Source organism: Tiliqua scincoides, chromosome 13, assembly GCF_035046505.1.
Source record: "Tiliqua scincoides isolate rTilSci1 chromosome 13, rTilSci1.hap2, whole genome shotgun sequence".
NCBI classification, from domain to species: Eukaryota; Metazoa; Chordata; class Lepidosauria; order Squamata; family Scincidae; genus Tiliqua; species Tiliqua scincoides.
This window is the reverse complement of record NC_089833.1, coordinates 16,463,311-16,604,830: the sequence shown is the minus strand read 5'-3', so window position 1 is coordinate 16,604,830 and position 141,520 is coordinate 16,463,311. Positions and strand designations below refer to the sequence as shown.

Genomic DNA, 141,520 nt, shown 5'->3' with positions numbered 1-141,520 from the left:
CTTAATTAGTCTAGTTGTAGGAGGCCTTTTGGCTCAAGTCGAAGAGACCTGTGTAAACTTATAGTAGTGTATTCGAGTGTTGATCTTGGCATTAACAGTTCGTCTTGTTACTACTACTGTGTCTCAAGCTACAGTTAGCGCATAAAGTGGTAACCAAGCAACAGAAACATCTTGTGTTTCCAGTGATGTAGCTTCCCCAATAGTCACATGGGAAATCTTGTTGCTTTACATTTCTGCCTGGAAAGGAATCCCTGTTTGGTAGATAAAAAGAATGATCTTCCTTAATTGGGGGGGGGGGAGGGATTGTATATTACCTCCCTTGTCTGTAGTAAAATTCTCAACTGCGCTGCTTGTTTATCATGCTAGAAATAGGAGGTTGATTCATTTTGGAATAGCAGTTAACTAGCTCCCTAGAATACATACACCTAAAACTCAAACCAAACCTGTCTTTATTTGTAGGTCTTGATGATGATGCTGATCTCAAAGGTAACTGGACAGGATTTTCATTCTTCTAGCTTTTTCCCACCATACCCTGAATCAGTTGAACTAGATTTGTTAGGTTGTTTGTTGCCATTCAGCAGGTAGAGACTCTACAGTGATTCAGGCCAATGGTGACATATCAACAGCTGAGAACCAGGCTGCACTGAGCAATGGGTACACTTGCAGTGACTGCAGTATGCTTTCAGAGCGGAAGGAAGTCCTCACGGCATACTCAGCTCCTCTCATGCCAGCCTCAAGAATTTATTCCAGGGATCGAAGCCAAAAACACAAGTCCAGTAAGTAGTGCTGTGTGTGTGTTTGTGTTTCTGTGGCCATTGTCAAGGAACAGCATGAGCATGAGCAAATGTATATGGGATTGTGCTGGCTTAAGAACATTGTCTTAAACTTTGGATAATTGCTATGCTCCCATGCCCCTGTGGTATTTTACCTTTGATCATTTCTGGCTCAAAAGACGCACCTGTGTGCCCACAGTCCTCTTTAGGAGAGCAAAACATTGTTTTTAATTGAGAGTAAGCAAAACTGCCCGTTAACCACGCCTTCTGCCTCTTCATTGAGCAGGAAACAAATGAGAACAGTGGTGTTCAGTTTCCTCCCATGAAGCCGAAGGGCACTCTGGAAGGCCATCTCTGATGGTCATGTCTCATTGCATGGCTGCATTTTGCCAGGAGGCACCAGTTCGTTTATGCCCACCTGTTCGCAAAAGGCCCAAGGAAGTATCCGAAATAAATATCCGAAATACAAGTCAAGATTATTTTAGGTCAACACCAACACTGAGTTCCAAGAAGAACCTTTGCCTTAACTTTCAATATATACTGTTCTTTGCACTCAGCAGGAATTTTTTTAATGAGAGAGAAGAGTTTTGACTTTTCTAAATGCACCGCCTTCAGAATTACTTTTCCAGGATGACCATGTCTGTCTTCAGAAATGCAGAACACTGATTAACCTTTCACTCCTGTCCATCCCTTCACTGTGGCTAACTGTATTCTCCCATGACAATGGGTTTTTACAGAATAAAGCACTCCAGCCAGTATATGCCTTGAGCACCACTATTTATGAGCAGCTCTGCTTCTCCACCTCTTTTAGTATAACCCAAAGAGGTCAAAAGGAACGTGTTGAGACTGTACAGAAGACGTAGTGGAGAAAATATTTCTTTACCCAGTATGTAATTAGTCTGTGGAACTCCTTGCCGCAGGATGCGGTGATGGCATCTGGCCTGGATGCCTGCAAAAGGGGATTGAACAGATTGATGGAGGAAAAGTCCGTCACAGGTTACAAACCATGATGGGTATATGCAACAGCCTGGTTTCAGAAGTGGGCTATTCAGAATGTCAGGTGCAAGGGAGCAGCAACAGGTTGCAGGTCTTTTGTTGTCTTGTGTGGGTATCTGGTGGGACACTGTAAGAAACAGGAAGCTGGACTAGATGTGCCCCCCCCCTTTGGCCTAATCCAGCAGGGCTCTTCTTATGTTCCTGTGAGAGGAACTCATTCATCCCATGCCTGAATCTAAATGTTGGAGAAGGAAGACTTTGCATGAACTCACCTGGTGGAGCCTTTTACTTAGTAGACTGGCAATCTTGAGACTAGGAAATAGTACCCTTTCCCACAAAGCAGGATTGCAAGGAATATTACACTACCCGTTGTGTAGTGAGGGTTGGTGCTTGCATGGTCTGGTACTTGACAGAACCATTCAGAAGTGTCCCACTTAGTCTCCCTGTCCTTGAGCTGTAGAATATGAAGTTTCTTCTTTCTCCAGAAGTTACTCTTTAGAGAGAGAGAGAGAGAAGGTGTCTGTAACGTTTAGGCCCATTGAATTCCGCATCCCAGTGGCAAGAATGAGCATTCTGCCCCTGGCTGGACCAACTTTGCATTTCCACTGCATCAGTCAAAGGAGTTTGGGAGAAATGACATTCTACTACTGCTCTTTTAATAGGGGGCTTCCCTTTCTACACGAGTCAGATTCTGGGAGCGGCCAAGTATACCGCAACGTCTTTTACATCCCTGTTAGTGCAGCTTTTTCAAATGATTTTGTTAAAGCTGCGCTATGATCATAAAGGTACTTTTTGGTTTTTTAAGCTTCTCTTCCCCTCTTTCTAACCATGTCACACGCTTCAGAGCACAACAAAAAAATAGGGCTGTGCTCTTTTACATGGGTGTCTCTTTATCTATTTCACTTCACAACTTTGTGGTGTCTTCATAATTTGGCTGATTTCTTTCTCGCATTCATTTGCGTTCCATACCCCTCCTTTTTCTCTTGGAAGCATCGTTACGCAGGTATGAGGCACTGGTGTGGGTTCCTCCTGTTCTGAAACTGAAACTGAGTGGCTGCGGTGGTTTTGTTTGGTCTTTAAATGAATGCTTTAAGCTGTATCATGAAACTGGACTATTTAACTTCTATTACAAATAAACCATATTAATCTCCACTTGTTAAAGCTCCTTTCTTCGGTGTTTGTATTGTGTGCTTAACAATGTACATGCTTGCTTTGGTCACACCAGCTTAAAAAAGCAGCAATCATTGACTGTAATTGGCTGTAAGTCACTTCACACACTACATCCTTAAGGAGGAGACTTTGAGCATCAAGCAATGCTTGGCTACTAGCCCTGGGAAAGGCCGGGATCCAGGAATTTGGAACAGGAAAAGAACTGGGTTGTGAAAAGAAAGCACATAGTCCTTTATGGAACACACAGTAAACAAGTAGAAGATCCATGGACTGTTATTGAAAGATGCTCTGAAGTAAGATGAATGGTCGGTGGTTCTCACCTCTTGTCCTTTGAAAATGCCCACCAAAATCATGGGTGAACTGTTAGAAAATGAAATTATTCATAGACTGTGGCCCTTAAGACTGAATAGTCCTTACTGTAACACTAATAATACTGGCTATGAGAGCCTTAGATTGTATGTCAAAATAGAGTGTTTTGTTTGCATGAGAGAGTGCAAATAGGGCACTCTCTTGTCATATGGGCACCACTGAGAGAATAGTTCTAAATTAAAGCCCAGTGGAACTTTTTTCACTTCTTTCCCTAGTAAGCTGCTTTGGTAATTAAAGGAACCTTCTCAAGCAAATTGTGATGCTGGCTGGGAAATTCTGCTCAACAAAAAAGATCACTGAATGTACCAGTGGCATCTCTGTGCCTAAAGGAGGCCTCTGGGTTATATCTTTTAATTTTTTCTCCAACTTGTGAAAATCTATTTCTGCCCCTCCCCCCTTTGTATTGCAGCTCGCTCAAATTACTGCGGAAGTATGAATGTAAAAGAATTTCTCAGGGAAGATGGCCACCTGGGCATGAATGGGGAATCGTTATGTAAGTATCACTTGACCCTCTGGGAGAAATTCTGAATATTGCAAGGTATTCCATATTGGCTTGAAAGGCATTGTGTGTTCTTTTGATTCAGGCTGCATTCCTATCCACACTTACCTGGGAGTAAATCCCATTGACTGTAATAGGACTGACTTCTGAGTAGATGTGCATAGGATTGGGCTGTCAGTCTCTCACACTTGCAGAAGGCTCAGATTACTTACTTAGGTCCCCTCCTACATCCTTCTGCGTGACCTACTGCTTTAACAGTTGCCTTTCCAGATGCAGTAGCCTGGGGATGCTTGGTTTAAGTATTGCCCAGACCAGAGCATGGATGGCTGACCTGGGTACCAGAAGCAGCAGGGGTTTACTGCACTGGGAGTAATGGGACTTGAACTCTGTTTGCCTCTCCTGCACTGCATGTAGAGGCAAAAACATGTTGGGGAAAGAGGGCTGCTCACGCCCTATAGTGTGTACTCCAGTAGCACACCGACTCTCCTGTCAGAATGCACGACTCTGCACAGGTTTGAGGAATATTTGGAAAATGTTTTGTGAGTCACCCGGCACATGTTTTGTTTCTTGCCAATTTTCCTGGTGAACTTGTATGATTAACCGATTCTTACCACAACCCAACAGGTGATGACTGTAAGGGGAAGCAGCATCTCGAAACACACACAGCAGCCCACATGCAGTCCTCAAGGTCTAAAAGGGTAGCGAGGACCATTTGGCACATCTTTTCTTATGCAGGTTGATTTGCACCATTTTGCGTTCATGTTTTATTTCTCTTTTTTCCCCCTCCTCCATTCCAGTCTCTCCATTGTTAATCGCTCTTCCTGCTTTTTTTTAAAAGCTTTCTTTGCAAAGTAGATTAGATTGAACTGATTGTCAAGGCCTCCTAGGAACAGTGACTCAAATACATTTCACTTCTTGTTAAGATTGTAGGTTGACTCCTCCCACTAGGGACTCCTCTTGCCCCAAATAGGCCTGCGTATGTCGCAGAACCGTTAGGAAATCAAAGTATAGCAGCTAACTGAAGTGCTAAAAATGAATGAATGCAGGTGAAAAATGAGAATAGTATGGAAACCTATTTCTTTTTATCCATGTTATGAAAAGTAATGCAAACGTTATTTGAGTAGCACCTGCTATATGAAAGAAAGGTATAGGTCCATATCAATAACAAATACAGGTGTTCCCCAATATTCGCGGATCCGGTTGTCCATGTCCTGTCCCCCATACCCATAATTTTTTTTTTCTTAACTGTTTTTGCAAAGCTCTCCAGTCACTTCTTGGAGCCTCCAGATGCTTCTTCTGGGTCACACCGGGCCAGCAGCCCTCAGAATGGTCCTGCAGAAGCTTCTGGAAGCTACTTCTGGGCTGCAAACACAACTTCTGATTTGAAGTCACTTCTGGTCACCTCTGCAGACCATTCTGAGGCTTAGAGTGGGTCGCTAGCCCAGTGCAACCCAGAAGAGGGCTCCAGAGGCTTCCAGGAAGAGACCAGAGTGCTTTGCAAAGCTAAATTTGGGTTCCCTTTTAACCACAGTTTCTGTTATCCATGGGAGGAGGGGGAACTCATCCCCTACAGTTTCCAGGGGACACCTGTACTGCAAAGTTTAAATTGATGTTGCTATGAAGACTCTGCAGAATGGTTATTGTCGAGTTACACCTCTAACCTCTTACAAGCATGGCTGGTCATATAATCAGTAGGACCATGCTGGAAAATGGACCATGAAGGGAAAATTCCCTTCAGCGAAGGGAATTCTGAGCTTCCTATTAAACACTAAAACCATGAATTTGCATGCTTTGATTAAAAGCCCATTTGTGTCCAGGGCTCCTCATTTACTTTCTAAGTCACATAAGAACAAAATCACGTGAGCTAAATGGCCTGAACATAACTTCTTTTCACCCACCACATTATGTTCTTAGGTGTGCGCCCAAGATTCTTTGACAACTCAATTGTCACGTTATTCCATCTCAGTAGTTCTCTCTCTTTTGGCTGAAAATATTAATCTTTAAATTCTTACTACTAACCATCCATAAGTTTTGTTAATGAGTAATTGCATGTTTGTAGTATGATTATTTACTTGAAGGAGATAAATTTTGTTCTGCTTCATGGTACGATTCTTTCAGTATAGTGGTATATCCTGTTTAGAATCAACCTTGTGATCTTAAGAAACATGTTAATGAATCTTTGGGACAGTTGAGCCTGATTGAACTGTCCAACCAAATGGTTTTTTTTTTATAATACTGGTTCCTGTTTTCTCTGCTAAACGTGTGTGTGTGTGTGTGTGTGTGTGTGTGTGTTTGTCTAGACTTCACTGAAGTGTTTTGGTTTTAATTGCAAACCCTGGTTTTTGTTTTTTTGTGTCTATGTTCATCTGTGTTGCACTAGGTTATTTTTTGCTACATCTATTGCAAAGGATGGGTTCAGCTGGATGGTTTGTGTCCAGGAAAGTGTTTTCACTCCTTTGGCTGGCTGTTGTGTCTCCAGGTTACTTGCCATTTTTTTTACTCTTGTTTTAGCGAACAGTTTGTGCCTTTTCTAGCATATTGGCATCTTGCTGTAGATGTGATGATTGTCTGATTAACATGGACTGTGGTCCTCGGGGCTGCCTGTTGGATCTGCAGGGCTCATTGTGCTATAAGGGCTGCTTCGGAGATAGGGTGGAGAGCTCCTCAATCTGAAAGACCAAAATTTGTGGGCAGAACCCCTTTATTGAGAGTCAACTGATCAGGAGAACCCAGATGTCTTAATGTTTCCTGCTATATAAACCAAAAGTCCATTGCAACTCTTGTCACAACAAGAGATTATATAGGCTTGGCTACTCCCCAGTGCCAGTCAGTCACGCCCTCCCCTGTTGCTACAATCTACACATTCTTCCCGTCTGTCACTTTCTGCTGCTTCAATTATTCTGTTCCCTACTTGTTCCTGCCTCCCTAGAGTATGAGTAGCCTGGCATTTCCACATGGGGGAGGGTAGCATGAAACTGACTGGCAGGACTGTCTGCTGTTTCGGAGAGGGGTCTTGCCTGGCCCTGCCTACAGATGTCAAGGATCAAACCTGGAGCCAATGCTCAACCTACTGAGCATGCCCCCCCCCCCCCCAGGAAATGTATTGCACTTCAAGTAGCCATTGGGGTTTTCGGTCATTATAACCTTGTTTCCTCCTCTTCCTTGCTTGGTACTAAAACGTTGGCTTGGACATCTAGTTTCATTTGGCTCTGCTAAGAGTTTAATCAGCAAACCGCATGATATCGCTTATATGGCTTGAGAGGACCAGATTCTTTCATCATTATCACCATCAGTCGATGCTTTGCTAAAACTCCCAGCTGCATGACTTTTTTCTTTCTGCAGTTAATTCTAGAACATCAGTACAGAACTGGTAGTGTGAAGGCATGACAAGCTGATTGATCTTTCTTTTTAACTGCATGTGTGTTGTCATTCTGCCAGTGTCATTCCACTCAGAAATGTGTGTGTAGCGCAGTATCCTTGTGCAATGCTCAACTGTGCTTTTGTGCAGTCTCTTCTTAAGCCAGTGGTTTTCAAACTCTTGTTTCAAGGAAGCATGGCTTTCCTCAGGGAAAATATCAGCCATGGTGAACAAACCTGCCTAAAAGACACATTCCGGATTATCTCCTACTATGTGTAACTATAGGAGTTTGTTGCCAGTGCTTACCCAGAGCTACAGTTAGGTCCTGCAAGCCTAGCCTGTGTCCAGTGTAAACTAAGGCAATGTCCTAGGGCAAGGGTGTCAAACGTAAGGCCCCTGGAAGCTCTTTATGTGGCCCCTGTGATAATTGGGTTCTCCCGACATTGTCCTTTCAGCTGCGCAACTTCTGCTAAGGCTCTGAGAAGGGGAGACAAAAGAAGACCTCAGAAGGCAAGGAATGCTATAGGTCAGCGGGCACGAAGCTTGTGACTGCTGTGCATCGCCAAACCAGTCCCCATTTGAATTGGAACTTACCGTTCCGCTTCCATGCCGCGTGATTTCCATGTAGATCTGGGCACAGGGTCACTCTGGGCAGTTGCATCTGTTGCCCAGTGTCTCAGAAGGACATCCAGGCAGGTCTCAGACGCAACTGCCTCAGGACATCCCTGTGCCCAGATCTGCATGGAAGTTTCACGGTGCGGATGCGGAACGGTAAGCTCATACCTCACAGAGTAGAGGTCTTTCCCCAAACCCAGATCTGGCCTCTGGGCTGGGGTTTGGAAAACCCTTCTATAGGGGAAGAGGCAGAGCGAGAGGGAGACACTGCCAAGAAGCTGAGAGAGCTCAATTATTATGCAGGTCCCCCCCCCCTTTCAGCAGCACCACTTTTGCTCAGGTGTGCACCTGAGCTGCAAAGTGATGCCTTGGTAGATTCAGCATTGCTGAAAGGGCAGCCCACCTGATAGTTTGGCTTTCCCATATCTTGAAAATATGATCAAGATTTGCACACTTTTCTGTCATTTGCAACTAATGAGTTCCTACATGAGAACGAAGTGCTTATTTCTGACCATTAAGTGATGCTTAATGGCATCACTTCCCATTTAATGATGTCACTTCCGGCCCTCAGCTGGCACCATGGATGCTATTCGGCTTGCTGTATGAAATGAGTGTGACACCCTTATCCTAGGATATGCCTCAGAATCCTCTGCAGTGGATTGGGTTTCATTGGCAGACGTGTTGTGGAGAAGTTTTCCCCGAGGATTGAGAGTTTGAAAATGACCCTCCTAAGCAACTGTTTCCACGTGTCCCCAGTTCATCTAGTGTGTCTCTTCTCTTCCAGGGAAGGCGGCTGCAGCAGTGTTTTGGTGGCTTGGGACGGGATGGTATCAGCTTGTTACCCTGATTTCTTTGCTGAATGTATTTCTTCTTACAAGGTTCGTAAGGCTTTCTCACGGAACTTGGTCCTGTGCAGTCTACACATTTGTAGACCAGCTTGATTTGATGGCGCGTCCCTCCTAGTAAGCCAGCAGCAGTCTGCCACACAGCATGGAGGGCCACTGCTCAAGGGAGAAAAGTCCCCTGGCTCGTTTTAGGCCTTTGCACGTGCATACAGGAGCTGTCTGAATTGCTTGCTGTTCTTTTCTCAGACACTCTGAATGAGTCAAAGATTTGGCTGCCATAGTGCGATTACCATAGTTATAGGTTATCCGGAAGTATGGCAGAACTGGGGATAGATTTGTTTCTATCCCTGGGTCCCTTTAGGGAGAAGGGCGGGATATAAATAAAGTTTATCATTATTATTATTATTCAGCTTTAGAAACAATTAGCCTTTATGGTTGCCTGTTGACCAAATGTGTAACTTCTTTAGGCAGCTTAGTGAACAAATGTGTGCTTGCAATGAAATCTCTCTCTCTCTCTCTCTCTCTCTCTCAGGTGCCTTCCACAGATGTTCCGGTGGCTGCTGTTTCTCCTCCCGCTATTGCTGCTATTGCTAGGTGAGTGGAAATGCATTGGCAGCAGGAGCCTGTGAAAGTCTAGGGTGCCTGTTTATATTGGGCATACTCCGTTCACAATGGGCCTACACTGTGTGAAGAATTCCACTGAATGAAGAACACCAGGACCAGGGGTCATCCACTAAAATTGACTGCCTGGAGAGTTAGAACTGGCAAAAGAAAATATTTCTTTACCCAGTGTGTAGTTAGTCTGTGGAACGTTTTGCCACAGGATGTGGTGGTGCCTTTAAAAAGGGGATTGAGTAGTAGAAATGCCAACAGTTGTTAATTCCATTAAGTCAGCTGGCTGTGGGAGAAACTGCGGGGCAGAACCTGATCGCCCGCCCTGGACACTATCTGTTCTACTTTTGCATTTGGTCAGGGGGCAGGTTCTTCCAGGGTGGGCTTGCTGTTTACCTCGCCCCTGAGACCAAAACACCCCAGACCACCACAGATGCTGAAAAATAAACTACCTCAGTCCCCTTCCAGAGAGAATCCTCCTTGCCACCCAGTCAGCAGGTATTGGCGCTCCAAATTAGATAAAGGAACCTGTGGGTTTGCTTCAGAGTGGAAGAGCTGTAGAGCACCACCACCTCTTTGAGGCTGAAACAACTTGATTCAAATATGTTGTAAGCCACCTAGAAAACCTAAATGGTAGAAGGCTGGATCATAAATCCAATCAATAAATGGGAAGGGTGGACACTGCTAGGTTACTTTGATACTGGATTTCCATGATTTAACGTCTGCTTTATGAAGGGATCAAACTGAGATCTGTGGTGGTTGATCTAATGTATAATATTTTATTAAAGCGGCTTTCGTTGGCTGATCTTACTTTTTCAAAGTCATGAAATCCTGAGGCTTTTCTCTTTTTTTCTTGTTTGCTTCAATATCCTTTCCTCAGGTTTATGGCACTGGGTCCCTGAAGGTCTCCTTTCATTACTGCCAACTCTCAATTGGACAAGTGTGTCAAGTATTCATAGAACACACAGGTGGGAAGACATTGTCAAGGTCATTGAACCTCTTCCGGATTCATCTCCTCAACATCCAGATGTAAGCTATTCCTTCATGTCCTAAAAAGGCGGCATTCACAGCTGCAAATGCCCAGGGGCCGATGGCAATGTTCTTAGCAGTAGCAGTTGGAGAGCTTTCTCAGTTTCATAGTAGACGGCTGCCTTCCATCTGACCACCTGCCAATGAGTACCCAATCTGTTGCATAGCAATCTGGAATGGCACTTGCCTGGTGCTGTCCTTTTGTTTTGTTTATAATCTAGTTTGTCATTGGCTGTGCCGCTTTCCCAAACACCAGTGCGACACACAGTTCTGGCAATGTGGCATGGCGCAGTTAATAACAAGGAGTGCACCATTTTGTTCTGTAGTTTCCAGGCCTCAGCAGACCCACAATCCAACAAAAATTGGGTCACAATGCACAGTTTGGGAAAGGCTGCTTTACAAAATACCAAGCATAAAGGAAAGGCTCTAATTTTAATCTCATCCACCTCAATAGTTCATAGAAACCTGCTGTGACTAAATGGGGGCAGATCTATATATGCCACACCTGCTTTTGTGCCCTACGTTCACACATAAGGACTTGAGTGTAAAAACATGCAGCCTCCAAAACAAAAGTATCAACTGCAGATTACTTGATTAGGAACTGCACAATCCTAACCAGGTCTACTCAGAAGTAAGTCCTATTTTGTTCTATAGGGCTTACTCTCAGGAAAATGTGGTTAGGATTGCAGCCTAAGATTTATACCTGATTGATTTAATTGCTTGATTTAGAAATGAGCTTGAATTCTTCTCCACCCCCACCCCCCCAAGTATGCAATGTTAATTTGACACCTGAGTGTCTGCAGCATCTAGTAATGTTGGGAGTAATGAGAATAAATGCTCTTGAATTTTTAGGAAAACATGAAGTTCTTTTATTCTGGCCGTGTGAGTGAACTGGAAAAGCAGATGGCCTTAATGTCTGAGAGATGGCGGCATCGGGACGAAGAATATGACAAAATGCTACATCTGGTGCAGAACTTCCAGGATCAAGTTACCCAGATGAGTGACAAAAGTGAAATATTGACGCTCATAAAGAATGTAGTGGGCCAGCATGCTAAAGAAGCGAAAACAGATGAAACTTTGCACGCCATGGTAATGTGGAACTTCTGCTTCCAACGGGGAATTCAGTGTGATCGCTGTTGAATTGTCACTAAAATGCTTTACCTGTTTGGATGCTTAGGCAAGAAAATTGAAGTGGGAAATTGGAATTTGTGTGGGTGGGTAAAAGCATTTTCAGCCTGCACTGGGGGGGGGTGTAATAGTCTAGCAAATTATATTTCAGTTATTCAAACTGGAAACAGTCCAATAGACTAAATTTGTTTGATTAAAACTGAGGATAGGAACATGAAAAACACACTTTTGAGATGCAGAAGCAACACCCAGTAGGTTCCGTGCAAGTTTCTGTGTGAAGATCAGCAGAGTTGAATCATTCTAATTTGCTTAGGCCTGGATGCAAACAGCGCACCTGCTTCTGCCTACCCAGAGGGGGCTTGGGCGCAGCAGCTCCCCTTCTAACCTCTCCCAGTGCAGCGACACCCCACCCAGGAAACTGGGACAACTCTCAAAAGCAGTTTAGCCCTATGGCACAGGGCAGGGAGGGGGACAGGCAGAGTATTCAAAAAATGAAAGTCGGGTCTCTCGGGGCACGCGCAGGGCCTCAGGCACACCTGCAGTGGCTCTTTCCGTTGGAGCCAAGTTGCCAGATTTTCCACAGGTGGGTTTTATTCGAAGAAGGATTTTGCAATTATTCTTTTCCCTTTTGTTTCTTCCAAAACAATATGAAATATCTTGCCTGGTCATTAATTATGGAGAGAGTGGTTATCTGGGACTGCACTTGCGAAAGCCTTTCAGCCTTTAAACGTGGGAAGAATCCAACAGATTCTTTCCACAGTCTGATGGCTAATCATTGTATGACTCTGAAGCTCTCTCTGTTTTATCTTTAAAGCCCGACTACTTGGCCTTGCATCAAGAACATGAGTGGCGCATCGTGGTCTTGGAAGATCTCCTTGCAAAACTCTCTGAGAAGTCTGAGGTACTGGTAGGCTTCTTTAATTTACTTAACAGAGGCTAAAATTCTGGGTATGCTTTTACTTGGAAGGAAGTGCCAGTGAAACGTACAGTATGATTCCAAGCAAACATAGGTGTGGGGGGGGGGGCTGTGGAGAGGGGATGTTTTTAGGGCATATGTTCAGTGTGTGTGGAATGATAGTGAGGCTCCAGGGACTTAGCTGTGCACTGTGTACAGCTTAAGGGCTTGCTTCAGAATTCTGGGCAGTGTGCAGGGATCCTATGGCAGAACCTTAGAGGTTCCCCCTTACATGCTGATAAGGAAAGTATTCCTGAAAGTGTAAAGCTTGTTTCCAAATTGCCAACTTAAGGAAGACTTGGGCACAGACAGAGAGTTCAGCATCCTCACTAAAGTGCCAGGTCTGTCTGTCAAGAAAGGCAAGTTCAAATCCTCACTCACCTCCAAACCCTACTAGGTGGCCCTGGGCAAGACATAGTCTCTCTCACAGGATGGTTGTGAGGCTGAAATGCTTTTCTAAGCTGCTTCGAGAGACTTGCGCTGTGTTGCAAAGTACCAGATAGGTTTGGAGAGCTAGAACAGTGTTTTTCCATCATTGAACTATTTGCCTCCCACCCCAGGGTGCATTGTCTAAAACAGGGGTGTCCAAAGTTTTTGGCAGGAGGGCCACATCATCTCTCTGACACTGTTTCGGGGGCCGGGGGAAAAAAAATTAATTTACATTTAAAATTTGAATAAATTTACATAAGTTTACATAAATGAATTTATTAAAGATGAACTTATATGAATGAATGAAGGTCTTGCAATAGCTCAAGGCCTATAAAAGGCCTTGCACAAAGCAAGGCTTGCCTTTCCTTTGCTGCCACTGCTGCATCACAGATGTGAAACAGCAAGCAATGGAGGGAGCCCTCATACCACAGCTCATGTGAAAGGTCGAACAGTTGGCCATCATGTTGAGAGCAGTTGCATCGGGCCAGTGTGGGCTCCAACAAATCTCAGGAGGGCCAGAGGCTCATTGGAGACTGGGGGCTCCCTGAGGGCCGCATTGAGAGGCCTCAAGGGCCGCAAGTGGCCCCCGGGCCGGGGTTTGGGCACCCCTGGTCTAAAACATTAAGTCAAACACTTCTCTGACGTGCTAGAAAAGAAGGAATGTCCTCTGATCATACAGGAGAGTGAATTGGATTGACTGAGGTCTTATTTGGGATAAGCAAGAGAGAGAGAGATTTTTCACTTGCCAAGGAAACCTAGTGGAAATAAGATTAGAAACTAGGTTTCAGTCTCCTGATAAATTGTCTCATGTGGAACTCTATATGTTATGTATGGTCTCGTGTGTCCTCTGAAGAACAGACTGTGCCATTCAGTCTTGTGACTTACCTCCGTCCCCCGTAGCCATATGTTGGGCTAATTGACAGACGTTGGATTACAGTAACAACCACCTTAGAGTAGTTTTAAGAAGGATTTCTCCAAGTCACATGCAACTCACAGCTGGAGTCCAACTTCTGCCACCTACGCAGAGAGAACATCCAAGCTCCAATTATTGATGCTAAGGGGGTTTTTGCAAACTAACACTGATTTCTGCTGAATTGGTTCCCTATCTCTACTGCCTCTGCTAGTCCCAGGTCTTGTCACTTGGGAATCTCTGCTTCCTGGTTACCCTTTTTAATAGCTCAGATTAAGGGAATGCATGTGATTTAATAATTTCTTGTTTTTCAGGGCATCCAGAAGGAGCTTGAGGTGACCAAAGCAAGAACAGCAAGGTATGACTACAGCAAATAGGTTCACTTGTGTCTGATCCAGTATATGGTCTTTTTATTATGGTCTTGTGCTCTTGTTTATCAGTGACAGTGATGAACAAAACCAGCGCCTCTTATCGAAGATTAAGCATGTGGAACTGGAGTTGGCTAACATGAAATCAGAGCTGCTGGGACTGCAGGGCATGAAAACTTGCTGTGACTCAGTTGATACACTTCATGGAAAGGTACATTCAATTAGGATCCCTTCACTAACAAATAATGAAACCCGGCATTTGTGTAACCAGATTTGATGCAGCCTCTTGCGCCCAAACTATTATTTCTGGTGCAGTTTGATTAAAACAGGGTCATGTTGAAGCCACTCAAATGTAATGTTTGGCACAGGGTGGCAGTCTGATTGTTGGGGAGCGGGGGAATAGCAAACATTAAGCCATTTCTGCCCAAAGTTGCATACACGCAACAGGGACCAAATGTGTGCACCTGTGGGCCAGGCAAAAATGGGTTAAAACAGATTCTTTTTTTTAATTTTGAAAGCAATCCCCAACTAGTAGTTTAATTTACCATGTGGTGTTATGTTTCTAGGTAGATGCCCAGGTTAAAGAATCGGTCAAGTTCATGCTTTTTGGTAACCAACAAGGAGACTTGCCGGAATCGCTGCTTCAGTGGCTCACCTCCAAATTCGTGAGCAAGGATGACCTGCAGGTTTTGCTACAAGACTTGGAGATGCGCATCCTCAAGAACATAACTCTCAACATGTCCGTCACAAACTCGCAACCCATTTCAGAAGTGGTCACAAGCGTTGTGAATGAGGCTGGGGTTTCAGGCATCACCGAAGCGGTGAGCAAGCAAAGACCACTTCCGCCTATGGTTTCCCAGTTTCCCCTCTGATGGTGCAGCTTAATGTTGAAGTACATCTAATTATAAGACAGTGACCATAATATTTCTTTGTGATGAGTCTAAAACATCCTAGGCTTTATGCAGAATTTTTTTAGATGATGCAGAACTTGCCTGGAAGCTTACAATCTAATAAGGAAGAGGAAATTAAGGTGACAGATGTTAAGATCTTGAGCATTTGGCACCTGTTTCGATTTCTTGATGCAGGGAGGCAAGTTGTGCTGCTATTTGGGACCCTCAGATCTAGTGAATGAGTCATTGGCATGCTTGGGCATTGCTTTGTAAAAGCAAATTGGCATGCTTGGGCATTGCCTTTGTAAAAAGCATGTTCAGATTTGTCCCCACAGTATAAGCCAATTCTTCTATGACAGTTGTACAATGGGTGTTTTACTTGCATTGACTAGTCAAAGTGCTGGAATAAAAACTGTCATGACTTCTCATTCTCTTTTCTATGTATCTATCTGCAGCAAGCACGCATCATTGTCAACAATGCACTGAAGCTTTATTCTCAAGACAAGACTGGCATGGTAGACTTCGCTTTGGAATCTGGAGGCAAGTACAGTAGGGGGAAAATGTCTGCCAAAGCCTGTTTCTACCCAGGGACTGTGAGCAGCAGGTTATAAAGCACCCAAGCAGAATTTAAATCCTTATTTTACCCTTTGTCAGACTTAATCTTAGACACTAAAGTACTTGTGTGTGAGATGATTGGAAATGAGAATTGAGTGGGTTGGAACGGAATAGGTAAAATACCTGTTAGTTTTGTTAAGTAAAGCAATCTGCCCTTGACCACTGGAGAATTCTTTAAAAAAAAATGTAAAAAAAACCCCAACCAATATGCTTCATTTTTTTTAAGCAGTTAGTGGTGGGAGTTCAGAAATGTGCCAAAGTTCTCAGAGTGCTTCTCAACATGACAGTGTGGCATTAAATGGGAGACCTAGTGAGCACTGAAAAAGTATATTTGGTGCAAATGTTCCCTCTACAAAGTTGGGAATCGTGGGATTTATTCTCAAAGAGAAGAGGAGAAGGTGGGGATGAGTGTGACTTCTGATCACTTAAGTTAAAGGGGAGGTATATTTATCTGTATTAACCCTTAGATTGGCGTGAGTCACATGGCAATTGTATGGAGAACCATAATGCAGACCTGACATCATAATTTTGATTTCAGCTATGATATATGTATATCCGCGGATGATGTGTTCCTGGCCCCACTGCGGATATAGGAAACAGTAGATACAGGGGACCCTAGCTCTGCCCCCCCATACCCATTACCTTCATTTATGTTGCACACTGGCATTCCTGGAGGGGGGGGAACACTAAGTTCCTTCAGGTGCCAGGCACCTAAAGAAACTTCGCATCCCCCCCTCCAGCAACACCAGTGTAATTGCACAAAAGAATCATGTACTTCCTTTAACCAGACACTATAAGCAGAAAGCTTGTAGCAAGAAAAGCAGGCAGGCAACCTTCAGCTAAAGGGAACTGCTCAGCAAAGCTGCTTCTTGTTAACATTTGCTGAGTCACCCTCCCTAGCTGCAGGCTGGGTGCTTGCTTGTCTTGCTACAAGCTTTTTGCTTAACATGTCTGGTTAAAGGAAGTACATGATTCCTTTGTGCGACTTCGTAAGTGGAGGTAATGGGTGGAAGGGCACAGTGAACTGTGGATATGGGGGGGGGGTCGTCTGTATAGCACACTGATGCTATTTATATCTGAGTTGAGGCTGGTGTGTTTGGGCAGGCAGCATCTGTGCATGTGTTCATACGTACCCAAGAAGCATCTGAGGACTGTATTGTTAAACAAGGACTGGGAACGTTAGAAGTCAAATTGGATGCTTTCACAAGCCTCGTTTGGCCTCCTTGGCTCTTCCAAGGTAAGGCTGTGCTGCCCCATGGAGGAGAAAGTAGATACTCCTACCCATCAGCAACCAGCAAGTGATTTGACTGGCTTGTCTGAAGTTCCACCAAAAAGTTGTTGAAAACAGCAGCATTGTAGCAGAACTTGTTTAAGTATACTTTTTCCCAAACTGTATGTAAACTAGTCCTGCGTTGCCTTAGTGACAAAATGGAGTAGTTTCCTAATGATCAGGTTGCGTGCATCAACTTCTGTCTCTTCTCTTCAAGGTGGCAGTATTCTGAGTACCCGCTGTTCAGAGACTTACGAAACCAAAACAGCCTTGATTAGTCTCTTTGGGATTCCTCTGTGGTATTTCTCTCAGTCTCCTCGAGTCGTGATCCAGGTAATTGGAGTGATAGCAACTTAGGAGGCGTGCTAGTATAATTCTGTGTAAAAGGCATTGTGTTTGTATCTGATGTGTTCTTGCTTTATTCATTGAACTATTACTTTTTCCCCTTAACCTCCTCAGCCTGACATGTATCCTGGAAACTGCTGGGCTTTCAAAGGATCGCAGGGATATCTTGTTGTTAGGCTCTCCATGCTGATCTACCCTACAGCATTCACCCTGGAACATATACCAAAAACGCTCTCGCCCACAGGCAACATCACCAGCGCACCAAAGGATTTTTCAGTATATGTAAGTGTGACAAAACCAGATGAGTGCAAGTTGGCTTGTTAACACTCCCTTTCCCACATGGTAGTTGCGTTCTGTCACTTGAAAAGGTGTGAGCCTTAAAAAAAAAATCCACATAGATTGATCTGAGCTGCTTGGGAAGGTATTTGTCTGAAAAATGCGAGAGCTTTCAGTAAATGATAAGCCAGGATGTTTAACTCTCAATGATAGCACGTGCAAAATAAAATCGGAAAATGACGATGCAACTATTTATAAAATTCAGTTGTCATTCCGAGCATAGAGAATACTTTAGTTACTTGTAATACACTATAACTGAGCAAACTGAGGTTTGCTATGGTCTGTATTCAATCCAAGAGCTAAATGGCTGCTTCTCTTGAAAATATTTGTGGGGGAGGAACGTGTGTTCCTTATCCCTCCTTTTATAATCTCTTGGTTCTGTGGATTGTTTCTTGATTAAGCAGCACTGAAGTCAGTGAGGCAAGATGAGTCATAGTGTACTTAAATCCCATTTCTTCCAAAGGAGTTGGTCATGAATATCTTAGGATACACCCCAATGTCATGGTATACTGGATCTTTCCCTTTTAAGGCCTGTGGGAGTCGGAAACGGGGGCTACATTGGCTGCCCATTTGTTTCCGGGCCCAATTCAAGGTGCTGGTTTTGACCTTTAAAGCCCTATACTGCTCTTAGCCAGGATATCTTAGAGACCACCTACTCCCGTACAATCCGGCTCGCCCTCTCAGGTCATCAGAGAAGGCCTTTTTACAAGTGCCGCCACCCAAGGAGGTCCGGGGGGCGGCTGCAAGAAATAGGGCCTTCTCGGTAGTGTCACCAACATTATGGAACTCCCTTCCTCTTGATTTGAGAATGGCTCCCTCTCTTGAGAGTTTTCGGCGAGGCCTGAAAACACTGTTGTTTATACAAGCCTTCTGATTTCTGGCCTTCTTAACATTTTTATACATCTTTTAGCGTTTTACAGGCTTGATTCCTCTGTGATTTGCTCTTTTATTCTGTCTTTTATCTGACTACTGTTTTTATGGCCTCTGTAATGTGTTTTTAAATGTTTTTATCTGCTATGTGTTTAATGTTTTTAAAATCTGTTTTTTTTTTACATGTTGCTAGCTGCCCTGGGTCCCTTTAGGGAGAAGGGCGGGATATAAATAAAGTTGTTTATTATTATTATTATTATTATTAAATCTTAACAGAATCTTATGCCTTCTCTGGTGAGAATTTGGAGAATATTAAATTCCTTTTGTGTGTTGGCAGGGTCTTGAAAATGAATATCAGGAAGAGGGTGTGCTTCTAGGGCACTATATGTATAACCAAGACGGAGAGCCGCTGCAGATGTTCCAAGTGACGGTATGTTGATATCACTGGAAGAGTGCAGTTGTAAAGTATACTTGTATTTTTGCTTCTTCATGTTCTATATCCATGCCTGTGTTTTCACAGGAGTGTCGTGGACTCATGACATGCAGATAGCTGCCTGTTCTAAAGCCACCCTCATTGTCCAAATTTGACTCAATGCAGGTGCCAACCACGCATCAGGTGGACTTCCTTGTACCTCCTGCACGGGACCGGAAGACTTTTTAGGTCGCATCCAGGAGGTACAATTAGGCCTTTTCTGTGGATTCCTGTCTGCTGATTCCATTATCCACAGAAACTGGCATCTGCGGGGGGTCCAGAAATGGATCCCCCACAGATGCCAAGGGCTGACTGTATTCTGTTCTGTTCCTTGACTGGTAATCAATTGACTACGCCTGTGACAATTTAATATACAAATATCTCTTGTTTGTACCAGCCTTACTCATATATCCGCTGAAGCTGCTAACTAGTCCCCAGAAATGTTTATTAGCCCCTTTGCTGATGATACTTCTCATCACAAGACCTTTTTGACCTGTTCATGAGGACTTGGCAGCAGATGAGAAGGAATGCGTAGCAACTGGTACAGAATGCAAGATTGTAGTTCTTTAAAGGTAAAGGCACCACTCGCCAACTCCGTACCCTTGCTAAGGTTCTATTGATTTTGGTGGGAGAGATTTAAGCATGTGCACTGCTCCTGGTGAAATGGGTGGGCATTACCATTGGGTTGTATTAATAATGTGTACTTCTCATTCAAATAAATAATATTTATGCTACAGATGCTTTTTTAAAAATAAATTAGCAGATATTCTAAGATTGTGCTCATTTTTTTTCTCCCTGCTTTGGAGGAGGCACCCGAAAAACCATTCCAGATTGTGGAACTGAGGATTTTTTCGAACTGGGGCCACACGGAGTACACATGCCTCTATCGGTTCAGAGTGCACGGGACGCCTGCCGGATGAACATGATGCGTGTGCTTTCCTACTTCTTGTTGTACATTTTTCTGTCTATATGTATATAAAGGGAAAGCCTGGAACACTGGAGTCCTTCAGAGATGAGGGATACACAGCATGCTGCAGAGTCCATACTCCTCCTCGGCTAAGCGTAGAAGACGGCCAGCAAAATGGTACACCAAACCCAACGGTTATATGCTCCGATGCTCAGCTTGTAACTGCCAGACAGCTTTATATCTTTTTTTTAACGTGTTCATTCAGAGAAAAATATTGCATGTCATCCGCTCTCGTTTTTGCAACACCCAGTTAACAAACAGGTAAACATTTTATTACTTCAGAGTATAAAGCTTTTAAAACTCTCTTTGGGGCAGCTAGGACTCGGCTTTTAATGTTTGGGCTTGCCTATGCACTTCTCTTAACCAGAGATTTAAAAAAGGGGATCCTGAGTGCAATTGTCACACTGGGTGACTTGTGCAGTTTCCAGTCATTTTAATCGGGCTTGTGTGAAGTTTTCACACAAGTCTCTCCTCCCCTCTTGAAATGAATGGAGAGTTGTGCGGCATGAGTGCATTCTAACTACACCTCCCAATCCTGACTTCATGTGCTCCATATTTCTCAGCTGGATTTTCCACCAGTGCTGTGATTTTGAGGGGAGAGTTCCAATCTCCGCTTTTATCCATCTCCTTGATTTGGAACATCTTGCTAAAAGAAAACTTAATTGATAAAAGTGTCTCTTGATTCAGTGTTGCCAACAGCAGAGAGAAAACAGAACCCAAACCTGTAAAAAAGATTATGGAACAACATACATGGATAATGCTTGTTTTTAAATAAAAATCACCATTTTAAACCTCTTTGCAACAACAACAACAAAAGATTCTCCTCTTGAGCAGGTCTGGTGAGTGATTGAATGAATCAGGATGTTCTCTTGGGGGGGGGGGGTAATGAAAGTGTGGCCAAGTGCTTCAAGAAAAGGACAACTGTGAAGGAGGAAGAGGCCACTTACAAAAATGGCTTGGACTGAATTGTGGTACAAGAGATTGCAAAGTAGATGTTGTGTGAATGTAGAAGAGCAACCAGACTTAGAAGGGGTTGGGCCAAATGCAGTCATGTGTCAGCGTGATTTGTGCCTGGGGCTTCTTGACACATTCTGTGTTTTTGTTGAGTTTATCTTCTCTCAAAGCCTTGCTGGAGTACCCTGGGCTTGCTGCTAGTCTCTGGAAAGCCAGGGGAAACCTCACAAAACATGAATGTGTGAAAGAAAGCATTAGGGTGTGCATGTGTACATCGGTTTTCCAAAAACATCACCAATATACTTAAAACACAGCAATTGGACTGTAAACTTCAGGACTGCAGTTGCAGTTTACCAGAAAATTCTACATAATATGGAAGTCTCCTTTAACTGACCAACTATTCACACACCTCTACAACTTGGAATCTTTTTGAATTGAATTTGGAAATATTTAGAAATCTTCTTTAAAAAAAAAAAAAGACTCCTTCAATGCTACCTTACTCATGATCTGCTTTTGGGGGATCAATTTATCATAATACACACATTGTATTCTTGTTGGAAAGATGAGATGGTGCTAACTGGTTTTCTTAATAGAGTTAGTGTATGTTGCACAAGAGTCCTCAAATATTTATAAAATGTTTTCTCCAGAGGAAGACTGTTCACCTAAGTTCAGCTAGAAATGGAACCAATGGCCTGTTGAAAAGAGCTTGCTAAACATGTACAGGTGTTTCATATATTGTAGGTTAAATATATAAATTGGAATTATCCTATATAAAACCTAAGTGGGGGGGCTGAGGGGGAGGGGAATATTTTTGAATAACACTAACTTATTTTTAAAGATAGGACTTTGTGCAATGTATTTTTGTAAATGCTTTTTCAAAAATATTTGTCTCTGGTATCCTTTGCTGCCTCCAAACTGACACAAAGCTATTGAAAATGTTTAAGAGTTTTAATTTTTGAAAGTGCATGTAAAGTTTGGAACTAAGTAATAAAATTTCTTTTTCTTTTTCTTTTGGGTAGTTATGCTGAATGTCTCCCTTAAATATTTCTGGGATTTTCCTGGGCCCTCCAAGCAGTTGACACTGCCATCATTACAGTTTTTATATGTAACTCTTGGCAAAAACCTGTGCTTGATGGGCTGGACCTCATACACACAAAGTAGTAGACTGCTTGAGCTGCTATTTAAAGGCTTTTCAAAAGGACTGGACAAACTGGGCTAACAGCATTATCTTGTGAGGGCTTAGAGAGTTTTAATGTACCTACCAATGAGAGGTAGATCTCAGAGGCAAATGGGGAAATGTTAGATCCTTTATTGAAATTATTTATATCCCATCCTCTTTATTTAGAAATACAATATAATATTTATATCCCATTTTCTGAATAAACAGAGTGCTGAAGTTGTGGTGTACAGTATACAGAAAAAACAGTAAAATACAAAAATAGAAATTAAATATAAAGTGCAATAATGGCCAAATAATACAGAATGGCACAAATTTAAAAAGCTTAAAATGCATACTCCCACCATAAGCAACTAAGAACTTCATGCCCTGCTTAGGGTCTTGGAGGGATCAGTTTGACACTGTTGGGCGCGATGCTCCAGTGGAGTGAAGAGGTTCTCATGCTTTTGCTGAGGCACTGCAAGCACTTGATTCCTCTCCACCCTTTCTCCACTGCCTTTCCCTGCCTCCTTGAAGATTTTATACAGAGTAAGGTGGGGATCTTCACCTTACTTCACCAGCGATATCAAGTGTGTGTGCCACTTTCCAAACCTGTATGCCAGACAGGGCATCTGCTGGAAAAATGAGTGCTGTGAGAAGCGGATACTCTCTAAAAAGCAAGCATCGACCTGAGGCCGGACAGATGAAGTAAATGCAACAAGAATGTACTGAATGTCCATGTATGGGCTGTGATGAGAGGCACTATAAACATGCAAACCAATTAGTAAGGAGGGAAGCAAGAGCTCTGAGTGCAATTACAAGGTTACAATTGCTGAACTGTTCCTTTGATGCCCTTTTCTCCATATATCTTTATCCCAGCTGAGGAGTGATCAGTGCTGGCTTGAGAGCATCTGGCTACCAATTCCCACCCCTCCATAAAATGGTGTTTCTGTAGCATGCAGAGAAGGGGGGGGGAGGAGGAATGCAGATAGTCCCAAATAGTGGCTGAGCACTGAACCAAGCTGTTCTAGGTGGATGTTTGTTCCCTTCTATCTCCGGTGCCCAGCAGCCAGCTACTGCCTCCTCCTCAGCACTGGCAACGCAGCTTAGGTGGGCGAACAGGTTTAAAACGATGTGGCTATTGACTAATATGAGAGAATTCAGTGTGTCAGAACAATCTTCCATCAGTACCACTAAAGTTAATGAGAATTCCTTCCATCAGCCTGTGTGATGTCATCGGGGTGGGGCTGATGATGTCAACAACTGGTGTGATGTCAGCATATGGCTTGATGTCAACCACCTGTGATGTCATCGGTGTGGGGATGGTGATGTCAACCATCTGATGATGTCATTGCCAGTCACTTAAGGCAGTACTTCGAAGAGGTGCTTGGGGAGGCCAGGAGGCTGCCTGCACTTTCCTGAGAGTAAGGGCCCTGGGGGAGGAGGCGGTCTACCCTCGAGCAAGCACCCCTGAGGCTCGGCCTCCTCTCAGCCGCCTCTCTGCAGCCTTGCTCAGGCGTGGGAAAAAGCTGGGGCGGTGACAGCAGCATGAATGGCTGGCCACGCCCTCCCTTGGTCGCCATGGCGACACTGCCTTTCTTCCCAGGGCCCGCCCTGCGCTGTCACGTGACAAGACGTCGCTTGCCACGCCCCCTCCTGCCGCTCCCAACGCCGTGTCCCCGCTCGGCAGCCGTCGTCCTCCCTCCCCCGCGGCGAGTAGGCGGGGCCGACGGAAACCGGGGAGGGCGGCACTGAGGGGCGTGCGCATGCGCGCCGGGAGCGGCTGGAGCGTGCGCGCGTGAGGCGGTGCCCCCTCCCCGCAGTCATGGCGGCGGAGCAGGAGGCCCTGAAGGGCGGCGGAGGCGGCAGCGCCGTGGCCGGCGGGGGCTGCGGCCGGAACCGGGGCGGCGTGCAGCGTGTGGAGGGGAAGCTCCGCGCCAGCGTCGAGAAGGGCGACTACTACGAGGCCCACCAGATGTACCGGACGCTCTTCTTCAGGTACGCGGCGCGCGCCCCCGCCCGGCCCGCCCCCCGCGTTCCATTGGCCGCGCCGCCTGTCACTCCCGCCGCCCGCGCCCTGATTGGTCGGGAAGGGGGTGGAGGGGACCGCCTCTTCTGGTGGAGGGAGCTCAGTGCTGGGGAAGGGGCTGCTCTGGCCCGGCCCTGGGTGGGGGAGGGGCCAGGCCAGAAAAGGGGTGGGGGGAGGAGTTCAGTGCCAGGGAAGGGGCTTACTCTGGCCTGGCCCTGGGTGGGGGGCCTCCCCTCCCCCCTGTGGGGGAGGGGAAGGGGCTGCTGTGGCCTGGTCCTGGGTGGGGGAGGGTGTTGGTGGGGGGGAAGGCCCCATTGTGAGCTGACTCCTTGCCTGGGTCTCCAGCAGTGCCTGGTGGTCACACACACAGGCCCTCCTCCCACTCGGTGTTACAGGGAGGTGCGAAGTCATTGCAGTTACTGTGCAGAGTGTCGCGGGGGGGGGGGGTGGATGAAGAAAACATTCCTTGGCCCAGCTTGTCGTTGGTCTGCGGAACTCCTTGCCGCAGGAGTTGAGGGGGGACACGAGTGAGACGCGCAACACGATGCAAGGGATGGATAGAGTGGGTAGTGATGCTCTCCTTCCTCTCACACAGCACCAGAACAAGGGGGCAACCACAAAAACTGAGCATCAGGGAGTTAGGACAGGAAAAAGGAATTACTGCTTGACCCAGCATGTGAGTAGTCCATGGAACTGCTTGCCACAGGATCTGGTGAAGGTGTCCAGTTCCAGTTTGTTTTTACCCAATTATAACACCAGAACCAGGGGACATCCGCTGAAATTGAGTGTTTGACAAAACAAAATATTTCAAGCATTGCTCAGTGTGGTGTTTCTGTGGAAGGTTCATATGTATACTATACAACATAAGTACAAACTCACGGGGGGGCTGTGTTAGTGTGTTACAGCAGACACAGAAAGTTCTGTGGTATTTAAACGCTATCAGATTTAGTTTGGCATAACTTTTGTGGGCTGGAACCCAAATCATCCTCTGCTGCTAAATTTAATGAACACTCCGTTTAATGGTCTAAAGGGGTGTCCATTGAATTTGAATGAATTGAAGTCAGCAGAGGGGCACATGTGCGAAATGTGTATGACTAGTTGTTCATGAAGCAGAAAATGCCTGTTATTTCTAAAGTCTGTTAAATCGAAGTCCATTAAGTCGAGGGTTCATTATAGAAAAGAAATAATTTTGAATGTGGGGGGCAAAAGGCCATGAAGTAAACGAAATACACTGTATGTGTCATTTCTGACAAAGCTCAAATGTAAGGAAGAAGGGCACAGTGATTTTTCACAATAGCTGTACTTGGTGATAATACTGTCTTCCTTGTGATTGCTGTAATAAATCCAGATAGCTCTCTTCAGAATAATTTGTAATGCTAGACTTTGAGTCACTCAGTGGTTGTGAGTAGGTTGAAGGGAAGGACTGCTTCGCACAATGCTTAACTTGGGGAATTCAGCAGTACAAAATAGAGGATACACATGATGGATCTTACAGATTTTGATAGTCCATAAAGAGGCCAAGGAGGAGGCCTCTTTAAATGGGATTTTTTTCCCATACAAGGCTATGCCCTTCACTTGATGCTTATTAGAGTTAGCAATCAGCTGGTTCCATGCTCATAATCACTAATGGGTTGGAATGCCCACTTTCACCATTAAAGATGTACAGAAGGTCATGTGGGAAAGTGCACAGTGTATATGTGACAGTGCAGCTCAGCTCCCTGTTCACTGGTATGTAATCCTTTGATTACTTGAATCAGGCAGGTGGGGGGATTTAGTAATAAACTCAGCTTCTCTGATAAGAAATTCTGGGTAAAAGAAGCTGGGGGATGATAGAGAAGCCTTGTTCCGGGTCTGCAGGAGAGTGGACTTTTTGTGACCATGGCGGGGATTTTTCTTGTCTTCTCGAACCTGGCAGCTTGAAGGGAGGCGGAGTTAACCAGTGAGAATTGAGCATTGGAGAGAGCCTGCTTCTCCCCAGAGGTTTGACTGAAACTGCATCAGTTAGAGGCAGAGGTGGAGATATGGCAGCCGAGTTAAGGTTGAGGCCTAGCTCAGTCAGTCCGGCTATGTTGATGCTTGCTCCTTATGGGGTTTGATCACCGCTTGGCCCTCATCCTGCCCACGCAAAACCTGTTCAGAAATTGGAATACTTGGAGGATCCAGCTCTGAATTTCAGTGGAATCTTTCGAAATAAATGCAAAGCATTTGCACGGGCTGTAATGTTGAAACTGTTTTAATCTGTCTCCATTCCATGTGACAATAACGCAAGAGTAGCCAACCCCCATGTGCTGCTTTAGGTGCGTTGTCTTTATACTGGGTGCAGATGACATCATGTTCTTGCCCCTCTAAAGATTTTCTCTTTTGCATACACATTTGTCATACTGTCCCTTCCTCACTTCTGCCTGATCCCACGTGGACTCAGAATCTCTGCATTTGCTGTGCTGTTGCCTTAAAGCAGTGGTCTCTAACCCATGGGATCGCTGCACACTGAAAAGCCCTTCCCCATCCTGCATGGCATTTACCATTCTGCACAGCAGTCTCCTATCTTTGCCTCTGGTCTCCCCAGAACCTCACGCTGGGCAGCCACGTCTGTCCAGAAATCCGGGTGCACAGCCTGCTGTGGTAACGGGCTGCAGAAGTGGCTGTCAAGCGCAAGGTCCTGGAGCATGTGGAATTATATTGTGTTTTTTGCTTCCCGTTCTGTTCTCTACAGGTTTCATCCTGGATTAACTAAGCCAATCCTAGTTGGCATCTTCACATATAAGTAATACAATTAAAACAATATATATGGCTGGCTGTGTCATATCCAAGGTTTTCTTACAACTGCTACGAGAGTACAAGTATTTTTAATGAAACCTGAGATTTTTATAGTGCAGGGGTGTCTTACATAAGGCATGTGAGCTGAATGTGGCCCCCATAAGCAATTTATCAGGCCCCCATTATAATTGGACCCTCCCAGCTTGATAATTAGGCTCTCTCATATTTTGAAAATATGGACAAGATCTGCACATTTTCTCTTATGTCATTTGCAGCTCATGAGTTTCTACGTGAGAACAAACTGCTGATTTCTGATCATCATCTCCTTAATGATGTCACTTTCTGCTTAATGATGTCACTTACAGCCCTTAGAAGTTAGCATTCATGGTGCAGCCCTCAGCAGGCACCATGAATGCTAACTTTGACCCTCTGTATGAAATGGGTCTGACTCTTATAGTGTAGGATTTAATCTTATGGTTAGGGGGATCCACTCTCTTAATAAAAATAAAAATCCTCTTTTTTTCTTTCTCACAAAGACATAAATGTATTAGTTATCTATATAGAATTAGTATCCAACCATGGAAGTCATTGTGTAAGAGCTTCCCCCACTGTGTCTTCACAACAGCCCTATTGAGAGATTGTGTCCAAAGCGATGTATTGAGCTTCGTGGGGGAGCAGAAATTTGAATCCAGCCCTCCAAATCTACCACTATGTCCATAACACTACATGTTTTAAGTGTTTGAAATTGAAAATAGCATGAGGCTGACTTGTTAATGCGGTTAAGGTATCATTTGTCTGTAGGATCAGCTTCTTGTGAAAGTGGGATGAATAACACAGTTGAAACAAGCGACAAAAAAAGAAAAAAGAAAACAAGGAATCAGGTTATAATGTGCAGGAGGCACATTGCAGTAAAAGGGTTTCAACACATTTCCACATATCTGCCTCCATTCAGCTTTACTTGTGTGCAAAAATAGCAATTGCATGTGATTTAGATGAGCCAAAAGAGCTCATTGAACGCAAAGCAGTGCAGGTCATCAGCAGCTGGAAGCACGCCTGACTCCAGGTGTTGTTTTCACTTACAGTCAGACCACTGAGCTACCTGTCATCCCTTGATCCAGCAGCACACACGGCTGCCCTCTGTATGCATGTGCCACTCCCTAGCCAGGTCAGAGTGTTTGGTCTTGGCGCATTCTAAGTGCACTTTTTAAAATTCCATTTAGCGATGGGTAATGCTAGAAACCAATTAAGGGTCATTTGTGAAATAGCAGGTTTTAAGACGCTTGGAATGTGACTGAGTTCATCACTGGAACCCTTTGAAGTCCAGATGTTGAAAAAGGAAGGCTCAAGTGTGCATGAACTGCCAAAAAGATATTTTTCTGCTCTATATGTTGCACTAGATTATCCTTTTTAACCAGGTCATGTTCCTGCAAGGCAACGAATGTTTCTCCAGTTTAGCTCTGTGTCTTTAGTTTTGTGCCTTGTGCAGTATTTAAGGGAATTATTTTGGCTGGTTTTATAAGCTACCAAGACTTCTATGATATAAAGCCATACTTTTTCACAACCTCCAGTGCTAAAGTGGAATTTAATTACTGATCCACCAGTGTCCTCTTGGATAGTGACTGTACCAAAAATTAAATTAGCACAGAGTTTTGTTCAGCCTGTTAAGGGATTGAACATCATCCTCTGAGGGTTTCTGTTCCTCCCCCTCCCTTGAGAAACGAGTTTACTAGGTTATAAACATTTTTAGTGGGTACCAGCTTCAAAATGACCCTGAGTTTGTGCTGATAATGAAATGCAAGTAAATGGGCTCCCGTTTCAGCATATTCTTATAGCAGATTTTGTGCCAGTTGTGATGCTGTGGGTAGCTGTTGCTCTCCTTTCCCAGTAGTAGTCTGGGAAATCTTGCAGAGATCCTTTACCTCTGTGAACTATAGGCTGGTCCTTGCTCTGAGAACATGAGATAAGCTTGTTCTTCTGTGGTGCATCCTTTATTGCTGTGTTGCTTCTGTAAAGCAGATTGATGAAACAGAGATGTCTGTACTTCAAGTTATTAAGTGGAGCAAAATCATAAGCTTGGCTGTGTCTGTACTCCAGAGCAGCAGTGAGGCATGACCCATTATCTGGACTCCTAGCAAAACCTTCAAGGTTATGATTAAGCCAAGATCCTTTTAAAAAAAAATAAGTGTGTGTTCACCAAATTCTGGGCCAAGAAAAACAGAGTTCGCTGCCCTTTTAAGTTAATACTTATTAAGCCAATTTATAGACTTATTTTGCTCACAATTATGCATCTGATAATTTGCCTTTGCCTGGTTCCCAAGATTCACTGGCCAAAAACGTCCATGCGTTTTTTTTATCTTCCTTCCCAGACAGCTGTGGCAGCTTGAAATTTCCCCCACCCCCCCCCCAAAAAAAAAGAAAACGAACAACATAAAACTCTCAATCTCTCAGAATCTTGAATTCAATCCAGTATCAAATTAGGGCTAATTCAGGTACACAGCTCATTTTTTTTTAATTGCCCCGTTCATCAATTATTATTATCATCATCATCATCATCATCATCAGTATTTATATACCGCTTTTCAACAAAAAGTTCACAAAGTGGTTTACAGAGAAAAATCAAATAACTAATGGCCCCCTGTCCCAATAGGGCTCACAATCTAAAAAGATGCAAAGGTACACCAGCAGGTAGCCGCTAGAAAAGACACTGCTGGCGTGAGGAGGGCCAGTTACTCTTCCCCTGCTCTTCCCCCTCAATTGGACAATAGTCAGCGTGGGAGACAGCAAAATGGGCAATTATAGTCTTCAGTTCCTAGTGGTGGTGGCAGGGAGCATTGTCCTCACTCTGGTTTGGTTTTGTGACGGTGTCATGTAAATGGATCTTGATTACTTCACTGTGATGTTATCATTCTGGCTGTGTTGATCCCTGATTTGCTTGGATCACAAAACCAGCCAGAACAGCCTACAGATCTGACTTTGGTATCCACAGGGGATCCATTCCTGGAACCCCGCAGGTAGCAAAACCCACAGATAATTAAATCTGCGGGTTGCTGAGGTCCTCAGGGGGTCCTCAGGCACGAGATCAGAATCCACGGTGGTGAATCCACAGATAAAGAAGACTTACAGTACTTAAAAAAACACCAGGGCAATCAGCAAGAGTGAAAAGATACAAAAAAGGCAAGGTTTTGGAAGGTACCTCAGATGACGTTTGTGGCCCTTAACTTTTGCACTGAAATATTTGCCCACAAAAGTATAATACGCTCTTATCAAATTCTGCTCTTGAGCTGTGCAGTTGCAGAACACACAGAACACAGAGGTGTCCCTGACCTCTGTAACTGGTTGTGTTGTGCTTTGCATGCTGTTCTATTACGTGGCACAAACCTCTCCTTGGTTGGTTTCTTGCAGATATTTATGCTACCTTTTGAAATACAGTCTGTGCTTCCTAGCCTAGGAATTAGACCAGCACCTTGAGCGAGGGAGGCTTAGGCGCCCTCTGAAATGCGGTTTATTATGCAATCGGTGTAGCAATCTTTTGTTCTGCATAAGGTGGTGGCTTTCAGAAGAACTTGTTGGTTGTAGGAATTAAGAGTAGCTTTCTGGAGGCTCTGGAATTAGGGTTGTTTGAAGGGCAAGGTTCCAAAACAGGAGCATCTTATGTACCTTAGGGCAGTGGCCCCCAAACTTTTTTGACTGGCTGCTGCTTTGACCTACTGGCCACAGCTCCCTGTTAGGGCTCCAATGCTATACATTGTTTAGGGCAGTAGGTTTTTCACGAGGATTTGCGGCTGGTTTTTGTGAGCCATGGCTCACAGTTTGGGATCCACTGCTTTTTTTTGGGGGGGGGGGAAATAGAGCAGACTGAGAGACTGAGGAGTGTCCTACTTTGATTGTGTTGCTTGGAGAGGAGTGCCAGCTGGTGACACGGCAAGAAAAAACCCTTTTTCTAGAGGGTGCTCAGGCAGCAGTTCTGAAGATGGACAGATATGAACATGTTCAGTCCCAGCAGCCGCTCCAGCTGCTGTCACGCTGTCTCCTTTCCTCTCCCTGCCTGTCTACAATGCAGGTGGCAGTGAGCACAGGATCAGCTTGTGATCCCGCAGCCCAGCACTGTCCCAGCCATGCAAGCAAAATGTGAAAAAGACCCTGCTCTGCCTGTTTCCCAGGATTTAGCTTTGGCACACAAGAACCAGGCTGAGTAGCCATCTGCCCTCACCTTCACTGTCTTTCCCAATTTACTGCAGCTGTCAGTTTTCGCTGCAGATGCTGCTGCCTGGTCTGGTGCCCCCCCCCCCCTTGCTTTGGGATTTGAGTGGGGAAAGCAGTGGCCTGAAGACCCTCTCTCATTAGAGATGCTGCTCACAGCAGCAGAGTCTGGCAGCCCTGAAATAACGAGCAGATCCAGAAAAACTGGAACCTGCGGCAAGGCGTGGCATTCCTGCAAGTGCAATAAAGGAGCAGCCGGGGAGGGGAACATTTGGATTTAGGGACTACCCTGGGCCAGTGCGTTCGTCATGCGTATTTGGGCTCAGGACTTCTTTCCCCAGAAGCCGGTATAGGCTGCTGGGGCTTAAAACAGCTTCCAGCCTGAGAGGAGGAAGAACACTGTTGCAAAAAATATATAGTGAAAAAGCCAGGTGCTGCTCTCCAAGACAGTCAGTGCCATATCGATGAGAAGTTGGTGAATGAATAATGCTGACTTAGGGCCCGATCCTATCCAACTTTCCAGTGCCAGTGCTGCAGCAGTGCTGCCCCAAGGAAAGGGAACAAGCATTCCCTGAACTAGAGGAGACCTCTGTGATTGCCCGCCTACCACAGGATGCAGCGCACGCCCCATTGTGCCAGCTGCACCAGCACTGGAAAGTTGGGTAGGATTGGGCCCACAGTTGGCGAATCTTTGTTGATGTGTTAGCAAGAGTTTGGCTTTTTCTTGTTTCATCTTAGGGGGGCACAGAGAACCTGCTCCCCTCTTTTTTTTCACCAAGAGTCAAAGGGATCGGCAATGTGGGTTTGTATTGAGAGCCCACTGCAGCTGCTCTCAGACGGGGGTCTTCTTCAGATAGATACACTCACTTGTTAAAGTAATGTGTGAATTAGCTCCCAGACAGCAAGGCACAATATTTACTATTTTTTGATCTCGTAGTCACTAAAGAAGCTCACAACTATGCATTTCTTAGCAAAATAACGCCCCAAATAGCCTACAATTAGATTCTGCAAGGGAAAAGAAGAGGTCCAGGAGGTGAATAATTCTGTAGGGTGCTAGAATAGTTTTGACGTGGTTAGATGATGTACGTATCATGACGTTATTTTATAAATTAAGGAAGCCCACCATCACAGAATCAAGTTGGGCTAACTAGATGATCCTGTTTTATAGATGAAATGTTATGTTTTTATTTTCTTCTCTCTTAAATGTAAACATGCTTTGTATTATGGACTTAGAACAAACAAACATTAAAACAAATACTACCCCACCACCACCGCAAATCCCTGCAACATCGTAAGCATATCAAAATACAGAAATTGGTGTTCTGTGTTTACTCAGTTTTTAGGGCACTTTTTGAGAGGTCATAGCAGTTTCCCCAAAATTGACGAAAGCAACCATCATAAACATATTTAGCAACTGTATTATAAGGGCTAAAACAATAAGCAACAGTGTCAGATATCCTTTGTCAAGTAAAAAGGTGTCCAGCTTCTTAAACACCATAGGTTTGGAGCTACATGGGCTTTTCTGGGGAGGGAGTTTCCCCAACAGTATCAAAGCAGTAAAAATAACAAAACAAAATAAATGAGATGGTCATAAATTAATCCTTGAACATCTTGGTGAATTGAGGGCCAAATCCTATCCCAATTTTTCAGCACCGGTGCAGCCCTGCCAACGGGGCATGCACTGCATCCTGTGGTGGGGGTGCAATCATGGAGACTTCCTCCAAGATAGGGAACGTCTGTTCCCTTTTCTCAAGGCTGCATCGCAGCTGCACTGGCACTGGAAGGTTGGATAGGATTGGGCCCTGAGTTATTAAAACGGGGCACCGTCACTGAAGACCCTGGATGGGGCAGAGCACCTTGAAAGGAGCCTCTAATTGCAGAGCATAATGATTGGGTAGGTCCACTTGGAACAGACAGCAATCCTTCAGGTAATTGGGGTCCGAGCTGTTTTGTTCCTTTAAGATTTGAAGGACGGTTGGCTGGCATGAGCCTGTGGATTTTTCGCATGCTGATCTTTTGTAGGTTTTGCTTACCTAAACGGTCTTTCGGCCTGTAGCACATGATTTGTGCTGGATTCTGGGTTACCTCTGCTCTGTTTTTGTGACTGTTTGCAGGTACATGTCGCAAGGCAAGCATGCAGAAGCCCGAGAACTCATGTATTCAGGGGCACTGTTGTTCTTCAGTCACAATCAGGTAAGGCCTTTCCAAAACTCTGTGTAGGTGGGGCAAGAACGAACTGGTGCTGAAGGAGTGGTGGGGAGGGCTTAGGTATTCACTTGGCTGCAGTGGGTTGTGGCAGACTGCAGACAGCACTGTTGAAGTCTTGAGAGAGCCCAATGATGTGTTTGTGTCTGTGCTGTCCTAGGCGTGTGGCCATTGCCCCAAGAAAGCACTGAGCTTGCAGTGTGTTGTGTATGTGATTTCTCTTACTACTTCTTTAGCTTCAAAGGATACTGGCTCCTTTCTGGCTCAAACTAATTGTGTTAACTGTACAGCATTGTGTTCAAGGCAACAGCTCAGATTCTCTTTTCCCTGCTGCCTTAAAGTTCTGTGAGATCTTTCAAGCTAGTAGACAGTGTAGCCCAGTGGTTTTCAAATTTTTTAGAGGCTGCTGCCTGATTTATAAATGCCAAGGGGTGTGACTATAATGGTGACTGGGCAGCAGTGTCCGTCCTCCCCCCTGCCCCTCCCCAGTAGCAGTTTAACTCAATGCACATAGCCTCATCTGCTCTGTCAGTTTTGCAAACCACCAAAATTGGGTCATGACCCACTGCTGGGTCCACAGTTTGAGAACCACTAGTGTAGCTGATCTTGACAGCATCTTGCTTTCCATTTTCCAACTGAAAGAGCTATGAGGTCTCAAAGGCCAAAAGAAAGGGTAGCTGCGACTGCACCTGACTGCACTCTAAATAATTACTTCAAAGGCTGTCGTAAAGACACTGTGAGAGCTTTTTGCTTGTAGAATGTGCGACCCTCCCCTTTGCCAGCTTATTTCAATTCAGTGGCTCAGCCAAGCAGCCCCTTGCAGTGCACAAGACCACTGCTTTCTCTTCGGATTCAGTTTTGTTCCTGTTAATGCTTATGGTTTGGTTGCTTAGTTGCATCTCTGTGGTTTTTCTTCTTTTATTTACTCTAGCAAAACAGTGCAGCTGACCTGTCCATGCTAGTTCTAGAGTCTCTGGAGAAGTCAGATGCGAAAGTTACAGACGAACTATTAGGTGAGAGATTCCTTGGTTTTTCCTGACAGTGACTTGCATGTGATACCCAGAATGCCTGAAGGGTAACTGGTCGTGTTGTGTACTTGGACTCCCTGTGCCCTGCGGTCCCTTGTTGTGAGCCAGGAGAAGCAGAGAACGGTCTTGCTGAATCAGACCAGTGGTCAGTCGAGTCCAGCATTCTGTTTCTGGCAGAAGATGTCTGTGGAAGCTCACAAGCGAAGCGTGAAAGGGATGACCATCCCTTGTTGGTGGCTCTCCACCTAGTAGCTGGCATTGTGCTGCTTCAGAACATTGAACCTTAGATCTAGCAGCGCTTTCCTGCCATGTCTCCTATCTACCACTTGTACCGGTTTCCTGAAAAAAAGAATAAAGACTCACTAATGACCCAACCACGATTCTGAACAAGCGTAGTTGCCTGAAGGTGGAGCGTGATTGTTGGCACTGTGCTCTCCCCCAACACAGGCACAACCTGTAATCTGCACAATAATTGACCTTTTTGCCGTTTTGATGGACAGCCACTTCTCCATCCCCTGCGCTTGGCGTTGCGCTCACTGCTCGCGGGTCAACCTTTTTGCCCTTTGCTTGTTGGACTGTCTGATTCGGGAAGCATGAGGTTGATAAAAAGCTGTTCTCGCAAGCTGTTTGTCTGGAACTCCCGCGAAGAGTGCCTTCTGCGCTGACCGCTGACTCAGGGGTTTGTGAACAGGATGATGGTCGGGGAAGAGAATGTTCCGTCCCAACTTTGCCAGTTTGTTCCGTCCCAACTTTGCCAGTTTGGCATCTTTGCCTGATGTCCCCCTGCAACTCTCCTCCGGCCTCTGGTCCCTAGCAGCGCCCTGTGAATGAAGATAGTGTCTCTGCCTGCCTGAAATTCTGATACATCTGTGTTAAATCACTGGACAAGGGAATTTTTCCCCCATCACTTCCCCCCGTCACTAGAAAGGCTGTGGCTCCTGGCACTGCAGCAGAGAGGTCAATTAAATGGTCCTTGCTGACTTTTCTCCTACAAGGAGCCCACTGCCGTCAGAGGTGCTCTTGATTTTTAAGATGTGTTAATCCTACAGTCTGTGTGTGTGTGTGTGTGTGTGTGTGTGTGTGTGTGTGTTGTTTTCTCAAGGTGCACTTGCAGTAGAAATATTGTGCTGAGTGCCGCTGATTCTGATTGCCTCTAGAGAACCTGGCTAAAGTTTTCAGTCTGATGGATCAAAATTCTCCTGAAAGAGTGGCTTTTGTGTCTCGGGCACTGAAGTGGTCCAGTGGCGGCTCAGGAAAGCTCGGGCATCCAAAACTGCACCAGTTGCTAGCCATCACGTTGTGGAAAGGTAGGAAAAGCGAACATTTCAACATGCTTGTTTCTTAAAGCTAAAAACATCAGCACAAGCAGACATACCAATAAATGGCATGTGCCCCTATCACAGGAGAGTGTCCCATTGGCCACGTGCAAGGCCCTAAACTTAGCTCTTTGGATCCTGATCCATATCTTTTAGATGACTCATTTGGCCTTGGACAAGCCTGCTGCAGAGTGGAAGACATCTCTTCCCTTGCACTGTCCTGCTTCACCAAACCATTTTGCCCCGTTGATAGAGATTAAGCAACCTGGATCAGCATGTGGCCAGAGTCTGTTTTATTTTAAATCCAAGAGGTTGGAAACTTGGCAGCACATCTCGGTGGGGCTTTGGGGGTATCCGGTCCTTTTTTATCCACAAAGCGAACCCAGTTCAGTGTGAAGTTTCTGCTTTACACAAATATACTTGGTTAGCATCTGTTTGAAAGTCACAGGTGTTCAGGTTTCCACAATACACCGTGGACTGGGAAGTGGGGTAAGGGAAATTTGTAACCCTTGGCAGACACTGCCCAGATTTCCTTCGCGCTCTGTTCAGCCATAAAGACCAGGAACCTTAAACAGACTGGGATTCTCGATGCTCCAAGTTCCCTCCTGTTTGCTTTTCTAGTGTGTTCAAATCTTGCATATCTTTGCAGCGTAGAACAGTTCACACTAAACTAATATAAACTGAGAGAGAGTCTGCTTTTGTGATGTGTGCAGGAAGGGAGGGAGGGGCCGGTGTATGCAGCAAATGGGATATACAAGTGTCTGATATTTTTTTCTTCTTTTCTAGAACAAAACTACTGTGAATCTCGGTATCACTTCTTGCACTCCACAGATGGTGAAGGTTGTGCAAACATGTTGGTGGAATATTCTTCCTCCAGAGGGTACCGCAGTGAAGTAGACATGTTTGTAGCTCAGGCTGTGTTACAGTAAGTGTTCTGCTTGCCTTTCAAAGCATTTGGTAAGGGTAGCTTGTTTGGAAGAGGTGACAGTTTACAAGCTGCAGATTGTAAAATAATCGAGGACAGCGTAGGGGTGTTTTTTTGTTGTCGTTGTTTTGGCTTTTTTGCATATAGTAAGGCCTTGATTCAGACTGACCAGAAAGATACAGAATTGCAAGCAAATGTTTTGAGTTCCCCCAGAATTCTTCACCAAGCTGGATGTTAAGCAAAGCCAAAAATTGAGTGAGGTGGGATGGTAGCTGGGTGTGGTGTTAAGCCCTAAACATCTGCAGTTCCTAACAGTCAGTGGAGCATAGGGGAGCTTGAGCAAGTGGTTTAGTCCTGATGAGAGCAATCTTGGGATGTTTCTGGATTGAAAAGGGGCAGTAATGGCTGTCCGTCCTGTCCACCCCCCATTTTAAAAAATACTAGCAACTGCTCTCATCTGTCCCTAATGTGAGCAGGCTGCTTGTCAAGCAGACAGCTGAAGAAAACAACATACAGAGCTATGGAAGGATGTGATCTTAATCATGTGTAATGTAGCTAAGCTTATTAAGCCATGCTTGTGTTCCCCCCGCCCCAAACAGTGCTGATTTTTGAACCCCCACCCCCAAAACGTTTGCGTTCTGTAACTTCCAGGCTTCTTTTCCGTTTCCAGATTTCTCTGCTTGAAAAACAAAACCAGCGCGTTAGTGGTTTTTACGACGTACACACAAAAGCACCCTTCCATAGAAAGGGGACCACCCTTCGTACAGCCACTGCTCAACTTCATTTGGTTTCTGCTGCTGGCCGTTGACGGGTATGGCTCATTTCAGTAACCCAGCACAGAATTTTTTTGCTGGGGGGGGGAGGGGGTTGGTCTCCAGCTTGGTCTGACCTTGTTGTATCTTGTTTCTGTTTTAGGGGAAAGCTAACCGTATTTACAGTATTGTGTGAACAGTATCAGCCTTCATTGAAGAGGGACCCCATGTATAATGAAGTAAGTTGCTTCTAAATCCCTGGATTTTGTTGTGTTTGTACAGTTGCCTTTGCAGGGTAGACCCTTAAAGCCTTGCATGGAACCCTACTGTCCTTTCAGTGCCTTATCAAACAAAGCTATTCTTGAGCTGTCTGTGCAGGTGTGTGTAATGTTTTCACACTCAGAAGCAAAAAAAAAATTAAAAAGATGTGGCATTTTATGTAGTACTTTAGAGCAGTGGTTCTCAAACTTCTTAGAGGCCCTGGAGCAGCATTTCTCAAACTGTGGGTCACAATCCAGTTTTAGGTGGGTCGAGTAGCACCTAGCTCAGCCCCCATCAAAAATGCAGGATACAGAGCTGCTGGGCATGGCAGGCTCTCTGCAGGCAGGGTGCTTTGCTCTGAACAGGTGGGAAGATGGGACACTTGATGCGCATAGCCTGATCTGCCGTCAGTTTTGCAAACCGCCAAAAAGTGGGTCCTGGACCCATAGTTTGAGAACCACTGTGTTAGAGTATTCACTTTATTCACATTGGCCTGTGTATATCTCTTTAGATGTAAAGAGAAGCCGTGAGGCCCTTGCTGTGAGAATTTGCCTTGGAGGGCTGGGGGCTCGGAGGGTGAAAACTTTCACTTAAAGAACAAACCTCAGTTCCCTGTCATAAATGACCTCAAGGAACTGTCCGTTGGGTAGCTAGAGTTCAAGCAGATCTGGATCAGGTTTGATCCTAATTTGCTCTAACTCTGTTCAATGAATAAACTACAGTTCCTTGAGTTTGTACATATTGCAGAGCTGAGGTTTGCTTTTAAAGTGGAAACCGCAAGCTTTCCCCTCTTCCTGTCTGGTATTGAGGGAAGTGCACAAGACTGTGGCTTTCTAAAGCTTGTCGTCATTCCCAGAATCCATGGTTTTCCATTATGTCTGAACTAGGGCCGTAACGGGTCTGTGTTCCTAACAGCAGTCCAAATTGGAACTGTGAGGCCTGAAGCTAAGGGATGTAGTGGCTTGCTGTAAGTCCACTAAGTGGTATGTAAGCAAGAAACTTTGACAGCTTAAGCCTCTTAGCTACTGTGTTATGCAGAAAAAAAAAGTAACATTGGAAGCAATAGATTTTTCATACAGAGTTGAAATTAGGTATGGAATCAACTGGACTTTTCTGTGGATGAACAACAGTGACCAATTTCAAACATCCCTTCCAACCATGGTTGCAACACGTCAGCGACAGTTTGGCGAAATGTATGAAGTGACACCCCAGGGTTCCTTTCAGCATCTGAAATTGTGCTTTGAAGCAAGTTCGCAAACTGACTTGCACATAACTGTGGTTTGGTGGAATGTCTGAACTGCGTCAGCAATAATTGTCCCCTTTCCTTCCTTTCAGTACCTAGACAGAATAGGACAGCTCTTCTTTGGTGTCCCACCTAAACAAACATCATCCTACGGCGGACTACTAGGTAAGTCTCCACACCAGTGCAAAAGTGAATATCTTCAGGGGGGGGAAGGGCTGCAGCGAACTATTTGCTCATCACTGCTTGATGTGTGGGTTGACAAGGGTTTTCAGCATGGCATGGAGGCCTTAAATGCACATTTTGATGGTGGCATTCTCTGTTTCACTGGAAGAAATGTCTTGGGATGTTTGTCTTGGTCTGAAAAGCTACATGCCAATTTTAGAGTCTCCAGCAAAGAAACCTTTTCCATTTTTTTATTTGTCACACAGGAGAGAGTGTGTTATCTCTTGTTCTTCTGTTTCAGCCAGTGCATATCTGGAGAGGTTGTGTTGGGTTTTGTACCCCATGGTGTTAGGCAGCTTTGCAGGTGGCGGTCCTGTGCAGTTGGTTTGATATACAGTCACTTCCAGCAAATTGTGCGGCATGGTTATGTTCTTTCTCCTTAATTGTACATGATTGTTTTGGATGATAGGATGCCCTCTCACCTATGGGAATCGATCGATCAGTCAGACTAGGGAGGCCCCGGACATGTCATCCTTTGATTTCTTCATGGAAATCGGTCTGTCTCACCTGTGGAATTCCTAGTAATACCTTATCAGTAATTCTGGATAAAGTGAAGAGTTTGGGAAGGTGCATGTTCCCTTCTATCTTGTAAGGGTTCTTATCTAAACCGTAAAGAATATCATGTGCTTTGCATGCTCCCATTATCTCTCTGCCTGCTTATGTGTTGGTAACCAAGTGCGCCAGTTAGCATTTAGATTGCCAGTTACCAAGTCCTACACTGTGCTATGCTGTATGTTCCTCCACTTTTGTAGCGATCACTGAATTGCATGGAAACGGATGGTCCTTCTGTTGTGACTGAAACTTGAAAGGGGAGAACTAGAGATGAATTTAGGTTGTGTTCTCTGCGCAAAAACCGCAGCAATCACTTGGCAACGTAAACATGTGAAACTGTTCTTTAGTGTGGTCTGATCTGATCACTGTGGACCATGTCCTAGCAATGAAGCTGAGCTTGTGCTGAGCATTGCCAGCTGAATGGTTTCTCAGAGAGATTATGCTAACTTTCCCTTGTACCGTGCTGCATCAGCAAAGAGTCGCCTTTGACATCTTCCCTCCTTGTCCTGTGCTTCCATCCTAGGCAATCTTTTAAACAGCCTGATGGTAGCCGGAGAGGAGGATGATACAGAAGACGGGCAGGAAGACAGCAGCCCCATTGAACTGGATTGAGATCTTCCAGAGCCGCCTGGGATCTGACCACGCGCTCACTCAGAAAAGACCCTTTGAGAACAAGCCCTGCAATAGTCTCGGAACAGGTCAAAAGGCTTCTCTGTTCTGTTTAAAAGAAGGGTGGCTGAGATGTTTATAATGTTTTGGTCTATATTATTTATGTAAAAATGAAACTGGGTAGCCAAGAGAACTGATTTGGTGTGATCCTTAGCAGGACTCCTGATAAAGCTGACTGGGTGACGGACTGAGATGTAGCCTTCTCTGTGTTTCCGTGAGCAGTATTCCCCCTTTCAGTCACAGTAAATAAAGTCAAAACGTGGATCCTTTTGCTTTATATTTTTAAAACTGCATTTTGAGGGAGGGGGTAATTTTAAGTTAAACTGATTAAGCGCTCAAGGGAGTGTTTTGAAAGGCAGGGTTTTAATTAATTGCTTAAAAAGGCTATCCGTGGACCTCGTGCCAAAAGCATTTCGAGGGGAGCCAAAGATGGTGCATTGCTAATTGGACAACCAGGCAGGAAAACACCAAATTTGCCTCCTCATGTCCAAAAATGGTCCTGTGTTTGGGGGAGCGAGGAAAAAAATTAGCATGTGGGCTGCAGACTTGAGCATCTAAAGTTGTAGGCCAACCCTGGTGTCAAGCTACATCATTTTATGATAGAACAAGACCTGACACGTTGCTCCCTTTTACTTAAAGGTATAGCACCTGTTGCTGCCTCTCCCTGGACTGAAAAAAGAAGAGGGGACCGGAGCAGAGGAATACAGGTGGACAAGAAAAGAAGGACAGGGCTAGACTGGCAGAGTTGCTCCATTTGCCTACCATGTTCCTCCACACTTCTTCTGCTCCAGTCCCCTTCCTTATATCTTGGGAGCAGGGGGTGACAAACTCAGCCTCTTACGGATGCAGCGGCCCTTTTTCATAGCAGGATCATGCTCAACTCTGAAGGCTTAATCGCAGCAGACTCTTAGTCCAGTAATACCATTACGCAGGTGTGCAGCAGCTGAAATACCTCTCCCTGGGGAACTGGTTAACTCCTGTGCCAGCTTGGCAGTCTGGCTATGACCCCGCCAAAACACTACATTTTTGGCAGAAAACACATGTAGATGTTTTGAAAACCGGGTGATCCTTAAAGGAGGAAAGGGATGCAGCAGACTTTGTGGTTCTTTCTCGTTTGATATTTATTTTTATGGAATGATTTATTGATTCATTTAACACTCGATGCAAAAGAAAAAAAGAACAAAATTACAAGTAACTGCAAACCACACACATACACTAGGCTTAATAGAATTCTACATCTTGTCTCCTTTTAATGCACAACACCAGATGTTAGTGGTATGATTGAAAGAGGAAAGGGGGAGAAACACTTTATTTTTTCACATTTAAAATAAAAGGCTTAGATTAATACCGTGATCATGCATGAGGGGGAATACGTTTTTATTTACTGTAAAAAAATAATAATTAAGGATGGATTTGTGTTAATTGTTGAGTATTAAATAAATACTTTATACGGGGAATCACTAGTGCTGTTGCCTTTTGAACACTTGCACAGATTAACGGTTTTCTTTTGCTTCTGAGCGCCTGCAGCTGTGATCCTGCAGTTTTTTTGGGGGGGAGGGGGTTTTGCAGCAGCCATCCTGGTTCCTTTGCTTCAGTGGTGCAGCTGCTCCTTTCACACAGTCAGGTGCCTTTTTAGCAGATCCTTAAATCAGGCACTGCAGAGGAGCTCTGCTTTTTTATGCTTCCCTGCGGTCTGACTCAGCTCGACTTTCCGTACAGTGCAGTCCTGGGCATTCTTCCTCACAAGTAAGCCCTGTTGCATACAAGGAAGATTCTTCTTCTTGGGTAAGTAAGTGTGCATGGAATTGCAGCCTCTGCAAGGCTACAAACTCCTGCCTTCATTTCTCCTCCTGTTCATTTCTCCTCCTCAGAAGTCCTTGAAATGGAAAGCGGCTTTTCCTCTGCTGTTCATCCTTCTCTTTCCCTGTCTTGCCACTTGCAAACTGGTTCCCTGGTTCTTTAAAGCCCCTGCAGAGAGTAGTTTCCCACAGGTGCACTTTTTCTGTGAGCAAAAATGTCCATGTTTGATGTTACCACCACCCAATTGTTTTGTGAGAAGTGGGTGGCTGAATGTGAGAAGCACTTCAGCCAGCCCATAACCGATTGTAAACCCAGAAAGTGCTGCTTTGCCCTTTGTTACGCTATTTTCTATCTAGGAAAATGTTCATACTTCTAGCAGTTACTAGGAACACTTTTCATACTTAAATCCAGGATGTGGGGCTCTCTGAGCAGCCTTTAGGCCGCTGAACCAGCACTGACACCTTGTGACGGAAGGGGATTGACAGTGTCCAAAACTAAGAAAAAAAATGGGTAAGAAAACAGCATTTATCCTTTTAAAGAACTAGGCAGTGGGTTTATTCAAACCAAGGAAGTGTTTAAACAAACCAAGACCTGGCTTGGTTTCTCCCCTTTGCATCACTACACATGATGGTAACCCAGAGTACTTGTGGTACTCAACTGGCCAGTCTTGATTGATTTCATTAATTGCTTAATGAACAAGTTTTCCTTCCTGTTTATTCATGAGAGATGCAGAAGGAAAAGAAGTCTCCCACCCTCTCTGCCTGCCACCAAAACTTCTGCAATGCTTTTTCATGAAGTCCCTGCCCCAGAGAGAAACTGGGAAATGCTTCTTGCATGGACTTGGAGGACCTTGTGAAGCAGGACACATGTTGTGAAATCAACCAAGAACAGTTTCCTTCTGTGTCAAGAGCTCCTTGACCTTGGTCAGTCATGGGCTGACTAGCTGGAGAAAAACCAGAAACCTCTTAGTGCATCTATGTAACAACCCATTTCTCCATTGAACCTGCCCTCCACGTAGGTTCTCTGCTGTGGATCTGTCTCCTTTTGCACTCAGAACAATGAATCAGCAACTTGAAGAGAAAGGTGCAAGTGGAGCTCCCTTGTGATCAAATGCAGCTTATTCCTTCACACCCTTGGGTTATAAACATGCCTCAAATTTGAATTCAGAAAACTTCACAGACTGGGGGGGTGCGTAATGCCCTGGTGGAGCACTTGCATCACATGCAGAAGACCCCCAACTTCAATCCCTGGCCTCAGGATTGTAAGTAAGACCAAGAAAGATCCTGGTTGAAACCTTGGGAAGGTACTACGTCAGGTGTTGGGACCACCTCAACCCCCCAACCAGCACCATGAGATCCACCTTCAAGAGCCCAGTGGACAAGAAACCTAATAGCCAGATCTTCTTTTCTTGCCCAGTGGGTTGATGATTGACTCTGTCTTCTTCTGGGACCCAGCCCACCTGTTGAAGACCTCTGGTGCAGGTAATAGCAACAGTCAGTATAAATCAGTTCCAATGTTCATTATAAAAGTTGCATTGGGAATGGGGTCATAATCTAGCAGAACAGCTTGTGCATTTCACACAGAAGGTTCCAGATTCAACCCCTTGCATCTTTGAGTAGGGCTGGGAAGACTTCCTGGCTGAAACAGGAGTGAGCCACTGCCAGTCAAGACTATGCAATACCAACCTTGAGCCAAGAGTTCGAAGCGCCAGAAGACAGCTTCCTACATTTGCCTGTCGAGTATTCCCAGGAATACACCACAAATTGAACCAAACATCACCTCCGTTGGTTGGATGGAATACTAATTTATTGGCTGGAATTATGTTTAATATCACATGTTTATCACCAATGACTTAACAAATGTATACAACAGACAAGAGGGCATTTATTTTACAAACGCTGACTTAAGAAAGAAATGCACTGTGACACTTGAAATCTATGGTTCTCCTGTCCTTTTTTTGTTTGTTAAAGCAGGGGACATTTGTTTCACCCATTCTGAGAATCAACCCTCCAGAAATGTCCCCCTTTTATATAAACTTCTGCTGCAGTTACCATTGCTAAGACTGTGAGGAGAGGCAAATTAAGATGATTGGGGGGGTGCGGGGAGAAACACCAACCCCTTGCTAGATCCAAGCACATGTCTCTGAAAGGGAAGAAGGAGACTAAGCGATGATCTGTCTTGGCCCAATTTGTCAGTATAAATAACAGAGAAGCAGACATGGGCGCAACCAGAAGATCACTGTTAACAACAGTGGAAGGGGTAAGTGTTTCATGTCTGGTCTGGAATAGGAAACTGAAGGAAGATTTACTAACATCAGTCTCGGAGCCATTAGCTGGGGGTGACTTTTTTCTTGCGACAGCAGACTGGCTGTGTGCTTGCAATGGCCATGAATGTGGCAGAAAAGGCCTTGTGCAACAAGGATTCCTCTTCTCCTACCATAAGCAGGCCCTTTGCAAAATCTACATGGATTTTGCTTCATAACGTTTTCCACTTACTGTGCAGAGTTTTCAAGGTGCTTTATAGACAAATATAACTATTTTAAATCAGCAAACTTGCATTGGAGGAAAGAACAGTCTACAGTGGAAGTGTCTTGCTTCTTTCCTGTCCTGTTGGGTGAGATCTCAGAAGAAGAGAAGGGGGGGAACCACCCCCAAGTGCAGAAAAGAAGTTACAAATGCTCCAGTGAAATCCAATCGTAAATGCCTGACGTGTTCTTCGAAGGCAAAGGATAAATGAGTCCATCAGAGAAGACAAAAAATGACCTGACTGCCAAGAAGTGGAGAAGTCTTGCAGCCCCATCACTGAGCAAACAGTCAATAAGGGTCTGAAAAGTTGCAAGGATGTCCCAATTGAGAGTCGCTGGAGGCAACAGAGGAAGAATGTTATGGATGATACTTGGACAGCCATTCATTCAATCTGAAAAGCTATCAGTACAGTGGCACCTCTTAAAATAGTCCACTGTTGAATGGAAATGATATTATGAAATAGACACATTTGGAAGTTATATGCTACAACTGGAAATGGCCACATGTTTTAAAATTCCTTTAATTGTGCTACACCCAAACAGGCATGTTCATATTATTTACAAGCAGAAGCTGAACAATAGGGATAGAGCTTTTTTTCCTCATTTTTAAATTCAGAAGGCTCCTAGTAATTTTTTTCCCAATCTCAGCAAAATGATGGTCAACATCTATATATCTTGATTTAAAAAACAACTTATCTTTCTGCTTGAAAGACGTCAGGTGCCCAATCTGGATTTCGTTGAAGCTCGTGCAGTTGAATAAGTTGAAAAAACTTATTTTCAACACTTTGAGGTCATCTTCTTCCCCCCTCCCCCTTCCTCTGGGAAGCAATCATCCTACCTCACTAACAAGCTGTTAACCCTTTCTTTCCTAGCTTGCTGCCAACTGGGCCATTATCCAGCACAAAATGTAGGAGTGCTTTAAGTCTATTGATTTCAGCAGACTTACATGCACCTCACCTACACTGGATTGTGGCCAGTGTGTCTGATGAAGGCTTTCCAGTTCTGTGTATCTTTGTCACCAGTGGACAAGTCCTTGGGACTCGCATAGGGGCCTACTTTGTTTCCTATATATTCTAGCCTAACTGTACAAAAAAAATCTACTTTCACGTGGCAACTTTGTTCCGCATTGGACCGACCTACTTAGAACTCACTTGGATGTCTGCTTTAAGAAAAGCAAAACCCCAATTAGTCACTGATAACATTTACATGCATCATGAAACCGCACAACCCAAGTGTTGCCAAGTTTTCACAATCAGAAACATTCTTCACTGTTGTGCTGCGTTATGAGTTGATGGGCACAATTATTTCAGGCAAGTGAGAATGCAAGTTAAAAGTGATATCGCAACAACTGTGTGCTTTGACAAACGTGGCAGCCATGACAGCAAGACCAGCTCCAAGTGCTGCAAGATGGGTTAGTTGCCCTGAGGATCACGGAGTGGGCAGAGCATTCCGGAGATCTGAGGAAGCTGGCTCAGAATGTCTGAGCACAGACACAGTGCTCCATTTGCTCGTAATCGTAGTGTTGCTCTTGCTGAAATACACAAATGTGTATATAAACCCCCAGAACAATGGCACTTACCATCCAACTTGGCTCACTTGTGCAAGTCATCTGGGCAGGAGGCTGCCCATTACACCCCTTGGGGCGCCCACTGAGGTATGGAGGATCCCCAATTATAATGGTAATCCTGGCTGCCAGCTGTTTTGAAAGTTGTTAACCTCCATGTGAGGCTATCAGTACAGTAAGTAAGCAGCAAGGTATGGATTCAACAGATAAAAACTGGTACTAAAAATTCTACAGGTGCTTTCATTTGGCCAAAACTGGTCCCCATTTGACCACATACAATAACATAACTAGAGGGGCTACAAAGCAGTAAATCTTGCAGGGAGCCTCCCCACAGTATGCAAGGGGCCCTTCCCTTTCCCCTTTGGAGCCATTCCAGGGGGTGGGAGCAAAACAGAGGCCTATGCCTCCTATCAGCTGGAATGGCTTCAAAAGGGAGGGCCCCTTGCATACTACAGTGAGGCTCCCTGCAAGATTTACTGCCTTGCACCCCTCAACTATGCCACTGCACATACACTTTAAAAAAAAAGTTAATCCATTGCTTACTAACAGTCTAGGTATATTCCCTTCTTGGCAGGCTGTTCCAGGATTCTCTCCAGTTTTCTTAGAACGTCCCCTACTCTGTTAAGTACATGTCCTTGCGATGGATTTATAGCACAGAAGTAACCCTGAAAGTCACTCCCATGCCCTCAGTGAGTAGTGGGGTCACGGTTCTCATGCTCACAGGACGATGCACGAAACTCCTCCGTTCGCTGCCGTGGGAGAGATTGCCATTTCGTAATTCAGCCAAAATCCCATTGCACAGGCCACAACCCAGCCAAAATTAGAGCACTTTTTAAATGCAAGTCCTACAGATTTCAATAGGAGAGACTGATATACTGACTTGGCTCCTTCTGCTGAAAGCAATGGGGTACGGACCCTGCTCCCCTGCACGCCCACCTGGGAGCAGGTCCCACTGTGTCCAAAGGGGCTTATGCCCAAAATAAGCACTCAGCGCCTAATTGCTGGCTCCTGCTCGCCATTGGCCACAGGACAATCACATCAAAACTATCCCAGCCACAAAGCAATCAACCATATTGGGAGGAAGCCAACATCCAATAAATAAATAAACGAGGAATGTAAGTTTGGTTGGGTAAGCAAAAGCACAGCCAAAAACTTTTAACCACTAAAAAATGAGGTTATGTGTAAGAGGTTTGCTTGCCTTTGAATTCTCACAACGAATCACTGCCTTTTCTTTAAAACAATGAAATACACGAAGCTCTGAAAAGCTGAAGACTGTCCTCATCGCACTCTTCAAATGCAGCTCATCCACCAGATATTTGGGCCTGCCAAGTGCCCAGTCATCCCTCTGGCTGTTGCAGTCCCGAGCGCGCAGCCAAAGCGGGAGGGGTTACGGAGACCTTATGTGGCTGCGTGTTCAAGCTTGCTGGATCCTGCAGTCGTGCCAGTTCATCTTGGCTCAGAACGTGCCAGGCCTGGGAGGGGAGCTGGATCTTCCCTTGCTGACGAGGCCCCCAGCAATGGGGGCCAACACCCAAGCGTTGTGACAGTCTCTGCAAGAAGATGCCAACCTTCAGTGCCGACACTGGAAGCGTCATAGGATGAGAAGAGCCAAACAACCAACAACAACAGAAAAGAATGGAACTAGCTATTAAAAGAGTTGCCATAAATTAAACCCCTCGTAGGCCACGGCAGCAAGGCGGGGGGTCAGCGTTTGTTCACATTGCAGCGTCATGCACGGCTCTTATTGGGCTTCTTACTGGTCCTTCCTAGATGTGGACTGTGGGTGGAAGCCGAGCAAACGACACCCCTCCGAGGGCATTTTCTAGATGCGGTTGAGCTACGAGCCGCCTCCTCCACAAGGGCGATCTTGAAGGTGGTTAAACCCTTTAAGAAAATATTCTGGACAAGAGTGTTTTGTTGTTACAGGTTAGCCAAGAGCAAAGTACGCAGGGGGGCGAAGGGGCGGGGGGAACACTGATGGGCTGCCCTCCAAGTCCCTGTGCCAACAGCACGTGCTGCTTTGGGGAGCATTCCTTACCGAGTGTAGTGAGGCACACAGGGGGCAAGTTCAAGGAGAATGTTGCCAAGGGGGGGGCCTCGGGCAGCTTGAGATGTCAGAGCAGCATCACCTCCGGCTCGGGAAGCGCGTCGGTTCTTGAACGTCCACGTCGGCTCAGCAACCCTGTGGGCAGCTCCTCGCCGTTGGCGCCTCCCAGCGTATCGTCTTAGCGTCATCCGCTGAATATCTTCTCACTGTTGACGTTGTTTGTTCGTTGCAATGTTCTTGTATTGTAAACAGATTTTTTTCCCCACTTACTGGCTTTGTGTGGCTTGACGCAGCTACGGTTTATGCTTGAAATGGGCTTCCACTGCAGGGAGGGAAAGAAAGGAGGAATAATAATAATAATAATACAGGTATTTCTATACCGCCTTTCTTGGTCCTCAGATTTCTCCTTAGACTTTATTCAAGGCGGTTTACATAGGCAGGCAATTTTTAAATCCCCGTAGTACTTGGATGGGAGACCACTTGGGAATACCGGGTGCTGTAGGCTTATACCATAGTCTTTCCATGCCCGATCTCGTCTGATCTCGGAAGCTAAGCAGGGTCAGGCCTGGTTAGTACTTGGATGGGAGACCGGCTGGGAATACTGGGTGCTGTAGGCTTATACCATGACCTTGGAAGCTAAGCAGGGTCAGGCCTGGTTAGTACTTGGATGGGAGACCGCCTGGGAATAGCGGGTGCTGTAGGCTTATACCATAGTCTTTCGAGACTGAAGGTTGCCAACCAGGGATTTTTACAATTTGAAAGAAGGTTTCTATCTTTCAAGAAACCACAACATTCAAGTGTTTCTTTCTTGATCTGGCCGCACGTTCTGGCCTCCATCCTCCCACGCTCAGAGCAGATGGAATTGCTCGGCTTCAGCTTGTCAGCTGCTTCAAGGTCGCAGGGTGCCGGTGGCCTCGAACTGGCGACCTTCGGATGTTATCTTCAGGCAAATGGAGGCTCAACCCTCTAGACCAGACCTCCTGAATAAATCAGCTTCCATTAGAATTATAGGTTGTATCCGATGTACCTTGAGTTGTGACCACTGAAATAAACTGGTAACGGAGGATGCAGATATGGGGGGACCTGTACAAACAGCATCCCCAGCACCCCATTACTGTTTTACGTAGGAGCGTTTGCAGCGTGTCTCTTTGTCTGACAATCTTCTTTAACTGAAGAGCCAAACATCTCATCCAGGAGTTCCTGCTTCCTGTAGCCTGCAGGCTGGTTGCCTGCACGTTTTGCTCTTCAGTTAAGGAAGGCTGTTAAACAAGAAAAGCGCTGCAAGCGTTTCTGCATAAAAGAAGGGCACAGTAATAGGTGCCTGGGGGGGCCTGGGGGAGCCCTGGATCCGCCGACACAGGGGCCCCCCATATTGCATGTGTGTTTCAGTTTTCGTCGGCTTAACTTCTTCGAAGACAGCTGCTGGACCTTTGCACCACGAGCTCCATCACTGAAGTCCAGCCCCCTCCCAGACCGGCCTCTCGCCTCCGGTCTTACCTGCGTACTCCTGCGGCAGCATCGGTCTGCTGATCACTTTCTGAAAAGCTGAAATCCACTCCAGCTGGTCGCTTTCCGTCTCGCAGGCAAACAGGAACTTCCGGTCAGGAGTGACGATGGTGATGCCGTGCTGCCAGTGGTTTCCCTGGGTGGAGGGCGGGAGGCCTTCCAAGACCTTGTAGCTGTTTTCTTTGCTCCCAATGAAAACTTCCCCCCTGGCAAAAGCATCCTATGAGATGAGAGATGAAGCAGCATCAGAACACTGGGATGTTTTTGGAGCCATGGGGGGATCCTGGGCTCACTTACAGAACCATCCACACCAAGGAGGTGCAAAAGAGAGCGACTAAGATGATTACGGGGCTGGGGCACCTTCCTTATGAGGAAAGGCTACGGCGTTTGGGCCTCTTCAGCCTAGAAAAGAGCCGCCTGAGGGGGGACATGATTGAGACATACAAAATTGTGCAGGGGATGGACAGAGTGGATGGGGAGATGCTCTTTACACTCTCAAATAACACCAGAACCAGGGGACATCCACTCAAATTGAGTGTTGGGAGACTTAGAACAGACAAAAGAAAATATTTCTTTACTCAGCGTGTGGTTGGTCTGTGGAACTCCTTGCCACAGGGTGTGGTGATGGCGTCTAGCTTGGATGCCTTTAAAAGGGGATTGGACAAGTTTCTGGCAGAAAAATCCATTACGGGGTACAAGCCATGATGTGTATGCGCAACCTCCTGATTTCAGAAATGGGCTATGTCAGAATGCCAGATGCAAGGGAGGGCACCAGGATGCAGGTGTCTTGTTATCTGGTGTGCTCCCTGGGGCATTTGGTGGGCCGCTGTGAGATACAGGAAGCTGGACTAGATGGGCCTATGGCCTGATCCAGTGGGGCTGTTCTTATGTTCTTATGTTCTCAAAACTTAGGGGGCACCAGCTTATCAAGGCCAGGCTCCCACTTCGCCTTCAGCTGTGGGTTTATAGACAACAGCGCGCAAACTCCTCCCCAGCTCCTTTTTGTTTGCAAGACTTGGGGTTTGTGCAAACAGAAGGAGTTAATCATCTATGGATGTAAACAGCTGCCTGCCTACCTTTGGTCCATTTAAGCTTGTGCGCGAAAAGCACACACTGGCACTTGCTCACCAAGCCCCTCCTGCTGCTTGCCACGTTGCATTGCTGGTCCGGCTCCTGCATGCACCACCAGACACCACCTCAAGCACCACTGGTTGAGAAACACTGTTCTAGAGCAGTGGTTCTCAAACATTTTAAGCACCAGGACCACTTTTTAAAATGACACTGTGTCAGGAACTAATTCACTTTAGGAGACTTTTAAAAATGTGGTCTAAATAGTATTTTTATTTATTTACACATAATATTTGCAAAAAACTGGATCAATTTCTCATAATGAGGCAGCCCTAATGCACAGCCTCAATGCTTGAGGGGCTTGGTTATATGAGTTATACGACCCAGCCATCACCTGCCCCCCACTACCCATCACTGACAGACTTAGGGGAAAAAACACACCCGAAAAGGGACACTCATCTCCCTATATTTACACAAGCATGCAAACTGCAGGAGCTCAGCTCTTTGCAGGGCGGTTAGAAGCAATCTGATTTTTGAATAGCTTCAGGGCTTGAGGCAATTAGTAATCTGATTTTTCCATCACCCGTGTTTTCATTGGAGGCTCTGCAGGACCCACTAGAAATTGGGTCACAACCCACCACGTAGGTCCCGGCCCAGTTTGAGAAACGCTGTTGTAGGAGGCAAAGAATCTCTTTTACTGGAACGTTTGCCGATTTTCTTGAAATCATCTCCAGCAAAACTACCCAAGCAACAACTTTTTTGGAGCTTCAGTGTGGCTTAGGGGGCTCAGTTGCCGGAATGCCCCACCCCACACAGCCTGACTGCTGAGGCCTTCTGCATTGCCTGTCTGTCCTCACCATTAGATTTCTGCCATCTCTCTGCCATTCTTCAGCTTGCATCCAAGAAAAGTTTTGGCAGATAATCGTCATGCATTAATTTTAGACAGAGCCACACCTGTCCTCACTGGCCCTGGTAACACTCAGTCTTCCCAAGTTCCATTTACTCAAACTCTGGGGAGCAATGGAATTTCTTGGAAACCCCAAACTGTGTTGCTGGGCTTTGCATGGCCTGGGCTCTGACCAGTTTGGGAGCTCTGTTTGACACACCACAGAAATTATGGGTCTTACCAGAGGATCTTTGAAATACATTAACCTTCGGTCATCCATGGTAAACCAACGCTTCTTGAAGCCTTCCGTTTGCTGAAGAGCAAGAAAGCAGAGTCAAATATCAAGGAAGCTATGTCTTTCACGTGAACAGAAACACAGTATTGCCTACATTAAGTAGGTCTGGGATCTTAACAGGATGCAGCCAAGTGGGTTGTATCCAGAGTTCTATGGGTAGAAGGAAGATTTTGGCAGGAGCATCTTCCTTGAATCATTCTGCTACAACAAATGTTGACAGGTAAGCACCTGAAAGGAACGGCTTCTCCTAAGCTAAATATACAGTCCAATTTTAGGTAGGCCGACTTGGAAGGAAGTCCCATGGCGTTCAGTGGGGTTTACTTCCTAGCAGGCATGCAGAAGACAGCAGCCACGGTCAGATAAGACGTTCCTTGGGGGGCTGGCAGAGGGAGGGAAGCAACTTGAAATGAAATGCCCAGATTCAAAGACAAGATCAAATTGTGTGCAACAATGCGAACCCAGAACTGATTTCTTTTTGCAGGGGGCAGCTGGGTTTAAAATCTGGTTTTGTATATGAGACTTATATAATTTGCCGTTAAAGAATTGGTTAATCACAGAGGCCAATGGCTTGATTAAAGCTCTCCACTCAAGGCAACAAGAAAATAATTTTCCAGCGTGTCGTCTTAATTAGGATAGATACGGTAAAATGTGATGAGCGAACAAGACTCGCGCCTTTGCACCTGAGTGGCTGCATTTCCCGGGCCCTCATTGCAAAATTCCCAGACCAAAAAATTGGGCTGTGCACATGCAGCAAATCCCCAGGAGCAGAGAAAAGTAATAAGGCTGCAGCAGAGCCAGTGCCTTCACTTTTAAAATGAGCCAAGTTTCCGGTCCTCATTATTGCAAAAAAATATGCCTGAAATGGTGTGTGGGCAGTGCCTATGGAACTCTCAGAGACCAGATTAAGTCTGTAATGGCTGCGTTGTCTCTCCTTCCTTGACCGCTCCCTAAGACTAAGAGAGCCAGCATAAACAAGAAGGAAAAAGTTTTGGAATCAGGTCTTTATGAATAAAGACACTACTTTAAAATAGTGATATTTTTAAACAAACTGGGACACAGAGCAGTAATAACCACTGAAGACAGCAACAAAGAACCAGCATGAATTATACAGAATAATAAATCATGCAAAATAAGCTCATTAATCCTAAACTGTTTCTGATTGTCTGCATCGAAGTCTGCCTCAAGCTGGCCAGCCTGTTCCAACAGCTGGTCCTCCAGACTGCTATTTACAAGGTAAGCTATCCTAAGATTTCAGCTGTCCAAACAGTTTAAAAATACAGTCACCATTTTAAGGTTGCACGGCAATGATGCAGTCATCATAATAAACATAATAAACTCCGCCCCATTATGAGATTCCTCATGACCCGTGTATTTTGCTAAAGTTCAGCTTTTAGCCTCCAGTGTTGCTTTGCTTTACAGAACAAAGTCTGACCCGGTTCTCTCTCATTTCCGCTCTCTGCCTTACAGGGCTCCGAGTGCTTCGATTGGTGCCAGAAATGAAAATATTAATTGCTAGATGTTAGATTATTTAAAGGGGAGGGAGTCACTACTGTTTCCTTGTCCCAGTCGCCTTGGATGCCTCTAAAAATGAGCATCTAATGCCTAGCGAACCACAGTAGCATAGCTGGAGGGGGTGCAAAGCACTAAGTTTTGCAGGGAGCCTCACCGTGGCATGCAAGCGGCCCCTCCAGAGCCATTCTGGGCAATGGGTGCAAAATGGAGGCATACTTTGCAACCTCTCTAGCTACGCCACTGGTGAAGCTAACCAACTTCCATCTACAATAACTCTTCCTGCACTCCATCTCAGGACTATTACAAAACACAAGATCATGAGGTTATTAAACTCTTCCCCCCCCCCTTTTTTTTTTAACTGCTTAACCATCCAGCCTGCTGCAAAATTCTGGAGGATTTGAACGCTTGCTTAAAGTGTCTTTTTTTGGGGGGGGGGCAGGTCCCTCGTAAAAAGATATTACCAGACCCTTGCTTTTCTGCAAAACACTTTTTATTATCTTGGTCAGCAGATTCCCCCCATTTTAGACTTACTAAAAGCCAAAATATGCAAGCTAGAAATTGCACCCAAGACAGGAATGTTTCAGCCGTCTCTTTCCAGTTTACACGCAGAGCTGAAAGCGTAAGAAACTTTGCTACCCAAACCAAGCACTGGAGAAAAAAGAACACTGAAGGACAGTTGGAGACACTGTGGTCAGCATTGTAGAACACCCCAAACTACATTCCCCCCCCCCCCCATCTGATGGTTTCTAAACAGTGCAAGAAAGAATATACAGCACTTGCTTTTGGAACTAACAGAAAACACAGGATGGGCCCACCTTTGGTCCAGTCTTTTCCATGTACCCTTCCTTCAGATAGTTCCTTGAAAGCTTTGGCACAAGCTAGAATTGACAAAACAGAGGGGCCGGGAAGGGAAGAGGTGAAGAAACATACAGTTACTGCAGATATTAGCAGGGAAATCCTATCACAGGATTCTGCCCTCTGAGATGACTGAGGTATACTATGGCATTGTAACTAAGCACTGAAATCCTTATGTCCGACTCTCACACAGCCTGACTCTCCTTATGTGCAGGAAGAAGGCTAGCTCATCCCAAGTACAGGAGTTTTTCATCAGCAGAATATGAACTGCAGTGATTTATACTCCAAGGAGTAGATCCAGCCAAGGTTCATGCTGATCACCCATTTATTTTGCCAAGAGCAAGAATGATGTCAGAATGGTTTGCTTCCCACTGAATCAGGGTGGCTGTGTAGTAAGAGACAGGCCAGGTCTAAATCTTCAAAGATGGCGGCGCTCTGCTCTGTTTCTGCTGTCACCAGCTGGCCACTTCCAGAATGTTCAGTTGGAAACTCTAGATCAGGGGGGTCCATAGTTTTTGGTAGGAGGGCCACATCATCTCCCTGACACTGTGTCAGGGGCCAGGGAAAAAAAGAATTAATTTACATTTAAAATTTGAATAAATTTACATAAGTTTACATAAATGAATATATTAAAGATGAACTTATATAAACGAATGAAGGTCTTGCAATAGCTCAAGGCCTATAAAAGGCCTTGCACAAAGCAAGGTTGGCCTTTCTTTGCTGCCGCTGCTGCATCACAGACGTGAAACAGCAAGCAGTGGAGGGAACTCTCATCCCACAGCTTATGCGAGAGGTCAAATAGTCGCCCTCATGCTGAGAGCAGTTGTTTCAGGCCAGTGAGGGCCCCATCAAATCTCCGGAGGGCCAGAGGCTTATTGGAGACTGGGGGTTCCCTGAGGGCCACATTGAGAGGCCTCAAGGGCCACAAGGGTTTGGGCACCCTTGCTCTAGATCAAGAAAAAGCAGCCAAGTATCTTAAGGACTAACCAGTTTGTGGACTGCAATTCATTTCACTCATTTGATGGAGCAATCAATAAAAGCGTCTTGCTGAAAGAAATCAGTCTATAAGGTGATTGTTAAGCACTGTGCATTAACTGCATATTAAAACTGTCCATTAATGCTGAAAAAGTAAATAAAGGGAGCCAGAATGGTGCAGTGGTTCAGGAGTCGGACTTAGACCTGGAAAATCCAGGTTCAAATCCCTGCTCAGCCATGAAGCTTCCTGAGTGACCAGCCTCAACCTACCTCAAAGGGGAGCGGAGGAACCAGGTACACCAACCTGAGCTCCTTGGAAGATGGGAGGTATTAAAATAAGTGAAAAATAATTTTAAAAAATACAAACCAAAACAAACAAAGCTGACTTGACAGCAAACCTCCAGGACTTTGGGAGAGGTCTTCCCCAGTCATAAGAACATAAGAAGAGCACCGCTGGATCAGGCCATAGGCCCATCTAGTCCAGCTTCCTGTATCTCACAGCGGCCCACCATTGTTGGGGAATAGCAACACTGAGTAGCATTCATCAGTTGAGTATCTAGTTCTTTAAAATGAAATTGTATGTGGTCCCTTTAATGGTCTTTCTAAAGGGTGTGCTCTTTGCTCATTCCTCTTTGTGCATATATAGCTTCTTGTTTGCTGACTGTTGCATTACAGAAGAGTATATCTTAATCTCTGTTTTTAACTACTGCTTTTATCACACTTACATGCATCCGGGGCAGCTATTTAGGGCTCCTGGTCTTCCAGTTTCAAGAATCTTGATGCAAGTAAAATGTTTGTATAAATCTGCATCAGATCGTGAGTAAACTGCCTTTAGTTTTAAATTTTTGTTCTGAGTTTTTTGTGCCTTGGTTTGCAAGCAGCCTGGGTAGCAGAGTGATAACCTTTTGCCTGAAACCCACCCAAATGCCCCAGGGAGCACACAAGAGACCTGCCTCCTGGTGCCCTCCCTTGCATCTGGCACTCCGACATAGCCCATTTCTAAAGTCCTCCGTGGAGATGCTGACAGCGACTTTCTGCAGCTGCAGAGCATCCCCACAGTGGACCCCTTTCATGCTAGCAATTCCCGAGCCCCAAGATCACAGCCTTCCCCAGGTATTCAGCCTGTGAACTCACATCAGTGTCACTCGCTCCAGGGAACGCCACTTGCAAATAATGGAATCGGGCTGCGCGGATTGCGTTGAACCAGTCCACCATTTCCTGGGAGGCAAGAAACAAAGGGGGGGGGATGGAAAATTTAATGCACACATAGAGGAGCTTATACTGAGTCATAGCATTGGTCCAATGGTCAGAAGTCTTCTCCCACCTTAGCTGGAGATGACAATAAGCCACAGTTTTTCTGCACACGCTCCGTCACTGAGCGGTGAGCCTTCCCCACTGAGTAAACACATTCAACGAACAATGAAGTTCTACTTCTATATCTGGCCCTCTTGACAGCTGATCAATTCAAGAGATATCATCTGCTTGCAAACAGGTACTCTTAACCCCCAGAGGTGTCTCTTCCCTACTTCCGCTGATGCTGTGCCAATTTAAGTTTAATACCTCTCAGAGCTGGTGTAGGGCAGCAGCTAAATGCCTGAGCTGCAAATCAGCTTTGATTGAATCTTGACCCCGCCATGCACCAGGTGGCCTTAGGCAAGCCATTTCTTCTCTGCCACAGTCTGCAATATGGGCATAACAATGTGTGTTCAACTTGATAATATGTGTTCAACATGCAGGATCCTTGTAAAGATATCAAATTAATGCAGGTGAACTGCTGTACAGACTCAGAAAAGCACTATAAAAATGCTAAATGGTTTGATCTGGATTTAAATGCATCTGAACATGTAATACCTGCATCAGGGTGCAATTTTTGTCATTTATCATGCAGGGTGCGGAGAGGATTTACTCTCACACTGCAGGGATGGAATTCAACAAAAAAAAAGGCCTCAACACTGCAGGCAGGCTTGCCCTTGATTCCTAAACACGACTCCTCAGCAATGGCGTAGCCAGAGGGGGTTACAAAGCACAACATTCTGCAGGGAGCCTCACAGCCCTGTGCAAGCAACTCCTCCCCCCTCGGCTTCAGAGCCATTCCAGGCCTCTAGAGTAAAATGGAGGTGTGGCTCTGGAATGGCTCAGAAGGGGGAGGAGCCACTTGCAAGCTGCAGTGAGGCTCCCTGCAAAACCTAGTGCTTTGCACTCCCAGTGGCTACGCCACTGCTTCTCAGTCTTTGCAGGCTGCCAAACCTTTTGAGGCAGGGACCCCAGGTGGCAGTGACACAAGACAGCCTGCAGAGGGCGCGTCAGCCACGAGTCAGGCACAGCCTGGGCTTAAGGAAACTGAAAGCAGTCAGCTGGGCCAGAGCTGTGAATTACAAGTCTGGTAAACTGAAGTGGCAGTTGCAGTTGTGTTTGTCCTGTCTGGACACAGCCTGCCTCCCCAAAATGCCATTCTCTGCTGGCAGCTTCCAAGACTTTAACAAAACACAGCACAGGTGTGTGTCACTTAACGATGGGGATACTTCTCCAACCCCAGCTGTTATGTGATTGAACATTCATTAAGTCATTAAGTGAACATTCAAACCAATCTATTGCCTTTGTTGTGTCAACAGACACTCCCTGCCAGAAACCAGGTGGCTGCACAGGCTATGGGAGATAGACGGCCTCTTCTTTGCATTAAGAGCCTCTTTGTTGTGTAAACAGACACTCTGCTGCAGGCTATGGGTGTCCTGACTGCCTCATTAAGAGCCTCTTTGTTGTGCTTTGACCACCATGGTATATGTGGACCATCATTAAGCGGAAGGTTGTTAAGCGACTCACTCCTATACCTTCCAGGGGTCTAAAGACTGCACACGCCTGCCCAAACTAAGCCTAAACAGAACATATGGGTGCCCTCACTCCCATCGGCTTCTGCTCCTCACCCTCGCCTGTCCAGCAATGAATCTACTGCAAGCTCCTTGGGGCAGGCTTCTTTGCAGAGCAGTGATTTTCAACCACTAAGCCACAGCACTTTGGTGCGCTGTGGGAGTTTGGGGGAGGGTCATATATTAGAACAGGGGTGTCCAAAGTTTTTGGCAGGAGGGCCACATCATCTCTCTGACACTGTGTCAGGGGCCAGGGGAAAAAAAGAATTAATTCACATCTAAAATTTGAATAAATTTACATAAGTTTACATAAATGAATATATTAAAGATAAACTTATATGAATGAATGAAGGTCTTGCAATAGCTCAAGGCCTATAAAAGGTCTTGCACAAAGCAAGGCTGGCCTTTCCTTTGCTGCCGCTACTGCATCACAGATGTAAAACAGCAAGCAGTGGAGGGAGCCCTCATCCCACAGCTCACATGAGAGGTCAAACAGTCACCCTCAAGCTGAGAACAGTTGCGTCGGGCCAGTATGGGCTGTAACAAATCTCTGGAGGGCCAGAGGTTCATTGGAGACTGGGGACTCCCTGAGGGCCGCATTGAGAGGCCTTGGGGGCCGCAAGTGGCCCCTGGGCCGGGGTTTGGGCACCCCTGTATTAGAGTAAGGCCACAGGGGTGTGCGCCAGCAGTGCAGTGTGTGCCTTGACAATTTTAGTGCCTTCTCAGTGTGCCATGACATGAAAAATGTTGAAAATTGCTGCTGTATGGTGTCATACACATAGGTGATGCCTTAGAAACATCAAACCAACAGCAACTGGTAAATAATGCTTCTTGTGGAAAAGCGGCCCTGGTGAAAAGCATCAGCAAACAAGGATATTGTCGCTTCCTAGAGAGCGAGCGTTTTCATGCATTTGTTTTCATGCACACAGCCTTTAGTGGGCCCTACACATATCCATGCCCCCTGCATTGCACATGGCTTCAGCATGCTGACAAAGAACCCCCTGCCAAGAAGAGTGGGACGAAAGATGTGCGCATGTGTGTGAGTGGGCAATCTAATGAAGAGCTGCTCTGCTCTGTGAGCTAATTAAGACTTCGGGATGCGCGTGCGGCCATGTGCTCTGCCCGAGACTCCCACTGTGCTTAAAGAACAAACTCCTGGGTGCTGGGATTGAGCAGTCATCCGGTAGGCTGAGTCAGAGCTAAAGCAAGAGAGATCTGAAAATAAACCACCGACATGTGGAGCGGGCAGGTGTGGCTTGCCTGCATCCACCCCCAGGAGGAGAAACCACGAGCAAAATCTTTTTAACAGGATCTCTTTTTTAAAAAAGGGGGGGTGGGAGAAGGTTGGAAGGGTCCAGGAGGTGAAGTGAAACCAGTTGGATCACCTATTGCCAAATGGGGGCAAGCCATCGGAGTGGCTCCTGCTTTTGGCGTTGAGTGGGGGAGAACAGGCCATTCAGTTTTGTGATTTCAGGCAGGCAATTCCCAGTTCTACCTTGAGGAGCTTGGGATTGAAACTGCGATTCACTGCATTCCAAACAGGTGCCCTCAAGAGCTACTGCCCCTGTTCCTGCTTGCTCGTAGCATACAGGGGGTGAAGCTCGGCCATGCCGTAGGCTTGCAGGCTTATTCGGCAGTGAGCCCACAGCTCAGCAGCAGAGCATGTGCTTCATACACAGGTCTCAGGATCAATGCCAGCACCTCCAGTTTAAAGGACCTCAGGCAGCAAGGCTAGATAAAGAACCTCTCTGTCTGAGAGCTCTGAGAGTTGCCACGTGGGAGAAGAGACAATATTGGGTCAGATCTGTGGTTCCCAAACTTTTTGATCTGGTAGCTCCCTTCATCTACTGGGCCACTGGCCACAGCTTCCCATTAGGGCTACAATCCTATCCATTGTATAGGGTTTTTCACTAGGATTCCGCAGCTCCCCTAGCTGGTTTCTGTGGCTCCCCAGGGCACCACAGCTCACAGTTTGGGAACCACTGCCCTAGAGGCTGTTGCCTAATTTATAAACGCCAAGGGGTGTGGCTATAATGGTGACTGGGCAGCAGTGCCGCCCCCCAAGTAGCAGCTAGTTTAATCCTTGACACACACAGCCCAATCTGCCCTGTCAGTTTTGCAAACCACCAAAAATTGGGTCACTATCCCCTGGTGGGTCCTGGAATTGGATGGGAACAGTCTGGGATCTGCTGTCCCAGCTGATACAGAACTGCAGGTAAATGCAAGAATTTCCATATTCCTCCTGGAGGTGCTGGAAAAGAAGCACACCTCCTTGCAATGTCCTACTGCTGCTTGCACCATCTCCGCCCAGTTTCCTTTTCTTGCTTCGGCGCACCCACCTTGCCATCTTCATGGTATATGAAGATGTTCCGCGTACTGTTGTCTTTCAGGTACGTGATCTGCAGTCCATGCGGGTTCCCTATTTTCCCTGGCTGGAAAGTGGCATTTAAGTGTTCAATCTTCATCACAGCTTTGGGGTCTTTCGCCTGGAAAAAGGAAAGCAAAAGAAAATGAAACCACCCAGTGAGGAGTCAGGGCGAAGGCAGTGAACGGGGGCAGAGAAAGGCAGCCTGAAGGCGTCGCCCTCTTCCAGCAGTTCCACCGAGACACAAAGGGGTGAGCTCTGTGCAGAGCTGCCTTGGAAGTCAATTCTGAACAGTTCTGAACCATTTGCACTGGTAGCCAGTTTGTGCCCAGTCTCCATGCCAAGTAAAGGTGTTCACCCTTAAAGCCCTACATGAGTCCAGACTGCTTTAGGGGCCAACCTCTGTCCACACGGTAAGTAGTGTTGTTAGATATTCACTGGGGTGCTGATAGATCAGACCTCATTTATGTGCACTGATGCCCACATGTTGCTAATACAGAAGAACATTTAAAATTGATGCCAGTGCATTCATTAAATAAGCATACATTTAACAAAATGCACTATGGCTGTGATGCTCTTCATGCTTGCCTGGGACTAGGTCCCGCTGAACTCAGTGGGAATGATTTTGGAGTAGCCGTGCATTGGGCCAGGCTGAGCACTTAAATGCAGGCATGGGTTTGCAGCCGTGCAAGACAGTTCCCCCTTCTCCTGCTGGCCGAGCCCAGCATTACATCAGCATTTTGAAACTGCCAGGAAAAGCCACCAGGCTGGACAACAGTGGCTCATGATGGACTGTGGTGGACTCTCACTTCCCCCAAAGGCAGCTTTCGACCCTGTGTGGATTCTCTCGCTTAAACTGCCCTAACAGCAGTTTCTGGCAGTGCCGTGGGGAGGGGGAGAGACTTGGACTGGAGGTGCTGTGCAGGGGAACAAGATTTTGCCCATTCTTCCTCTCACGCTGCAGCCTTACTCAAGTACAGCCCCCCCCTTCGCTTTAAAAAAAAAAAAATATAAGAACAGCCCTGCTGGATCAGGCCAAAAGGCCCACCTAGTCCAGCTTCCTGTCTCTCACAGTGGCCCACCAGATGCAGAGGGAAGCACACAAGATAAGAGACCTGCATCCTGTTGCCCTCCCTTGCACCTGGCATTCAGAGGTCGCCCACTTCTAGAACCAGGAGGTTGCACGTACCCAGCAAGACTTGCAACCTGTGATTCTTTTCCTTCATCAGTGTGTCCAATTCGCTTTTAAAGGCACCCAGGCCAGATTTTGGCCCTACAAGAGGTGGCAGCAATAGGTGGGAAGACCAAGCTCAAAGGGTTAGGCCCAAACGCACTCCGAGGGACACCACACACAGTTAGAACGAACGGCCCTGCCCCAAACTGACCCAGGCTCTTACGTCATTTTTGTTGTAGTACTTCAGCACCCCTTCCCGTTCAGAGAGCACGAATTTCCTGCTCAGGAACTGCCCGTTGTCACGGCCTCTCTTCCAGAGAAATCCTTCCCGGTACCCTACAGAGGAAAAAGACAGGACAAGACCAGAAAAATCATTTGCTAATGGCAGGTGACAACACTGGGAATGAAACTGAAACTTTGTCTCTACGACAAGGCAGAGGAAACAGACATGACCCCTCCAGCTACCTGTCAGGTGTGCTGCTCTTTCGTATCCTGCCAGGAAGAGGGCCAAACCAGAGGTGGCATCCGTGTGCTTTCTGCTGTAGGTCAAACAGCAGAGCTCCAAGGAAATGATTTCAAACGAGGAGGGGAAGGGGTAAGGCCACCCACCCACCCACACCTGGGCCCTTTTGCATACAAAGCAGATGTGTGATTCCTGAGCAACTGCCCCTCCCCCAATACCTTGTCAGCTTTGGCCCTTTGGTCTGCTGCATTCTGGGTTAGATTAGTACTGATAAGCTATATATTGAGTAGGAGCCCATGTCCACTACCCCAGGGAAAACCTGGGAACTGTCTCTCCAAGAAGATTACCCCATCCCCAGAACCGCAGAGGGTGAGCAAAACTTCATGCGTCAAAAATAAAAGCAAATCCACATTTTCAAACCCACATTTAGTTCTTTAATTCTGGCTTCTGAACCACTCCTGCTGCGCCCATGTTTTTAATCCCATTTCAAAATTGTCTTTGTGGGGTTTTCACTGAGCACTGTGTCGTCGTCATCTTGTATGCCACCTCGATAAGGCACGGTAAACAAAGACGCCCAACTGTAAAGCTGCCCCCTTCTAGAGGGAGTCCATTGCCATGGATTACAAGGAAGTTCCAACAGTCCTGACCTACCCCAAGTGTGACAACACAGAACTAGAGATTGGAGGGATGCAGCTGTCTGGAACTCTTTAAATTAAAAGCAGGCAAACTGGCCGAAATGCTACTTTGTGCAGCATAATATGGAACGGTTGACATCTCCATGCCTGAACAAATTGCGCTTTGATCACTTTGTTTCCCAGACATTGGAGAAGAGAGTAGGCTCTGAAATGTTTTAGGACGTGCGCAAATAGCATACAGGCATCTGCATGGCTAGGACGTCTAGCGTTATGCCATTTCCAGATCTTCTTGATGATCAAGGGGCAGGGCTGGTGATGTGCCGGTCTCTCCTCCTTCCACTTCCTGAACTGGAAAGGAAAGAGGGGGGGCAGAGACAGAGCAGAAGAGGAATACCTGGCCCTCCACCTCTCCTCTTCTTCACACTCCCTTTTTGAATCCTGCCTTAGGCACATGCCCCAGTTGGCCTCATGGATGGGCCAGCCTCTCCAAGGTACCATCAAGGGTTATGGTAGACCTCCATTCATTCTGCAGCATCTGATGGTTTCTGGTGGCTGGGGGAGCCAGTAGATATGGGACACACCCTGTCTGCTTGGGCAAGGGCAAGGAAAACTGTCTGAGCAGCCGGTTCCGACAGGCTGCCTCTCCGCAAGAAGCGGTCCTGTAAATAAGAAGCTGGATGTCTGAGATGTGACTATCGACCCTCACACACGTACACGGACATAAATAGCCAGAAACAAATAGCGCGTCTCCTTCAGCACAGCCCAGTCATCCACCAGTGAGTGCCGACCAGCACACGCGTAGGAGAGCAGCAGAGTTTCCAGACAATCCAACTATGTGTCTGGAATTGCCGACATTCACCAAATGGTGGACATTCACTGGAACAAACATCACACGCGTCGGTGTGCCGAGGACGGGGTGCAACCAACTGAATCCTTCCAACAGCCACAACAAAAAGCGGCTTGCGTTCTGCCGTTCAGGAGAGTGAGCTGTCAAGCCCTGAGAAGAGTGGGCCGCGGGGCTCTTCAGCAGAGCCGACGATTTAATCAACCGCATCCGCCAGGCATCACCTGTGTACCTGTCTGTTTTCTGTCAGCCTCCACCCAGGGAGAAATTCATTAACCTTCCCACGATCTCTCATGTACGGTGTGCCGTGGAATTAAGTAGTGTCCGTGGCATAGCTAGAGGGGGTGCAAAGCACTGAGTTTTGCAGGGAGCCTCACCGCAGCGTGCAAGGGGCCCCTCCCCTTTGGAGCCATTCCAGGTGGTGAGAGCAAAACGGAGGCCTACACGGTACACAGTCCCACTGCCTGGAATGGCTCCAAAGGGGAGGGGCCCCTTGCACACTGCGGTGAGGCTCCCTGCAAAACTCAGTGCTTTGCACCCCCTCTGGCTACACCACTGAGTAGCACAGAATTCGCAGAATGCAGGGGCTTGGCAGGAAGTGAAAGAGGCAACCAACAGGGGATCAGGCACCTCTAAAGACAAGGAAATACAAAGTGTAGTGTCTTAATTGTGCAGAGACAGAAGCCTGTTCCTGTTTCACCTGCCCTTGACAGATCTATGTGCAATCTATGTTGTTATTATTATTATTATTATTATTATTATTATTATTATTATTATTAACAGTACAGTATTTATATACCGCTTTTCAACTTAAAGTTCACAAAGCGGTTTACAGAGAAAAATCAAATAACTAAATGGCTCCCTGTCCCAAAAGGGCTCACAATCTAAAAAGATGCAAAGGAATACCAGCAGACAGCCACTAGAACAGACAGTGCTGAGGTGAGGAGGGCCAGTTACTCTCCCCCTGCTAAAAAAAGGAGCACCCACTTGAAAAAGTGCCTCTTATCCAATTAGCAGGGGTAATATCTGGATGTGCTTGTCAGTTGTCTGGTGCAGAATTGGGGCCGGCCCATCCATGAGGCCAACTGAAGCTGTCGCCTCGGGCAGCAAGCGGATTGGGGGGGGGGCGTCCATTTCTGTCTGCCTACCTGCCTCCACTGCTTTTCCTTCCACCTCCCCAGATCAATATAGGAAGAGGAGGGGACAGAGAGGAAGAGGAACAAGACAGCCACTAGAACAGACAGTGCTGGGGTAAGCAATTTATGTTTAGCAGTACAGTTGGTTTAAGCAGTTAAATTGCAAGCCTTCTGCCCATCAAGCATCCCAAAGTCTTCCCCCCCCCCCGCCTCTCCACTCTCATATCCCACCACACCCCTGCTTGTAATTGCCACTCCTGTTCTCCGGAACAATAAATACAATTTCTAATCAGAACAATTACAACCATTGGGGGGGACACAACCATTTGGACTAGAAGAAAGCCACAGGTACAGAGGGTGGACATCAGCCCATAATCCAAAATGTCAAACTGAAACAAAACCCCTTGCCAAAAAGCAAAATGCACACATTTTTAAAATATATGAGCCCTGGTAATCTCTAAACTTTTCTATCAGTTCCTTAATGGGAGTTTTGAATGGTGGTTTAGTTTCCCTGAGGACCCTCGGAAGGGCACGGGGTTGGAGGCGAACATTATCGATTGAATGGATTGCTTTGCAATCTATCCAATTAACGCGTCTGGGCTGCAAATGATGAATGTGATCCGAGGCAATTAGCCCTCAAATGTCTGGAGTTAAGCAGGCAAAAGGAGGCCTCTGGAGTCAACATCCTCTTGAAATCAAAGGTGCTTAGTGTGGGCTGGAGCATCAAAGAACACTGCAAAGGAAGCCTAAGGCTGCAATCCTATGATCACCTTCCCGGGAGTATGCCCCACTGAACACAGAGAGGCTTGCCACTAAGAAAACATCAGTGGGTCTTACTCTCAAGTAAGCATGTGTAGGATTGCAGCCTACTCCACCAGCAGGATGGGCACATGCAGTATTATAAACATGCCTGGCACCAGCCTACAGGTAGGTGCTCCATTGGCTGGTGGGGGGATGCAAGGGGGCAGGGGAGGGCGTTTTGGGCGGGAAAGGGTACATCCGGCTTGAGGGGGAGAGAATGGCAGAGGAGGTCTCCACCGTTTCCTATTCCCCCTCCCGAGCCTTTCCCCCCAACACTGGGGAGCTTGAATTTGCCCCGGCTATATTGCTGGCACAGATCAAACTAGCCCCACAGAGGCTGCTGGGGCTTTAGCTGGGGTGACAAAAGTGCCCTTGCCCCAAGGAGACCTCCAGTGGCCTCTAGTCCTGTGCTGGACTGCGGTGTGGGACTTTTGTTAGGACTGGGCTGAAAAGCACATTAAAACGGAGGTGTGACTTGGACTAGCTAAGACTTGGTGCGTCTCCTCTCCAAAGGAAGACAGCAGCTGAGTCTGCTCTCTTTCCAGCGTCACAAGAGGACCTCCAAGTCAACATCCTCCTGCAACTCAAGTGCGGTACAATGACCGGGAAGGATTTTAAGCAGAGCCTCCAGTCCCCTAAACCAGGCTTGAGTGAACAGGGCAGGTGGGGAGGGCAGAAGGAAGCCCTTCTAGTTCGATGCCTAAAAGGAGAGCATGACGCCCGCATGCACAACAGATCTATAGCAAATTGCAAGCACTTGTGGAATTTTTTCTTCCCTGCCAAGGGAGCATTTTCGATTGGATCACAGTCAAAAGCACACTGTGAAGTGGGTGAGAGAAGAATTGCTTTGGTTTCCCAGGTGCTGGAAATCAATGCAGTGAAACAGAGCCAAAAAAAAAATTAAAGTGCCTTTCTGGCTAGAATATCAGGGAGGAAAGCTCAGCAAAACGCCCAGAACACATTCTTTTCCTTACAATTAAGTCTGGAACATCTCCTGTATCCTTGCGCAGCGGGGATTTAAACACCAAAACCAATGCAGGGGGACTTAGGATTCTGTGAATATACTTGTAAACTGAAGACACTCTCCCCGCTAAGAATCTAAGGGCCCCTATCCTACCTAATGTTTCAGGCAGCCCCAAGGTAAGGGAACAAACATTACCTTGAGGAGGCCTCAATGACTCCCCACCACCACCACTGCAGGAAGCAGCAGACACCCTGTTGGCACAGGTGCATCGGTGCTGGAAAACTGGATAGGATGAGGCCCTAAACCAGGGGTGCCCAAACCCCGGCCCTTGAGGCCTCTCAATGTGGCCCTCAGGGAGCCCCCGGTCTCCAATGAGCCTCTGGCCCTCCGGAGGTTTGTTGGAGCCCGCACTGGCCCGACGCAACTGCTCTCAGCATGAGGGTGACTGTTTGACCTCTCGCGTGAGCTGTGGGATGAGGGCTCCCTCCACTGCTTGCTGTTTCATGTCTGTGATGCAGCAGAGGCAGCAAAGGAAAGGCCAGCCTTGCTTTGTGCAAGGCCTTTTATAGGCCTTGAGCTATTGCAAGACCTTCACTCATTCATATAAGTTCATCTTTAATATATTCGTTTATGTAAACTTATGCAAATTTATTCAAATTTAAATGTAAATTAATTCTTTCCCCCCAGCCCCCGACGCTGTCAGAGAGACCATGTGGCCCTCCTGCCAAAAACTTTGGACACCCCTGCCCTAAATGGATTCTGAGCAATTGCAGTAAAATCCCTCAAGAGACGGATTTGGGATACACCTGCTTATATGGGAAGGTGCTTGGGGCACATGCAAGATGGTCAGACTGGCACACAAGTTCATTCAAGCTCTGCCTCCTCACCACCACCTCCCAGATGTCCTGCTGCTGCCGGCCAACTTGGCAAGTGCAGAATAAATCTCTGTCGTTCCATCTTTGGCCTCGACTCCATAACCTGGACCTGCTGATGGGTCACACGCAGTTCCACTGCAGTGTGTAGCTTGTTAAATAATGTAAATATTGTTTTCCCCACTGCAGGCAGCAGAAGAAACTGCTGGGGTAGACATTATCCCGGCTGAAGCTGTGATTTCAAGGTGAAAACTGGGACGGAGGCATTACGTGCGCACAGCGGGGAGGGGAACACGCAAAGGACGGTACAGATCTCTGCTCCAGTTTACCTCTCAGAAGTTTCTTCCTATTGCTCTGACCAGCATCCCCAGCAGAAGCTTCCAGCAGAATCCGGCCAGACACCAGATGTATCCTTCTCCACGACACCAAAATCTATCCGTCTCGAAGAGTGACCTGCTTCCTTTAACTTTTTCAGACATGCAGCTTCAGGCACACAAAAGGTCCCCCTTCTCTCTTCAGGTCCTCTCCATTGGTGGTGGTGGTGGAAGGGAAGACCTGGGTATGCAGACCTATGTTATGGGTAGCCTCCCTCCCAGGGAGAACAGCCCTTTGCAAGAGGTGAGATGCATCGGAGGCATCGCACGGAATGAAAGATGACCCTCCCTGTGTCGCAGTCCTGATCTGAATCAGGCAGGGGTGGGGGCTGCGGCAGCTATGCAAAAAGAAGAAGTTTGGACCTTGGTTTCCTCATCTGAGGACCTGAGAATCTGAGAGCCAGGATGATGCAGTGGTTTGGGAGTGGGACTTCGACCTGGAAGAACCAAGTTCAAATTCCTGCTCAGTCATGAAGCTTCCATGGCGACCTTGAGCCACTCTCCCTCTCAGCCTGACCTACCTCAGAGGGTTGTTGTAAGAACAAAAGGAGGAGAGGAACCAAGTACACCACCACACTGAGTTCCCTGGAGGAAGGGCAGTAAAAAAAATAAACAGAGATGGCAACTGCTAGCAGGTCATAAGTGGAGGAAGGATGGTGAAGTGGAGAGCAGAGTGAGTGATGCAGCAAGTCACGCTCCTTCCCTGATCCTTACACCAGCCCTGCAAGGTAGGCTAGGCTGGGAGCCAGGCCTAAGGTCATCTGCTGAGCTTTGTAACCAGGTCTTGCGGGTTGTCATGTTGGCATCCTTCAGTCTCGAAAGACTCTGGTATCGCACTCTGTATGGTGGTCCTGGAACAGAGTGTCCTCTCCAGTGTGCGAAGCCTGGGTAAATTAGATATGGAGGATAGACTGTTTCCCATGCAGTTTTTATGTTGTTGTTGGCAACCTTCAGTCTCGAAAGACTATGGTATCGCGCTCTGAATGGTGGTTCTGGAACAGTATCTGGCTGAAAAGGCCGATTCAGGAGTGACAATCCCTTCCACACAGGGAGCAAGCGCAGTCTGTCCCTGGTCTGTCTCCCTGGCTGTGGGCCTTCCTTCTTTGCCTCTTTGCCTCAGTCTGTCGGCCAAGTGTCTCTTCAAACTGGGAAAGGCCATGCTGCACAGCCTGCCTCCAAGCGGGCCGCTCAGAGGCCAGGGTTTCCCACCTGTTGAGGTCCACTCCTAAGGCCTTCAGATCCCTCTTGCAGATGTCCTTGTATTGCAGCTGTGGTCTACCTGTAGGGCGCTTTCCTTGCACGAGTTCTCCATGGAGGAGATCCTTTGGGATCCGGCCATCATCCATTCTCACGACATGACCGAGCCAACGCAGGTGTCTCTGTTTCAGCAGTGCATACATGCTAGGGATTCCAGCACGTTCCAGGACTGTGTTGTTTGGAACTTTGTCCTGCCAGGTGATGCCAGTGGGTTGTAGTCTGACATCTAAACCACTACACCAGTTTCTTAAACATTGATCACCGTGACATCCCCTGGGGGCTGGGGATAAGAATAGGCCCTCAGTTTGGCTGTACTTGTCGTAAGAGGCGACTAAACAGCCACTGGGTAGATGGGGCTCGTCAGCCTGGGAAGGCAGCTCAACTGAGAGAAGGAAAACTCTGATCCCAAACCTCCACTGCCTTGTGGCTACATCCAGTTATGGAAAATGCTTCAGGAGTCAACCTCGAGGCAAAATCCGCAGCCGGAGTCCCTGAGGCAGTTCATGGCTGAACTCAGTCACATTCTGGCAACTCCTGCGTCGCTGCTGGAACCAACCGTATTGGCCTCTGCCTTTCCATTGGACCATTTCAGCAACGTGGAGAGGGGGGATTTGCTGCATGGGTAACAGTCTATCCTCCATACCTACTTTACTCAGGCTTCGCGCACTGGACAGGGCACTCTGTTCCAGAACCACCATTCAGAGCGTGACATCATAGTCTTCCGAGACTGAAGGATGCCAACTCAATCGAGGACCGCGACAACAAAGCCTGCACTTGGTCATGCTCAACTTCAGAAAATGCTGGTTTTTAGACAGGCTATGAAAATCCTTTTTTTTTTTTTTGCCCCACCAGGATTTTCAAACATTGACTGGTCATTAAGTTTTTACTGTGCTCTTTGCCTAATTTTTCTGGGCTCTTTCAGCTCTTATTTTTCTTTCTATTTAATCATATTATCATTTCCTCTAAATATCTTTAGCTGCCTTGACGTCTGCCCAGGGGTGGAGAGAAAGGTGAGATCTAATTTTAAATAAATGAATTTAATTATTAGTATTACTGCTATTTAGAATATTTCTGTACTGTTTGTTAACAACAATCTTTTAAGCTGATACGGTTGAGACGCTTTCCTGTCTTGGATCAGGTGGGAAGAAGGCAGGATCGAAACCTATGGAATACCCAGTGCTTTGGACTTGTGCATGCAAACTCCTTAGCAGCAAATGAAGATTAAAACAATCTCCTGGGAAGTGTGCTGGAGGCAGGAGAACCAACTCTCTGCTGACCAGAGGCTGGAGAGTGAGCCTAGCAGCTTGGCAGGCTGAGTCATTCCTTTCCCAAGACGCAGTGATGTCATTGATTGAGAGGCATGAGAGCCCCCTCTCTAGCCAGCCCCCTTGCTGTCAAGAGCAGGGGCGCCTCCGCTGGCCACATCAGCGATGCATTATTACCTCTGCTTTGCCCAGATGGGAAATCTTGGTGCTCAAGGCCAGCTTGGATGGTGCCAGCTCTTTCAGCACAATCAGCCTGCTTTATAATCCACACATATTTAACTCTGCCACTGGAGGAGGGCGTCCATGCACACCCCAGGGTGAAGTACGAGTCTCCCTCCAGCATACACAGAAATGTCGTTTCAGATACTGTCCCTATTCAGCTTCTCCTGTCCAAAAGGGACACACTGAAGCTGCTAAGGTTTGGTCATTTAAAAACCATACCTACAAAACCAGACAGCAGCAGAAGAACACACTTCAGAAGCTGTCTAAAACGTCTTCAGTCTTCACCGGAAGGTTGATAACGAGGAGGCTGTTCTCAGCTCAAAGGAGAGGGAATTCCAAAGTGTAGGAGCCACCACCGAGAAGGCACAACCAAAGGGCCCTCTCGGATGAGAAAGGTTGTGTCATCTTCCAAGACCAAAGCTGTTGACATATGAAGGCTCCACCATGGATCAGCCCTAAATATCACACCCTGCTGTGGACTCTGCCCAAGTATGGCTGGTGGGAGGGACACAAACCCCACTCTGACCCACAGTTCACCATTTGAGACAATGCCAACCAGTACTCAGTAACAACAGGAGGTCAATTTCTATGCAAAACATTGTGTGTTGGCAACCTTCAGTCTCGAAAGACTCTGGTATCGCGCTCTGAATGGTGGTTCTGGCACAGCGTCTAGTGCAGCTGAAAAGGCCAATTTGGGAGTGACAATCCCTTCCACAACGGGAGCAAGTGCAGTCTGTCCCTGGTCTGTCTCCCTGGCTATGGGCCTTCCTTCTTTGCCTCTTTGCCTCAGTCTGTTGGCCAACTGGGAAAGGCCATGCTGCACAGCCTGCCTCCAAGCGGGCCGCTCAGAGGCCAGGGTTTCCCACCTGTTGAGGTCCACTCCTAAGGCCTTCAGATTCCTCTTGCAGATGTCCTTGTATCGCAGCAAAGCTGCTTTTTACCAAGTCTATCTGACAGCCCAATCCTGACTGGACCTGGCTCAGTGGGGCAGCAGGCCCTCCACTGCATCCAGGGTTCATCAGGAGCAGGCTTGACATCTCCAGGTAAGGGGATCTTCTCCCCCTTATCCATAGTAATGTCACAGCCTACTCAGTGAGGTTACTTGGATCTGCAACAGCTATTTAGCTGGTGCAAATCCAAGCAGCCACATGTAGAATGTTCAGGCCCAGGAGGAGGGAATAGGAGATGGTGCCAGCCACACTGACAGCCACACTGGCGATGGCATAGCTAGAGGGGGTGCAAAGGGAGCCTCACTGCAGCATGCAAACAGCCCCTCCCCTTCTGAGCCATTCTGGGCTGGAGGAGCAAAACGGAGGCATAAGCCCCTTATATGCTGCGGTGAGGGCCCCTGCAAAACTTAGCGCAGCTTTTGCAAAGCGCAGGTGGGGAACCCAGGTCTGGAAAGGCAAACCGAGCCATGGTTTGATTGCCACAATTTGTAACTTGCAGAATCGGGCAAGAATTCCTCGGTACAGATTTTAGGTGCATCTATTTTTTAAAAACACACAGCAGAACTGCCTGCCTGTCCAGAGCTTGCCGTTATCCCATCTGCTCATCGACATCCCCCCCCAGCTTCCCCCTTGTTTGTGGTGCTGTCCTTGAGAACAAAGGCTGGACAGATCCACCCCGGCCCGGCCCAGCTTTGTACAGCCAAGCAATGAAACAAGGGCCCTGTCCACCGCTCAGCCACGAGGAGGTGCTACGAGACGGAAAATGTCAAAGGTTCTTGTCAGGCCACACGCTGTGAAAGATGCTCTGTCTTTCCCGATCAACTGGGCCCCCGAGATCCACCACCGCACCGCCATGCGCCCAGCCGCACCGTTTCCAGTCCCACACCCACCCTGCACAACAATATTATTGTTCGGGCCAGCCTCGCGATGCGCGATTAAATCAAAGCGGCTTCTTTTACACATTTTGCCCACAGTAAACAAAGGCGAGCATCAGGCGCCGTTTGTCCCCTGTGCTCCTAACACAAGAGGGCCGACTGAACAATGTCTCCAGACTCTTCATATACACTCAGTACTGTTAAAATGGCTTGTCGTGGGTTAAATCAATTCCTCTGCAGCTACCAGGTTGGATGCACCCAAATAGCTGGGGATTTCAAAGTGGTGCCCTCTTACACTTAGCAGGAGAGAGGCAAACTATCCCTCTGCTTCCCAACATTCTTTCTTCTCCAGCGGCAGCTGCTGGTGTCTCTTCTGTATATTTTTTTTAAGAGCCCTTTGGGGACAGGGAACCACTGATGGATTGATTTTACTATACGAACTACCTTGTCTGCAGGGATCCATTTCAGGACCCCCTGTGGATACCAAATTCTGCGAATAATAAAATCCAGGGTGGGGGAGCCGTGCAGGGTCACAGTTACTTATCTGGGGGGCAGCCCTCTGGAGGTCATGCACAGCCCCCCAGACACAACCAGAATCTACTTCTGGTCACATCCAGGAGGTGATCCAGGAGGAGGCCCTCCAGCCATGGGTTTGATATCCACAGAGATTGAAATCCACAGATAAGGAGGGCCCACTCCTGTTGAAAAGTGTTATATAAATATTCTTTATAACAACTAATAATTTCAGAGGTCAAAGGCAGCAAAGTAGTGGAGATTGCCCAACACTGCTTGCCCACTCATCCCCTTCTCTCATTCCCTGGACTGGAAAAAAAAGGAAGCGGAGCAGAAAAGGAACACACTTGGCCCGCCCCCCTCCTCCACACTTCCTCTGCAGCAGGGCAGTGTTTGGCACTCTCAAGTGCTAGGAGGTGTTGCTTACTCGTTCTCTCCAGCCTCCCCTCAACCAAAGCTTTAATCTGCTCCTGCCTGAAAGCTGCACTATCACCTCAATCACTTTGGGTGACATTTCCTGCACATTTTGCTGCAGCAGGAGCTGCAGAAGACGAGGACCAGGTTCATAAAGACGATTTTAGCTACTCCACCACCTGTCAGGTCGAAAATAAACTGCCCCAAAGCAGTGTGCGATTCGAGAGAAGCCCATTCACATCTTGCACATTTCTGGCCTTGATATACCTCTAGGAGGCAGAATCTGCAAAGCACAACTGAGAAAGCCTGCAGACCACATCCCCACCAACTAGTGACACGGCCATTGTGAGCACGAACACATTTTCTTTTGAAAAGACTTTACTGGGTGCCTGAAGGTGTCTCGTAATGCTGCTGCTGCTGCAATAGCAAAGGCACGTTTAGATAAAGGAGCTACTCTAGCAAGCTTTGATCGTGCTGGTTTCTCCAAGATAAATCACAGGCGGAGAGAATGGGATAGAGCCGTCCAGTCTGCTCTTTTTTAATTTAGAAAGCTGGAGGTGGCAGAGGCTGGAACATGGGGTCAAGTTTGGTGTCAGGAAGCCCCAAGCCAATCCCCCAGGCTGCCAAAAATGGCTCTGCAACCCAGTAATAAGGATGGTGTCACTTTCATGTTGCAACCAGCAATGAAGAAACACTCATCCCCCAGCTCAGAGTGTAAATAACTCCGCACTTCATCAGGCCTGGACAATACGAACAGCCCGTTTGGCTCTGAAAGCCGTGCGCAAAATTGAAACTGCTCATACAGATGAAAATGTTATCATTTTGGGATCGATGCTGGCTCGCTGGAGCATTTAATCACTCTGCTACTAATCCAGCTTGAATGGGCTCCTTGCACCACAATCAATGAGGCTAATATAACCATTAATTCCAGTGCTTTGAGAGGAACGAAGACATCCGGGGTTTATTCTGTGTTAAAGGAAATCAAAAACAGAGGACATGAAAATCACCAGTCATTGAACACAAACAGGTTCCAAAGATGCAAATCTTATCAGATGTTTGGAGAGAGAGAGAGAGAGAGATCAGCAATGCAATAGGGGTATCAGGACTGGAAATGGCAGGTCTGCTCAGGAGAACCCACAAGGTAATAATCTCGGGAGACGCATTGGCAATGGGTACCTCTCTCCAGCAACCTTTTTCCATCATCTGCCTGCTCGCCTCAACTGTTCTTCTTTCTGCATTCCCCAGATTTGAAAACAAAATAGGAGAACAGAGTGGATGAGGAAGGAGAGTAGAGTGGTGGGCTAGAGTGTCGGAGATGCCCCAGCTAGCCCAGCACTCTCTTCACACTTCCTCTTCTGCTCCATTTTCAGATCCAGGGAATTGAACTAGTGTGCGATGCACATGAAATGCTTGTTTCCGCTATTTACATCCAACCTCTCTCTAAAAGTAATCAAGATCAATACCAAGCTTTAAAAAAAAAAAGATACCATAAAGCAGCATCACCGAAACACCCCCACCACCCTGCACTAGCTTCCTCTGTAAGTATGCAATCTCTATAGCTGAAGTATGCACAAACACATTGTGGGCAAACAACATGGGACTGAGCATCATGTGTCATTTTGCCCCAGTCAAATCCCAACTGGTGGGGGGAACACCGTGATTGGGGACTGTGTCTCCTCCACAAGCACAGGTTCAGGGTTATCCTAAGGGATGTGGACTGTCACTGCTGGATCACGGTGTGGAAAAGACATTTCTGACAGCTGTCCGCTGTGCCTGGCAAAGTCTCCAAGTGTCTCTTTCCTGAGAGGTCCCTAGACGCGCACTGCTCCTTGCTCTCCCTGAAGGCAGCTGCGCCAGTCTATTCCATTCCCTCCTCCCGCCAAGGTATGCCTTCAGGCCTCCCTACACATTTTCAGCTTTGGCAACTCAGGCACTCCCAAGGATCTGCTAAGGTACAACTGTCAGTCAAGCTGCAGCAGTTTTGATTTAGTATTTTCAAACACACAACAACCACTTCCCCCACCCCCAAAGGCTTTGCAGATGCACAGCTAGAACTTCACCAAACAAAAACTTCTTAAAACTGCCTGGAAAATGAATTTTTGCTCAAAACTAATGCAAAGATTATTAGTTTTGCTGAGAATTGCTTCAAGATCTGGAAGATGGAATTAAAGCACCCAGCAAACAGCTGGGAATTAATGTGGATACAAGGGGGAAAACCTACACTGTACTTAGAAATTGACAATCTAACATCCCTCTGGGGAATTCAAGAGCAATTTCTGCACCACCACCGCAAGGAGAGAGAGAGGAGAAGGAAACCTTGTCATGAGAATGAGTGAAATAGGGAAGTGAAACACACAAACACACACTGAGGGATCACTACAACCTGAAAGATCATGATGAGGCATTAAAAAGAACTTCCTGACACTCAGAACCATTGATGGTGCCTCAAAAGATGGTAGACTCTCCGTGGTTGGAGCGCTTTCAGTAGAGGCTGAATGGCCACCTATCGGTAGAGGTTTTTGAAATGGTGTTATTTGTTTTACTCAGAAGTAAGCCCATTGTGTCCAGTAAGACTTAGGCTGCAATCCTATCGTAGTCACCAGAAACACCTCTTCCTATCAGGGATGTTGAAGCTGTGAACAGATCTGTATTGGCAGGGGATGGACTTGATGATCTTCCAACACTACGACTGATTATTCTAGCTTCATACTTTCATCACTGAATGCCAGCTGGTCTCTAGTTTTGACTTTTAAAGCCCTCTACGGCTCGGGTCCGGGGTATTTGAGGGACCGCCTCCTTCCCTACAATCCTGCCCGTGCTCTTAGATCATCTGGGGGGGCCCTTTTGACTGTGCCGCCACTAAGTGATGTGAGAGGGGTGGCGGCCAGGAAAAGGGCCTTCTCGGTGGTGGCCCCCGAACTGTGGATTACCCTCCCCTTAGAACTGAGAACTGCTCCCTCGTTGCTAACGTTTCGGCGTGGACTGAAGACCTTTTTATTTCAAAAAGCTTTTAATTGTTGACAGGCTGGCTGGCGTTCTTGCTTTTATATGAAAATCCATGGGGTTTGTTTGTTTTTACATTTTTTTAATTATGTAAATTGCTGCTAATTGTTTTTAATGTTCTACTTTTTTTAAAAATGATGTAAGCCGCCTTGTGTGCCCGTTGGGCAAATAGGCGGGGTACAAATTAATATAATAATAATAATAATAGGGCAGGGGTGTCAAACTCAAACTATTTGGCCCATTTCATACAGTGGGCCAAATAGCATTCACGGTCCTTGCTGGAGACATCATTAAGCAGAAGTGACATCATGAAGCAGATGATGGCCAGAAACAAGCACTATGTTCTCAAACAGAAACTCATTCGCTGCAAATGACAGAAGAGAAAATGTGCAAATCTTATTCATAATTTTATGATATGAGAGAGCCCAATTATAACGGAGGCTGGTGAAATTGCTTCTGGGGGGACACATCCGGCCCATGGGTGGTATGTTTGACACCCCTTCTCTAGGGTTGCAGATAGGAATCTTCTCTGCGCTATACTGGAAATGCCTGGGATTGAACGTAAGACTTTCTGTAAGCAAAGAAATGCCTTGTCAGTGAGCTAATTTTTTCTGAATCTGCTGCCATGTACTGGGTTTTTTGCAGTCAGCTAGTTACTTCAGCAGTCAAGACCACAAGCCTCAAACCTCTCCTTCCTACAAAGGAAGCTGACCCAGCAGCCTTGGGCTTCCCAGAACTTAAGGAAGAGGAAGCCAGACGTCAGATCTAGTCTTCTCCCACAATGCAGGACACGGTCCAGAAAGATCGCCCCGGTGTAAGCAGCTCCCCTCCTGCCAAACTTGAGGGCCAAAAAGGATTTTAAACTCCTCCCGATTCAAAAATGCCACTTGCAACTGGCAAAGTTAGGGCCTTAGCTGAGACAACTGCGCATTGAACATGCAACAACTTGAGCACGTGGTTTTCTCTCTCCAGCATAGAGCAGTGGTCTTCCGCTTGTCAAGAGCTGGACCCCATCTCAAATCCCAGCCCCAAACATGGTGCCCAATTTTTAAGAGCTCAGCGGGTGAGAGAGATGGGTCACCAAACTTTTCCCCACTGTTGGCAGCCAATCGTACATGCACTGCTACTGGGTCATCTTACAGCCCCCCCCCAACTGAAAGGAGAAGATAGGTGTTGCAACAGCAGTCACTCCATTTCAACAGGCAAAGAGAAGACCCCCACCCTTGTTCAATGTCGCTGGATGGACTGCATGGAAAGAAGTTTGGTTGCACTCATTCCAACTTTAAATATTTCCAAACATTAACAACAGAAACTTCTGCGCTCCGGAAAATTCCCCGTGTGACATGCGTGCCCCACATTACCTGCAGAATAAGGCTCCTGTTTCTCAATGTAAATAAATTCCTTCCTTTCATATTTGGCTCTGATCCATTGCTCTCGTAGCAGTCTGAAAAGGGGGGAGGAAAATTAATCAATTGGGCTGTCCAGAATCAGCCAAGAATTATTATTAATTCTCTCTAGAATGCAGGCATCTTCCAGAAATAAATGAGACCCCAGAAGGCTGCAGCTCTTATGCAACCGGTTTCTGTGTCCTGCCATAGCAACTTGGATGGAAAATAACTCTTCCCCCCCCCCCCAATGTTCAGTTGATGGGGATTTAAAGGGGGGACACATGACTCCACCAGGGGGTCTCACCAGCTCCACCAGTAAACACTAAACACCAGCAGCTCCCTGAACGGCTGAGAACGGCGAGACCTTGAAGCAGCTGACAAGCCCAGCTGAGTGATTCCACCTGCTCTTGGTGTGAGCAAGAAGGGTCTTGGCTGCCCTCCATGTGAGAAATGGAGCTGCTTGTCAGCCTGCGTGGGAGAACTGGAGGCCAGAAGCAAGACCAAACCAGGAAGATCCATCTGAAATGTTGGTTCTTGAAAGGGAGAACCTCTATGATTGTAAAAATCCCCTGGAGGGATTTAGAAACGCCTGCCTATGTAAACCGCCTTGAATAAAGTCAGAGGAGTAATCCGATGACCAGAAAGGCGGTATATAAATACCGAGTTATTTATTTATTATTATTATCATCATCATCATCATCATCATCAGGCTGCTTAGATTTGAATTGCTGGGCCAGGAGGAAATATATTTCTCAGATTGCGTCATCGGCAACCACAGGTAGACCGTCTCCAGCTAAACCAGAGCAGGGGGAGGGCAGCAGGGAAGGGGAAACCGCCACAAGGCACCACTATATGTGTACTCGCACACAGTGAATTCACTTAAGACTCTCTCTTCTCTGTGCCGGGCTCTATACAGTGAGAGCCCTGCCTGAGAAAATGTAGTGCCTTACTAAGTAAGCCTGCTTAGTTACTGACACTTGCGTGGAAGCAACCTGCATGCACCTGGACATCCTACAGCAGACCTTACTGTGAAACGCTTTACTCCAGTGCATAATTACTGTGGCGCATGATTAATCTGCGGAACTCCTTGCCACAGGATGTGGTGACGGATCTCGATGTCTTTAGAAGTGGGATTGGATGGATTTGTGGAGGAAAAGTCCATTACAAGGTACAAGCCATGATGGGTATATGCAATCTCTGGGTCTGAGAGGTCTATTTCCCCTGGGGCCTGGGGGATAAGAATAGGCCCTCAGTTTGGCTGTACTTGTCGTAAGAGTCGACTAAACAGCCACCGGGTAGATGGGACTCGTCAGCCTGGGAAGGCAGCTCATCTGAGAGAAGGAAAACTCTGACCCCAAACCTCCACTGCCTTGTGGCTACATCCAGTTACGGAAAAGGCTTCAGGAGACAACCTCGAGGCAAAATCCGGAGCCGGAGTCCCTGAGGCAGTTCATGGCTGAACACAGTCACGTTCTGGCAACTCCTGCGACGCCGCTGGAACCAACCGTATTGGCTTCTGCCTTTCCATTGGACCATTCCAGTGATGTGGAGAGGGGGGATTTGCAGCATGGGTAACAGCCTATCCTCCATACCTATTTTACCCAGGCTTCGCGCACTGGAGAGGACACCATTCCAGAACTACCATTCAGAGCACGATACCCTAGTCTTCCGAGACTGAAGGATGCCAACAATGGGTCTGAGAGGTAGCCTTCCCCTCAACGCTAGATGCAAGGGAGTAGCATCAAGATGTAGGGTATCTTCTTCTCTTGTCTGCTCCTTGATTCATATGGTAGGGCCGCTGTGAGACACAGCAGGCTGGACTAGATGGGCCTCTGGCCTGATCTAGTGGGGCTCTTGTGGTGTTCTCCCTCTATTCTGGGCTCTGTCTCTACACCCTCCCCAATTTGGCAGGCATGAGATATCACAAGGTCCCACCTTTTCTGCAGTGATGCCCACCCTCCAGAATTGGCCCACAGCCCCCCGGACTCAGCATCGATTTCCACATGCCTGTGGAAAGCTATCTTGGAGAGTTTCACAGGACCTCCAGGAATCTCCAGCAAGAAGAAGAAAAAAAATCTCCAGGAATAGTTTTGGCCAGAGTTGGCAGACTCCCTTCCAGATATAGCCTGTTCAGGCTAATTGCGTGACAAGGGTTGGAGTCGTCCACTGACCGCAGTGTTCAGACTGAAGGTGGGGCACCCGCTGTCTTCATTTGGGCCCATTTCAGTGGCCAAATGTGAAAGGCCTTTTAAGCAACTGGAGGCTGGTCTTAGTCAGGCAGCTTCCTGTCCGAAGAGCTGACCCTCCCCTTTGATGCACAGAGCTTGCATGGAACAATTCCCTGTACATTTAGAAGACAGTTCACGCTTCCAGTTTAGCAGCAGCATAACAGCATTGAGTCATCGGACCAAAACCATTTCTTCCGAGGCTCAACCAGCAAGCCAGACTGTCACCCATGTGACCTAGTATCACCTGCTCCGGCCAACACTCACTCCCCGAGCAGGGAGGTCACCGGAAGCTGTCCAGCCATCACCCTTCCCATTAGGAACAGAGCAAACTGCCTTGTCCCAAGCCAGAGCGATTACTCCGTGCAGTCCACTCCAGCAGTCCCCAACTGCAAGGCGTGGCTCCCAGGGGTGGTGTGGCAAATGCACAGGGGTGCCACAGGACGCTCGCTGCCCAGAAGCAAGCACCCAATGCTACGCTGAAAACAGTACCAAGAGGCTCGATTGGGCGGGCAGAACTCCGTGCACAAGGGGTTTGCCGCATGAAAAGCCCATCATCCACTCTGAGCATCTGACTGCCATTTTTAGGGTCCCGTCATCGTCTCAGAACCCAAAGCGAATGGCAGTGACGTCATCGCGTCATGGCTTACTACTTCCAGGTGCCAATCTCCACACCAGCAATGGGGGTGGGGTACATTATTTTGGGGACCACTGGTCTAATCTGACTGGCTGGAGCTTTTCCAAAGCTTTCTTTTTCCCCAGCTCTGCTTGGAGACACAGTCTGAGATTCAAGCTAGGAAACTCCTGCATGCGAGAGAGAGGCTCTTCCACTAGGACCAAAGCTATTCCTGGAGATTTAATTTGTTTTCCAAGGCTGGCCATTTCGGGAGGCCCTATCCAAACCTCCAGAATTGCCTGCAGTCATCCCCTGGAGACTGGTATGGAGGTTCCAGGACCATCTTGGAGGGTTGGCCACCCTTCTCAGCAAGATCACCACTCCACCTGAAATCAAAGTCCCTTACTTAAAAGCTCTACCCACTACCTATGGTGGTATCCACAAAGGAATCATTCCAGGATACTGAATCCCAAGGAAAATGAAATCCAGGAGGTCCTATGAGGCTCTCCAGTCATGGGCTCGGCCCCCACAAATACTGAAATGCGCTGATGCCAAGTCTGAGGATAAAGAGAGTCCCCTGTACTTCCACCAGGAGATGCTTCTAACCAGATGCTGGAGAAGCACCTCTTGGCCAAGGCCTAACCCAGGATGGCTTCTCTGATGCCAACAACGGCAAGCAGCTCTTAGTCTTGCATCTGCTCTGCTTCCCCCTTTCACCTCACCACAGGCTTCCTGACAAAGCCCTTGATGAAGGTCCCCCGTCTCAGCAACATGTTTTGAACATCTATAAATTTAACTCCTTGGCTTCCTTTTGCACACCATCTGAGAACCAAGACCTGCCACCAATTTAACCCTCAATGCCACATTAGAAAAAGCTTTCACTGAATGGCAGAGCCAAGGCTAATTTGAGCCACGTTTGGTTAGACAGGATGTGTCTAGCGCAAAATTGGGCAGCCAAGAAGATCTGGCCACTGAAGCACCTTCTTTGCAAGATGAGGCCACAAGTCTATCAATGGCCGCTGTATGAAATGGGCTGCCAAGCTCAAGGGGGCCGTCGGCCGGATCCAGCAGGGCTCTTCTCAAGTTCTTTTGAAATGGGGGGTGCCTGAATAGGACTTCCCCAATTTTTTTTTTTTAAGTGTTGGAATCAGTAAGGAAGGAAGTTGTGCTAGAGGAGAGGGGGTTAAACTTTAACCCTGCATGGTTGCCCAAAATGAAATTGTGGAGGGGGGGGGCCTTGCAAAGCTACCATTTGCCCACAAGGAAAAACATTCAGGATACCTGTAAAATACCTGGATATTTTGTCCTACTGGGTAAACAGCAGCTTCAGGGGAGTGTGTGATTTTAATTAGGAAAATAGTATGAGGGAGAAAAAGTTATAGCTAGAGGTGTTTGTTTTTGTTGATCACTAAACGCAGCAACTGTTACCCTGCACATGCCTGATCTCATCTGATCTCGGAAGCTAAGCAGGGTCAGGCCTGGTTAGTACTTGGATGGGAGACCACTTGGGATTACTGGGTGCTGTAGGCTTATACCATAGTCTTTCCATGCCCGATCTCGTCTGATCTCGGAAGCTAAGCAGGGTCAGGCCTGGTTAGTACTTGGATGGGAGACTGCTTGGAAATACTGGGTGCTGTAGGCTTATACCATAGTCTTTCGAGACTGAAGGTTGCCAACCAACCATTAAATAAAAACACAGCACATTTTGCATTGTAATAACACCAAACTTTTCAACCACCTCTATCCATAGGTAATGAGTAAGGAACACTGGAACATATACTGATGGTTTCTTTGAGTCTGAAGAATTGCAAATTGCTGCTTCAGGGTTCAGCCAAACAGCGGAGCGGGGCGTAGACTCCCCCCTCCCCAATGCCTGAGGTCCAAATCTTAGTATGTCATTCACCCTGGACGGTTTGCTTTTTCTTGTGTAAACAGCTTACGTGGAACAATCTGAAAATGGGGACAAGGAGAGGGGAGGTGGATTGGGGCATTTCATACTATCCCCCCACTGTGGGCCCAATCCAAATCACAATTCCAAACAAGGCATTTACACCTGAAAAACAAAAGAGGTCCCATTGCCTTCAATGAAAGCTTCTTCCTTCCCTTTCAGGAATATTCAATATCTATATACTGGGGAAGGTGACTTTTAGCCCCTTCGGAATGATATATGGTACATGCCGCGCAGGAATGGGGGGTTCAAGCCCAACACCCCACTCACTCTGCTGTTGTCTTGATCCAGATTGTGCCTCCCATGTGCTACTTACACACCCCAAAAAAACCAAAGCAGATGTGATTTACGTCACAGGCAGTTTGACCTGCATGTGATTTTTTTATTTTTTATTTTTGCAAGGCCCACTGCAGAGCTATCCCTGTGGAGCATCCCACCCACACGCCACCCTGTCCCACAGACCAAATAAAGCCCCTTTTCCTTCTCTCCTGCCTCCAGAGGCCGCCTGAATAGGAGATGACAAATCTCTGACTCAGAGCTCCAGAATCATTCCTGGCCTGCATTCGCTTCTACGGTATTCTTTTTTAAACCTTTTATTTTCACGTCACTGTTCCCCCCCCCTTGCAGAGAGAGAGAGAGAGAGAGAGAGAGAGAGAGAGAGAGAGAGAACAGAAAATACAAGCAGAAATAGAATAAATTTCAGTCTGTCCAGAGGCTTCCAAGAAGCTGCAAATGGTGAGTTTCTTGGTTGAAGTCCAATCCTGCAACCTTTACAGCACTTGCCACCCAGCAGAACTAAACAGATAAGGGAACGTCTAAGCACAGAGGCCTAAAGAAAACTTGGGGGAAACTCAGTTAGAATTGGGAGGTGAAGTGCATCAGCCTTGTACTGGGACAGACCCAGAGATACATCAGCTCAGTGGAGACGAACAGTGAGACTATGTAAAGGCGCTGGCTGCTCGCCTGGGGTGCATTTTTATTCACCCTAGGTGACCAGATACAAGAGCTTGACAGAGCTTTTCATCTTTGTTTAGATTACAAATGACTCGCCTTAAAGAGCAGGCTCATAGTGGGGGAATGTTCCCGGAACCAGCCTCGCTCTTGGAGCACAGGAAAATCCTGAATACCATCTGTACGGATTGGCAGAGGCATTTTTCCTTGCCTTACCTATTTCTTTACCCAGAAGGTCATTAATCTGTGCAACCCCTTGCCACAGGATGCAATGGTAGCATCTGGCCTAGATGCCATTAAAATAGGACAGGACAGATTGATGGAGAAGCCCATCACAGGTTACAAGCCATTAGGGGTGTGTGTAACCTCCTGGTTTTTGAAGTAGGTTGTCTCTGAATGCCAGACCTAAGGGAGTGGCAACAGGATAAGAATTTAAAAACATAAGAACAGCCCCACTGGATCAGGCCAAAGGCCCATCTAGTCCAGCTTCCTGTATCTCACAGCGGCCCACCAAATGCCCCAGGGAGCACACCAGATAACAAGAGACCTGCAAGGCTTCCTGGGAAAGACGAACAGGCCTTGCTGAGGGAGAGTCAGCATGGCTTCTGTAAGGGTAAGTCTTGCCTCACAAACCTTATAGAATTCTTTGAAAAGGTCAACAGGCATGTGGATGCGGGAGAACCCGTGGACATTATATATCTGGACTTTCAGAAGGCATTTGACACGGTCCCTCACCAAAGGCTACTGAAAAAACTCCACAGTCAGGGAATTAGAGGACAGGTCCTCTCGTGGATTGAGAACTGGTTGGAGGCCAGGAAGCAGAGAGTGGGTGTCAATGGGCAATTTTCACAATGGAGAGAGGTGAAAAGCGGTGTGCCCCAAGGATCTGTCCTGGGACCGGTGCTTTTCAACCTCTTCATAAATGACCTGGAGACAGGATTGAGCAGTGAAGTGGCTAAGTTTGCAGACGACACCAAACTTTTCCGAGTGGTAAAGACCAGAAGTGATTGTGAGGAGCTCCAGAAGGATCTCTCCAGACTGGCAGAATGGGCAGCAAAATGGCAGATGCGCTTCAATGTCGGTAAGTGTAAAGTCATGCACATTGGGGCAAAAAATCAAAACTTTAGATATAGGCTGATGGGTTCTGAGCTGTCTGTGACAGATCAGGAGAGAGATCTTGGGGTGGTGGTGGACAGGTCGATGAAAGTGTCGACCCAATGTGCGGCGGCAGTGAAGAAGGCCAATTCTATGCTTGGGATCATTAGGAAGGGTATTGAGAACAAAACGGCTAATATTATAATGCCGTTGTACAAATCGATGGTAAGGCCACACCTGGAGTATTGTGTCCAGTTCTGGTCGCCGCATCTCAAAAAAGACATAGTGGAAATGGAGAAGGTGCAAAAGAGAGCGACTAAGCTGATTACGGGGCTGGGGCACCTTCCTTATGAGGAAAGGCTACGGCGTTTGGGCCTCTTCAGCCTAGAAAAGAGACGCTTGAGGGGGGACATGATTGAGACATACAAAATTATGCAGGGGATGGACAGAGTGGATAGGGAGATGCTCTTTACACTCTCACATAATACCAGAACCAGGGGACATCCACTAAAATTGAGTGTTGGGCGGGTTAGGACAGACAAAAGAAAATATTTCTTTACTCAGCGTGTGGTCAGTCTGTGGAACTCCTTGCCACAGGATGTGGTGCTGGCGTCTGGCCTAGACGCCTTTAAAAGTGGATTGGACGAGTTTCTGGAGGAAAAATCCATTATGGGGTACAAGCCATGATGTGTATGCGCAACCTCCTGATTTTAGGAATGGGTTAAGTCAGAATGCCAGATGTAGGGGAGAGCACCAGGACGAGGTCTCTTGTTATCTGGTGTGCTCCCTGGGGCATTTGGTGGGCCGCTGTGAGATACAGGAAGCTGGACTAGATGGGCCTATGGCCTGATCCAGTGGGGCTGTTCTTATGTTCTTATGTTCTTATGAATTGTAGTTAAGGACATAAGAACAGCCCCACTGGATCAGGCCATAGGCCCATCTAGTCCAGCTTCCTGTATCTCACAGCGGCCCACCAAATGCCCCAAGGAGCACACCAGATAACAAGAGACCTCATCCTACTGCCCTCCCCTGCATCTGGCATTCTGACATAGCCCATTTCTAAAATCAGGAGGTTGCGCATACACATCTTGGCTAGTAAGATCTTTTGTCTTCTCCTTGAAAGCATCTGGTGGGACACTGTGAGATGTAGGAAGTTGGACTAGATGGGCCTGGGCCTGAACGGCAGGGCTGTTCCCTAACTTAGCAGTTGATTAAATCCTAACCAAGCACAAATGCAAAACTTAGTACGTGGGTTGAAGGTAGAGGAAAAACCATGACTTTAAAACTGGCATTTTTATAACTCGAGAGCAAGAGAAAGAAAACAAAAATGGCTGTTTTTTCCCCCTGAAAACATTCAGGCGCACAGAAATTATTGAATACCCCCCCCCATATGACGCCGGCCTTCCCTGAGGCATCCAAGCAGATTGGAGGTTCTCAGGGCCTCTTCATAAGTCAAGCCCCACTGAGGAATTAAAAAATTCAGCCCAGGCCAGCCAAACAATATTACATTTGCGGCAGCTGCACACACAAGCTATTTATCAACCAGAACCCTGCCTGGAGAGACTTACGGGCAGTCGGAAAGAGTTGGCTTGTAATAAAAAGGTGGGACTTTCGATTCGTATTTCGCTTTGGAGGCCTTGTTGCCAGTGGAGGCCATAAACTGCAAAGAGAAAAGCAGTTCGTTAAAAACGCCGACAAGATGAAACGCAGATGTCACCTTCCAGAATCCTGCAGGGCTCATTTCAATGGCAAGGGGCCAGTTCAGAAACCTGTCGGCCAACCGGTCCCCAATGCACAACAATGGGCGAATGCTCACACGTCTCCCCTGCGCATTAAAGTCACATTTTAAACCTTGCAATCAGGCCCGGTTGGGATCGTCTGCCTCCTCCGCTTCTCGCACGACTATGCAGGAGCAGATCCTGGGTCTGCATGCAAACATTATCGGGTCCAGTCTCTGGTACCTTCAGGGCAGGGCTGGAAAAGACCCTCTAGAGTTGGAACTCAGACGAGAGAGTGCTGAGCCACACAGACAATGACCTGACTCAGCAGAAGCCTGTTTCCTACAAGCTATCCTTGCCGTAGGATCAGGGCTGACCCATCTACGAGGTCAACTGAGGCAGCTGCTGCAGGTCGCAGATTGGCAGAGAGCAGTTGCCTGTATCATGTCTCCTGCTCCCTGGAGTGGGGGAGAGGAGAGTAGTGGGTTAGAGTGGCCCAACAGCTAGAGTGGCCCTAGGATCTAGCCCATCACTCTTCTCTCCTTTATACTTCCTGCTGCTGCATTCCGCTCTTCCTTTTTCAGGGAGCAGGAGGAAGAGCGATGAAGGGGCATCACCAGCGGGTGGCATTTAACATGCTGTCTTGTAGGAGAGCTGAGAAGGAAACTCTTTGCAAACTGATAAAGCAAGACATCCTTTTTTGGGAGCCAAGGGGAGTTAACTGGTGACCTCGAACGGTCTTTTCAGTGGGACTGAATCGCGAGATTTCCCCCAGCACCGTAGGTGGCAATGAGCTCTGCCGTTTCGTGAGAGCGCAGACAAGGCAAGGCAGCTGTCCTGTTTAAAGTCTGCTGTGAGATCACTGCCCTCCTAGGCTGCATGGCAAGCCATTTCACGCTGCAGTACTTAAAGCTCTCATCCCACCATCAGTCTGAACATTAAATGCCTTAGGGAAGTCCAGGCATAAGAGTAATGAGCTGGGGAGGGGGGGGGGTGGCAGCAAGAAACAGGGCCTTCTCAGTGGTGGCACCCTGATAATGGAATTCCCATCCCTTAGAATTACAAACAGCTCCCCCCTAGGTCAGCCGGGGGGCTTTAAGATTCTTTTTATTTAGGACAGCATTCACGGGTTGGAGTTTTCAACCAAATGCCATTTCAACTGTTTTATGTGATCCTTGGGACTTGCTTTGTGTTAAATTGTTTGCAGTGTTTTAATACCGTCTTTAATACTGTAAGCTGCTTGAACACGCTCATCGGAGAAAAGGGAGAATGCGCTGTAAATTCTTTAAATAAATAAGTAATGCATCGGGGTAGCGAGGCCGTGAGGGGCTCAGGCTGGCTCCACGTGTGAAAGCAGCCTCTTAATTCTGTGCGAGGGACAAACCAAGCTCAAAGACAGTGCATCAATTCAGAGGCGGCACCGCCTTCCCCGGAAAAGCACCTACCTCCACCTGCGCGGGCTCCCATTCGTCCAAACGGACAGATTTCACTTTGCTGACGTGGGGGATGTTGCGGTGACTCCCTGAACAGTTTAAACAGATAAACGCTCCTAAAGTATAAGACGCCCAGTCTGGATCTGCAAGAGGAAAATGAAGAAGAGGACGGTTGAGACTGGGCTGTAACTCCGTGGAAGAACATTTGCGCCTGGCTGGAAAAGAGCTCTGCTGGAAACCCTAACCCCAAACTCCCACAGGTGGCACACCTGTGGACCACTCACACAAACCAGTGTGCCATGGCACAGAGGTTAAAAATCAGCACCCTCATGAATTCATAGCCACAGCAGAATCTGGGTCAGGGATTTCTTGACTTGTTGATAACACTCTTAACTTTAATTGCAGGTTTTGGGGTCAGGACCTTCATAGCTTTCGGGGAAATAGAGCCCACTGAACCAGAGCTTCCTATGCAGAAGAAAATCCACCCACAGAGACACCATCTCGCTTTCAAGCGGTGAGGAGCCACGTCTATAAATTGCCAGCGCCTTCTGCTTCCACATAGAGTTGATCAGCTCGACAGCACATCTCCACCTAGGGTCACCAGGCACACACAATCACACTTTCTACACACCGGAACATTTTACTCGTCGAAGACCCCAATTTGGCAGCAGCCAATTATGAAAAGGAGCCGCCACTTCTGGTTAATGAAAAAAACCCACCCGGGTTTGCAGGATGCAAGAATGACTCCAAACCTATAAGATGGTTAATAGGCTGTAAAGACATTGATTAATCCTGGAAAGCAGGAAGAAGCCAAGAAGAGAAGCATCACCAACAGAAGTAATTAACTTGGGGCAGAGGCGTAGCCAGAGGGGGTGCAAAGCAGCAGGTTTTGCAGGGAGCCTCACTGCAAAGCATGCAAGTGGCCCCTCCCCTTTGGATCCATTCCAGGTGGTGGGAGCAAAATGGAGACATTTGCCATCACCCAGAATGGCTCCGATGGGGAGGGGCTGCTTGCACGCCGCAGTGAGGCTCCCTGCAAAACTTGCTGCTTTGCACCCCCTCTGGCTACACCACTGACCAGGTGGATTCTTGCCATTGTGCACAATTCCGGCTTTTGAGTGCACAAATATCTGGGCAGACAACAACACCGGAGTTTGCATGCCCTGTCTTGGACAGGCTCATGGTTCCAAATCAGAAGCGCTGTGCCCCTGCTTCACACATCATCGACACTGCAATCCTGGGCATGCTTGCTCAGAAGTAAGCCCCCTTTTCAGGGTGGGATATTACATGTCTAGAAACTGCAGAAACACTTTTGATGTCAAGAGCCACCATGGCGTAGTACATAGAATACTGGATTGGGAGAAGGTGGAGGAGACCCTGCTTCAACTACTCTTCCCTCCCTGAAGGGTGACCTTGGACAAGCCACTGGTCTCTCAGCCCAAACCCCCTTGCAGTTTTGTTGCACAGATAAAAGGGTGGGGGGCACCAATCCACACCGCTCTGAGCTCTTTGTGGAAGTCCGAGAGCCACGTTCAATAAGAATATAAGAAGGTGCTTTATCAGAGAAGACTTCAGATCAGCTGAGAAGATTTCTGGTTTCCTTTTCCTCCCCACAAAGAGTCAGTTTCCAATTCTGAAAGGGGCCAGTAGAGAGCTTACAAATGAGATGGCCGCTCTCCAAGCAGAAACCATCAAGTCACCAAAACAGGCTTTGAAATCACTGCCTCATTCCTAAGGCTGCGCTGAGGGATTCCAGCACTGGTGACCAGGTGAGAGCAGACTCCAAAAGGTGTGGAAGAATTTCAGGTGTGAAGACGTTGAGGACTGTTTTGCTGCACAGCAAAACAAGACCTGGTCTACCCATCAGCTCCACCCCTCTTAAGGGGGTGTGCAAAATACATTACACAGACTGGTACTGATTTGTCCCCTTAGGCCAGTGGTTTTCAACCTTTTACATCTCACAGCACACTGACAAGGCACTAAAATGGTCAAGGCTCACCACCAGGTTTCTGGCAAGTGACAAGGCACACCTTGCTGCCAATGGGGGCTCACATCTCCCATTGTCCCTATTAATAAATGACCTTCCCCCAAATTCCTGTGGCACACCTGTGGACCACTCGTGGCACACCAGTGTGCCACGGCACAGTGGTTGAAAATGGCTGCATTAGGCACTAGACAAGAACATAAAAAGAGCCCCACTAGATCAGGCCAAAGGCCAATCTAGTTCAGTTTCCTGCATCTCACAGGGACCCACCAGATACCTCAGGGAGCAAACAAGACAACAAGATCCCTGCATCCTGGCACCACTCCCTTGCAACTGACATTGAGAGAAACAGCCTACTTTTAGAACCAGGAGGTCGCACATATCCATCATGGCTTGTCACCTGTGATGAACTTTTCCTCCATCAATCTGTCCAATCTCCTTTTAAAGGCATCTAGGCCAGACACCATCACCACATCCTGTGGCAAGGAGTTCCACAGACTTAATTACATGCTTGGGCAAAGGAATATTGCCTTTTGTCTATTCTAACTCTCCCAGCACTCAGTTTGAGTGGATGTCCCCTGGTTCTGATGTTGTGTTTGAGGGAAAAGAACATCCCCCTATTAACCCCATGCATAATTTTGTATGTCTCAGTCATGTCCCCCCTCAGGCATCTCTTTTCTAGGCTGAAGAGCCCCAAACTGCAGCCTTTCCTTGTAAGAGAAGTGCTCCAGCCCAGTCATCATTTTGGTCACTGTCTTCTGCAACTTTTCCAGTTCCACTGTATCCTTTTTTTTTGACATGTGATGACCAGAAATGGACGCAATACTCCAGGTGCGGCTGTACCCTCGATTTGTACGATGGCATTATAACATTAGCCATTTTATTTTCAAAATTCACAAAGTTACGGATGCACTCCAGGGGGCTGAAGCAAAAATGGCTGACCCTCCATGAGCTTTTTTGTTTGTTTGTTTAAAGACAAGATGTAGCTGTGACGCGAATCCGTCTGCAGCATTTAACCCGAACACACACACACAAGGCAGGTGTGTCCCTTGCAAGGCAGAGAGAGTACAAAGCAAAGAAAAACGTATAGCAGCCTTTACGGCAGCAAAGTTGGAGATTAATTGGAGGCGGGGCATGACCGCAGCAGCACCGTTTCGGGAACGACTGCCCTGCAAGCCAGCCAAGTTCTCAGCCAGCGGGCAACAGCTCCGCAAGGTCATGCTGCAGGCCGCAACAAGCTGTGCCCAGGAAGAGGCTTCTCTTGCCAGGTTAATCTGATTGCACGGCCATGTCAGCTAGCAGTGGGAAAGAAACACAGGAGGGAGTGCAAGCGCACTAGAGGGCCAGCGCTTAATAGAAGCCAGGGTTGCTCAAGGCTGGGGACATACTGTGACCCTCAGACCTGCACTAATAGACACATGGACTGCTGCTGGATTGCTGTCTGCTTTCACACTTGCAGCTAGCCAATGTTGAAACCAATTGCTGGTCTGTTCAGTCCAGTGTTGCCTGGCTGGTGGCAGCCACCACCCCCCACCCAGAACTTTCAGGAGAGTTGCTCAGGCTGAGTGCGAGAGATCAAGTAGAGAAGCAAGAAAATCGGGGGGTGGAATTGCAGGGAATTGATGCACAGGGGTCTTCTACTGGGGTCGCTTCTTTGTACTGGTGCTATCTAGCTCACCCAGGATGCCGGGGTGTCCCTAGGGCTTGCATCACCTGGTGTGAGAGCTCATTGCGTCACCCCCATGATGGACCTCCTTCCAAACCAGCCCATACAGAATAAATTACAATGTCGTACGCACCATCGAAATGCAGTGGCATCGGTAGGGTCAGGGTCAACCCCATTAACTTTATTTAAATACAGAACTGTACAGGTCACCCAACAAATCAGTAACCCACAAAAAACCCAGTGGCCAACTCACACAACTGAAGAAGGGTTCTAGTACAAGCTCTGATATACGGAAACGAGAGCTGACTCAAGCCAACACCTTATTGGTTCCCTGGTGTATCATCACAACACCTCATTGACTCTCAGAACAATCAGTCTCATTGGTCAGTTTTCAGTTAAGAAAATCCACTTTTTGTTACGTAAGGCAGTTGTGTTTACCTTTTCTGGGGATTTGGCCATAACTTTGAATAGAGTGCAGATATTTCAACGCAGTTTGTTTCATTGCAGTCTGCATTAAATCACACAACGGATGATATACAACATGATGGCATTATTCAAAAATACCAAGATTTTCACAATTTTGACAAGTAGGGGGTGTCACCCCCCCCCCGAGAGAGTCACCCGGTGTGGTCCACCCCTAGCGGTGCGACGCCACTAGGCTAAAGGGCTCTTGGGTCCAATCCAGAGAGCAAAAGTGTTTCCAAACAGAAAATATGACTTCATGCAGAAGCCCGAACCCTGAGAGTTATCCCCTGTGCATCCTATCAGGGAAAGTTCAAACTTAATACTCCTGTGATGAAAACATATCACAAAGCAGCTCTCAGGCACCCCCTCCCCAAGATACCAGTATTCAAAAGCCAGTGGAAACTATGACCTCTGTCCCCTTTTGTCACCGCTCTCAAGCAACGAATCGATCAATCACTTCTCAGTCTCTAGCTGGGGAAAAGGAAGGAGAAAAATCACTCACAGCCTCTTGGTAATTTGTGAACAGCATTTTGCTGTTGCAAGGATCACCTCCAGGCAAGCAAGGGCGCTTTAGAAAAAAATGGCCCGCTCCAGTGGCATAGCTGTAGGGGGTGCAAAACACTAAGTTTTGCAGGGAGCCTCACCTTGGTGTGCAAGCAGCCCCTCCTCCTCAGAGCAGTTTTGCTCCGCCACCCGGAATGGCTCTGAAGGGGAGGGGCTGCTTGCAGGCCGCTGTCTTAATGCTGTGCACCCCTTCTAGCTACGCCACTGGCCCAGCCAGCCTGGCTAGGCTGCAAATATTGACATAGGAGGCCAGACAATGGTCTTAGGGCAGGCTCTCTGAAACTAAGCAGGGCTAATTGGTGCCTGGATGAGAGATCCCCATAGAAGCCCCATAGAACCACTTTGAGTTCTACTATGAAATCAATGGAGCTACATGTAACAGACACTGCCATGTGGAAGGCTAATGCCTTCAAGGGAGGGCACCAGGATGCAGGTGTCTTGTTATCTGGTGTGCTCCCTGGGGCATTTGGTGGGCCGCTGTGAGATACAGGAAGCTGGACTAGATGGGCCTCTGGCCTGATCCAGTGGGGCTGTTCTTATGTTCTTAGAGGACTCATTTCCAAGCTTAGCCACTAAACATTCATCCAACACACACAAAAAAGTGCATTTGTGCCATCAATCCTGCCATACTTATTGGGGAAAACAGGAGTATCCTCCACTGCTTGTTCTGAGGACTGGGTTACAAACGCAGCTGCTGCCCACAGAGTCCAAACCTTGGTCCCTCTAACTCAGCATTGTCAAACACAGGCTAGCAGCAGCTCCCAGGATTTCAGTCGAGGGGGTCTGTCTAGACTCCTGGTCCAAAATTCTACCTGTAGATGCTCCATAAATCTGCACTCCCAGTGTTTTCCCAGTGAACCAGGGCCCCTGCCCAGCGAGAAATGCGTCATCGCGTTTGGGCCTTTTTGGAACTTTAAAATAATTTTTTTTATTAAAATAAAAAGCAGTCACAGGTGTAGGTGATCTAAATAGGAACCACAGCACGGTGGGTGTACTTGTCCCCCCTCCCCAAAACAACTTTGCCCCCAATTTATGGGTGCTCATGTGCTTTTCTTCAAAGGCCAAGTAGTAACTGGGGAGAAGGATTTCAATTTGAAAAATGGCATAGGGGAAAAGAATGTTCCCCTCAGGCAACTATTTCTTTTATTAAAAAAAAAAACACATCTAAAAAGACGGAAGAGGGATGATAAATTTCACATCCTGACTAATTTAAGGACAAGTCCGGCCTGCCCTCTGCACACAGAGGACAATCCACAATCTCTCCAATTTGGAGAGGGCTCAGCTGGCAGGGATTGGGGAGAGAGAGTCCAGTTCTCCAGTGCCATCATTGTCCTGGCAAAGCCTCCCCACTTGCCATCATCTCTTCCCCTTCTTGCATCCCCCTCCCTCGCCAACTGGCCTGGCACTCCTGGGACAGGAGGCATTGAGGTTTGAGGGATCGGATCTGCACTGCAGTTCACAGCAGACCAGACAGTTCCAAAGAATCTTCTGCTATGACATCAGCATCCACAACTCTGCCAAAGGAAGAAGCAACCGGCGGGGAGGAGCTGGTGGGTGGGGAAGCATCTCTCTGTCTCTCTCTCTCTCTCTCAGTCTGAGACACGCCAATCTGGTTTCAATGGATCTAAGGCAGCCAACTTTTTTTGGCTCACTGTTCCTCTGCCTCAAATACCTGACCTGCTGACACTCATGGGAGGATGGGAATTGCATCCAAAAAGCTTCACCTGCTGATTCCTGCACATCTCAGTGGGCAGAGTAGCTGCTTTCCAGGCAGCTCCAGTCTCCAGGAAGGACTGGGAAAGCCCCACAACCTGGACAGCTGCTGCCAGGGTTGGCAACACTGACCTTGCTGGGCTCAACTGGAAGCAGCTCCCTGAACCTCACTAGACTGCCACCAGGGAACTGGCTGAAGATGGCACAGCTGGTCACCAGCCAGGCACTGCCTAGCCTGAGACCTGCTGAGCTCCAGCAGAAGGGGGGTGCTGCCCTATGTGCCCAGACTATTCCCCAATACTGTTAAAGGCCCAGAAGTAGACCAGACGGCAGGTTCTCTGGACAGCTGGCAGCCTATCACCCATCTTGGGTGGGCAATGGATCCATGCCCATCTCCCTGCCAAGGCTGCCCACAGCTCACACCGTGTTCAACCCCGCCACGCCTGTTGATGCCACCCTCATCACGCCCTGCTGGCTGGGAATGGCAGGGAATCCCCCCTTGTCACTCCACGTGGCATTTGAACAGTCTTCCCCCCCCCCCCAAATATAATACAATCTGGCATGTCTTGAGTCCTCCCTTCCTATCCACACTTCTCCAGGGGGCGAATTATTTCTTGGGGGGGGGGTCCCTCTTCTCCAGGGAAGTTTGGAGACCCACCCACTTAGCTGTACATTTCACTTTCTGGGGGGGAGGGGAGGGGAGGGAAGACACCAGCCTGGCTGTGGCTCCTCTCCTCCCCCCCCCCCCCGCAAAGGCACTGCTATTTCCACGCCTGCTGCCACCGGTTCCTCTTTCCTCCTTGGCAGTTTTGCAATAGCCTCAAAAAAAAAGGTGGGGGGGGGAGGAAGAGGATGGAGAAACGATGACTGGCAGGGAGGGAGGTTTCACACCCAGCTCCGCAACCCTCCAATTCTGCAACACTCACAAAGGGTGTGGGGGGGGGGAGTGGCATAGCTAGAGGGGGGGCAAAGTACTAAGTTTTGCAGGGAGCCTCACCGCTGTGCGCAAGGGGCAATCCTAGGGCTTTGCCCTCCCTCTAGCCATGCCACTGGGGGGCACATTTAGTCTGGGGGGGGGCAAGAGGAAAGTTGGCAGGCTGCAGAGAGGAAGTGGGAGGGGGATGCCAGCAGGTGCAGTCAGCAGTGTGACAGGTGGGGGCCCCCTGCAGCCTCCCTGGGCCCGATCCTCCCCCCCGCCCCCCCCTTCTTACCTGGGGCGCCGCAGTCGGCACAGACATCGTTGCCCTCCTCCAGGAGCAGCTGCAGGAGCGCCTTCTTGCTCCGCTCCCTGGCCATCAGGGCAGCCCGCTCCTCCTCGCTCCTAGGCGGTGCTCATGAAGATCAGCTGTGCGGTGCTGGAGAGATGCTGCCTCCCCTGGAAGGGGGGCCCGGCTGCATGGAAGAGGGGGGGGGAGGAAGACCCCCTGCCCAGGGCTAGCAGCAGCACTGGAGACCTGGAGGGGAAGGGAGGGTGTGCTCTCTGGGGGGCCCCCTTCTCCACCCCCCTTCTCAGCATCCCTCCTCCCAGGGCGCCCGCAGCAGCTCCTCCGCTTCGCACAGGGGCTGCTGGTTCCGCATTCCGCCCCCAGCCACAGCCGAGATCCTCCGGAGCCTCCTTGAATAGGACATGAATTAATCCAACTCTCTGCCCCCCCCCCCCCAGTAGACAGCGAGGCTTTGCCCAAGGGCGACCCCTAGCGGCTGCGGAGGCATCTTACAGCCGGGCGCACCCAAGGTGTCACCCCTAGGCTTTCTAAGCCAGAGGCGGCCAACCTCCCAACTACTTTAGGGCTCCTGGACATTTAACAATGGCGTAGGGCTGTGTTTGTGGGTCGGCACCCACCGGGTGGGTCGCAAGCCCATTTTAGTTGGGTCCCCCTTCATTTCTATATTTTATTTTTAATATATTAGACTTGATGCTACCATGGTACATATGCATTCGGGGAAATGTTCTAGATCTGTACTAACAGGTTACAATGTATATGATTTCAACAACGACAGTAAATGGCACTCACTCCTGGGCAAGTGTGGATAGGACTGCAGCCCAGGATTGTTTAAAAAACTTTCCCACTTGATGACGCCACTTTCCAGTCATGACATCACTTCCGGTGGGTCCTGACAGATTCTCATTCTAAAAAGTGGGTCCTGATCTTTAAAGTTTGAGAACCACTGGTCTTCAACCTTTTTGGGGGCCATGGCCCTCCCCAAAAAACAAAGCATGAGACTAAGTTCCCCCTGCCAATCCCAACCCCCTTCCCTTGTCACCCTCACCAGTGGCATAGCTAGAGGGGGTGCAAAGCATTGTGTTTTGCAGGGAGCCTCACCCTACAATTGCACTGTTAGGGAATAAGTGCAGATGTTGCACCTTGTTATGATTTTTGATGGATTTGAAGGTGTAATTGAAAAATAAAAAGTGCAGTAGTTGCTTCTGGGGTGTAGGTTTGTGATTAATGTGTCCTGGCTTTGGTTTAATTGTTGATTTTTTATATACAAAATCAAGTAATAATAATTAAACCCCATCAGGTTGCTACCTGTATCAAACAATATAATATAAAATGACCTGTATATTGTCTGGAGCTCCCTGAAGGATGGGTGAGACACACATCATCAATAAAAATCAAGTTGTCTCAGTGGCATAGCTAGAGGGGATGCAAAGCACTAAGTTTTGCAGGGAGCCTTCCTGCAGCATGCAAGCGGCCCTTCTCCCTCGGAGCCAGGCATTTGCCTCCATTTTGCTCCCACCACCTGGAATGGCTCCAAAGGGGAGGCTCCCTGCAAATATTTAGTGCTTTGCATCCCCTCTAGCTATGCCACTGGAAGGTCTCATCACAGAGGACTGTTGGCAAAAAAACAAGCAAGCAAGCACAGTTTTAAGGCCATCTGCCACCGTATCGTAACACAGCAACTGTGTTTTAAAACTGACCAGCATTGTAAGCAGTACAATTTTGCATGCTTAATTGTGAAACAAAATACCACGGATGAGTCAATCAGTGCTGGAGACTGAGCTCCCCGCCTTGGCTCTACCTCTGATTATTTTTTCTCTGTTCCTCTCCAGTCAGTTGCCAAATACCTGCCACTTCTCACTGTACAACCTGGCAAAAATCTCTCCATCTCTCCAGCTAAAACTCTGGTTCATGGTCCATCCCGATTGCTCCGACATCTCTACCCCGGCCTCCACCCAATCCTCTCACCCAATGCAAGAATCCTTATTCCTCCCTTCACTGTGGCCATTTGATGCTCGGTCTACAGATCTCTGGCTTCCTGTGTGCTCTCCTTTCCAGCAATAATTCCTTGACTCAGACTGCTGGGATGGGATAATGGTATGGAGACCAAAATCTGTAGATGCAGCCTGCCCTCACCTTATCCTTCCCCACTAATTCCTCATTATATTCCTCACTGTGACTTCTGCTCCCCCAAGCAAGCTTCTTACTCCCCTGGGAGTACATCCCATTCAGTGGCATGGCTAAGGCATCTGGGACCAAGGGGCACAAAAATTTGTAATGCCCCGCCCCCCCCAGGTGTCAGAAGTGCCTTTCAGCATGGGTCTTCTTGGGGCTTCCAACAGGCACTTTCAGATTTGCAAGAACCTCAGAAAGTCGTTTTTTGCACCTCAGGTCCACCATTGGCACCCCCTCAAGGCATGGTACCCAGGACAATGTTCTCTCCTGCCCCCCCTTAATTATATACTGGTCCCAATGGAGCTTAATTCTGAATATACATGTACACGATTGTGTTGTCAGCCACATCTGCTTGCAAAAAGAGCATTTGCCCACCTTCTCTGCTCCCCACCCTTTTTTGTCTCTCCTTCCCTGTTTCTCCCCCCCCCCCATTTTAGTCTGTATGCTCTTTGGGTGCAGGGATCTATCTATACAACTATGGGTGTCAGAATGTTAACAGGGACAGCGTCAATGTGTTTTGGAGTATTTAAAACAATATTTTGAAATATTTGACAGTATTTAAAAATAAAATAGCACAGTTGGGGAGGTCAAAATCCCTACGTAATGTATTGATTATCTTTTTTTTTTTAACTTTTTTTGTCCTCTCAGTTGCTAAGCGATCCCTTCCCCCTCCCACCCTGCTGTGCAGCGCGCAGGGGGCCCGTAGATAGAAGTTGATATCTTGCAATAAAATCAAATCAAAGAAGGGAACATTTCCAACGTGAAATGAGATGGTGGGGCGGCAGAGGAGGGAGACGGCAAAGCTCAGTCACTATCAACAGGGATCGCTTTAATGCAAAGAACAACTCTGTTTACAGACCCCACTCTCACTAGCCGTTCGCAGCGCGACAGCTGCGACCTCAGACCAAATCTGGTTTTAGCTTGTAGCGACCGAAACAGAACACAAAGCAAAATCCTTTGCGTGTGAAAGGCGGCGGCAGCCAGTGGCATAGCTAGAGGGGGTGCAAAGCACTAAGTTTTGCAGGCACCTGAATGTGCCGTGCAAGCAGTCCCTCCGCCTCCCCTTCTGAGGCAGGCACAGGCCTCTGTTTTGCTCCCACTGCCTGGAATGGCTCTGAAGGAGATAGGAAAGGGCCGCTTCTACGCCGTATTCAGGCACCTGCAAAGCTTAGTGCTTTGCACCCCCTCTAGCTATGCCACTGGTGGGGGCAGCAGCAGCGAGGGGGGTCTTGGAGAAGTTCAACAGGCGCAGCCTCATGCCTATCACATTGCCCCTTTATCCAGTTTCCCCTTTGCCTTCATTTCTTTCTTGGGTCAACTAAGACAGGAACTGTCCAAAGGTCCACCCCATTCAAAGGATCCACCTGGCCAGGCCAACCAGCCTCGCAGGAGATCCAGGGCAGACCTTGCCTCAGGAACTTCTGCATGCTTCTTTTACTTGCCTTATTTCTTTAACGATGTGCGTCCTGCCTTATACGACCTCTGGAATCCGCTCACAAGAGAACAAAAATTAAAACAACTGAAATTACACACGCACAAAAATTAAATGAATTATAAAAGTTTATCCCACAATGCAAACGTTGCACTCCACAAGGGGGAAAAAGAAGCATCGCTCCCAACCCAAAGCCTGAAGGAAAGCCCAGTTTTGCCGGGCACCAGAGAACCATCAATCCAGGATGGAGCCAAGTGGGCGCTCCAGGGAAGGAAGCTCCACAATTTGGATGCCACCACCAAGGAGAGTGTGCAAATCAGGAAGTTCTAGAAGACTCTTTTCACTAGGAAAAACTAACCACGGAAAGCTTTTTAGGGACACATTTTATTTATTTAAAGGCATTTTTACGCTACCTTTCCCTTGTCCATTTACAAAACCCTAAAAATAAACCCAATGGTTCCCCCACCCCCTTCTCAGCCTCAGCTCTTTCCTCTCGATTCAAATGATTTTTCCTTTTCTTATGGGCAAATTCAACCGAAATAGCTGAAACTTATTCGGTCAGCGTTTTCCATCCTGAAACCCTGTTTTCCAGCTCCACTGGGCCATAAAAATCTCCTTCCGTCTGCAGCCATCAAGAGCCTGTAAAGAGTTGTTTTAAAAACCAGAAATCTATTTGCCTGTTATTGGGGGGTGGACAGAGGTGGGGTGAGGTCAAAAGCAGAGATACAGGAAGCTGGACTAGATGGGCCTATGGCCTGATCCAGTGGGGCTGTTCTTATGTTCTTAGATTTCGCAAAACAAAGAATATACAAAGTGTGAATGCAAAAAACAGAAGCTGCACAACGAAGCATTATTGCCTCTTCTGTCTGCAGAAAATGCTACAGAAGTCAACATAACAATTCAATAAACAGTGCATAAGAATATTAGAAGGATTCTGATGGGTCAGGCCAGGAGGTGTCCAAGTGGCATGGAGAAAACAGCCTTCCCCATTTGTCTATTTCTAAAGGAATAAGCCAAAGGAAACTGGGAACTCTGGGCCATAGACAGGAACAGCCCATCCAGGAGACTACCAAAAGCAGGCAGATTGGTGGGGGGTGCCTGCAGCCATCAGCCCGGCCAGCTTCACCACACCCACTCCTCTTCCTGATCCCTGGATTCAAATAGGAACCAACACTCCAGCACTGTGGTTCCCAAAAGGACCCACTTTTTGAAATGACAGTCTATTGGAAACTCTTTTAGGTTTACAAAACCTGTATCAACAAGTGGGAAACCCTGGCCTCTGAGCGGCCCGCTTGGAGGCAGGCTGTGCAGCACGACCTTTCCCAGTTTGAAGAAACGCTTGGCCAACAGTCTGAGGCAATGAGGCAAAGAAGGAAGGCCCACAGCCAGGGAGACAGACCAGGGACAGATTGCACTTGCTCCCGGTGTGGAAGGGATTGTCACTCCCGAATCGGCCTTTTCAGCCACACTAGACGCTGTGCCAGAACCACCTTTCAGAGCGCGATACCAGAGTCTTTCGAGACTGAAGGTTGCCAACAACAAAACAATTTAAAAGATCTAGAAAGGAATATTTTTACCAATTTATTTACAAGTAATAATATTTATTTATTTAGGGAGTTGAGCTCTTAGCAGGGCAATTAGCAGCGATCTTGCAAACTGCAGGAGCTCAGCTCTTTGCAGGGCAATTAGCAGCTATCTGATTTTTGAATAGCTCCAGGGCTTGAAGCCATTAGTGATTTGATGGTTCCATCACCCATTTTTTAACCGGAGGCTCTGCTTGGTTCTACGTGACCCACCAGTGGGTTATGACCCACAGTTTGTGAACCACTGCTCTAGCCCATCATTGCTCCTCTGCTCTTCATTCTGCTTCCTTCCCCCCCCCCTTTCTTTTTGATTCCAGGCAGAGGAGGGAGGTGCAACAGAGGCAGCCCCTGGTACACCCCTGGGTAAGAGGAGGCAACCTCCAGAGTGCTGCTTGATGGCATCAGGAGATCTGGATTGCAGCCCTGGAAATTGAGGCAAAAAGCAGTCTTCACTGAGGTTACTCAGTTTCAAATATCGCAAGTGGTAGAATTTCCACGCATGCATCCAAAAACCCTGCAATTTCTGAGGCAGAATTTGGTGATGTCACAGGGCTGGTGATGTCACTAGGGACTGGTGATGTCACAAGGACCACCGATGCTTGCAAAATGATGGGGGGGGGGGAACTGGTACCATGATGGAGCCCAGCAGTGGGGCACTGTCATGAATATGTGCAGTTCAGGCCTAGTAGCATTGCAAAGCCTGAACCAAAGTAACCCCGTAACATAGAAGGGGCTTGCATCCTAGCTGCAAGGAATTTACAACTCAATGGAAGGTGATAGATGTAGCACCTCAGTAGCCAGAGAGGCGCCCAGGAATCCCCAGTGGGGAGGGGGAGAACTAGGAGGACTAGCATCCAGCCCCACTTCGAGAAGATTCTGTCCCCAAGAGTTCTGATTGGGCAGTTCAAAAAAGTACAGAGTCACATCATCCTGTAGCATGAGAGGTATAAGAAAAGCCCAAAGGGGTGTCTTGCCCTTTGTCTTCGTCTTTGGTCTTTGTCTCTTGGTGGAAAAGGTGGTGGGTGCACATCCTGCCCCGCCAGGACCATGTGGCCCATAGGTAACTGGGGCTGAGGATCTACAAAAGAAGCTGACCCAGGTGAGAGTTAGGAAATAATAGAGCTAGCCAGTTAGCTTTGTTGTTTTATGCTAATATGTTTCCTAGAAGTTTTTATGCCTCTAGCATTTGCTGCCTTTTGTAACTTTTTGTAACCCTATGTACTTAATAAAGTAAAAACCCTTTTACCATGTTGGTTCATTGTCTGTTGGGGACAAAGGTTCAGAATCCTGCCAAGCCGTTCAGCAAGCTACCAAAAATCCTCATTGTGGACTAGTAACTTGAGGACTGAGACTTTAAGTAAAGAAAGTGCTCAGTGCCTACACGGGATATAGTTAAGCCTAGAGGGTCTCGGTGTCCCTGGACTGAGGCACTGGCTCTTACAGGGTGGTGGCAGTACTACCGAACAGGGATCTTTGAGGGCTCTAGGGTTCAGAACCAACAACTCTGAGCACCCCAAAACCCTGGGAGTGTGACGAAGTATATGACAGGCATCAGCCTCAAAAATGGCCTGTCTGCCTGAGAAAAAAGTTGGAGAAAGTCACCAGAAATTCTTTCTCCCCCCCACCCCCCATAGCTGTCAAACCAGACTTTTAATAAAACAGCTCAAAAAGGTTTTGGCTACAGTTTTTAGCTCCGTGGTCACCCTCAGAATCAACATATAGCCTCAAGAGCCTATTCATAATCAAGCAGACTTTCAGCCTTCTCTGCCTCTCACTTCTCACACAGAAAGGCGATATAAATATCTTTCTTGGCCTCTCTCTTTCTGTGGCTGAGAAGGCAGCCAGGCTCCTACGGAGACCGAGACTGAACGTTACACCAAAGCAGCTACTCAGAAAACCACTTTTTCCTCCGAGGACAACTGTGGCAGAGAGCTGTTTCTCAAGACATTGGGGGTTGTGTTGTTTAATTTTTGTTTATAATAAACCATTTTTTAAAATGTCCAAGATTTCTCCAGCCCGGTACCTGAATTGGGAGGGGGGGGAAGGCGCCTAATAGCATAGACCAGGGGTGGGCAAACTTTCAACTTTAGGGATCCTGGACCTTTAACTATTGTATAGAAGGGGGACTTTTAGCAGGGGCAGCTTGTCATCTCACAGATGGCAAGCCTCATCTGCTGAAATTCTGTCTCCTACACAATTGTGAAAGGTCCAGGATCCCTAAAGTTAAAAGTTTGCCCACCGCTGGCATTTGTCCCATCAAATCCATTCTCTAGAGTAGTGGTTCGCAAACTTCTAGGACCGGGACCCACTTTTTAGAATGAAAATCTGTGGGGACCCACCAGAAGTGATGTCATGGCCAGAAATGGCATCATCAAGCAGGAAAATTTCCAACAATCCTAGGCTGCAATCCTACCCACACTTAGCCAGGAGTAAGTCCCATTGACTATCATTGTTAAAAGAATATACAGTCTGTTAAAAGTATTATTATTATTATTTTATTAATTTATACCCCGCCTTTTTGCCCAACAGGCACATAAGGCGGCTTACAACACCTTAGAAATACAACATTAAAAAACAATTTACAGTAATTAAAAAATCTAAAAACAAACAAACCCCGTGGATTTTCATATAAAAAGCAAGAACGCCAGCCAGTCTGTCAACAATTAAAAGCTTTTTGAAATAAAAAGGTCTTCAGTCCACACCAAAACGTTAGCAACGAGGGAGCAGTTCTCAGTTCTAAGGGGAGGGTATTCCACAGTTTGGGGGCCACCACCGAGAAGGCCCTCTTCCTGGCCGCCACCCCTCTCACATCACTTAGTGGCAGCACAGTCAAAAGGGCCCCCCCCCCAGATGATCTAAGAGCACAGGCAGGATTGTAGGGAAGGAGGAAGGGAAGAAGTACAGGTCTGTTACATTTCCCCCAATGACGTCACATACCATGGTAGCATCAAGTCTAAATGATTAAAAATAAAATATTGAAATGAGTGGGGACCCACCTGAAATCGGCTCACAACCCACCTAGTGGGTCCTGACCCAGAGTTTGAGAAACATTACTCTAGAGGGCTTATGGCCACTGTAGACTAATACGCCTCCCTTCTTTCCCCAACGATGGCCCAAGCTCTGCAGAAAGCATCACTGGATCCTACCACCCAGGTATCTTGCCTGTTTCAACTGCAGAGGTTCTCCTTCCTCCCTGCCCCAGTCAGCAGCTTCTGGGCAGGGCAGCCACACACCAGTCCTCTTTCCCAGCCATTCTCCAACTTCCCTCCTGGACTACCCACACCTTCTGGCAGTGACTCTCTCATCTTTGTCCTCAAGGCCCTCATTATCCCTACAAGGTTGCAGCTGTGGGCCACACACAAGGCAAGCCAAGGTTTGGGTTTTAACCCTATACTTCCCGACAAGGGGCCATTAGACATTTTTAGTCCCAGCTTGCCTTTCACCCTCCGTGCAAAGTGCTCAAATCCTTTCCCAGCAGTTGCTTCCACCTTGCAGGTTCTCTATTTTCTTCCTGCGTTTGTGAATTCCTAATCCTTTTTTTAAAAAATAACCTTCCATTATTTTATTGCTTTACCTGCCTGGTCCTGGTTCACTCGGGAGAGAACTCTATGCCCCATCTTTCTGAACTGACCAGATTTGAGTGGCGGCAATATGAACCATCAGTCTAGTGCAGTGTTTCTCAAACTGTGACCCATGAGGTGGGTCATGAGCCAGTTTCAGGTGGGTCCCCATTCATTTCAATGTGAATTTATTTTTAATAGACTTGATGCTACAATGGTGTGTGACTGCATTGGAGAAATGTTACAGATCTATGTTTCTAACAGGCTACTGTTATATCCCCTGAGGGCTGGGGATAAGAATAGGCCCTCAGTTTGGCTGTACTTGTCTAAGAGGTGACTAAACAGCCACCGGGTAGGTGGGACTCATCAGCCTGGGAAGGCAGCTCATCTGAGAGAAGGAAAACTCTGATCCCAAACCTCCACTGCCTTGTGGCTACATCCAGTTATGGAAAAAGCTTCAGGAGTCAACCTCGAGGCAAAATCCGGAGCCGGAGTCCCTGAGGCAGTTCATGGCTGAACACAGTCACGTTCTGGCAACTCCTGCGACGCCGCTGGAACCAACCGTATTGGCCTCTGCCTTTCCATTGGACCATTTCAGCGACGTGGAGAGGGGGGGATTTGCTGCATGGGAAACAGTCTATCCTCCATATCTACTTTACCCAGGCTTCGCGCACTGGAGAGGACACTCTGTTCCAGAACACTATTCAGAGTGCAATACCATAGTCTTCCGAGACTGAAGGATGCCAAAAAGAACTGTTATATACTTTTAACAGCGATAGTAAATGGGGCTTATTCCCAGGTAAGTGTGGATGGGATTGCATCCTTTGGAATGTTTGGAGAATTTTTTTTAAAAGGATCAGCAACTGCTTGGGTGAGTTAGGAAGGTTCTTCTTTATTTTAAATAAACTTATACTTGTTACGTATAAACTTTAATTTACTTAATAAATTTGATTTGGTTTTGTTGTACGGAGGTGTTAAAATTTTTCCTGTTTGACGATGTAACTTCCAGCCATGACATCACTTCGAGGTTAATGGCATCACTTCCGGTGGGTCCCGACTCCGGACAGATTGTCATTCTAAAAAGTGGGTCCCGGTGCTTAAAAAGTTTGAGAACCACTGGCCTGGTGAAACCCAGTTTTAGGACAAGACAGGTGGAGAGTGGATGCTGGTTGCTAAGTGCTGAGCCCATCTGCTAAGCATGAGCAGAGATGATTAATCTGTCTTAAAAGTTTCATTCAGGCTATTAACTGTGTTGTTTACAAGACATCAGCAAAACATGTCGGTCTTCTTTTTGGAGTCAAGGACCCAGTGTAAATGCCCACACTTCCTCCAGCTGCCTCACACAAAACAACCCACAAAATTCTTAACTTCAGAGCTACAACTGCAGTTTCTCACTTAAGAAACCTCAAGCACATCAATACTTAACCGTTAAAAGCAAAAGCCCACCTCACAATTACTGCAAACAGTGACGTGATTATGACACATAAGCAGGGCTGGTAACAGAGACCGCGTGCCAAATGCTGCCCCCTTATCTGGTGATGTGCCAGCCTCTGTTCCTCTTATTCCCTGGACTGGAAAATGAAGAGGATGATGGAACAGTAGAGGAAACATGGGGATGCAAGGGAGGGCACCAGGATGAGGTCTCTTGTTCTCTCCTGTGCTCCCTGGGGCATTTGGTGGGCCGCTGTGAGATACAGGAAGCTGGACTAGATGGGCCTGTGGCCTGATCCAGTGGGGCTGTTCTTATGTTCTTAAACTACAATTCCCAGGAGGCCTTGCAGGTCTCTTGTTATCTGGTGTGCTCCCTGGGGCATTTGGTGGGCCGCTGTGAGATACAGGAAGCTGGACTAGATGGGCCTATGGCCTGATCCAGTGGGGCTCTTCTTATGTTCTTATGGGAGCGGTGGGCTAGGGGGCGCTCTAGCCTGCCGCTCTCCTCTTCTTCCTCCCCATTCCCTCTTGCTTTTCCAATTCAATAAGCAAGAGGAGGAGAAATAGCAATGCAGCAAGTGAGTGGATGGACAGAGGTGCTCCCCACCGATCTGCTATCTGAGGCAATGGCCTCATGAATGGGCTGCCTTGCATATAAACACAGAAGAGAAAGTCAGAATCCTAATTTAAAATCTGTTTCTCAAAAGACTTGAATGCTTGCGAGCTGCCACCAACCATGGTCACTGCCATCTTAGCACCAGGGAAAGGCTGGAAGTCCTGCCACTTGGGAAAACACTAACCTTTACCGCACTTTTAGAAAGCATGTTTTGGAAAACAAAACCACGTAATGACCACACCACGTTTGAATCGGCATTCATGAGGATTGCCAGGTTGCAGCCAAAAATCCAGACCAAAATAATCTCATCCCCTACACTGCCCAAGAAACAATGCATCCGGTTTTGGGGGAACTGTGTACTCCTAGGCAAAACCCAGCAGACACTGGAACCAGCCACGGCTGGGTCAGGCCAACAGTTTCAGACATGCTCAGAGTTAAGCCTACTTTTGACTAAGAGCAGGCAAGAAGATCCACTTGTTTCGGGGCTGTACCGCTTCAGAGGGGTTTGATGCTCCTCTGCTCAGGAACATTCCCTGTTTCTAAAAAACACTGTATGAAATAGGAGGCTACACGGTAACATCCACGCATGTGCATTTACATCAGACATATCTCTGATGTAGCCCCACTCAGAGCTTTATCTCCTCAAAGGTGGGCTGACCCATAGCAACAGAGCTGGTCTGAGATCAGTAGATCTGGGGGGTTTTTTTGTCTATTTTTAAAGGCCTTGTCTAGCCAGCGCTGATGACGACACAACCATTCCAAGCCCAAAAAGAGATGCACAGAGACCAGGCTCCACACAAAGCACATCGTGCAAGCCAGCCTCTTGTCATGGAAATCACTTTGGCATTGCACTCAGTTCCAGGAATTTGATCTCTTCCTCTTCCGAGGAGCATCCTTCCCGGAACCGCTCCGTGAGACATTAGCACAGATCGATTGTGCTGCTGCGCGGAGGGCGGGTAGCCTCATTGCTCCACTTCAGGGACCTGAAGTGAAATCAAGCGTGGCTTGATGAGGCTTGAACGGCCTGGAAGTTGTCACCAGCGTCATGCAACACGGGAGTCAAAGATCACGAGGAGATGGAGCCATCATTCCAACACAGGCCAAAATCTCCGACAGTGTGGAGTTCTTAGAATCCTGGCGCACCCATGGTTGAGCCATGATGTCTGAACCACTGTAGAACCCCAAGGAGTGTTTTTGATGGTAAATTCCGCTCCAGAGTTCACTTTTGCAGCATTTTCAGCTGTTACCGATCAATGGTGACCTCAGTCCTCTGTCATGAATTATGTTGCTTCCCCGTCTCATTACTTTGCATTATTAATGCGCTTCTCCAGACTCCTCAGACCGGCACTTCTTAACGAGGCAGCCTGGAGAAGCAATTTGTGCAAATGCTACAAGGCACAACTCTTCTTGCCTTCAAGCAGATCACAACCAGACTTTCACAGGGCAGGAAGGCTTCCCCAGTGAAGCCCACTAGCTCTTTCTGCACATCTGAGCAAATCCAACAAGCAACTTGGACTCCAAGCAAACTGGCGGAAAAACCCTCGCTGGGGACCTGGGCATCTCTAGATTTGGGCAGGCCACTGTTCTCTGAACCTGACTTATCCTGGAGGGTGTCATTAAGATAAAATGGAATGACCCTATTTTGGAACCCCCTAGCAAGCACGGGGTGGGGGTGGTCCAGCCCGGGCGACACGCCCTGGGGAAGTGACAAGTCTGCCACCTGAGCTGAGGCCCGTGCCATGTTTGGTGGTGGACGGGCCTTTCTGCCCTCCACAAGGCTTCAAACAGCTGGAAATGGCCTCCCCAGAAACAATTCAGCAGGGCTCACGATGAAGCAATGACATCATCGTGTCAACACTGAATCATGTGTTACTCGGAGTGAGTGGGGGAGCGCCACTTGACACAGGTAGCATCCATGCTGGCAACATCGCTGTTTTGGAAGAATGGTAAGATACATAAATAAACCATATATTGACACCTGTACAGCGTGTTTGCCTACTCCAGTGAGCCCAGTCCACGTGTCCAGCAATGACAGAGCAGGGTGGCCTCTTCAGATCCAAGGGGGCAGCTTCCCGATGTATTTGTGACATATTTACACATAAAAGCCCCTGGAATGCCTTATTAACGTTTCACCAGCAGTATTAATTCAATCGTACGCACTCGTTGCCACAAGGTTCTCAGAATCAGCAGTCAAATGGCATCAGACTGGGACTGGCAGCCCGCCAAACTCATTCAGCGATATCTTCTGTTTCTCTGAAATGGTGCGCAAGCCAGAGAGCAAATGGAAAGTCACCCAAACATCAGCTCATCTCTTCCCCTTGCCCTGCTTCCACCGTCAGTGAGAACATCTCCCCAAGTAGAACGTTAATCATGTTCTGTGCAAGCCAGAAGGGCCCCTGTGGGAGATGTGGAAAAGGGAGACAGGAGATATACAGAAGTCCACCGACAACAACCTGCTGCTGAGCTCATTTGCTCCAGGAAAATAAACATTAAACCATTTTGTGTATCAGTGCAATGGTGGCTATATGTCCTTCACAACAACCCTGTGAGGTAACAATTTGAGCAGGGCTGGCCTTAGGAGCTGCAGGGCAAGACAGAGAGAAGAGGCTGGGCAGGAACTCAGTTTTGGTAAGGCAGCACCATAACGGGATTGGATCCCAGCCCTCTCCCGCAGAGGCTTTGAAAGGTCCCCCAAATGAGGCTGGAGTCACAACCCACAGGTTGAAGAACACAGTTCTAAACTCTCTTTTATGGCGCATTGCAGGGCTCTACCACATCTTCCCACTAGGTGGAACTTTGCTCTAACTTTTCGTCATATGGACTTAGAGACACCACCTGTACTGTACTGAATAACCATCTAGCCAAGCTGTGGGGAGACCCCCTTGGTCTCCCCACATGCTAATTTGTCTGGAATTGCCATTCTTTGTGGGCTCACCTTTGTTGTGGGAAAGTTTCTGATTCGCAGCTCCTGAGCAAGAATCTATCTGCACAGTTAGAACTTGATATTTCAAAAACATTCTTTTCTTGCCCTGCGCTGGTTCCTGATGTGTGCTGCATCAGATCAGAGTCTAGGGGCAGAAGTACAGATATAACATTTAGCCACGTTCAGCACTAATCGTGGTTTGCTGTCTCGACCCCGATTAAGAGCCCCAAGTTACAAATTAAACTAAGGATTGCTTTCTTAAGCAATTTCTAGGCTAAGTTTCCAAGACTTGGTGGCCTAAAAAACTTGAACTCAGTTGCCACTCAGACCCTGGAAAGTGTCTAGAGAGGCAGGGAAATGGTCTAACTGTGGCTTGCTCAATTCACATGGAATATTCAACATAACCTCATGCAAATCATCATAATTTCAAAATTCACTTCAAACCTCTATTTCATATCCAGGTTTGCAGCCCTTAACGATGGTAAAGGTTCTTGAATGTAGTGTGGCTTCACCATGGTTAAAAAAATTCAAGCCATGGTTATGCATTATGTCTGAATCAGGCCTAAGCAGTGAATTGCATCCCAGAAGCAGTCATTTATCCTCATAAATAACATTTTCAATAAGAACATAAGAACAGCCCCACTGGATCAGGCCATAGGTCCATCTAGTCCAGCTTCCTGTATCTCACAGCGGCCCACCAAATGCCCCAGGGAGCACACCAGATAACAAGACACCTCATCCTGGTGCCCTCCCTTGCATCTGGCATTCTGACATAGCCCATTTCTAATATAGGGACAGGCCACGGCTCAGCAACAGAACACCGGTTTTGCACACAGAGCACCCCAGATGAATCGCTGGTATCTCTGGGGAGGGCCAAGAATGACCTCAATAACTCTAGACAGCCCATCAGGGCATAAGTGGCCAGGCTGCAGTACCAGACTGGTGCTCTGACGTCATAAAATGGCAGCTTCCTATGTTTCAATATTCATCCTTGTGCTTTATTGAAGAGGTTACAAATGCTCTCTTTTTTTCTTGTAATGTACCTGGGAAAGCAGGTTAGCACGACTCCTCCATTTGTTATAGAGGATAAGATCTACCAGACACCTTGTTTAAGAAAGGCTGCCGTTGTCCCACTGCGTCTGGGTTCCCCTGTAGCCTTGAGCAGATTCTCTGCATAATATTCATAGAGCACAGAAGCAAGACATTACTGTGCATTTGTCTTTTTGGAAGATACTAGAGATTATTTGCATATTTTCATAGCGGTGCTCAGAAAGGAGTTCTGTTCCCCAGTTTAAGCACAAGAACATTTTGTAATAGTTCAGCAGAACAAGAGATTGACACTTTCTCTTCTAGAATAGATTTAACACGCTCACGGCTGTTTCACACATTGCACGGGGCAAACCTGGTTTTAGTTGCTGCTGCGTGTTTTTCCAACAGGGAGCCAATCCTGGATCTCTGATGAGCATATCTTTATGATCCATGCATTTTTACACACTTGGTTTTTTACCAAACAACTTTTTACCAAAGTTCCAAACAACACAGTCCTGGAACGTGCTGGAATCCCTAGCATGTATTCACTGCTGAAACAGAGACGCCTGCGTTGGCTCGGTCATATCGTGAGAATGGATGATGGCCGGATCCCAAAGGATCTCCTCTATGGAGAACTCGTGCAAGGAAAGCGCCCTACAGGTAGACCACAGCTGCGATACAAGGACATCTGCAAGAGGGATCTGAAGGCCTTAGGGATGGACCTCAACAAGTGGGAAACCCTGGCCTCTGAGCGGCCTGCTTGGAGGCAGGCTGTGCAGCATGGCCTTTCCCAGTTTGAAGAGACACTTTGCCAGCAGTCTGAGGCAAAGAGGCAAAGAAGGAAGGCCCATAGCCAGGGAGGCAGACCAGGGACAGACTGCACTTGCTCCCGGTGTGGAAGGGATTGTCACTCCCAGAGTGACCTTTTCAGCCACACTAGACGCTGTGCCAGAACCACCTTTCAGAGCGCGATACCAGAGTCTTTTGAGACTGAAGGTTGCCAATACATGGTTTTTTACAAGCAAAACCAGCCTCTTAGGGTGATGAGCACCTTACACAAACACAGGGAGGTTGCAGAAAACAGAATCCCTGTGTCAAGTTCTTTCCCACTAGTCCCCACTGTGGGACTAGTGCAGCAACGTTCACCTTGAGTCATGATTTCCCTGCATTGTACATTTTCCCCCTGTGCCAATCAGTGATGTTTAGCAGGGACTTGGAAACACACCTGAAGCATGTATTTTGTCCTGAATTGCAAAACCATACCTGCAGCTGTGCAATGCGTTGATAATGTAACATATGACTTCTCATGTGTATGGTAACATTTAAACAAAGAACCCATCAAACCAGTGCATAACACAATACAGAAATATGAAATGCACTTTATTGACAAAGCCTAGAGTTTGGGGACAAAGGAACAGTTAAATAGTCCTGACTCTAAGAATGAATATCATTGTCACCCTTAAAAGGGCTAAACAGGGAAGGGCTGGATGTAGTATTACAGAGTCAGTATTTCCCCCAATAAACTCAGCTGATGCAGAAACTATACTTTATTCACTGGTTGAACCTAGATAGCATTGCTTAGATGTAAGTCCTATTGAATAATTTCAGCAGAACCTATTTCTAAGTACACTTAAGTTCTTTGGAGCCATTCCAGGGAGGAACCTTTTGCCATCCATCTGATTCTTCCTCGTTCATCATTCTGCCAAGGCAATTGTAGCTAAACCACCTGATCCCCTGGCGCTTGGCTAATGCAAGGAGCTCTGCAGTAGCCAGTCCAGGCCGTGGGCTGTCTGTCAGTGCTGGAGTCTCTATTAACACTTGAATTTGTACTTCTTCCGAAACAAAAAGTAAAAAGGTGCAGTTCAAAAATCTGAATTTCAAAGTTAAACTCTCTGCTCCAGGCAAATTCTCAATGCTTTGCTAGTGACAGTTCAACATTTTCTTTTAAGAACACATTAAAGCATTTTTCAAAGGGAGGGTACACAATGTGCTAATGCAGATTTTATGCTTCCAAAAGAGGAGGTGAGAGTGAACTTTTTCTTCATTGCAGTTTCTCGTGCTTGGTTTTGGAACCCTCTTCAGTTAGGTCTTTAAAGCCCAGTTTTTCCAGCGGCTCTCTGGCCATGAGTTGCCTAAATAAAACAAAACAGCTTGAGAGTGGCCTGATTAGAGAGCTCATTTTCTGGTGCTGAACTACAATATTTTAAAGTAGGAGGACGCATCACACCAGGGTTATGCTACAGAACTACACAGAAGCCCCCAAAATATGGGATGAAAATTTGACTACTAAGAATGTCAGCTGCCTTGTATCCTTTTTCTTTTCTTTTAAAAGGAGGAGGGCACCAAGATGCAGGTTGTAGCTTGTTGTCTTGTGTGCTCCCTGAAGTAATTGGTGGGCCACTGTGAGATCCAAGAAGCTGGACGGGATGGTCCTGTGGTCTGATCCAGCAGGGATCTTCTTAAAAAGCAAGCTTCTAGCCCTCACTGATAAAAAAAAAAATACACTTGGAAGTGGATGCACAACATCCAGTGAAATAGTGTAGTTACAGAATATAGCTGCTTACCCCTCTGTGACTATAAGAATGAAGATGAAGAAATTAAAAAAAAAAGTCATTCATGTGTCTGAGGCAGCGCTTTAAAATCTCTGTTCAGCATTTAAATCAGGGGTGCTCAAACTTTCAACTCTAGGGATGCTGGACCTTTAACAAGTGTATAGAAGAGAGAATTGCAGCAGGTGCAACTTGTCAGATGACAAGCTGGACCTGCTGAAATTCTCTCTTCTATACACTTGTTAAAGGTGCAGCATCCCTAAAGTTGAAAGTTTGAGCACCCCTGATTTAAATCATTGGATGAGTGCAATCAGTGATGTTTAGCAGGGACTTGGAGACACACCTGAAGCATGTATTTTGTCCTGAACTGCAAACCATACCTGCAATTGTGCAAGGCATAGGAATTCTCATATGACAACTGACAAGGCACACCAGGCTGTTGGTGGGGGGTTCACATCCCCCAATGGCCCTACTAATATACGACTCTCCCCCAAACTCCCACAGCACACCTGCGGACCATTCATGGCACACTGGTTGAGAATGACTGATCTGGAGCTGATCCGTTCCGTTCACAGAGTTAATCCCAGTCATTTCTATAGTGCCACATGGCATGGAGTTCCAAATTTAATTAGGCTGTCCACTATGATTTTGGTATTCATCTCCCCACCACTGTAGCTTGGACTTTCACTTTTAAGTTTTGGCTTAAACTCCATCTTAATATCCATTCGAATTCTATTCTCTTAGATCTATTAAAAGACTCTTTTTCATCCAACCGGTTTAAATTCATCGATGCCAAATTATCTTCTTTAGGTCTTTCTCCTGAACTCTTAGCTGATTTGGACCTTCAAAAAGCGCATCATCTCATTAAACTTAACCTCTGGGAGCAAGAATACTGAACTTTACTGTCTAGCTTAAATCCGACCTGCTCGCCTCTCTTTTTTGGTTTGTCTCCTTCTCTGGGCCGTCCTGCGAACTATTTTACCCAACTTACCAACCCTAGTAAAAGACGGGCCTTTATGCTGGCGAGACTGAATATCTTTCCATCGGCATTACATCAGGGGAGATTCTCTAAAACTCCTCGTCCAAATAGATTATGTCTTTTTTGTTCAGTTGAATCAGATACTCTGGATCATATCCTTCTTCGGTGCACTGCTCATCACAACCTCAGGTCCCACTTACTTGATTCTTTTCTTTCTTCTCTTCCTGTTTCCCTTGTTGATCCTTTCCCATTTCTTCTCAGTGATTATTCCCCTCCTATTACCAATCTGGTGGCGGAATTTTTAGCAGTAGTCTCTAAGGCCAAAGTTTGAAGTTAACATTCCCAAAGCTGTTCTATTTTATTTTGCTATTTATTCTCTGTAAACTTTTAATATGCCAATAAAGGTACTGGTGTGTGTGTGTGTGTGTGTAGTGCCACATGGGAAATGGGCTCCACGGCCCAGACCAAAGCAAACTCACTTCTAAACCCGAGCAACTTTGTGCTGGCAAAAATGGGGGCCTCACTCTCCCACGCCCCCCCTTCCCAAGGTTTCACAGATAAGCAAGTCTGCCGAGCCAGAGACCCACCCACTCCGGCGCTGACAGGCAAGCGAATGTTGATCTGGCATTAGTGAAAGGAGAGCAAATACCCAGTGGGCTTGAGTGAGTGTTTGCAGGGAAAGAATGAACTTGCCTGTCCATTCTGCATTCTAAGTATTCCTTGGATTCCTGCCTGCACAAGGCGCTCTCAAAGCCATTTTCCCGCAGACACGTCATGAATTTTTCTTTGAAAGCTTTGCATTCGCCTGCAACAGAAAGAACAAAAAAGTCAATTTAAAAAAAACAGAAGACAGACAGTGGAATAAAACAGTAGCCAGTTCAGAGGGCAGGCGGTCAGCGATGATTCATGAGGATTAAATCAATGGGGGATATTCTGGAACAGACCCTCATAGTTGCCATACTCCACTTCAGAGGGGAGAAGCAGCACTCACCCCTTTCAGGTGCACACATTTGGTCTCTGTTGCATATATGCCCCTGCTAACTGGGTAAGAGACACTTTTTAAGTGGGTGGTCTTCTTTTATTTCATGGGGGGAGAGTAACTGGCCCTCCTCACCCCTGCAGTGTCTTTTCTAGTGGCTGCCTGCTGGTGTTCTTCTGCGTCCTTTTGGATTGTGAGCCCTTTTGAGACAGGGAGCCATTAGATATTTGATTTTCTTTGTGAACTTTTAGCCGAAAAGCAGTATATAAATACTGTTAATAATAATAATAATTATTATTATTATTACCCAGGCTCCTCAGCATCATCAGATCTTTCCACAAGGACATGAAGGGCACTGTTGTCTTCGATGGCTCCACATCAGACCCTTTTGACATCCGAAGCGGAGTGAAGCAGGGCTGTGTTCTTGCACCAACCTTGTTTGGGATCTTCTTCGCTGTCCTGCTGAAGCAGGCCTTTGGAACTGCAACAGAAGGCATCTATCTCCGGACCAGATCAGACGGAAAGCTCTTCAACCTCTCCAGACTGAGAGCAAAATCCAAAGTCCAGCTGAAATGTCTGCGTGACTTCCTCTTTGCCGACGATGCAGCTGTCACTACCCACGATGCAGCTGTCACTACCCACTTTGCCGACGATGCAGCTGTCACTACCCACTCTGCCAAAGATCTCCAGCAGCTCATGGAGCGTTTTAGCAAGGCCTGCCAAGATTTTGGACTGACAATCAGCCTGAAGAAAACACAGGTCATGGTTCAGGATGTGGACTCACCTCCCTGCATTACAATCTCTGAGCATGAACTGGAGGTTGTCCATGACTTTGTGTACCTTGGCTCAACGATCTCTGACACTCATTCTCTCGATACCGAGCTAAACAAGCGCATCGGTAAAGCAGTTACCATGTTTTCCAGACTCACAAAGAGAGTCTGGTCCAACAAGAAGCTGACGGAACATACCAAGATCCAGGTCTACAGAGCTTGCGTCCTGAGTACACTTCTGTACTGCAGCGAGTCATGGACTCTTCGCTCGGCATCACCTGGCAGGACAAAGTTCCAAACAACACAGTCCTGGAACGTGCTGGAATCCCTAGCATGTATTCACTGCTGAAACAGAGACGCCTGCGTTGGCTTGGTCATGTCGTGAGAATGGATGATGGCCGGATCCCAAAGGATCTCCTCTATGGAGAACTTGTGCAAGGAAAGCGCCCTACAGGTAGACCACAGCTGCGATACAAGGACATCTGCAAGAGGGATCTGAAGGCCTTAGGGATGGACCTCAACAAGTGGGAAACCCTGGCCTCTGAGCGGCCCGCTTGGAGGCAGGCTGTGCAGCATGGCCTTTCCCAGTTTAAAGAGACACTTTGCCAACAGTCTGAGGCTAAGAGGCAAAGAAGGAAGGCCCATAGCCAGGGAGACAGACCAGGGACAGACTGCACTTGCTCCCGGTGTGGAAGGGATTGTCACTCCCGGATTGGCCTTTTCAGCCACACTAGACGCTGCGCCAGAACCACCTTTCAGAGTGCGATACCATAGTCTTTCGAGACTGAAGGTTGCCAATACAATAATAATAATATGCAACGTTGGGCAGAAGTGGCTTAAGCTGCTGCATCTGCATCTTTGACATTGTGGAACTCACTAGTAGGGAGTGAGGCAGTGCTGGAGTGATGGAAGAGAACGGTGCGGGGTCTTATTGACATGATGTTGAGGTGCTTATTCATCACTGGTGACAGCTGGTTGCAAGATGATCCTGGACTCACCTGAGTGGATGACTTAGTACTAAGTACTTAGGGCCCAATCCTACCCAATTTTCCAGGACCGGTGCAGGGGTGCCAAGGGGGCAGGCGCTGCATCCTTTGGTGGGGAGGCAGTCACAGAAGCCTCCTCAAGGAAAGGGAGCATTTGTTCCCTTACTCTGGGCTGCATTGCGGCTGCACCAGTGCAGGAAGGTTGGTTAGGATCAGGCCCTTAGTTGAGCTCTGGGCTCTGGACAGGCACCCACCACAGTCTGCCTTCCCAGTGTCTTGATTAAAAATAAAAACACCCAAAAAACCCCTCTTTGGGGGGGGGGTCATTCTCTCTGTACCCAGCATGTACAAAACAGTCTTAAAAATGGAGCTACAGTGCCTCTGAGCATGTGCGAAGTGTAAAATTGAAAGCTACCAATGGGCATAGAATGTTCTCCTTAAAATAAAATAGTTTTTAAAAGTGGAACTGTGATGCCTCTGTGCATGTGCAGAGTGTAAAAGTGAAAGCCGCCAACAGGCACAACTTTTTCCCTTATAAAATAGTATTAAAAAGTGGAGCTGCAGTGCCTCTGGGCACGTACAGAGGGTAAAAGTGAAAGCTGCCAATAGGCACAGACTTTTCCCTTTAAAATAAAATAAACTGTCTTAACAAGTGGAGCTGTAGTGCCTCTGGGCATGTGCAGAGTGTAAAAGTGAAAGCTACCAATGGGCATAGAATGTTCCCCTTAAAATGAAACGGTTTTTAAAAGTGGAGCTGCAGTGCCTCTGGGCATGTGCAGAGTGCAAAGTGAAGAGGCGCCGCTCTACCCCCTCGCAGGCCATCTCTATGGTGCCCCCGCTCTGGGCCCGGAAGTGCCGGAGCTGGAGCGCGCATGCGCGGCGGCCTCACCGAAGTGGTCGAGCGGGAAGGCGCCCTTATCAGGCGGGCGCGGCTGGAAGCTCTTGCTCCCGAAGGTCATCGCCGTTGACATGGCGCCGCCGCCGCCGCCACGGACTCACACCGGCCGCACTTCCGGGGTGGTGGCACGCAGGGCAGCGCGGGAGCGCCGAGCCAGGCCGCAGCCAGCGAGCGCCGAGCGATCGATCGAGCGGGATGCCCCGCCCCCTTCCTCTCGAGGCCCCACCCCTGCCCCTCCCAGCCCTGGAAGGACCAGCAGGAGCAAGAGCCAGGAGCTTAGTAAACTGACAGTCACTAATAATAGCCAATAAATATTGGTCAGATCAACAACTATCAGTCAATAACTGATTAATGCCAATGGTTAATTAATTATTACTAATCAATATTTAATGTTAATGGTCAATTAATTGACAATCAAATAATAATCCATCAATAATTAATATTAATGGTCCATTGTCAATTAATCAATCAATCAATAATTATTAATAATGTTAATGGTTAATTAACTGACAAATAAATAATCAATTAATGTTAATGGTTAACTAATTGTTAATTAATCAAAATCAAATCAATTGGGTGGGTGTGAATTGTTTGTTGTCCTGCAAACTGCAAGTTCAAAGTGACTTCATTCCTGCCATTTGCCATGAAAACAAATCTTGGCAGCTTCAAAGGGTTTTCATGGAACAGGCCAAAGAGTTTGGTCTTCATATATATATATATAGCTAAGGAAATTTGCTCCTAACAAACATGGAGCAGGTTTTGTTTGTTTATATAGAGACAGGTATTGGGAGGGGGGGAATAGGGACTGGACCTGGTAATTAAAGACAATAAGGCAGGGGTGCTCAAACTTTCAACTTTAGGGATGCTGGACCTTTAAAATTGTGTAGGAGAGATAATTTCAGCAGGTGCAGCTTGTCATCTGTGGGATGACAAGTTGCACCTGCTGAAATTCTCTCTTCTATACACTTGTTAAAGGTCCAGCATCCCTAAAGTTGAAAGTTTGAGCACCCCTCCTGAGAGTAAGGCCCACTGAACAAAATACCACTTACTTCTAAGTAGACCTGGTTAGGATTGTGCCCTAAGAGCATCAGGATCAGTTAAGAGAGACAACAGGTTTTCTGTGCAAGAATTTTCCCCCCTACCTGATCAGATGCATGGAAAGAAGAGCTAAAGCGGGGGTGCTCACACTTTTTTGGCTCGAGAGCTACTTTGAAACCCAGCACGGCCCGGAGATCTACCAGGGGGGAAGGAAGCGTCTGACAGACACCCCCTTCAATGTATGGAGCCCCTGCTGGAGTCTAGTCAGTTTCGTCAGTTTTGTTGCTGCATGCCTGAAGAGCAGCTAAAGTGTCCCTTTCAGTGTCAGTTTAGTGTCAGCTAAATATGTCAGTTTCGTCTAGTCACTAGACGAAACTGACATATTAACAGTTTGGAGAGACAGGGCTCCGCGATCTACTCATTTTGCCTCGCGATCTACCGGTAGATCACGATCCACCTATTGAGCACCCCTGAGCTAAAGGAACCTGCACAGGGTGCCTTCTGCAGCTCATAGACATTCACAGCATCGCCACACCACAATCTAGCTGGTGATAATCTTGTTTCGGGCTGGACAATCTTCTTAAGTTCCCTATAATTGCAGAGTTTGCTTTAGAATTTAATAAAGCCCATTTAAGTGGATTAGAGTCTCATCTCCACCACCCCACGCATGTCCAGGCTTGCTAGTTAGGATTAGGATACTGTGATCAGGTTCCTGGAAGGAGGGGCGTTTCCATGTCCGGCCTGCCCAAAATCCAATCAACAGGATTAAAATAAATCTAGATGTAGGAAAGGCTTCTGAAAGTTTAGATTTGGGTGCTGTAAATAAAACACAGACAGAATAACAGCCCAATCCTATCCACACTTCCATTGGAGTAAGCCCCATTGACTATAATGGAACTTACTTCTGAGTAGACATGCATAGGATTGGGCTGTCAGATAGTTAGAATTGCCAGGTTGTAGGTCTCCAGCGCAAGTTCAGGTCTTGGGGGAGGGGGTCACTTCTGCTGCCTCCCCCCCATGCAGCTGGCACTGCTGTTCCATCTCCCACTGACCTGGAGAAAAATTTGACAACATGTTGCAGTGATGTGAAAGCAGCGGTTTTGCAACAGTGTCACGGCTGTAACAATTGCATTTTTGAAACATTACCGTATTTTAAAGGTATTTTATGTAATGTATTTTAAAACATGACCGTAACCAACTATTTCACTTACCAGTCTGAAAAAAGAGACTATTGCCATTTTTCCACGGGGAAAATTCCTCTGAACAACTTAATTGTTCTAAACTGCTTTTCTCCCCTCCCCCCATCTCTTTGGGGTGAGATTCCATCCTGGCACCAGGTTTGGGGGGGGGTGTCAATCAATAGAATTCAGCTATGGGCACAATCTTAACCCTTTATGTCAGTGCTTTCCAGCACTGACATAAGGGCAGTGCAGCTGTGAGGTAAGGGAACAAACATTCCCATACTTTGAGGAGGCCTCCGTGAGTGACACCCAACTGCAGGATGCAGCACATGTCCCATTGGTACCGCTATGCCAGTGCTGGAAAGCACTGACATAAGGGGTTAGGATTGCACCCTATGTGACATCACAACCTGCCTCATGATATCATCAGGCAAAGTGATCAGGAGCCAGGTGGCAGAAATTTTGCAAAGAAGTGTGTATTTTTAATTGCCAAGATTGTTAAGGACTCTTGCAAAACAAACTTGATCACAAAGAGTCATTTGGAGAAAAACAACCCAGACAGACATGATTGTATTTACCACACCTGTAACTCTGCTAAGGGGAGTCTATTCCATCTCACCCAGCTGTCACTTGATGGAGACAAGAAAAAAAAAACCCTAAATGTCAGATTTATTTGCTTTTGACAACCCTGACCTTTTCTGATTTTACAAGCAGTGTACATTACGCACATAATCCTCCCAAAATGTGTATCAGACTCATTAGGCTTAAACAGCAGCATTAAACTGCTGAGTGAATGGACCACTTGTCAAAGGATGATCTTATGCTTTATGCGCAAGCCGCATACTTAACTCGCCTTAAAAGCACTGAGATAATGTACAGGCTGATCTGCCTTCAGGCAGGATGCGAAATATTTAACAGTCATTAATCCCTTCACCATCGCATTCTCATGACAGGAGGAACCAGTGTCATAATATAAGACATTATGTTCTATATACATTATTTTACAGTTTTCTGTGGCTAAATCCCATCTAAGATATTGGAATTGAGGTGATGGACTGAGATAATTCTAGGCTGTGCCATTTCAGAGAGCAAGATGGGCAGGCTGCATTTTTTGAAGGCTTTTTTCACATTAAAAACATACAAATTGCCTGCATATAGAAAATTAGCTCTTAGCATAGTTCTGTCCCTGATTTGCTACTTTATTACCTGCAGGGAATATTTGTGTGAAGAAGCATTTACTCCTACTACCACCTGCAAAAATGTGGTACAGAATTGTGTGTAATGTGGAGACTGAACTATACTATGGGGGGCAGCAGTTTTTTTGGGACACATTTTATATTTGCAATGCTTAGGTAAAAATGCTTTTTTAAAGAACAGATCCTGCTTCTGGGCTTACCATCATATTGAAAAATGGAAACACATCTTCAAGGGAAGACATGACCCAGGCACAACAGAACAGAATATGACCTGGTTTGTCAAAGCCAGAAAACAGTGGCTAAGGGCACAATCCTAACCAGGTCTACCCAGAAGTAAGTCCTGTTTTGTTCAATGGGGCTTACTCTCAGGAAAGTGTGGTTAGGATTGCAGCCTAAGATATTGAGCTGTGAATCAGGACTTATATGGCTTCAATCTCATCTCTACCATACACTCAACTAGACGGCCTTTGGCAAGTCACCCAGCCTCAGTCTTCCCCATCTGCAATATGGGGACAATGCTACAAGGTTGTTGTAAGGACAACATCAAGATGATACAGGTGAACAAAAAGAGCCATACAAATGTTACATATTATTCTTATTGACTGTGTACAAAAGGTTCATATGTATACTGGACAGCTCAGTGGCGTAGCTAGACGGGGTGCAAAGCACAAATTTTGCAGGGAGCTTCGCTATAGTGTGCAAGCAGCCTGCCCCCTCCCCATTCCAGGCGGGGGGAGCAAAATGGGGGTGAATGAAGAATGGAGTGTATGGGCAGTCAAGGCAAATGGCTCCGTTTTGCTCCCCCCACCCAGATTGGTTCCAAAGGAAAGACGGAGGGGCCATTTGCACACCACAGTGAAACTCCCTGCAAAACTTAGTGATTTGCACTCCCTCTAGCTATGCCATTGCCCCAGGGGCAAAAAAAATCTTCTGTCTTCTGCCTCTGCTCAATGTGGGAGGCACGTACACACCTGTCATGCTTTGCACCGACACAACAGAGACATTTTTTGGACAGGAATTTCTCATCATTACAGAAGCCCTTCCTAACCTTGTCACTTAAACAGCTTCTTGGTACATCCAAGGACATTTGCACAAGACAACTTAAGCTACTCTCCTTATCAATCAGGGAGCGGACCAGAGCAATGGCTTGGAGCACGTACCTCCCAAGGTGGAGAGGCGCATCTCAGCAAGAGGAATCCTTCCAGATGCCACATGTCTTGTTTTCATACATGTGCGCAGGAACCAAAATAATTAATAATAAACTACAAATTGTATTAAAATATTAGTACTGGCTGTTTTTCTCCCCCAATACTCTGTTCTCCACACTGTGCAACTCAGCACAGATTAATTTGGGGGGAGAACTTTATTTTTATGGCTATTACTCTTCCATAAAGTCAGAGTGTAAGACTTGCTACAAAATGTAGCAGCAAAAAGAGCAAGCATCAGTTCAGAACTCCCCTGGTTTAAATCTTGCTTCTGCCAATAACATGCAGTCAGTGGCCTTAGGTGAGCCACTCCTTCCAGCCTCAGTCTTCCCCATCTCCAAAATGGATATAATACATTATACCTTACACAGAGCTGTTGTAAGAAATTCATCAAGGTAAGTGTTCAGCTGCCTTACTAGACTCTCTAGGGGTTTATCGCTTACATAAGAACATAAGAACAGCCCCACTGGATCAGGCATAGGCCCATCTAGTCCAGCTTCCTGTATCTCACAGCGGCCCACCAAATGCCCCAGGGAGCACACCAGATAACAAGAGACCTCATCCTGGTGCCCTCCCTTGCATCTGGCATTCTGACATAACCCATTTCTACGTAAAATCAGGAGGTTGCGCATATACATCATGGCTTGTACCCCGTAATGGATTTTTCCTCCAGAAACTTATCCAATCCCCTTTTAAAGGCGTCCAGGCCAGATGCCATCACCACATCCTGTGGCAAGGAGTTCCACAGACCAACCACACGCTGAGTAAAGAAATATTTTCTTTTCTCTGTTCTAACTCAACACTCAATTTTAATGGATGTCCCCTGGTTCTGGTGTTATGTGAGAGTGTAAAGAGCATCTCCCTATCCACTCTGTCCTTACTTCTCGCTTCCATCCATGTTCATCATGTGCAAACTCTTGGGCATCATGCAGTGGCAAGCAACACTTCACACAGTAACACTGGATATCTGTTTTGTGGTTGACTTCTGGTAGACAATGATGTTTGTCTAGGACAGGGATGTCAAACTTGTTTCATGCAGAGGGCTGAAGTTAACTTTCATGGTGCTTGTGGAGGCCCAGACATGAATCACTAAGCAGGAAATGATGTCATTAAGCACATGATGGCCAGATCTATTGTTCTCACATAGAAACTCATTAGCTGCAAATGATAGAAGAGAAAATATGCAAATCTTATTCATACTTTCAAGACATGAGAGAGCCCAGTTATAATGCTGGGGGAGTCCTATTATAACAGGGTCCAGAGAAATTGCTTCCAGGGGCCACATTCACCCTGCGGGCATTATGTTTGACAAGGTTGGTTCTAGCAGATCATTTAACCAACAAAAGAGCACCACTCTTTTTAAATTGGCAGAAGATAAGCGAAGGCCAAGTCAATAGAGAGGGCATACTGAAAGTGGAGTCGAGCTTTCATAAGAACATAAGAACAGCCCCACTGGATCAGGCCATAGGCCCATCTAGTCCAGCTTCCTGTATCTCACAGCGGCCCACTAAATGCCACAGGGAGCACACCAGATAAAAAGAGACCTGCATCCTGGTGCCCTCCCTTGCATCTGGCATTCTGACATAGCCCATTTCTAAAATCAGGAGGCTGACTTGTTGGATAAGTAAGAGCAGCACTTGAGGTTGACTCCTGAAGCCTTTTCCATAACTGGATGTAACCACAAGGCAGTGGAGGTTTGGGATCAGGGTTTTCCTTCTCTTAGATGAGCTGCCTTCCCAGGCCGATGAGTCTCATCTACCCAGTGGGTAGATGACAGTAGTATCTGTCTCAAATTAGAAGAATTAGAAGAATGCAAGAAGAAACAAGGGGATGATAATACTGTCTTTGTGGGTCTCCCAGAAGGTTGCAGCTGGCCAGAAAGATGCTACTTGAATCTTGAAATAGATGTACTGATCCATACATGCAATTTTTATGTTTTCAAGAGCTTGAGTCCCTGAGGCAGTTCGTGGCTCTACACAAACATGCTTTGGCAACTCCTGCGATGCCACTGGAACCAACCGTATTGGCTTCTGCCTTTCCATTGGACCATTTCAGCGACGTGGAGAGGGGGCATTTGCTGCATGGGTAACAGCCTATCCTCCATACCTTCTTTACCCAGGCTTCGCGCACTGGAGAGGACAGCAAAGAGGCAAAGAAGGAAGGCCCATAGCTAGGGAGACAGACCAGGGACAGACTGCATTTGCCCCCAGTGTGGAAGGGATTGTCACTCCCGAATTGGCCTTTTCAGTCACACTAGACGCTGTTCCAGAACCACCATTCAGAACGCGATACCAGAGTCTTTCGAGACTGAAGGTTGCCTACAGACAGAAAGAGCATCACATGGAAAAAAGGAGCCATTTATCTTTGGTTTCTTGTCCATAGGGTTTAGGGCTGCCAAGTTGGAAGAACGCCTGACTCTGAGATCCAGAAACCGGGTGATACTGATGTAATGAGGGGAAGCCTGATGTCACATACATGCATTGAACCAAAAAAAACCAAAAAATACAATCAAGCTACCTGAATTTGTTTTTATTTTAAAGAGGTGCTGGGGCTCAGGTCTGCTTGGGATATAGTCTTTGATCTGGATGCAAGGCATAAAATAAAAATTTTAAAATAAAAACAAATTCACAACCCTGCAGCTACCTAGATTCTCTCAACTGCGTCAGACTTGCACAAAGATCTATTGAAATGTCCTCCTACTCAGGCATCTCTGCAAAGATAGGAATTGAACCTTCATGGTGTATTTTGGCGAGGGGGGGGGAAATCAACCAGTTTGAGTCTCAAGGAACATGCAAACCCAGGAATTTGGTTTGTCTGCATTCTTTGCAGAAGGGCAGATATGGGAAACAGAGCCATCCTTGATCTTTTTCAACAGTCGATGACACCTTCCAAGTCAAGCGTTTCCCCCCCCCCCCAAAAAAAAAACCTGGCTGAGGCACCAACCACAAAGAAAGCTGCAGGGGATGGCCAACTTGCAAAGTGAAGAATCAAATGGAAAAATTGGAGTTGAAATGTAACCACTAGCCACATCAGCCAGGTCACACTCCAGCGTGTCTTGTGCCCTGGCAGCCACCCACCTGGCCTGTTCAAACTCATTTGGGAGACCCTTTATGCAACCCACCAAAAATCAGCTTGGAATCCACTGGTGGGTCGCAGCCCTCAGACTGGGAACCACTGCCACTCTAATTTATACTGACTTCTCCCAGGTTTGGGGGGTTGGGTTAACTTTTTATTGGGCTTTTAAATGATTTTATTCCTGCCTTCCTGTATCTTTTCATTGCTGTAAGCTGCCTGGGGGGGGGGGCCTCTTAGTAGGCAGAAAAGAAGGGCGGCAGTCTTTAGATAAATAAAGAGAAATGCAACAAGAAAAAAGGAGAATTCACAAATCTGAAAATCTAATGCACAACAACAGGTTAAATCCTGTGTTCAGATATTGCACGGGCAGCATCGATTTTCAGTGTCTCTTAATTAAGAGACTCTCTAATCTTTTAATTCTTAATTATTATAATCCAGTTGGCACCTCAAAGTCCCATTCGGGTGACGGGAAGCGATCCAACCCAGCTCTATCACTCCAAGTAAGGTAAAAAGGGAGCCTCGCCTTGCGTTTTATTGCTTTGGCCTCCTGAAAAGAGACTCCGTTTCTCAATAAAGCCGCCTGCTTTCACTCTGGAAAGGATCACTGGGGAAGGGCCGAAGCCCAGTGAAAGTACATCTGTGCTGCATGCAGAGAATCCCAGTTCAACCTCTAGGGAAGGCAGAGGCAAAAAAATTCCTGCCTGAAACTCTGGAGATCTGCTACCCATCAGTGCTGACAATTCTCAGATAGATGGAGAAAGCATCAGGTTTGACATGGCAGTGTCCTGTTTTCCTTTGCAGGGCTGCCAACTTTGGTAGGGGGCCTGTGCCAGCATCAGGGTGATGTGTTGGGAGAAGCAGGTTTACTTGGTTCATTTCTGCAGGTTGGCCAGCAGAACCCCCCGCCCCCCCCAACACATCACCCTGATGTTGGGAAATATTTAACAGTACAGTCTCCAGCAGCAGTCAACAGTCCAGCATCTTTGCTAGAAAATTGAAAGATGGGAGCTGTCCAGAGCAGAGGCAATAATGTAGCCTTAGGAAGCCCTCCTACCCAGCCCATTTACAGAAGACAGCTGGGGAATGGAGAAGTTGAAGGTGGCAAAAAGAGGCACACTATTTTGATCCAATTGCTCTCTTCTCTCCTTCCTCCCCCAGCCCCACTGCCATAATTTGCTTGAACGCTTTCCACATGCGCTGCCTCCGACGCATCCTCGGCATCACCTGGCAGGACAAAGTTCCAAACAACACAGTCCTGGAACGTGCTGGAATCCCTAGCATGTATGCACTGCTGAAACAGAGACACCTGCGTTGGCTTGGTCAGGTCATGAGAATGGATGATGGCCGGATCCCAAAGGATCTCCTCTATGGAGAACTCGTGCAAGGAAAGCGCCCTACAGGTAGACCACAGCTGCGATACAAGGACATCTGCAAGAGGGATCTGAAGGCCTTAGGAGTGGACCTCAACGGGTGGGAAACCCTGGCCTCTGAGCGGCCTGCTTGGAGGCAGGCTGTGCAGCATGGCCTTTCCCAGTTTGAAGAGACACTTGGCCAACAGACTGAGGCTAAGAGGCAAAGAAGGAAGGCCCATAGCCAGGGAGACAGACCAGGGACAGGCTGCACTTGCTCCCAGTGTGGAAGGGATTGTCACTCCCGAATCGGCCTTTTCAGCCACACTAGACGCTGTTCCAGAACCACCATTCATAGCGCGATACCATAGTCTTTCGAGACTGAAGGTTGCCAACATGTAGCTGTGATACCAACAGCGAAAAGAGCCCCCCCCCCAGTAGAGAAAGCAACTGGGTGAAGCAGCCAAGCAGGTCAGTAGAAGTGGACAGCCAGGCACGGGATGCCCTGTGCCAATTTGCTGCCTTCCCCAGTGGCTTCATCTGTCCTCCTGGACAAGCCGACCCTGCAAGGCAGCTGTTTGGAGAAACAGTGCACCAAGCATGTCCTCATGCAATCTGCAGCTCAGCCCAAATTAGAATCTATAACTGGAGGCAGACCAAGAACCCCCCATCCATTGTGTCCACCTCCGTACCCACATGCAGGCCCTGTCATTCGAAACCGCCTTCCTTTTCCAATCAGAAACTGCTTAGACCACATTCTCCAGAAGTGTTTAGAGAGGGTGGGGTTATCGTATTTTATTCAGGGAGTCCACACACCTTTGTGGCAATCGAGAGGCCGTGAGCTGGAGAGACTGGCAGAAGGGTTTATGCCAACTCCTTAACTCTTCCTCCCCATATTCTTTCCAACCTGGCAAAGGACCATGACACCGCTAAATTTATTTCTCGCTTATCCGGCCCCCGCTTTGCTACTGTGCGGGGTGATCATTTTTGCTCTGCTCTGCTTTTCAGGCAGTTCCAGAAAACCTCCTTTCAAATTGCCGCCTGGCCCGGCGCCTCTTCCCATCATCGGAAACCTGCATTTGCTGGATCTGAAGCGGCAAGACAAGTCTATACTGAAGGTAGGAGGCCCAATCGCTCTGCAAGAGTCGTGCAAAAGGTTCCCTTCGGCAAACTCAGTAAGGATATTGTCCCATTTTTAAAAATTAATTAATTAAATCTGGGGGTTATGTTTCAGCCAGTCCAGTAGGATAACGCTCAGGTGTTGTGATCAATTTTTTTTTAACATATGCAAGATCAGATCAATTTTTAAAAAATCTTTCATTCAGTTCCATCTTGAACAGAATTGCTCAGCAGTAAATAAGAAGCAGCTTACAATAACTTTAACGTGGGTCTTTATGGGTAGCCAATGAGACATTTTTTTCTCCCTGTTTAGTGGTGAATAGGGAGCAGGATATCAAGATCACTATAGGGCTTGCTATATTAATGTGACATTTCCTTGAGTAAACAACTAACCTCCTTGCTACACGTACAATTATTTAACATTTATTTAACTCCAGAATGTTGCAAGAGCAGCAGCTCATTCAGACAATCTGGGCTTCAGGTGCTATGTCTGTTCTTATGGGGAGTCCAGATTTCCTTCCACAAGCAACTATAATTCCCCAAACATTCAGATTACAATGATTAGTATTAATAGAACCAGGATGATGTAGTGGTTCGGAAGTGGAACTGAGACCTGGAGGATCCAAGTTCAAATTCCTACTTAGTTATGAAGCTTCCTGGGTGACCTTGGGTCAGTCACCATCTCCCCTAAATTGTGATTTATATATTTATATCCTGGTTTGGAACTACAATATCTACATCTACCCAAAGCACGCAGGCACTTTGTGAAAATCCCCTACTGAAGCCAGTCAGCAGCACGCAGTGTTTGCAACTGAGTGGGAAACCAAGAATTTGGTTTTGGGGGCAGCTCATAACTGGGCCATGAAGCCGCCCCACCCCCGGGGAAGTCAGGGGGCTGGAGTGATCTCAGCAGTCAGGCTACAAAACACATATTTATCCAGCTCAGTTGGCTGAGGGGAGGGGGAGGCATGTACAGGTATATTTATGGCTCAAGGCGTTGAAGGGGACCTCTGTGAGTGTTAAATCATTAAACATCACTTAACACCCTTTGGAGATTCTTTCAGATAAGGAGCCAACCGACAGGCGTGTACTCGAGATAACAGGAGTTCGGTTTTGACTTGAGCATGGCGCATAAGTCATGTGAAGTGTTGCTTTCAGCTGCGTTTCTCAGAAATGCTCTTTCTTTTTGCCTCTAAGGCTGGATTTCTTTTTCCTTTGGAGGTAGATCACACACAGAAGCACACACAGAACACGGCCAGCCCCAGGCCATCCAGTAGATTTTCGTGCTGTATGAGGATTTGAACCTGGGTCTTCCAACTCCAACATTATTTGAATTGTGCTGCAGTGGGATTCTGTAGCGCGTACTGCCCAGAACCTATGGTGAGGCACCAAATCCAACCCCCCCATCAGCCAATAGCAAGCCAGTTGATGCCTCCAGCACCCCTTTTCCTGCATTTGAAACAAGAAAGGGGGGAAATGAAGGAGGAAGTGGGGAGGAAAGGGAAGTGTGGATGAGACACTTCCTCTGTTCCTTTCAAAATCAAGGGAAAAGGAGGGCACTCCTGCAGTTACATTGGACACCTGCTTGCAATTTGCAAAACATTTACCTTCCACCTCTCAGTCACCACAAGGACTCTTGAGGTAACTAAAAACACAGGCAGCCTCAACTAACCGGCTCATTTTGGGCACCACACTGTGAAACTCCATTATACACAATCCGTACAATCTCCCGTACAACTCCCGTAAAACTCCCATACAAACTCCCATATAATCCGGCTCATCCTCTTAGGTCATCAGAGAAGGCCTTTTTACAAGTGCCGCTGCCTAAGGAGGTACGTGGGGCGGCAGCAAGAAATAGGGCCTTCTCAGTAGTGGCACCAATGCTATGAAATTCCCTTCCCCTTGACTTAAGAACTGCTCCCTCTCTTGAGACTTTTCAGCGAGGCCCGAAGACCCTTCAGTTTAAACAAGCCTTCTGAGTTCTCAGCATTTTTAACATCTTTCCAACATCTTTTAATATTTTTTACAGGCCTGATTCTTTTATGATTTGCTGCTGCTCTATGCTCTTTTTACCTGACTATTTTTTTATCTGACTGCTGTTTTTATGATATGTGTTAATGTGTTTTTATTTGTTTTAAATTATGTTTTTAATCTGTTTTAACCTGTTGTAACCTGTTGTAAGGCGCCTTGAGTCCCTTCGGGGAGAAAGGCGGGGTAAAAATAAAGTTGTTGTTGTTGTTGTTGTTGTTATTGTTATACAGTATTAAGGGGAAAGAGCAGCTATTTATGGGAAAGCAGTATAGCTGTATCCACTTATCCTTGTCTGAGGATAGCGCCTAACCTGCCTCCCTTTTCAGCTGGCCAAGCAATACGGCCCCGTGTTCACCCTCCATTTCGGATTCCAGAAAGCCGTGGTCCTGACGGGCTACGAAGCCGTAAAGGACGCCCTTGTGAACTTCACGGAGGAATTTGTGGACAGGCCCCCGATCCCGATCTTTGAAGAGATTCAGCATGGCCACGGTAATGCACAAATCTGAGTCCGCCTCCATTGCTACTGCTAAGAACATAATGGAGAACATTGAAGGAGCGCTTCCAAAATCTGGCATACCTCAGAATTAGCCTGACCAGTGGCTATGCCATAGGTGTAGCAACTCTCCAGAGCACCCCTGGGTGGGGATTTCAAATTCTCAACCTATTTTGAGTTTGATGCTCCTCCTGTAAGGCTCTGTGGTGCTCTATATCAGGGGTGCCCAAACCCTGGCCCTGGGGCCACATGCGGCCCTCGAGGCCTCTCAATGCGGCCCTCAGGGAGCCCCCAGTCTCCAATGAGCCTCTGGCCCTCCAGAGCTTTGTTGCAGCCCGCACTGGCCCGACACAACTGCTCTCAGCGTGAAGGCAACTGTTTGACCTCTTTGCATTAGCTGTGGGATGAGGGCTTCCTCCACTGCTTGCTGTTTCATGTCTGTGATGCAGTAGCGGCAGCAAAGGAAAGGCCAGCCTTGCTTTGTGCAAGGACTTTTATATGCCTTGAGCTATTGCAAGACCTTCATTCATTCATACAAGTTCATCTTTAATATATTCATTTATGTAAACTTATGTAAATTTATTCAAATTTTAGATGTAAATTCATTCTTTCTTTCCCCGGCCCCCGACAGAGAGATGATGTGGCCCTCCTGCCAAAAACTTTGGACACCCCTGCTCTATATAATCCATACAAAAACAATACAAATCTCACAGGGTATTTGAGGGACCAAACATTCTTCTGTATATTCCTATCCAATCTCTCAGGTCATCAGAGAGGGGCCCTTCTAACTGTGCCATCACTGGTGAGAGGGATAGCGGTAAGAAATAGGGTCTTCTTGGTTGTGGCACTCCAAGTGGAATTCCCCCCCCCCATTGGAAATAAGAGTGGCTCCCTCCTTGGAGTCCTTTTGGCAGGGCCTTAAGACCTTTTTATTTAGGGAAGCATTTGCTTCTCAATATGAGGGACTGGTGCTTTTATGAAATATAAATATTGTGTTTTAACTATTTCTATGTTTTATGTTTTAGTATTGTTTTAACTTTAATGGTATTGGTGTTTTATTTTGTAAGCCATCTTGAGTGCCTTGGAATGTAGTAGAAAATGGGATATAAATACTTTAAATAGAATAAATAATAAATTCTGTATTTAAAAAAAAAACAACCACCCTAATATTGGTTCATCATGAGGTTCTCTTCCCTACTCCAAATTACATGTTTCATATTTGCCACCACAGGAGTTTTCTTTTCCATTGGAGAGAAGTGGAAGGCAACCCGAAGGTTCACAGTGTCAAGCATGCGCAGTCTTGGAATGGGGAGGAAACTCATTGAGGAGCGAATCATGGAAGAGCTCGGCTTCCTTGTAGAAAACATTAAATCTTTCAAAGGTGAGTAGCTGGGAAACACGAGAAGTTAGGGGGATTCCCGCCCTTAGATCCAATGTGCAACACACACAATTGATGGCTTGGAAAGTCAGGGCACAGGATCGAGTGTGCTGCCATATGAGAAGGGGATTGGTCCGGGCCAACCTGGGACCAAGACATGTAAAATGCTGCTATTCTTGCTGCAACTTCTGATCTTGAGGGACTTTTTAAAATAACCCAGTAAGGCAAGAGTATTATTATCCCCATTTTATAGAGGGGGGAACTAAGGCCTGGAGGAAGAACGCCTAGTGGGTTCATGGCAGAGAGAAGTCTTGATTGGCAGCTCTGGTTGGCAACCTTCAGTCTCGAAAGACTATGGTATAAGCCTACAGCACCTGGTATTCCCAAGTGGTCTCCCATCCAAGTACTAACCAGGCCTGACCCTGCTTAGCTTCCGAGATCATGGTATAAGCCTACAGCACCCGGTATTCCCTTGCGGTCTCCCATCCAAGTACTAACCAGGCCTGACCCTGCTTAGCTTCCGAGATCATGATATAAGCCTACAGCACCCGGTATTCCCAGGCGGTCTCCCATCCAAGTACTAACCAGGCCTGACCCTGCTTAGCTTCCGAGATCATGGTATAAGCCTACAGCACCCGGTATTCCCAGGCGGTCTCCCATCCAAGTACTAACCAGACCTGACCCTGCTTAGCTTCCGAGATCATGGTATAAGCCTACAGCACCCGGTATTCCCAGGCGGTCTCCCATCCAAGTACTAACCAGGCCTGACCCTGCTTAGCTTCCGAGATCATGGTATAAGCCTACAGCACCCGGTATTCCCAGGCGGTCTCCCATCCAACCAGGCCTGACCCTGCTTAGCTTCCGAGATCATGGTATAAGCCTACAGCACCCGGTATTCCCAGGCGGTCTCCCATCCAAGTACTAACCAGGCCTGACACTGCTTAGCTTCCGAGATCATGGTATAAGCCTACAGCACCCGGTATTCCCAGGCGGTCTCCCATCCAACCAGGCCTGACCCTGCTTAGCTTCCGAGATCATGGTATAAGCCTACAGCACCCGGTATTCCCAGGCGGTCTCCCATCCAAGTACTAACCAGGCCTGACCCTGCTTAGCTTCCGAGATCATGGTATAAGCCTACAGCACCCGGTATTCCCAGGCGGTCTCCCATCCAACCAGGCCTGATTCTGCTTAGCTTCCGAGATCAGACAAGATCAGGCATGTGCAGGGTAAGCTCCCAGGTGAATGTTACACTGACCTTATTTTTTGCTGCCACTCCCTAGGTGAACCTTTTAACCTCAGAACCTTCTACACAGCCCCAACCAACATCACCTTTATCATATTGTTTGGAGAGAGATTTGACTACGAAGATTCAACCTTCCGGGCTCTGCTCAAGCTCATCGATGAGGTCATGTGTCTTCTTGGGTCTCCACTCTTGCATGTAAGGGAGTTACCACCAACTGGCTTTTACTTTGTTGGAAAAAGGTAGAAGGGAAGGCTAGTTTAAGATTTAAAAAAGCCAGAAAGTGGAATCTCCCCCACAGTCTTCTTGTCATGACCCAGGTAGAAAAATGGTCTGCAATAGATTGCTCCCTGCCATGCTAGCTTTCTACTGTAAGAGCGAAGTGGTACTTTCCAACATGCGATTCCCCCTTCCTACAAGTGTCGAGCAGTACGGTCTGTTCCACCTAAGTCCAAACCGATGCCTTCAGACAGGAAAGAGACTAAAGTTCCACACCATTACACAGGGCTGGCTTTAAGCCAATCGGAATAATCTAGTCTAGTTTTGTCAAATACACACAACACCACATTGGCGGTTTTACTGAGAACAGCAAACAATTTTAATTTTCTTCCGAATTCTTAAAGAGCCAGTAGTGCTTGTCTATATGGTTTATATTTTCAAACTTTTTACTGTGCTTGAATCACATAATATGTTAATTCTAGAGCAGCGTGAAGTGTATTTCTCTGAAAAAGTTAAAAAGGCAAATACGTAATTATTAACCTCTCAGAGGTAACCTACACATTTGGTTGGTTTGCTTGTTTACATGCATACAACTTTATATTAAAATATGCTTGGCTCCATTTGCTTCATTAATTCCCATGCATCTTTTCAGTGCACCTTTTGATTGGTTTCCATTCTATGACACTGAAATAAAATCTCTAATCAGTTTTATTTATATATCTTAAGAGTCTACAGACCCTGGCTGTGAACATGGGACCCTGCAAAAAATTGTTTGCAATTGGGCCCCGCAGCTCTTAAGGCCGGCCCTTCCATCACAGTCCTTGGTCCCAAATGGAACTGGTGCTCCACTCTCAAGAGCCCAAACAAATGTGATTTTCACCCTTTTCATTCTATATGTGGATCATTTTCATGGTGTACCTTACTTTTCAATATAACCCACATTTCTCCCCTTCTCTCTCTCTCTCATTTGCTATTAACTAGTTTTTCAACTTCTACCCATTCCTTGGATTCTTTTTCAACGTTCACAAAATTTTGCTTCAAAAAATCGAAGAGGTCCGCATCATTATAAGGGATTACATTGAGACAAGCAGGCAAGATATCGACGCCAACAGCCTCAAGAGCTACACAGATGCCTTGGTCTTCAAGCAAAAAGAGGTATTTGGGGCCACGTTTGACCCACAAGTCGTACAAAAATAAGGCCTGCCATTTAAACATTGACAATCAAGCCAGCCAGAGACAAGCACGCTAATATCATTACATGTTAATTACATGCTACAGGCATGGGTTGGACTAGATAACTAGAAACAGGGTCTTCTCAGTAGTGGCACCAACGTTATGGAACTCCCTTCCCCTTGACTTGAGAATGGCTCCCTCTCTTGAGACTTTTCGGCGAGGCCTGAAGACCTTGCTGTTTAAACAAGCCTTCTGACCTTATGGCCTTTTAAACATCTTTTATACATCTTTTAGTTGGTTTTTTACAGGCCTGATTCCTCTAAGAACTGCTGTTTTATGCTCTTTTTTATTCTGACTTTTATCTGACTACTGTTTTTTATGGTTTCCGTTAATATGTTTTTAATATGTTTTTATCTGTTGTGAAATTATGTTTTAATCTGTTTTTATATGTTGTAAGCCGCCCTGGGTCCCTTTAGGGAGAAGGGCGGGATAGAAATAAAGTTTATTATTATTATTATTTGTGGGTCCCTTCCAACTCTATGATTCTATGTAGCATGTCAAAGGATTTGAAAAAGGATGAGAGGGATGGAGGGGAGGAGGAATTGTGGAGGAGAGGAGAGGGATGGACTAGAGCAGTGGTTTTCAAACTTTCTCACCACAAGGACCCACTTTTTAGAATGATGATCTGTCGAGACCCACCAGCAGTGACTGAGCTAGGGTGCTATGTGACTCAGCTGAAATTGGCTCTTGACCTACTAGTGGGTCCCGACCTACAGTTTGAGAAACACTGGACTACAGCACTGCAGACAATCTAGCTCTCCATTCTTCTTGCCCCCACAGTCTCTCTTCTGCTCTGTTCGCCTCTTCATTTTCCAGTTCAAGGCATCTGCTAACATAGCTTGCCCTGTGCAGTTTGTTTGTGCCCTTGCACGTTGCCTTCTTCAAAGAGAATGTTTTCATTGTATGTTTCTACCCTTAGGACACTAACAAAAAGGAGAATCTGTTCCATGACGACAACCTGATCGCCTCCATTTTGGATCTTGTGATTGCCGGCACCGAGACTGCTGCAACGACGCTGCAATGGGCCGTCTTGTTGATGATGAAGTACCCAAAGATTCAAAGTTAGCCATAGTTCCATTTCATAACCCTCCCTTAATAAATAATAATAATAATAATAATTTTAGTAACTCCTATGGAATCTCTGCCAGTTGCACAAGTTTTGTAGGATGCTGGTGTGCATGTTGGCAAGATCAGGAACACCAGAACAGCAGCATCTTGTAATCGATTATTCAACTGTGCATTGCTAAGGACCTAGCTGGCAAAGTTTCCGCTGTTGGGAGGGGGCAAGCACAGTGACCTGCAGACTGGCCCCAGTTTCTAGTCCAGCAGTTCCTAAACTGTGGGTCAGGACCTGATTTTTGGCAGGTTGCAAAACTGACAAGGAACACGTATGGAGCCCTATGGAAACAGAAGCAAAGCAGCAGCGTGTGTGTGTGTGTTTACTCATGAGTAGGCAACCGTGCCTCAGTCCGCTTTGAAAGGGCAAGCCAAGGGGAGGGCAACGTCACCGGAAAGATCCCAAACCGCTGAATGCAAGCCCCAACAAACCCTAGAGGAGAAAGCCCCCGCCCTCCAAAGTGACAAGGAAAAAGTATGGAGCCCTAGGTGAACAGGCTTTGGCTCTTATCGAAGGACAGGTGAAGGGGGACACAAGGCTACTGGATTGGGCCCAAGCTGATCAACATGGTGCTCAGTAAACATTCCAGAAGGCAGTCTTCCCATACCATAGTAAAAACGATTAAAAACAAGGCTTGAGCAGCTGGTAAGTGAAACCCCAAGAGGGAGGGATGAGGTCAGGGGTTGTTGTCCATCAGAGGACCCACCTTGGTGCTGGGCAGGCAGACCCCCAGTCGTCGCCCCCCCCCACCGAATATTAGTGGCAGTAATGATATGAATCAGCTCCCCCTCCCCCCGGTTTCTCGGGGTGCCCCCATTGGTCAAGAGAGAGAGCAAGAACAGTCACCGTTTCCCACTGCTGATCACTGTTGCTAATAAGCTGGGGAGGCAATAAACCATGGGGGGGGCTACTAAGTGGTTTTGGCCAAGAACATCCAGCATCTAGAGCAGTGATTTTAAACCTTTTCCACCTCATGGCACACTGACAAAGTGCTCAAATTGTCAAGGCACACCATCAGTTTTTTTGACCATTGACAAGGTACACCATGCTGCCGGAGCTCAAACCCCCCCCCCCCAATTGCCCTACTAATAAATGACCTTCCCCAAAGTCACACACCTGTGGACCAGCCTCAGCACACCAGTGTGCCACGGCACAGAGTTTGAAAATCACTGATCTAGAGACACACCCACCCACGTTTGGAAGACGTTTGGAAGGTGCTCAGGATCCCTCTTGGCTTGGCAAATATTTCGAAATGCTACTCAAATCCTGGCGGAGGAGAATTTATGGGTGCAACCTATTTAATTGCACGCTGTTTGTTTTTGTGGGGATTTCATTTTGTTTTTAGAAAAGGTTCAAGAGGAGCTCAGGCAAGTTGTGAAGCCAGGAAGCTGGGCCACGTATGAGGACCGGAAAAGCATGCCCTACACCAACGCCGTGATCCACGAGGTGCAGAGGTTTATCACGCTGTTGCCCCACGTCCCCCGCTGCACATCCACGGACACGCATTTCAGGGGCTACTTTCTCCCAAAGGTACCTCCTGTAACAAACATTGCCCTTGGGGTAGGGAACCCCGTGACACCTCCTCCCAGGTGTCTCTGACGAGGGTCATGCCTGCTTAGAGATTGATCCCTATATTTTAGTTGGGGTGGACAGCAATGAGCACCCTAGAGCAGTCTATGCAAAACAGGAATATTGTTCTGAGCTTTGGAGTAATCACACAGCGTTCGTTTACAATACCCGCCCCAACTCTGTTTCTAGGGTTGCCAACTGATCGGAAAAAAGCTGGTGGCAAGGAACAGGGTCGTCTCAGTTGTGGAACCCCAATAGGTGGAACTTCTTCCCCCTAGTATTAATAAAAGAGCTTCCTCCTTGGAGACTTTTTGGCAGGGCTTTAAAACCTTTTTATTTAGGACGGCTTCAACAGCCGACATGATGAACTGGCATTTCTAACCAAGACAAGTATAATGGTTTTTATGTGATCCTTGGGACTTGTTCTGTATTTTATTGATTTTTAAACTGTTCTATTATTATTTTAATGATGCAAGCCATCTTGGTTGCCCTCACCAGAAGAAAGACAGGATATAAATCCTTTAAATAAACAAACACAAAACAGACAAAAACAAAGTAGGCTTAACACACACTTGATAGAGTGTTCCTGAACTCTCCTTCCAAGTGGGCGAAACCAAACCATGGCTGGACTCTATGAAGGGCATCTGCACATGTTCTTCTGCCTTTACCAGCCTTCCAGCCCAGAGGGGTTTAACAGAGGAGACACTTTCTCTTGTATGGAGAGGACATGGAAAATGTTGCTTAAAACTATTTCTGTGCATCAGGCTCAGGACTGATCACCAGTGGTCACCACCTCTGGATATCCACCCACGATCCCCAATAAGATGACCCCCCTGCCTATAACCTACTTGCAACTGTCACAGAATACAAGGGTGCCCACGCGGGAGGGGGGGATGTGCTGATGCTCCCCTTGAAACTAGGAGCTGATTGGAAAGATACGTGCCTGTCCATCATTTCTCAATGGGACTGAGGACCTTTTAACTCTTTCTAAATTTATAGCATGCAGGAGACAATTCCACAGGGATAATTTTCTGGATATTTGGAAGCTCTTAAGTGACATTTATGTATAGTCCTTCTTTAGTTCTATACATGACTATTTGAATTGTAATGTCTATCGATTCTATTCTTCTTTTCCCCTCCCCCTTTTCCTTTAGAGTTTTCTTATTTAATATTCTGTTTAATGATTCTTTTATTGTATGGTTTCATGGCCGGATCCCAAAGGATCTCCTCTATGGAGAACTCGTGCAAGGAAAGCGCCCTGCAGGTAGACCACAGCTGCGATACAAGGACATCTGCAAGAGGGATCTGAAGGCCTTAGGAGTGGACCTCAACAAGTGGGAAACCCTGGCCTCTGAGCGGCCCGCTTGGAGGCAGGCTGTGCAGCATGGCCTTTCCCAGTTTGAAGAGACACTTGGCCAACAGTCTGAGGCAAAGAAGGAAGGCCCATAGCCAGGGAGACAGACCAGGGACAGACTGCACTTGCTCCCGGCGTGGAAGGGATTGTCACTCCCGAATCGGCCTTTTCAGCCACACTAGACGCTGTTCCAGAACCACCTTTCAGAGCGCGATACCAGAGTCTTTCGAGACTGAAGGTTGCCAACACACATGGCTTCATCCATTAATAAAGGAAATTTTTAAAAACCATTTAAAAAACCAGGAGCTGATGTCAAAGGGAAAAGGGGTAGAACCAATTAACATCCTTTTTAAAGAGTGCCCAGCACCAAGCTCTCCTCCCTTCTGATGGTTGCTTCTCCCCCATTTCTGTTCCAGGGCATAACAGTCATTCCATCCCTCACTTCGGTGCTGCTTGATCCAGATCACTGGGAGACCCCGCACGAGTTCAACCCCAACCACTTCCTGGACTCGGATGGAAAGTTTGTCAAGAAAGAAGCATTTGTGCCGTATTCCTTAGGTACTAAAAAAATATGTCCCGTCTCTCAGATGAGTATGTTGAAAAGCTGCCCAATCCAGGAATCGAGACGGCTGAAGGGGCTCCAGTTTGGAGTCTAAAAGTCCTATGGGGGCCTGGCAATGGGCATTCCCCACAGATTTTGGAAAGAACAAGCATGCGCTGGTTATCTCTTCATGGTGCTGGGGAACTGGGCTGCAGAGGCTACTAATTAAACACAGTACAAAGGCCAGCAGCCAATTAGAGATATCCAAGTCAGTTAATCAAATGAGTCTTCATTGATTAACCCACTGATTTTCAACCTTTTCCATCTTGTGGCACACTGGCAAAGCACCAAAATGGTCAAGGCACACCATCATCTTTTGGACAACTGACAAGGGCTGTCAGTGGGGGCTCACATCCCCCAATGGTCCTATTGATAAATGACCCTCTCCCAAATTCCCACGGCACACCTGGGGACCTTTCATGGCACACCAGTGTGCCACGGCACAGTGGTTGAAAATGGCTACCGGGTAAATCTGCATACATTTTATACGCCTAGAAGCACATGGGCCATACTTCCATTCTTCCTGGACAGAATGCATCCATATGTCACAGCAAGTAGCATTTTAAGAGAGGCATTCCCCCCCATGCAAAAGTGAAGAGAGAATGCCTCTTCCGAGATGCAACTGGTGGACGTACTTATACATTTAAATAATTATGACATTGATGTCAATAAGCACAGTTTGGATAGAGTTTTGAGTTGGCCACTGTGCCAGTTTCCCCCACAGATGGATTTTTGGGAAGACTTTTTGAGACTTGCTGTTACAGCCTCCTGCAAGCTCCAGAGCAGGCTCATTCCCCCACTGCTCTTGCTCACAGGTCGGCGGAACTGCATTGGCGAGAGCCTGGCCAAGATGGAGCTCTTTCTGTTCTTTGCTGGCCTGCTGCAGACATTCACGTTCCAGCCTCCACCGGGCCTTACGGAAGCAGACCTGGACTTGAACGTTCCCAAGACGACCTTCACCTTGAGACCGCAGCTTCAGCCGGTGTGTGCCGTTCCTCGAGAGTAAGGATGGCATTGCAGTGCTCCGTGGACTGAGCTGGTATGTTTGGTGACATTTCACACAATCGAGGGCTGAAAGCCCAGGTTTGCCACCGCACATGCCCTCAGCAGGTACCCATAACCTGTCTAGACAAACTTAGCCATACAAAACGCCTGTGTGCTACACTATGGGGCTGCATTCATGTTCATATACTCTTTAGGATCAAACTACACAGGACACTAAATGAGACTTGTACATTCATCTTTTTTCTGTTCAAATATCAGGTGCAGGGGGACCCAATCCAGAGTGGGGCCTTGGCAGGAGGGAAGGGTGGCTTGACCCTTTTTTCCCTTGTGCCACAAATTTCTACAGAAACATTCCCCCCCCCCTTATTCTGCCAGCTACCCTACAAGGAAAACTGCTTTTGGCCCCAATGGCTAGAAGTTGTTTCTGTTGAGTAAGGCAGCATTACAGCCTAAGTCTTAATGAACGCAGTGGGCTGAGTAAAACAAATAACACCGTTTTCAAACACCTTTACAAATGGCACTCTCTCTTCTGGGGCCAAAAAGTTCCTGGTGGGTTTGTCAGGACCATAGTGCAGAGAGAGTTAAACTGCACAGCTACTCATCCCTTGTTAGCAGAACTTTCTGTTCTTAATCACTGCAGCTGCAATTAATAGCAGTTGCTCAGACCTTCTGTGGGCTTAAGTTGCACCTGAATTTACATGGAGTCCCTGCTGCCTCCTGGTGGCCAGGTTTTATCCTAGCAAGCACTTCACACTAACTCAGGGGTGCTCAATAGGTGGATCGCGATCTACCGGTAGATCGTGAGGCAAAATGAGTAGATCGCGGAGTGCCGACCCCCCCCTTCAGGTGCCTCTGGGAGGAAATGCTGGGAGTAAGGCCCATTGTACTCAATGGGGCTTACTCCCAGGTAAGTGTGGCTAGGATTGCAGCCTCACAGCCTAATCCTAGGCATGTCTACTCAGGAGTAAGTCCTGTTATACTCAGTGGGGCTCAAGGTACACCAACATATATTGTACACATAAATGTTATATGTTATGATGGCGCAAACATTGTAAAAAAAACTCTGGTAGATCTCCGGGCCTTGCTGGGTTTCAAAGTAGCTCTCGAGCCAAAAAAGTGTGAGCACCCCTGCCCTCTGTGTACTGAATGAACACACTGGAGGGAAGGTGCAACACAGACCTCTCCATGATTTGCAGGGTTGTTTTTTGTTTTGTTTTGTTTTTGCAGTGTGGGGGGCGGGAGGTGCGTGGATTTGAACCTGTGACTCCCCACATGAGGCATAACAAGCCAGAATTCTACCACTTCCACGCAATGTGAATAGTGCCGTTTGGTTTTCATAGTCCCAAACATTGTAAAAAAAACTCTGGTAGATCTCTGGGCCTTGTTGGGTTTCAAAGTAGCTCTCTAGCCAAAAAAGTGTGAGCACTCCTGCACTTACCTGCTGATGAACTACAGCTCTTTGAGTGGTGACTTGCTACCACCTGGTGGTCACATTAGACTACTGCTACCAAGGTCCCATTCTGAAGTCCTGGCTTGCCACCAGGTGGCTATCTCCCATATGATCAAGCCCTCCCCCATACTTTCATAAACTGCGGAAAATGGTTAAAAAGATGGGAAGTTTTGTAGCAAAAATAAATTAAACAAAGCAGACCACACCAAGGGGTCTAATGCATATGCCCCAAGTGCTTTCACAGCACAGACCAGGCATGTCTCGCACACAGGACGGAGGCTTCAGAGCTCAGGTTGCCACCTCTTTTTGTCTATAAAAGCTCCTGTGCCTTTAATAACTTCATGACACACAGAAAATTCATCAGATGCAACTTTGCCTCAGTATCAAAATGAAGCCGTCTGCAATCACCTGTTAAATTTCTGCCTGAGTGCTGAAGCAAACTGTACAGGCACTGCAGTCCCAAGGGGGGGTGGGTGGGAATAGAGCAGGTAGCTATGCTACTCATAAATTATTTTTTGGACCAGCTCTGAGAGGCATCCGTTTGCAGGCAGCTGTTCAGTGGGCCTTGGGGTCTGCCACTCTTTTTCTGCAGTTCCCGCTTTTGACTCACAATAAAGCTCTTCCCCTACCACAGCCCTCTTTCAGGTTTTACTCA

The 141,520-nt window shown here is 47.0% G+C and overlaps 5 protein-coding genes across 15 annotated transcripts in view; 3 read left to right on the top strand and 2 right to left on the bottom strand.

The window, feature by feature from the left end:
- Positions 1 to 21,783, top strand: part of SUN1 (Sad1 and UNC84 domain containing 1) — a 44,131-nt gene extending 22,348 nt beyond the window's left edge. For 6 of the 11 annotated variants that reach the window (XM_066609455.1, XM_066609446.1, XM_066609445.1 and 3 more), the window contains 19 exons: positions 460 to 486; positions 579 to 776; positions 2,432 to 2,554; positions 3,718 to 3,801; positions 4,432 to 4,542; positions 6,188 to 6,286; positions 8,565 to 8,658; positions 9,158 to 9,219; positions 10,118 to 10,266; positions 11,119 to 11,355; positions 12,209 to 12,295; positions 14,003 to 14,046; positions 14,129 to 14,267; positions 14,623 to 14,877; positions 15,402 to 15,486; positions 17,049 to 17,164; positions 17,291 to 17,458; positions 18,720 to 18,812; positions 19,661 to 21,783. In XM_066609455.1, the coding sequence (XP_066465552.1) occupies positions 460 to 486; positions 579 to 776; positions 2,432 to 2,554; positions 3,718 to 3,801; positions 4,432 to 4,542; positions 6,188 to 6,286; positions 8,565 to 8,658; positions 9,158 to 9,219; positions 10,118 to 10,266; positions 11,119 to 11,355; positions 12,209 to 12,295; positions 14,003 to 14,046; positions 14,129 to 14,267; positions 14,623 to 14,877; positions 15,402 to 15,486; positions 17,049 to 17,164; positions 17,291 to 17,458; positions 18,720 to 18,812; positions 19,661 to 19,774 (2,285 nt within the window). In that variant the 3' untranslated portion in view covers positions 19,775 to 21,783. The remainder of the gene's footprint in view (positions 1 to 459; positions 487 to 578; positions 777 to 2,431; positions 2,555 to 3,717; positions 3,802 to 4,431; positions 4,543 to 6,187; positions 6,287 to 8,564; positions 8,659 to 9,157; positions 9,220 to 10,117; positions 10,267 to 11,118; positions 11,356 to 12,208; positions 12,296 to 14,002; positions 14,047 to 14,128; positions 14,268 to 14,622; positions 14,878 to 15,401; positions 15,487 to 17,048; positions 17,165 to 17,290; positions 17,459 to 18,719; positions 18,813 to 19,660) is intronic. The other 5 variants (XM_066609450.1, XM_066609457.1, XM_066609454.1 and 2 more) reach the window with 5 other exon arrangements.
- A 1,866-nt stretch (positions 21,784 to 23,649) lies between these two features.
- Positions 23,650 to 41,547, top strand: GET4 (guided entry of tail-anchored proteins factor 4). Its single transcript, XM_066640561.1, has 9 exons — positions 23,650 to 23,929; positions 33,032 to 33,110; positions 34,054 to 34,135; positions 35,308 to 35,457; positions 36,253 to 36,391; positions 37,062 to 37,202; positions 37,307 to 37,382; positions 38,740 to 38,812; positions 39,945 to 41,547. The coding sequence occupies exons 1-9, from the start codon at positions 23,757 to 23,759 to the stop codon at positions 40,031 to 40,033; spliced, it is 1,002 nt and encodes a 333-aa protein (XP_066496658.1). The 5' UTR covers positions 23,650 to 23,756; the 3' UTR covers positions 40,034 to 41,547.
- Positions 41,548 to 48,074: 6,527 nt separating this feature from the next.
- Positions 48,075 to 95,175, bottom strand: ADAP1 (ArfGAP with dual PH domains 1). Its single transcript, XM_066640649.1, has 11 exons — positions 95,091 to 95,175; positions 87,500 to 87,630; positions 85,905 to 85,996; positions 77,475 to 77,557; positions 61,749 to 61,861; positions 60,326 to 60,472; positions 56,257 to 56,340; positions 54,108 to 54,170; positions 51,727 to 51,798; positions 49,523 to 49,751; positions 48,075 to 48,347 (listed from the first exon to the last, which is right to left on the bottom strand). Exons 1-11 carry the CDS (start codon positions 95,173 to 95,175, stop codon positions 48,319 to 48,321), a joined length of 1,128 nt encoding a protein of 375 aa, XP_066496746.1. The 3' UTR covers positions 48,075 to 48,318.
- A 16,039-nt stretch (positions 95,176 to 111,214) lies between these two features.
- Positions 111,215 to 117,132, bottom strand: COX19 (cytochrome c oxidase assembly factor COX19). The gene is made up of 3 exons (XM_066640752.1): positions 117,004 to 117,132; positions 114,073 to 114,184; positions 111,215 to 111,983 (listed from the first exon to the last, which is right to left on the bottom strand). Exons 1-3 carry the CDS (start codon positions 117,083 to 117,085, stop codon positions 111,893 to 111,895), a joined length of 285 nt encoding a protein of 94 aa, XP_066496849.1. The 5' UTR covers positions 117,086 to 117,132; the 3' UTR covers positions 111,215 to 111,892.
- Positions 117,133 to 126,976: 9,844 nt separating this feature from the next.
- On the top strand, positions 126,977 to 139,416 carry CYP2W1 (cytochrome P450 family 2 subfamily W member 1). Its single transcript, XM_066640879.1, has 9 exons — positions 126,977 to 127,174; positions 129,533 to 129,695; positions 130,931 to 131,080; positions 132,358 to 132,515; positions 133,518 to 133,691; positions 134,689 to 134,830; positions 136,232 to 136,416; positions 138,226 to 138,367; positions 139,226 to 139,416. The coding sequence occupies exons 1-9, from the start codon at positions 126,977 to 126,979 to the stop codon at positions 139,414 to 139,416; spliced, it is 1,503 nt and encodes a 500-aa protein (XP_066496976.1).
- Positions 139,417 to 141,520: the final 2,104 nt, after the last annotated feature.

Bases quoted from the DNA above. Each gene is read 5' to 3' on its own strand.
- GET4 (XM_066640561.1), top strand. From the start codon at position 23,757: ATGGCGGCGGAGCAGGAGGCCCTGAAGGGCGGCGGAGGCGGCAGCGCC. The intron at 33,111-34,053 runs GTAAGGCCTTTC...TATTTACTCTAG, and splicing joins TGTTCTTCAGTCACAATCAG to CAAAACAGTGCAGCTGACCT. The intron at 37,203-37,306 runs GTATGGCTCATT...TTTCTGTTTTAG, and splicing joins CTGCTGCTGGCCGTTGACGG to GGGAAAGCTAACCGTATTTA.
- ADAP1 (XM_066640649.1), bottom strand. From the start codon at position 95,175: ATGGCCAGGGAGCGGAGCAAGAAGGCGCTCCTGCAGCTGCTCCTGGAG. The intron at 56,341-60,325 runs GTGGGTGCGCCG...CTTGCCTCCCAG, and splicing joins TATACCATGAAGATGGCAAG to GAAATGGTGGACTGGTTCAA. The intron at 54,171-56,256 runs GTGAGTTCACAG...TGTCAATTCTAG, and splicing joins CTGGAGCGAGTGACACTGAT to CTTGTGCCAAAGCTTTCAAG.
- COX19 (XM_066640752.1), bottom strand. From the start codon at position 117,085: ATGTCAACGGCGATGACCTTCGGGAGCAAGAGCTTCCAGCCGCGCCCG. The intron at 114,185-117,003 runs GTGAGGCCGCCG...TTTCTGTTGCAG, and splicing joins CTTCCCGCTCGACCACTTCG to GCGAATGCAAAGCTTTCAAA. The intron at 111,984-114,072 runs GCAAGTTCATTC...TGTTTTATTTAG, and splicing joins TTAGAATGCAGAATGGACAG to GCAACTCATGGCCAGAGAGC.
- CYP2W1 (XM_066640879.1), top strand. From the start codon at position 126,977: ATGACACCGCTAAATTTATTTCTCGCTTATCCGGCCCCCGCTTTGCTA. The intron at 129,696-130,930 runs GTAATGCACAAA...TTGCCACCACAG, and splicing joins AGAGATTCAGCATGGCCACG to GAGTTTTCTTTTCCATTGGA. The intron at 138,368-139,225 runs GTACTAAAAAAA...TCTTGCTCACAG, and splicing joins ATTTGTGCCGTATTCCTTAG to GTCGGCGGAACTGCATTGGC.